Source organism: Ranitomeya imitator, chromosome 9 (genome assembly GCF_032444005.1).
Source record: "Ranitomeya imitator isolate aRanImi1 chromosome 9, aRanImi1.pri, whole genome shotgun sequence".
Taxonomy (NCBI): Eukaryota; Metazoa; Chordata; class Amphibia; order Anura; family Dendrobatidae; genus Ranitomeya; species Ranitomeya imitator.
Genome location: NC_091290.1, coordinates 36,244,175 through 36,386,275, shown reverse-complemented (window position 1 = coordinate 36,386,275; position 142,101 = coordinate 36,244,175). Strand labels below are relative to the sequence as shown.

General features: G+C 44.6%; 5 protein-coding genes across 7 annotated transcripts; 3 read left to right on the top strand and 2 right to left on the bottom strand.

The window, feature by feature from the left end:
* The first annotated feature begins 4,617 nt into the window (after positions 1-4,617).
* On the top strand, positions 4,618-18,904 carry ESRRA (estrogen related receptor alpha). Of its 3 annotated transcripts, none has more exons than XM_069740414.1 (8): positions 4,618-4,811; positions 8,027-8,085; positions 11,613-11,927; positions 12,431-12,547; positions 12,755-12,880; positions 14,324-14,491; positions 16,392-16,661; positions 17,949-18,904. In XM_069740414.1, the coding sequence occupies exons 1-8, from the start codon at positions 4,681-4,683 to the stop codon at positions 18,194-18,196; spliced, it is 1,434 nt and encodes a 477-aa protein (XP_069596515.1). In that variant the 5' UTR covers positions 4,618-4,680; the 3' UTR covers positions 18,197-18,904. The 3 variants fall into 3 exon arrangements, with proteins under 3 accessions (XP_069596515.1, XP_069596516.1, XP_069596518.1); XM_069740415.1 differs by having other exon boundaries at positions 4,794-4,931; positions 8,027-8,139; XM_069740417.1 differs by lacking the exon at positions 4,618-4,811 and adding an exon at positions 4,820-4,931.
* Positions 18,905-25,317: 6,413 nt separating this feature from the next.
* On the bottom strand, positions 25,318-35,596 carry TRMT112 (tRNA methyltransferase activator subunit 11-2). Its single transcript, XM_069740413.1, has 4 exons — positions 35,442-35,596; positions 28,451-28,552; positions 25,591-25,683; positions 25,318-25,504 (listed from the first exon to the last, which is right to left on the bottom strand). The coding sequence occupies exons 1-4, from the start codon at positions 35,514-35,516 to the stop codon at positions 25,403-25,405; spliced, it is 372 nt and encodes a 123-aa protein (XP_069596514.1). The 5' UTR covers positions 35,517-35,596; the 3' UTR covers positions 25,318-25,402.
* Positions 35,597-35,706: 110 nt separating this feature from the next.
* PRDX5 (peroxiredoxin 5) lies at positions 35,707-59,065 on the top strand. Its single transcript, XM_069740412.1, has 6 exons — positions 35,707-35,853; positions 41,059-41,193; positions 44,508-44,639; positions 54,809-54,847; positions 55,832-55,896; positions 58,826-59,065. Exons 1-6 carry the CDS (start codon positions 35,761-35,763, stop codon positions 58,929-58,931), a joined length of 570 nt encoding a protein of 189 aa, XP_069596513.1. The 5' UTR covers positions 35,707-35,760; the 3' UTR covers positions 58,932-59,065.
* Positions 59,066-59,964: 899 nt separating this feature from the next.
* CCDC88B (coiled-coil domain containing 88B) lies at positions 59,965-120,567 on the top strand. Its single transcript, XM_069740101.1, has 20 exons — positions 59,965-60,170; positions 79,553-79,674; positions 80,183-80,252; positions 85,093-85,162; positions 86,876-86,934; positions 88,507-88,590; positions 88,681-88,821; positions 90,238-90,395; positions 98,012-98,093; positions 98,391-98,540; positions 100,786-100,932; positions 101,637-101,841; positions 102,023-102,213; positions 103,899-108,007; positions 112,733-112,858; positions 113,031-113,217; positions 113,355-113,500; positions 116,229-116,324; positions 118,843-118,985; positions 119,873-120,567. The coding sequence occupies exons 1-20, from the start codon at positions 60,111-60,113 to the stop codon at positions 120,121-120,123; spliced, it is 6,597 nt and encodes a 2,198-aa protein (XP_069596202.1). The 5' UTR covers positions 59,965-60,110; the 3' UTR covers positions 120,124-120,567.
* A 14,236-nt stretch (positions 120,568-134,803) lies between these two features.
* Positions 134,804-137,415, bottom strand: LOC138648902 (LRRN4 C-terminal-like protein). The gene is made up of 2 exons (XM_069738877.1): positions 137,244-137,415; positions 134,804-135,865 (listed from the first exon to the last, which is right to left on the bottom strand). Exon 2 carries the CDS (start codon positions 135,824-135,826, stop codon positions 134,885-134,887), a length of 942 nt encoding a protein of 313 aa, XP_069594978.1. The 5' UTR covers positions 135,827-135,865; positions 137,244-137,415; the 3' UTR covers positions 134,804-134,884.
* Positions 137,416-142,101: the final 4,686 nt, after the last annotated feature.

The window sequence follows — 142,101 nt, the reverse complement described above, 5'->3', positions numbered from 1 at the left end:
AGGACCCCAATTTAGTTTTGGAAATTGACTGTAATATTGTCATAATATTGCCCAAAAAATAATGTCATAATACTACTAGACAATAACGCCATACGCCATCGAGAAATCATGTGGCCCCAATGCAGAACATAGTATGGGCCCCGTCGAGAGCTCCAACAAATATTCTTTTACTTTGGAAAGTTATTGCTCATTGTAATTCTTTACAGCTCTGTGTGCCAGTATGTTTTCCTCTATCTGAATTAGGCCTCGTGCAGACGAAAGTATAAAAATGTTCAACTATTTTTCATGTAATTTTCATCCGTTTGCCATTCGCATATCTATTTTTTTTTTTTTTACATCCGTGTGAAATCCGTTTTCATAAATCTACATTAAAAAATGTACATGATCAAATACTCATCCATTCAAATTTATGGGTGGGTAAAAAAAATACATATGCATGTTTGCAGATATTACATGCAGAAACGCTGCTGATTTCCGTCACAAAATCCACATGTAAGTTCTAAGCTCAGTGTAATCCTTGTCTAAAAGTCTGCTGCAATTTCTAGCATGCTATGTTCAGAGTGGGCCTGAGCGCATTCTACAGATTTTACTGTTTGCTAAACTTTGGGTAAAATTCCAAAGTGCAGATCCGTAAGGAGATTTGAATGTGAAATTTTCAACACAAAAATTATTTATTTTTTTAAATTGATTCTGTACAGGTTATTCCTATATTTGCAACATGCAACTAGTATACAGGCTGGGGGCAACGTACAGGTTAGGGGTAGTGCACAGGCTGGGGGCAGCGTACAGGCTGGGGGACAGCATACAGGAAGGGGGCAACGTACAGTCTGGGGGGCAGCATACAGGATGGAGGCAGCATACAGGATGGGAGGGCAACGTAGTCTGGGGGCAGCATACAGGATGGGAGGCAGTGTACAGGATGGGAGGGCAACGTAGTCTGGGGGCAGCATACAGGAAGGGAGGCAGCGTACAGGATGCGGGCAGCATACAGGATAGGGGCAGTTCACAGGCTAGGGGCAGCATACATGATGGGGTGCAGTTTACAGGCTGGGGGGCATTGTACAAGTTGGGGGGCATCATACATGCTGGGGGAGAGCGTACAGGCTGGGGTGCCGCATTCAGACTGGGGGGGGGGGGGTGTATAGGCTAGGGACAGCGTACAGGCTGGGGTGCATTGTACAGGATGGGGGGCATCATACAGGCTGAGGGATATCGTACAGGCTGGGGGGGGGCATCGTACAGGCTGGGGAGGCATCTTACAGGCTTGGGGGGCATTGTACAGGCTGCGGGCATCGTACAGGCTGGGACGCATCGTACAGGCTGGAGGGTATCATAGAGGCTGGGGGCAGCACACAAATGGGGAATTGTACACGATGGGGGCATCGTACAGGATAAGGGGCAGCACACAGGCTGGGGTGCAGTGTACAGGCTGGGGGCATCATACAGGCTGGAGGGTATCATACAGGCTGGGGGCTGCACACAGAATGGGGGAATTGTACAGGCTGGGGTGCATTGCACAGGGGGGTCATTGTACAGGCTGGGTGGCATCGTACAGGCTTGGGGGTCATTATACAGGCTCGAGGGTATCATACAGGCTGTGGGCAGCACACAGAATGGGGGAATTGTACAGGATGGGGGGCAGCGTACAGGATAAGGGGCAGCACCCAGGCTGGGGGCAGTGTACAGGCTGGAGGGTATCATACAGGCTGGGGGTCAGTGTACAGGCTGGGGGGCAGTATACAGGCTGGAGGGTATATCATACAGGCTGGGGGACAGTGTACAGGCTGGAGGGCAGTGTACAGGCTGGAGGGTATCATACAGGTTGGGGGGCAGTGTACAGGCTGGGGGGCAGTGTACAGGCTGGAGGGCAGTGTACAGGCTGGAGGGCAGTGTACAGGGTGGGGGGCAGTGTACAGGCTGGGGGCAGTGTACAGCCTGGAAGGTATCATACAGGCTGGAGGGTATCATACAGGCTGGGGGGCAGTGTACAGGGTGGGGGGCAGTGTACAGGCTGGAGGGTATCATACAGGCTGGGGGCAGTGTACAGGTTGGGGGGCAGTGTACAGGCTGGGGGGCAGTGTACAGGCTGGGGGGGCAGTGTACAGGCTGGGGGGCAGTATACAGGCTGGGGGGGCAGTGTACAGGCTGGGGGGCAGTGTACAGGCTGGGGGGCAGTGTACAGGCTGGGGGGCAGTATACAGGCTGGGGGGGCAGTGTACAGGCTGGAGGGCAGTGTACAGGCTGGGGGGCAGTGTACAGGCTGGAGGGCAGTGTACAGGCTGGAGGGCAGTGTACAGGCTGGGGGGTATCATACAGGCTGGGGGGGGGCAGTGTACAGGCTGGAGGGCAGTGTACAGGCTGGGGGGCAGTATACAGGCTGGGGGGGCAGTGTACAGGCTGGAGGGCAGTGTACAGGCTGGAGGGCAGTATACAGGCTGGGGGGGCAGTATACAGGCTGGGGGGGCAGTGTACAGGCTGGAGGGCAGTGTACAGGCTGGAGGGCAGTATACAGGCTGGGGGGGCAGTATACAGGCTGGGGGGGCAGTGTACAGGCTGGGGGGCAGTGTACAGGCTGGGGGGCAGTGCAGTGCACAGGCTGAGGGCAGTATACAGGCTGGGGGGTATCATACAGGCTGGGGGGGCAGTGTACAGGCTGGAGGGCAGTGTACAGGCTGGGGGGGCAGTGTACAGGCTGGAGGGCAGTGTACAGGCTGGAGGGCAGTGTACAGGCTGGGGGGTATCATACAGGCTGGGGGGGCAGTGTACAGGCTGGAGGGCATTGTACAGGCTGGAGGGCAGTGTACAGGCTGGGGGGCAGTATACAGGCTGGGGGGTATCATACAGGCTGGGGGGGCAGTGTACAGGCTGGAGGGCAGTGTACGGGCTGGAGGGCAGTATACAGGCTGGGGGGTATCATACAGGCTGGGGGGCAGTATACAGGCTGCGGGGGCAGTATACAGGCTGGGGGGTATCATACAGGCTGGGGGGCAGTATACAGGCTGCGGGGGCAGTATACAGGCTGGGGGGCAGTGTACAGGCTGGGGGGTATCATACAGGCTGGGGGGCAGTATACAGGCTGCGGGGGCAGTATACAGGCTGGGGGGCAGTGTACAGGCTGGGGGGCAGTGTACAGGCTGGGGGGCAGTGTACAGGCTGGGGGCAGTATACAGGCTGGGGGCAGTATACAGGCTGGGGGGTATCATACAGGCTGGGGGCAGTGCAGTGCACAGACTGGGGGGTATCATACAGGCTGGGGGCAGTATACAGGCTGGGGGGCAGTGTACAGGCTGGGGGGTATCATACAGGCTGGGGGGCAGTGTACAGGCTGGGGGGCAGTGTACAGGCTGGAGGGCAGTGTACAGGCTGGGGGGGCAGTGTACAGGCTGGGGGGGCAGTATACAGGCTGGGGGGGCAGTGTACAGGCTGGGGGGCAGTGTACAGGCTGGGGGGTATCATACAGGCTGGGGGGTATCACACAGGCTGGGGGGCAGTGTACAGGCTGGGGGCAGTGCAGTGCACAGACTGGGGGGTATCATACAGGCTGGGGGCAGTATACAGGCTGGGGGGCAGTGTACAGGCTGGGGGGTATCATACAGGCTGGGGGGTATCATACAGGCTGGGGGGCAGTGTACAGGGTGGGGGGCAGTGTACAGGGTGGGGGGCAGTGTACAGGGTGGGGGGTATCATACAGGCTGGGGGGTATCATACAGGCTGGGGGGTATCATACAGGCTGGGGGGCAGTGTACAGGCTGGGGGGCAGTGTACAGGCTGGGGGGTATCATACAGGCTGGGGGGTATCATACAGGCTGGGGGGTATCATACAGGCTGGGGGCAGTGCAGTGTACAGGCTGGGGGGTATCATACAGGCTGGGGGCAGTGCAGTGTACAGGCTGGGGGGCAGTGTACAGGCTGGGGGGCAGTGTACAGGCTGGGGGGTATCATACAGGCTGGGGGGCAGTGTACAGGCTGGGGGGCAGTGTACAGGCTGGGGGGTATCATACAGGCTGGGGGGCAGTGTACAGGCTGGGGGGCAGTGCACAGGCTGGGGGGTATCATACAGGCTGGGGGGTATCACACAGGCTGGGGGGCAGTATACAGGCTGGGGGGGTATCACACAGGCTGGGGGGCAGTGCACAGGCTGGGGGGTATCATACAGGCTGGGGGGTATCACACAGGCTGGGGGGCAGTATACAGGCTGGGGGGTATCATACAGGCTGGGGGGTATCACACAGGCTGGGGGGCAGTATACAGGTTGGGGGGTATCATACAGGCTGGGGGGCAGTGCACAGGTTGGGGGGGTATCACACAGGCTGGGGGCAGCACACCAGTTCTCTCCGGACGTGTTTGGGCTGCGGGGGGCTCTTCTCCCGGTAGAGGTGACATGAAGGACATGGTACTCCTCTGCCTGTAACGCTGTTTGCCGTCTCCCTGGCAGACGGCGCGGATCAGCTGCTGAAGGTCACCGCAGTGTCACTGACAAACTTGTGACCACAGGGAGGCTGAGGAGGAGTGACGGGAGCTGCACGGTGACTTCACTCTGCCTCAAGGTCGCACACAAGGTCGTTCAGAGCCGGGGACACTACTGCACCAGCCGTCTGTGCCCGCTGCACACAGCCCCCGCCGGCCCCGGCGCAGGACACGGAGATATTTATCCATCGTGCCCCCCTCATAGCATATGTAATGAAGCCGGACCGCAGCCAGTCAGCTCCGCGCACCGCACCGGCCGCCAATGCCGGACACTACTCGGCGGCGGCAGTGCGGCTGCTCAGCGTGCCCGGCCACGCCCCTTCCCCGCGGGAGGAGGAGCCAGTGTAGGAAGTGTGTGAGTGTGTGACACGGAGTGTGTGTGAGTGTGAGCCGCGTCCTCTGCCGTGTCCTACACTACTGTGTGCACGGACAGCAGCCTGCACGGGAGGAGACGCACACACAAGGTATGCACGAGTGGGGAGAGTGAGTGTCCTGAGCCGGGGCCACGGGCAGCGACACAGGAGCCTGGCGTGAGTTATGGCACGAGTGGGGACTGTGGTGACAGTGTGTGCACAAGTGTATGGACGGCCAGGGATGGGCTGTGCACGTGTGTCCACGTTATAGGGACTCACAATTATATAGTATGGATAATATTGTGTGTAATATGTATAATGTGTCTGTAGTGTATGTATAATATGTGTAATGTGTCTGTAGTGTATGTATAATGTGTAATGTATGTATAGTATATTTATGTGTAATGTGTGTATAGTGTATGTATGTGCAATGTATGTATAGTATATTTATGTGTAATGTATGTATAGTATATTTATGTGTAATGTGTGTATAGTGTATGTATAATATGTGTCTATAGTGTATGTATGTATGTATGTGTAATGTATGTATAGTGTATGTATAATATGTGTCTATACTGTATGTATGTGTTATGTATGTATAGTGTATATATGTGTAATGTATGTATAATATGTGTAATGTATGTATAATATGTGTAATGTATGTATAGTGTATGTATAATATGTGTCTATAGTGTATGTATGTATGTGTAACGTATGTATAGTGTATGTATAATATGTGTCTATACTGTATGTATGTGTTATGTATATATGTGTAATGTGTGTATAGTGTATGTATGTGTAATGTGTGTATAGTGTATGTATGTGTAATGTATGTATAGTGTATATATGTATGTGTAATGTGTGTATAGTGTATGTATGTGTAATGTATGTATAGTGTATGTATGTATGTATAATGTGTGTATAGTGTATGTATGTGTAGTGTATGTATGTGTAATGTGTGTATAGTGTATGTATGTGTAATGTGTATATAGTGTATGTATAATATGTGTATGTATGTGTAATGTGTCTATAGTGTATGTATGTGTAATGTATGTATGTGTAGTGTATGTATGTGTAATGTGTCTATAGTGTATGTATGTGTAATGTGTGTATAGTGTATGTATAATATGTGTCTATAGTGTATGTATGTGTAATGTATGTATAGTGTATGCATAATATGTGTCTATAGTGTATGTATAGTGTATGTATAATGTGTCTATAGTGTATGTATGTGTAATATGTGTGTAGTGTATGTATGTGTAATGTATGTATAGTGTATGCATAATATGTGTCTATAGTGTATGTATGTGTAATGTATGTATAGAGTATGCATAATGTGTCTATAGTGTATGTATGTGTAATGTATGTATAGTGTATGCATAATATGTGTCTATAGTCTATGTATGTGTAATGTATGTATAGTGTATGCATAATATGTGTCTATAGTGTATGTATGTATAGTGTATGTATAATGTGTCTATAGTGTATGTATGTGTAATGTATGTATAGTGTATGTATGTGTAATGTATGTATACTGTATGTATGTGTAATGTATGTATAGTGTATGTATGTGTAATGTGTGCATAGTGTATGTATAATATGTGTCTATAGTGTATGTATGTGTAATGTGTCTATAGTGTATGTATGTGTAATGTATGTATAGTGTATGTATGTGTAATGTGTATGTATGTATGTGTAATGTATGTCTAGTGTATGTATGATGTATGTATGTGTAATATGTGTTGTGTGTATAGTGTATGTATAATATGTGTACTGTGTGTATAGTGTATATATGTGTATAATGTATGTGTAGTGTGTATAGTGTATGTATATGTGTCGTGTCTATAGTGTATGTAATGTGTATAGTGTATAAATGTGTCGTGTGTGTATGTATAATATGTGTAATGTGTCTATAGTGTATGTATGTGTAACATGTATAGTGTATGTATGTGTAACATGTATAGTGTATGTATGTGTAATATGTAAAAGGCTTGTATAGTGTATGTATGTGTAAATATGTATGTGTATAACTGTATGTATTTTTATGTATATATATTTAATTTAGTCTTTTGTCTCTTATGTATCAAAGCTCTTTGTGCCATTTTTGCATTATTTCAATTATTACAATGTTGTGCCAAAACTTTTTATGAAGGATCACACGGACAAATGTCAGGGCATTTCTAGTCATGTGTAACAAGACTGAGACGGTTTATCATGTCTCTAATCTGTAGAGATTCATTCAAACCATTCATTTATATTGGACCGTTCACTATGTAAAGGAATATATACGGTACATAGTGTGTGTGTGTATATATGTTTGCATGTGTGTATAGGTAATATATGTGTGTTTACCGTATGGACAAATATATGTTTTATTACCATTTGCCATGGATTGATATAGACTGCCGTGTAGGGGTACATTACTAATTATCCATGTAGATTACATCCAGTCCTCGATGATCACATTATCCTTGTACTGCGCTCGCTCGTTCTTCTTGGAAACATGTAGTGACTTTGAAGCAAGGTCATTGGGATTTTGGAGACGTGGGTCAGTGTACGTGGCTGCAGCTCAGGGCTCTGATCAGATGCAGTTATATGTAAAGTGAGAGATGAACATGGATCACATTTTGTCTAGCTAGAAATGTCATTATATATCATTCTATTTAAGTAGTATTTATACTTTCCGGATTCCCGCTCCTCGCAGTTGAGATGGTTCGGTGTGCTTTTATGCATTAACCTCTAAAATCTCAAATCACACTAATTATAATTCTTTGTCCGCCTTAGTCAAGTTGTTAAACCTATTTGACTATTAACTATTTCCATACTTGGGGAAAGTTGTATGACTTACTACTATTATAGCTCTCATATTAGTGAGTTAGATTTCCTAGATGGGAACCTTCCAACACATGTCGTGCTACGTTCCCTTCTTCTGCAGAAGTCTGAGAAAGCTGGGTGGCCAGCATCGTAAGAGCTGACATATTTGTATGAATTCAGTTTACCAAAATGGGCTATAATTAAGAAATTGCCTAACGGGAGAAACAAAAAGGACGACGCAAGGAATAACTTTATTATGGTCGTTATCAGAATTTTAAGAGCTTGACGATGTCTGTAAAGGGCTGCAGAATAAGTCAGCAATAAGCAAGCATAATAATAACATATATTATGGATCTCCTGTACATTCATGCTTTGTGTTTTTCTGTCTACAGATGTTACGTCTCTTATAACGACTGTCAGCCAAGACCAGCCGACCACCTGTCGACAAACGGTGTGTGACCCACCACAGCGGGAGTAGTAGTGTTGCCTTCATGTGTATCTTCTTGTGAGTTTCCATCAGGCCATGTTCTTTTTTTTGTTCATTATTAGTATATAATAAAGTGCAGGCAATGAGGCTAAATACATCGTAAAGTTTATGTACTCAGGAACTACGCTCGGTGAGCCGATATATTGTAAAAGCGGGGAGGGGTACAGGCCAAAGGTTAAACTGACCAGTTGCCTAATTTCTATTCTTCCTGTGTTCCAGTTTCATTACTTTGTTAGTTTCCTCTTATAAACTAATGTGTTGCTTTCTGATATATTTACACATTTTGTAACTTTGTAATATTGTAACCCTATTATACGGCAATGCTTGGAGTCCCCGACACTTACGTCTAGTCCAGTCCTTGTTGTGTTCCGCTCCAACATTTTACCACTTGTTTTCTAAAAACAAATCCGGTCAATTTTTCAGTTCTTGCTCGATTTATCTCCTGTGTAACGCATCAACATAGTTGTGTTGCTACAACTGTGCTTCTGTTTCTGTCCTTTACACCCTTAGGTTATTGCTAAACCAGTCTAACTAAACACTGGTGCATGAGGCTTTACCAGTGCAAAGGTCACGATCTCTTCTTGGTTACCTCCTCTGATTTGTTTTTTTTCCCCCTCTTCCTAAGAATAAACTTGTATAATATAATCTTAGGATAGTTTCTTTTTATTATTTTGAGTCCTGGTGATTTGTCTACAGTCGTCTTAGTGATTTGCTCCTACAGTATATAGTTAGTGGCTGTTCTGCCTGCCCCAAACAATGTACAATAGGAGTCCTGACATTCCTCCACAACCGGCTGCTACCTGAATTAGACTTTTTTTTTATTTTGGAGTTTCCATAGTCACAAGTTTACTTTTTTACAGTACATTCTGCCTATTATATCTTTTACCTGTGGCTTGTTTCGGTGCATTGACTTTGGTACAGGTATCCACAGATATTAGGTTACTTGCTATACACTTTAGAAAAGTTAGAAAAAGTATTTTTACCTGATTTCAGATGGAAAAAAAAAGATGATCATGTAATTAATATCAGATCGGTGGGGGTCCGTCTCCCATCACTCTCACCAATCGGCTGTTCTCGATGCTAGCAGTTGTGTAGCTGCTGCTGCCGGCTACTGCAGATCCAGATATTGATGACCAGTCGTAAGGATAGGTCATCAAGAAAAGTAGTGGAGCAACCCTTTAAAATTGAATTATTTTCTGCCTTTGCTTCTGTTTCCAAAATCCAACACGATATGCCTGCCGTCAGCAGGTGGTTGGTCATGTGCACGAGGTAAGGGTTGCCGGACCAGGAGACTTTGGGACACATGTAATCTGAATGGACTTCAGACCCCTCTACGTTGCCTGCCCATATAAATGCTTACTTGCAACAATTAAAAGTGTGCATCTGGTGAATGAGCAAAATTTGCATTCAGCAGCTGATTCAGTAGTGTATGGGGACCTAAAAATCATCATTGCCGGCCGCATATCGTGTGTCTAAACTGTATGGGCACTTAATGATTATTCGAACCCCATACAGTTTAGACCGGACAATCCCTTTAACAGCAAGGCACTGTCTTAGAGAGGACCTGCCGCCAGCTCAGAAATGTGCAGTGCTGCTTCCTGAGTATTCCATTTTTTTTATTTTAAAACCTTCTATACAGTTCCAGAGATATGGGCCTTTCCTCAGAGTATTTTAATTTTTACGGTCTTTACCAAAGGGGCGTGACTCATGGGTAATAGTGCAGAGCAGACTAAAGACACACCCCTGAGGATCCTGGGAGTTGCACCTTATCAGTAAAGACCATGAAAATTGTCATATTGGGTGCACTAAATAAAAAGGCCCATATCTCTGGAACCGATTTTTAAAACGAAAAATACAGAATACTCGGGGGAGCAAAAACTGGCCACTTTTGACTTGACAGGTTCTCTTTAAATGAACGTGTCTGCACCATGACCCCCTGATGACTGGCTAAGATCAAGGGGAGTTCTGCTACAGAGACCTCCAATGATCTGTTAATATTTCCAAGGACAGCAGCCAACTGCTCATCTTTCTTGCACACTCATTGCAGGGGAAATAAGTCCCTTTATGCTGCGTTTACCTTTGCCGTAGATTTACATTTTTGCGACATGCTTTTTTGCAGGTCGTTTTAGATTTTTGGTACAGGTGTTGCACTAAGGGTAGGATCACATCTTGTGTATTTGGTGCGGATTTGCTTGCAGAAACCCTGCAGCGTAATACAGGACGAGTGAAGTATATGAGATTGCAAAAAAAAAAATTTAATTTACACGTTGCAGAAAATTTCTGCATGGAAATTGAACTGCGTCGTAGATTTTAAAGTATACAGCATGGGAATTCTTGGTGCCGAATCACTGCGGATTTCATCCTTCTTAATGGAAAGGGTGAAAAAATGCACCAAATCTGTAAAAAATGCTGCAAGCAGTACGCCTTGATTTTGGTGCAAATTCTGCTGCACTGAATACTAAATGCACCATAGGAATCTATCCCGAAAATCTTCAACAAACTGCAAAAGAGCATGCCACAGAAATGTAAATCTACTGCATGCGCCGTCTGTTTTTTCCTTTTTGATATAAATTTCACCCATTGTTTTGCTACTGGATAAACCTGTGTAAATACCTGCACACTGTTCAAGGAAATGGATAGGGAAAAAATATGTGAATATGACTTTGCATTGCAATTAGTAGGCTATCCATTTACTCTCGCCCATATTTCATTTTCATTTTTTTCTTTGGTGCAAAATCATCTTGGAAATTTGTATTTTGTTGTGTTTTTTTTTTTTTTTTGTAATTTGCAGCATGTCAATTTCTGTTGCGGAAATGCACAGATTTTACCTATTGATTTAAATGGGGACTCTTAATCCACCAGCATGACATTATTTTTACTCCAATTTTTTTAATGCATTTCCACAACAAAACACTCAGTTGAAAACGCATGAATAAATGCAGAAAATGTGTGTGGATTTTAGATGCAGACATGGTATTTTAGTTTGGAAATCAACCACTAAAATCTGCACCAGATAGGAGTCTTGTGAACACCTAGGCTCCAGGATGCGAGAAACATATCGTAACTGCATTCTTCCAGGAGCAATACCACACCGGCCTATGGCTTTGTGTCTGACATTTAGCGCAATAGTGCCTAGCCGCTACACTACACACAACTTACGGATAGGTATTGCACTGTTTTTTTTGGAACACAGCAGCCATATTTTTTTCAATTCTCAGACTAAAAAGGTGTTTAGGTTCACCTGTTACTTATTAAATGTAAACCTTAGTACATTTATTAAGCTGCTATGTGGGAACAGGCCAATGTGAATACTTCCATCATACATAAAGCAAAACTATTCATAATACTATTTGCAAATTTTTGCAAGCCCTGGGATGTGTTCCTCATATATGTGTACAAACAAAACTGATATAGTGGACAAGATTCACGTAAGGAATGATTAGAATGTATTTTATTTTCAAATATTAAGAAACATTCCTTTCTTTTCACAGAACACTTCTTTATAATGTCTTCTCGTGACAGACGCCCTGATCTCTGCATCAAGGCAGAACCAGGGACCCCAGAAAGCATTGGACGGAGGAGTCCTAGTGGATCCAGCGATAGTAGCGGTCATGGGCCTGAACCTCAGGGTCCACGCTGCTGCAGAGGCGATGATGAACAAGAAGATACACCCGGAAGGGGCAAATATGTCCTAAACTCAATCCCTAAACGGCTCTGCCTGGTGTGTGGTGACGTGGCATCTGGATACCACTATGGAGTGGCTTCTTGTGAAGCTTGCAAAGCTTTCTTCAAACGTACTATACAAGGTTAGTCTGATCTTATGTCACCTGCATTGTCCATTTTCCGACCTTGTGTTGATAACCTAAGGATTGGTCCTACATACGACCACTGGTGGAGTACACCAGTGGGAGTGCCCATAATTATTATCCAAGGCATATAAAAGTAGTGGAGAACATCTTTAATGTAGACGTTAGAGATGATTGAAATAGGATTTGTACATACGTCTGGTCACTCTCTAGGACCAAGCTTGACCATTCTTAGAATTAGTTGGACCCTTACCGATTAGACTTTTGGGCCATATCTAACCGATAAATGCCATAAATTTCAATCATGGTATGTTGTAACAGGAGAGGAATATGTCCTGCGATGATTGAAGGAGTCATGTGTTAGTAAATCGGAAATTTAAAGCGGCAAACTTTAATGTCTTGTAAGTAATTATGTGATTAGTTGGTCAATAAGAAATGGCTTTTTCTAGGCCCTCACTTCATATAGTGCTGAGAATATACTAACTTTTCTCTTTTGCATGTAGGCAATATTGAGTACAGCTGTCCTGCCACCAACGAGTGTGAGATCACCAAACGGAGACGGAAGGCATGCCAAGCGTGCCGATTTACCAAGTGTCTTCGGGTGGGCATGCTCAAGGAAGGTGAGTATTACGTTTTAGCCTATTATAGACTTGTGTTACCTGGATGACTAGCAAGTCTACTGCTCTATAGGGATCCAAACTGGTAATGTGAATATTTCTGGCCACCTGATGCGGCATTCTAATAATATAATGGCATGAAATGTTATGGGCAGCAGGTTCTACGGAAGGACTTTAAAAAAAAAACAAAAAAACAATTTTTACTTGCAGGGGTGCGTCTAGACCGTGTAAGAGGAGGTCGGCAGAAATATAAGAGGAGACCGGAAGGAGACCTCCTACAATATACGCCAGGAGGACACCAATCCCATCAAAGTACAACTATAGTTAAAAAACAAGGTAAGAACTTTGTCGTCTGACCTCCCGCTGCACTTATCAGTTTACGTTGTACACTGTTTTACCATTTATTAGGTAGGGACGTTCTCTTATTCATTGTATCTGCCCCTTATCCAATAGGAGTTGAGCTTTCACTTCAAAATAGAATCATTTTTTTTTTTAAATCTTTTAAACTGTTCTTTAACCCTTTCCAGACATTGGACGTTCTGGACTGTCCTATGTTAGGTGTTAAGTATATGGAGCGGGCTCTCAGCCATCTCTGGTGTTTAACCATTTAAATGGTGCAGTATTAAAAATTGATGAAAACACTCCTTACCCCGCGACGAGAAGATTGTAGGATTCTGGCAATAGAGAGCCCAACAGAGGATTCCATTGTTGCCACATTGCTGCTCCTATTAAGTCGCCGGCCTTCATAGGAGATAAGAAATGTTATTATATATTGCAGTATACAGATCACAGGTTTATGTTCCCTAGGGGGATTAAAAAATAAAGTGAATATTAAAGGGGTTGTCCACTACTTGGACAAAGCCGTCTTAAATACTATATTTCTCAGTGTAAAGTAAAAATAACAGACTCTCGCACCGGCACCATTCCAGTTCTGCAGTCAGTTAGTGGCCACTAATGGGCTGCAGTTATCGCACTTTTCTTGGATGAAACATGGAGGGTAGCATGAGACTGCAGCGCATTGGCAGACACCGACTGGCTGCAGCGCTCACATGGCGTAACAACGTCATTGCATTGGTGCGGGAGGCAAGAATCTGTTCTTTTTTATTATACACTGGGGAATGCAGTATTTCACAAAAGGTAGTCCAAGCAGTGGACAACCCCCTTTAATAAAAATTATTTAGAAATGTTAAATTATATACCATAACTGTAATTCGCCCTCTTTTCCCAATTCAGAATGAAAGACCTAAAAAAAGCACAATTGGTATTGTGTCGGTAAAAGTTTGATCTATCAAAATATAAAATTAACCCATACTGTACTGTAAACTCTGTAAAGATTTAAAAATAAATCGAAATATCAGAATTGCCTTTTTTATTTTCCACAAAAAAAAAAGGAACTAAAATGGGATCAAAACATTGTATATACCCCAAAATGGTATCAATAAGAACGACAGCTCGCCATGCAAAAAGAAACAGGCACAACTCGATCGACGGAAAAATGACAACCGTTAAGAGTCTCCAGAAATTGGCAAAATAAGCTCCTTTTTTTTTTAACCACTAAAACAAAAATAAAGTTTAGCATCACCGTATCGTACTAATCTGGAAAATCCTAGTAACTACTCAGTCATTAATAGGTGGCATATTTATCACGCTCCTGGGTGTCGCTTGTATTGGGCGACTTTGTGCTGCTTCCCCTTATATTTCTTCTGCATTACAATGAAGTGTTGTGAATGGTAATGATGCTCATTTAGCAGATTGACCTTTCTGTTTTCTGCCCTTTAGCTCCAGTGAACACTGTAGTGTCACATCTGCTGGTGGCGGAGCCCGATAAGCTGTTTGCTATGCCAGACCCGTCACTTCCCGATGGCTACTTGAAGTCTATGAGTACGCTGTGCGATCTCGCAGATCGAGAGATTGTCATTATTATCAGCTGGGCCAAGAATATCCCAGGTATGTGAGTAGAATCACTGACCGTCTGCTAGAAAACGTCACGACTTGCTAAGATACAATTGTTGGCTGAGACTTTTCATTCCTTTTCTCTAGTTTCTCCAATCGTATACTGTAGGCTAGGTGCGCAGACGCTCCCTAGCTGTAAAGGCAGGGTGTCATCAGAAAATGACCTATTGTTTAAATCCGGGTTTTTGTGATTCATGTACATACCTACGAACTGTCCTAGAAAGAGGGGAAAACCATTCGGCACACTTAACGCATTGCGGGAAAACACCCCCACCAAAACCGCACTATTCTACACCGTCTTTAGACGCATAGTGGGCAGGAGTTCTCATGAAATCATATCCTCTTTGCCTTGTCATTATATTATCAATAATCAATTTTATTTTAAAAAAAATCTGACTTTTATTGTCCGTCTAGAATACAGGTACATAGATATGCAGTAGTATATAGAGATGTATCTCTTTGTACCAGTACAATGTGCCTGTAAGGAAGAATACGGTGCACATTCTAGCGCAGACATTTTTCGAATGCTTGACAGTGCAGCCTGTGGCTCTTAGTATTTGCTGCTGCCTCTAATGCCGCAGGTTGGTAGTTTGAATCCCAGGGAATACCTTATTTCAGTAAAAGAGAAGAATTAGTTAATTAAATTTAAATATGTACAAACAGAGATGCTGGTCCCTCTCCCGATGTGAGGAGAGGAGAAGCAACTATTGAGCAATAAATTCAGGACAACCATAGCAATGAATTCAGGACGGGACATAGCCCTGACATTACCGAACAGCACCTCCAAATCTGGATTTGGGATGGTTGGGAGCTATGCATGTTATTTATTTATTTTTGTTTGTTTACAAAGCCAATGTACTGTGTTTTTGTTTGTTTGTTGTTTTTTTAGATTTATGATCTTTATTAAAAAAACAAACAAACAAACAAGATAAGTAATCTTGCAATTTTCACAATGGCCACTGGGTCTTTTAGATTCATGCTCCGTTATTTCAGGAAGAGTTTTCAGCAGGCTCCTTACCAGAGGCAGGATTAGAATGACAGGTAACACTTCTATGCACAGCTGATAACACAGGATCCCACCAATCACAATAGGCGATGTCACAGCTTCCCCTGCTCCCCCTCCCTTCACAATGACCTTTTGCGGCTTTGTACATGTGTTATTTCCTGAAACAATAGAACGTTAAAGTGTAAAAAAAAAGCTCCAATGACCAGTGTGAAAAGCTCAAGGGTTATATATTTTTTTTTTTTTTTAATACTGCTTTTGACATGTAAAAAAAAAATAAATAAAAACACTTAACCCAAAAACCTGATTTCTACTATAGGTCATTTTCCAATGACACGTTCCCTTTAATCATAGTATAACAAATGTTCTGCAAATGAATGCGTTTCTCTGAGAATTACTCAGTTTGTAAAACATCTGCTTGCTGTTAGTGAATGGAAACATTTATGGTAAAAAAAAAAAAAAAGTACACAACTAGTCGTGCTCACAAAGAAGAGTTGGATATAGCTTTTCATTAAACTATGATGATGCTTTATTTACATATTAATTTAAGCTGTCATGGGGTGCCCCCCCTCCCTAAAAAGAAAATAAAGAACCCTTAGGTTGTCAATTTATTGTTTGCTAAAGTTTACACTGCAAGTAATTAAAAAAAAAAATCTCACAAACTCGTTTAATAGTAATCTGTTAAATCTTCCATGTGGGGCAGGTGTGCCTGTATGTTATGTATCAGGTGTAATAAATCATTCCTCGAGTCTGTGGCTGACAGTGCTACTTTCGGTGCTGATTAGTATCATTACTTTCGGTGCTGATTAGTATCACTGTTTACGTGCTGCCGTTATTACATTGCCTGTATAAGTAGGATGTACGACACAGTAAGTAGCTGCTCTTTTACAGGTTTTTCCTCGCTTTCCTTATCGGACCAGATGAGCCTCTTGCAGAGCGTCTGGATGGAGGTTCTCCTTTTAGGAGTTGTGTTTCGCTCTCTTCCATATGAAGATGAAGTTGTGTTTGCTGAGGATTTTGTGTTGGACGAGGAGTCCTCTCATTCTGCCCGTCTGTCTGACCTCTGCTCCTGCGTACTTCATCTAGTGCGCAAGTATCGGGCCTTGCGTGTGGAGAGAGAGGAATATGTCATGCTAAAAGCCCTCACCCTTACAAATTCAGGTGTGTTGTTGTTTTTTCCAGCCCTAGACATCAGGGCTTTTTTATTTAGTGCTACATTTTAGGGTCTTTGCTCATAGGATCCTCGGGGGCGTGACTTAAGGCTGCTTTGCATTATTAATAACTTATAAGCACCACCCCCTTAGTAAAGATCGTAAAAATTAGCACCTAATCAAACGCTCATATCTCTGGATCCGCATGGTGGAGTTATAAAGAAAAAAAGTTGAATACTCAAGGTATCAGTGGAAATAGAATAGGAACAAACATTGGACACGTTTGACCTTGTGACAGATATTCTTCACATTTTAGACAAGCCCAATGTGCTTTTGATTAACCGTCTGGATTACAGGATTTCTCTCAGCCTAAGATATTGATAACCTATCACTAGATTAGGTCATTAATATCACGTCTGTAGCCATCCAACATCCTGCACCCCCACCAGTCAGATGTTACAAGGTTCCTCAGCTGTAGAAAATACAAAGCTTTATTCTGTAGTGGCTGTTCTTGGGTCCTGCAGCTCAGCTACCATTTACTTCAGTAGGAGCGATTAGTTTCTTTGGTTTCTGCAGCTTTCATGCATCAGTGTACATAGCAGGCTGCGGAATGCTGATAACAAAAATCTGTCACCGAGCTCCTCTTAATGATCTTCAAAAGTGTGACAGCTGCATACACATACATGAAATTGTAACGCACTGGTCGGAAGAGCCGCGGGCTAGTCTGTTCACTGCGTTCCGATTTTATACAGCTGCCTGACCGCACTCTTAAAGAGAGATCATCAATATCAGATCAGTGAAAGGTCCGATGCTCTGCACCTCGACCAATCAGCTGTTAGTGGCTCTGGCGGCCACTGTACAGAGCAGAACACCACAGCGCCATCATGCTTTTTAGTGGCTGCTGCAGGTATTGCAGAAAGCTCCTATAGAAATGATGCTGATGAATGTACTGGAAAACCCTTTAACAAAAAAGTAGTGTTTTAAGAGTTGACATTCACATTAGGGCCCATTTATGTCACGTACTATGATTTTCTATGCTCTGTAACAGTGGTGTCAAACTGCATTCCTCGAGGGCTGCAAACAGGTCATGTTTTCAGGATTTCCTTGTACTGCACAGGTGATAATTTAATCACCTACACAAATAATGAGTTGGTGATTAAATTATCACCTGTGCAGTACGAGGAAATCCTGAAAACATGACCTGTTTGCAGCCCTCGAGGAATGCAGTTTGACACCCCTGCTCTGTAACATAGTCTAGGTCAAAGCAGCCATTTTTCTCCTCTTCTCTTCTTTGTAGACTCTGTGCACATTGAAGATCCAGACGCAGTGTTACGTCTCCGCGACGCTTTGCAAGAGGCACTCAGTGAATACGAATCAAGTCGTCACCCCGAGGAACCGTGCCGCGATGGAAAATTGCTTCTAACACTCCCCTTACTTCGCCAGACAGCTGGCCGAGTCCTCCAGCACTTCCACGCCCTACGAGAAGAAGGGACTGTCCCTATGCACAAGCTTTTCCTAGAGATGCTGGAAGCCATGATGGATTAGGGTAGATGAAATCCCTATGTACTTTCCTAGTAAAGACCCAGAGGATGCAAGCTGGGAGTTCATAGTGAATGTATAGGACGAGCAATGTTTATTCTCCATGCATACATTCTTCCCGTAATGCATTATAGACTGTTAAGGAAGATATGGCAGAATTGGTGCAGGCATGTATGCAAGTGGACATACATGGACGCTGGCAGACATAGCAAGAAGATGTATGTATCAGCTATGTGGCATCAAAGCCTTTTAGTTATTTTTAATTTAATTTAGCAATGTTCTGATATCCTATGGTAGGATAAGCCATAGGAAGAATTGCCGGGAGTCCTTCCATCCGTCAGACATACTCTTGAGCCATAACCTTGCTCCCATAAGTAAGCAATAGGGCACATCCCTCAGTTCCTGGATGATGACTTAGTGTTCCGTGTCCCTCTCTTACTCTTCATGTAGAACTTTACAGCAATCAATTTATTTTTTAAGAATCTGTCCAAGTGACGATTTCCCCCGAAAATGTGGGATTTTCAGTCCATTTTGGGAATCTACCGTTTCTTTACTAGGAGTAAACTGTTTGCTCATTAATTTAGTTTTAAAACACTATGGATAATTGCAGGTGCTGGCCATGGTGGGAAGGGGCCGTTGTAATTTGAAGGTGCACTTTTATTTTGCAAACCCAGGTTTGCTCATGTGTAATACTTAATATGAAGATACTACACATTTGGTGACGTTCTGGTCCATTACTTGCTGACTCTATGCCGAATGTAAGGAGAAAACAAGTGGTGGATTTCTGTAAGCTTATGTCTACGCCGATCACATGTAGAGGCCTGGATTATGCACCATGTACTGTCCTTATCTATGAGATCCAATGGTCATTGGAGAATAATGTTACTCTACAATGGCAGTTTGCAAAGCTGTCAAGAAACATGATTTTATCAAATCGTAGAAATGTTGCATCCCCCCCACCACCCCAATTACATTAAAAGGGGTTGTCTGGATGAATACTGTAATATTGATGGTCATCAACAGCAGATGATATCTACTTTGGTAGTGGTTGGATATAAGCACTGAAAGGATCAGCACAGCTCCATCCACTGTAGCAGTCGCTGATGAGTATGGCGTATTGGCTCCAGAACAGAATAGGAATAGTGATGAGCGAATATACTCGAGATTTCTCGAGCACGCTCGGGGGTCCTCCGAGTATTTTTTTAGTGCTCGGAAATTTAGTTTTTATTGCAGCAGCTGAATGATTTACATCTGATAGCCAGCTTGATTACATGTGGGGATTCCCTAGCAACCAGGCAACCCCCACATGTACTTAGGCTGGCTAACAGATGTAAATCATTCAGCTGCGGCAATAAAAACTAAATCTCCGAGCAATAAAAAATACTCTGGAGGACCCCCGAGCATGCTCGAGAAATCTCGAGTAACTAGTATATTCGCTCATCACTAAATAGGAACGGGTCTGCAGTTCGTGGCAGCAGCTGCTACCCGTTGTGCAGAGCTGTGCTGTTCCACTCCAGTAATTAAAGTATTTCCCTCTGCCGCCAGAGATGATAAAAGCTGAACAAGGAGTGGGCAGGAATATTGCCCCTCAACCTCGATCAGGCTCGGACTGGCCCACAGGAGAATCCTCCGGTAGGACGCCCCTGTGAAGGATGGCTAAGGAGTAGTGCTGTTACACTTCATTCACAATTTGCAGAAAAAAGTATAATCTAATAATTCATTAAACAAGCTAGCCAAATTAATATTACATAGAAGCAAAACTAAATTTATGTACTAGGGTTAGGGTACGTTTGCATGTAGCTGAACAGTGGGCCCCAAGAATCAATGTTAGTGGTGGGCCTCTGCCATCCCAGTCTGACACTGATACCGATAATATATAATATCTACAGTTGATAGGAAAAGATTCCCATGACCTGGTGAGGTGTGGAGTAGCGAGAACTGTCCCTTCTCCGACTGCATCAATGGCTCTTCTTTGGTGAGACATTGACTCAGGCCGGCTAATCAAAAGAAGAATGTCTCTCACCACTCCATATTTGATGTGCAAGGACCCTGCCGGCCCCCAGGCAACACTGCTCGAGCGTTACCTGCCGGTCCCCAGGCAACACTGCTCGAGGGTTACCTGCCGGCCCCCAGGCAACACTGATAGAGGGTTACCTGCCGGTCCCCAGGCAACACTGCTCGAGGGTTACCTGCCGGCCCCCAGGCAACACTGATAAAGGGTTACCTGCCGGTCCCCAGGCAACACTGCTCGAGGGTTACCTGCTGGCCCCCAGGCAACACTGCTCGAGGGTTACCTGTCGGCCCCCAGGCAACACTGATAGAGGGTTACCTGCCGGCCCCCAGGCAACACTGATAAAGGGTTACCTGCCGGTCCCCAGGCAACACTGCTCGAGGGTTACCTGCCGGCCCCCAGGCAACACTGCTCGAGGGTTACCTGCCGGCCCCCAGGCAACACTGATAGAGGGTTAACTGCCGGTCCCCAGGCAACACTGCTCGAGCGTTACCTGCCGGCCCCCAGGCAACACTGATAGAGGGTTAACTGCCGGTCCCCAGGCAACACTGATAAAGGGTTACCTGCCGGTCCCCAGGCAACACTGCTCGAGGGTTACCTGCCGGCCCCCAGGCAACACTGCTCGAGGGTTACCTGCCGGTCCCCAGGCAACACTGATAAAGGGTTACCTGCCGGTCCCCAGGCAACACTGCTCGAGCGTTGCCTGCCGGCCCCCAGGCAACACTGCTCGAGGGTTACCTGCCGGCCCCCAGGCAACACTGATAGAGGGTTACCTGCCGGTCCCCAGGCAACACTGCTCGAGCGTTACCTGCCGGCCCCCAGGCAACACTGATAGAGGGTTACCTGCCGGCCCCCAGGCAACACTGATAGAGGGTTACCTGCCGGCCCCCAGGCAACACTGATAGAGGGTTACCTGCCAGCCCCCAGGCAACACTGCTCGAGCGTTACCTGCCGGCCCCCAGGCAACACTGATAGAAGGTTACCTGCCGGTCCCCAGGCAACACTGCTCGAGCGTTACCTGCCGGTCCCCAGGCAACACTGATAGAGGGTTACCTGCCGGTCCCCAGGCAACACTGATAAAGGATTACCTGCCGGTCCCCAGGCAACACTGCTCGAGGGTTACCTGCCGGCCCCCAGGCAACACTGCTCGAGGGTTACCTGCCGGCCCCCAGGCAACACTGATAGAGGGTTACCTGCCGGTCCCCAGGCAACACTGATAGAGGGTTACCTGCCGGTCCCCAGGCAACACTGATAGAGGGTTACCTGCCGGTCCCCAGGCAACACTGATAGAAGGTTACCTGCCGGTCCCCAGGCAACACTGCTCGAGCGTTACCTGCCGGCCCCCAGGCAACACTGATAGAGGGTCACCTGCCGGCCCCCAGGCAACACTGATAGAGGGTTACCTGCCGGCCCCCAGGCAACACTGATAGAGGGTCACCTGCCGGCCCCCAGGCAACACTGCTCGAGCGTTACCAGCCGTCCCCAGGCAACACTGATAGAGGGTTACCTGCCGGCCCCCAGGCAACACTGATAGAGGGTTACCTGCCGGCCCCCAGGCAACACTGATAGAGGGTTACCTGCCGGCCCCCAGGCAACACTGATAGAGGGTTACCTGCCGGCCCCCAGGCAACACTGATAGAGGGTTACCTGCCGGCCCCCAGGCAACACTGATAGAGGGTTACCTGCCGGCCCCCAGGCAACACTGATAGAGGGTTACCTGCCGGCCCCCAGGCAACACTGATAGAGGGTTACCTGCCGGCCCCCAGGCAACACTGCTCGAGCGTTACCTGCCGGCCCCCAGGCAACACTGCTCGAGCGTTACCTGCCGGCCCCCAGGCAACACTGCTCGAGCGTTACCTGCCGGCCCCCAGGCTTGGTAACGCTACCTATTAGATCCTGGAGATCTAGACACCATTCTGCACTTCTAGATGTAAAATTCTTCTTTTGTATGGCTTATGTAAGCCCTTAGAGTCACAAATTAATACTGGCTTATGAGTTATCATGCCCTTATCCAAACATCTAGGTTTCCCTACCAGGGCTAAAGCCTTGTCTTGCACAGATATAAAAAATATAAATTATGCAGAAATGCATGCAACTTTTTCCAACATTAACATTCTGCACAATTTTACCGCCATGCACGGACAGCTATATCACAACAATCCATGTGCTCCTACTAAGGCATGCAGTCAGTCAATCTTCCTTCTTCAAATGAATGGAAAGAATAGAGATAGCGCTGGATGTGTCGTTAGGCCCCCATCTAAGAACAAACCACCATTGAATATCACTGACATGTTAGGACATTACATTATCATTACTGGCAATCCGGACGCAAAATACGGGACACTCTTCTTTAATCCACCATGTAGGATGAGTTCTAGCAGTACAGCAACGTTGCATGCAACAAGTGTTACCGGATCAGGACCCTGACAGTCATATTAACTGCTCTGGTCTCTTAACCTGGAAATTGGGTGGAATATTTGCTCCGATTTACAGCAAGTTATCAGGAAGGATCAGGTTAGCTGCAAAAAACTAATATTTATACAATATATTTCCTAGAGAAAGACATGATTTACAAGAGATTTTAAGCAGGAGTGGACACAGACGGAAGAGACCCCTGTACAAGAACAGCATGTGAGCCATTTGCAGTCTCCTATTATAATGCACAATATCACCTGCTTTGGAGGTAGAAGAAGTGGCCCTTACGGCTGCACAGGTTGCATCAATGGTACGTTTGTCCCATTATTCATTCTCCTTTTGTTTAGGAGTTAAGACTATTCCTCTAATTTTTCCTTGCTATAACATTGCAAACAACAGAGCTCAGCGGCAGAAAGCTGTCGTCGTATTTATGGGATGTCCATCCGGACTACAAGTCTATGGCCGCAGACCACAGTCAGTCATGCAACTTCATCTACAGGCATGTTGAGCCAAAACCAGGAATTGATCCAAATCATGGATAACATACAAGTCTTGACTTCCCTTTATACTTTTTTTTTGCAAGTCCCGGCTAGAGCCACTACTGTGATTATCATATGTGGAGACTATGTACATGAGCTGCAGCCACATTTTCCTAATGGTAAAGCTATAATGCCATTAGGCCAGGGAGGGTTTGGACTCCCATAAGTAATAATTGCAGGACAGTCCTTTTATCGGGCATTGCAAACGGAAGCATGCATCGTTAATGCTGCAGAGAATTATTATCATGTCTTTCTTCCTGATTGAGAAAGAAGGACGCCAGTGCAGCACCCTGCCGCGGCCAATATCGCCCCTCCGCATGCATATAAAATTAACGCCGAAAATCCCATTAAGTCTCACCAAGCCTATTTACTCCTCTGCCCTCAGTTCAACTCAGTGATAACTTTACCTTAACTGAAGTCCCCGAGTAATCTGGCACAGACTGACAAATCCTGTTAGGAAAAAATGGTTGGTAGACAGTGTATCCTGAGCAAACCTGTCCGTTTCACAGGTGAATTGGCATTTATGGCAAAAAAAATATGGAAACCAAACTCGGACCATATATATGGCGGTATGCATCATTTAGCGCAGAGCAATAGGTGCCGTAATATAAATAGGTAAATGTACGCAGGCATGGTCACGTTCTTCACATTTACGATCTGTTCATTGCTCACTTCTGCCAGGCCACACAAGTGTCAAAAACCCTACAAGAGAAAGTGGGTGCATGAAAAGACATTAGTGATTCACAAAAGCTTGTGATCAACTCTAAATAAAACCCTGATGTTTCTCCAGCTTCTACCAGTCTGTGGAAAACGGACAGCGCACAGGTGGCATCCGATGCCGACGCATTCCGATTTTTCACAGATCCATAGACTTGCATCGGCAACCTGGATCTGGTGCTCAAATTATTATTGGACAAGTTTCTGTGTTTTTGTGCAAACCGCTTTGTCCAAAGGGGGGAAAAAAATTAAAATATCTGACATGTGAACCAGCCCATAGACTAATGCTATCCATGAAAAACACAAATGGCACCTGCACGAGAGAAACTGCCATCTGCATGAACCCTTAATAATAGCATTTAAGACCCTCGATATATAAACTTGGCCCAATAGTAAGAATGAGCTCTCGAGTGTGGAGAAAGGTGCAATGGCTTCTGATCTTTTGGGGGGAAAAAAAGCAAAAGTCAGACTAATGAATAGAGGTCTGTGTTTTTTTTGTGGAACGTTTTCTCGATTATATTCACAGTGTTAAATCTTCAGATCAGATGTATGAAAAGCAAAGAGTAAAGCAGTAAGGATCGAAACGGTTCATTAACCAAATGATCACCCATTTCCCCTTGCATGCACTTTTGGTTTGGCCACCTTACTTTTACTAGCTACTCCTCTCCAGACTGCACCAGTATTAGTCGATGTGCTCAATGAACTTTCCGCTGATATTAAATTACCGCATTATTCAATATAGAAGTGATCTATGCAGACAAGTGATGAGCTATCTCTTATGTCTGATACTAGGGTACCCACACGGCCCCCTGCTTGGGGAACATATTGGGCAGTTCTCACATCTTGATGCATAAATCCTGACTTTTACCATGTAAGGGAAAGTTTATCCACAGCTTGAAAACAATATATGCCGGCGAGGTACCGACACCCTGCAGTATCGGAGGGGACCTGGTCTTTTGGTCTAGTGTTGTATTGCCGTCCCTTGCAGCTACACTACATTCTGCTTTCCTGCGCTTCTAGTATTCTTACTACTGGTATTTTTGTCTCGATGTCCTCTATCCTCCTTGTTATCGCACCTCCGTATTTTGGTTGGTTACCCTAGTACTGGTGGGTGATCTACTGTACATAGCCTATAGAATAATGTGCATATGTAATATACCTCATGGCTTATATACAGACCGTTGTATATTATTAAGGCTCTCATGGGCCTGAACTGCAATAAACATCAGGGAGATTTCATGTTTTGTGCTGATTATTTGGGTATACAATGTAAGCCTGGTTCAAACATCTGTGAATCACAGTCTAAGTACGAACCACAATGCCCAGACCGGCCGGGGGTCTCGTAGGCATGTATGAGGCCGTCAAGGAAACCCCCCAGACAATCCGTGTCTCGCAGTCCATACTCAAGACAATTGCAAGGGGCTTCTCAGAAAAGACGCAAGATGTCCAACAGGTAACAGCGTTTAATAAGAACGGACAGAACAAAGGGTGGCGGGATGATATTTACAGGCCGGGGAACAGGACGGCTCCTTAGGACTCCTCCTCATTAATGAGCATGTTAGGAATTCCTCTATTGATGGGAAATTCTGTGCCGGACTCAGGACATTTCAAGGCACCTTCAGTAACTTCAACCTGGCAGAGATAAATAAGAAGAGGAGTGCACTAGTATAACATGGTGGACGTCCACCCCCCGCCCTCCTTGTATCTTGGGGTCTTACCTCCAGCAATACATGGTGAACTTTCTTCAAGAACTCCTCATCATTCTCATATCCAGATACAAGTTCTCTTGGAAGGTCTGAGCCATGCCCCAGCTGCAACGAGAGCAAATTAGTGTCACTGCCCCTTCCCGACATGTCGGGTGCACGGCGCTGAGCCTTCTCCATACACAGCGAGCGCCAGCTGTGCTATACAGCCAGGACCTGCCTCTAAGGCTACGGTCACACGTTCAGTATTTTCCATCAGTATTTATAAGCCAAAACCAGGAGTGGAACAATCAGAGGGAAAGTATAATAGAAACATGTCACCACTTCTGTATTTATCACCCACTGGTTTGGCTTATAAATACTGATGTAAAATACTGAAAGTGTGAACATGGCCTTGAACAATGGTCATACGCATCCAAAATAGTCTGGGAAAAAGAAGGTTTGTTAGCACACAGACACAAAAAAAATTACACATCTAAAAAAAAAAATATACAGAACAAAAATTGGGTTTGTCACCAAACTTTTACTTTCTTTAAGTACTAAGATATAAAAAAAAAATTATATAGAAGTTTGGTATAACTGGACTTGTATTGTCCTGAAGAATCGTATTGCCAGGTCATGGGTACTGCAAAATAGATACCAAAACCAAAAAAGAATAGTAAAATAGTTTTTTTTTTATTCTCTTCACTATTACACCTTACTTTAAATTTTTTTTAACTGTTCTTCAGTACATTATATGTAACGTGAATGAGGTAATTACAAGCTACAAATCATACTGCAAAAAAAATAAAAAAATCAGCCCCCAATACGGCTATGTTGATAGAAATATAAAAGTCATTGCTCTTGGGAGAAGGGGAGGAAAACATAGAAACATATTATATATTGCATGATATACAGTACAGACCAAAAGTTTGGACACACCTCATTTAAAGATTTTTCTGTATTTTCATGACTATGAAAATTGTACATTCACACTGAAGGCATCAAAACTATGAATTAACACATGTGGAATTATATACTTAACAAAAAAGTGTGAAACAACTGAAAATATGTCGTATATTCTAGGTTCTTCAAAGTAGCCACCTTTTGCTTTGATGACTGCTTTGCACACTCTTGGCATTCTCTTGACGAGCTTCAAGAGGTAGTCACCGGGAATGGTTTTCACTTCACAGGTGTGCCCTGTCAGGTTTAATAAGTGGGATTTCTTGCATTATAAATAGGGTTGGGACCATCAGCTGTGTTGTACAGAAGTCCGGTGGATACACAGCTGATAGTCCTACTGAATAGGCTGTTAGCTGCTTTTTTCTTGCCATAATACAAATTCTAAGTAAAGAAAAATGAGTGGCCATCATTACTTTAAGAAATGAAAGTCAGTCAGTCCGAAAAATTGGGAAAACTTTGAAAGTGTCCCCAAGTGCAGTTGCAAAAACCATCAAGCGCTACAATGAAACTGGCTCACGAGGACCGCCCAAGGAAAGCAAGACCAAGAGTCACCTCTGCTTCTGAGGATAAGTTTATCCGAGTCTCCAGCCTCAGAAATCGCAGGTTAACAGCAGCTCAGATTAGAGACCAGGTCAATGCCACACAGAGGTCTAGCAGCAGACACATCTCTACAACAACTGTTAAGAGGAGACTTTGTGCAGCAGGCCTTCATGGTAAAATAGCTGCTAGGAAACCACTGGTAAGGACAGGCAACAAGCAGAAGAGCCTTGTTTGGGCTAAAGAACACAAGGAATGGACATTAGACCAGTGGAAATCTGTGCTTTGGTCTGATGTGTCCAAATTTGACATCTTTGGTTCCAACCACCGTGTCTTTGTGCGATGCAGAAAAGGTGAACGGATGGACTCTACATGCCTGGTTCCCACCGTGAAGCATGGAGGAGGAGGTGTGATGGTGTGGGGGGGTGCTTTGCTGGTGACACTGTTGGGGATTTATTCAAAATTGAAGGCATACTGAACCAGCATGGCTACCACAGCATCTTGCAGCGGCATGCTATTCCATCAGGTTTGTGTTTAGTTGGACCATCATTTCTTTTTCAACAGGACAATGACCCCAAACACACCTCCAGGCTGTGTAAGGGCTATTTGACCAAGAAGGAGAGTGATGGGGTGCTACGCCAGATGACCTGGCCTCCACAGTCACCAGACCTGAACCCAATCGAGATGGTTTTGGGGTGAGCTGGACCGCAGAGTGAAGGCAAAAGGGCCAACAAGTGCTAAGCATCTCTGGGAACTCCTTCAAGATTGTTGGAAGACCATTCCCAGTGACTACCTATTGAAGCTCATCAAGAGAATGCCAAGAGTGTGCAAAGCAGTAATCAAAGCAAAAGGTGGCTACTTTGAAGAACCTAGAATATAAGACATAATTTCAGTTGTTTCACACTTTTTTGTTATGTATATAATTCCACATGTGTTAATTTATAGTTTTGATGCCTTCAGTGTGAATGTACAATTTTCATAGTCATGAAAATACAGAAAAATCTTTAAATGAGAAGGTGTGTCCAAACTTTTGGTCTGTACTGTATATACGGTATATGGAATTTTTGACGCAGCTATACATAATGATTTTTGGACACGTCCCCTGTATCACAGCCACAGTCTCGATGTAGCCGTATCCTAAATATTGCTGCTTGAAATCCATGAACACTTATTGCAGGGTCACTGTTTTTGTGGGGGGTTTTTTTTTTATAGTGAATATTGGAGGTATCGTTTGGAAGTGAGAGTATGAAGAAAGACCAGGTGCAGTCTATTCTATATTATTATAACCGAAGAAATAAAAGTAGCACAAAAAAAAGGTTAAAAAATGATTAAATGTGACGAGCGATGCTACATTTTTATTTATACACAGATGCTGGAGTGAATTAAGGATTCTCACGCTCTCTGCGGACTGCACCAGGGCCTCCCATTCCAGCTTAGGAATCATACGAGTCACAAACTCGCGGTTAAAGTCCACAGAATTCAGCTTCACCTCCTCGGCCTAAAATCAAAGCAGAGAAAACATTAAGTCATTCAGAACAAATAATACAGAGCGGAGGCTAGGTATTCTAGAATGCATCCTAGTACGGCGCCATCTAGTGCTGCAAGAGGGAAAGATGAAATAAGGTCCTGCTCCGTAGAAAAGGAGCACCGCTCCGTAGAAAAGGGGCGCTGTTACGTAGAAAAGAGGCGCTGCTCCATAGAAAAGGGGCACTGTTCCGGAGAAAAGGCGCTGCTCCGTAGAAAAGGGGCGCTGCTCAGTACAAAAAGGGGCATCGCTCCATAGAAATTGTGCAGGAAAGAACAGGAATAAGACATAGTTATGACAGATCAAACCTGGCAAACATTAATGTCTACACAGGTGAGTTTTATGTGACTGTTGAGGAGGGCTGGTGCTCGAGCACACTTGCATGTCTACCTGCTGAAGACCCCCATGGCTGCCATGTTGGAAAAACGCACGCACTGCATTTTTCATGCAGAAAAAAATTAAACATGCCCTGTGTGAACATACCCAAATTGGGTTCTACAGCTCTGTATATGCACAAGAGTCAGTTATGTAGGTGGTGCCAGTATATATATATATATATATCATCAAACATTACTGGCTGAATGTAGTTACAGTCATGGCCGAAAGTGTTGGCACCCTTGAAATTGTTCCTAAAAAATTAAGTATTTCTCCCAGAACATTATTGAAATTACACACATTTTATAATACAGACGTAACAATAGAAAAAAAAAAACAGGAAAAGGGCAACTTGGACACAATTTCACACCAAACCCCCAAAATAGACAGGACAAAATTGTTGGCAAACAACTTTGTTTCAAGCATGTGATGCTCGTTCAAACTCACCTGTGGCAAGTAACAGGTGTGGGCAATATGAAAATCACACCTGAAACCAGATAAAAAGTTGTCTCAGTCTGTTCATTGTGTGTCTGTGTGTGCCACACTAAGCATGGAGAACAGAAAAAGGAAAGGAGAACTGTCTGAGGACTTGAGAACTAAAATTCTTGAAGAAATAAATCAACAATCTCAAGGTTACAAGTCCATGTCCAGGGATCTTGGTGTTCAAGGTGCACAACATAGTCAAGAAGTTTACCACCCATGGCACTGGAGCTAATCTCCTTGGAAGTCGGCGGCAGAGAAAAATTGATGAAAGGTTGCAACGCAGGATAGTCCTGATGATGGATAGGTCGCCCCAATCAAGGTCCAAAGAAATTCAAGCTGTCCTGCAGGCTCAGGGTGCATCAGTGTCAGGGCGAGCTATCCACCAACATTTGAAAGAAACAAAATGCTATGGAAGAAGACCCAGGAGCAAAGCTGTAGAGTTAGTCGTGGCCATTTTGGTGGATTCAATATAATACGAACCAACTCCTAAAATATATAATAAATTGAGTATAGTAGTTCAGTGCAGGATGTGCTGTAAATGTTTTCATAAGAAATTTGGAAACTTAAGAAATGTCCTATAAATGTCTGTTCTATTCCTGATCTAAAGATCTCGGCTTTTAGTTAAGATGAATCTGTGCTGCACTTTCTGCACATGCTCAGTAGTGAGGCAGGCCTGTGGAGTCGGAGTGATGGAGTCAGGAAAACTGAGGAGTCGGAGGTTTAGCTTACCGACTCCATACCCTGCCCAGGAGGACCCCACTGCTAACACAGGGACATAAAAAAGATAAGACTGCAGTTTGCCGAAAAGTATGTAAGCCAAAATCCTCCTGGGAAAAGCATCTTGTGGACAGATGAGACCACGATGGAGCTTACTGATAAGGCACATGATTGTACTGTTTACAGAAAATGGAATGAGGCCTATAAAAAAAAAAAATAAAGAACACAGTACCTACAAATATGGTGGAAGTTTAAAGATGTTTTGGTGCCTTTGGCACTGGGTAACTTTGACTGTGTGCAAGACATCACGAAATCTCAAGATTACCCAAGAATTTTGGGTTGCAATGTAGTGTCCAGCGTCAGAAAGCTGGGTTTGCGTCCAAGGTCATGGGTCTTCCAGCAGGACAATGACACCAAACATGCTTCAAGAAGCACCAGAAATGGATGGCAACAAAGCACTGGAGAATTCTGAAGTGGCAGCAATGAGTCCGGATCTAAATCCCATTGAACACCTGTGGAGAGATCCTAAAATTGCTGTTGGGAGAAGAAGCCTTCAGATATGAGAGACCTGGAGCAGTTTGCAAACGAAGAATGGTCCAAAATTCCAGGTGAGAAGTGTAAGAAGATTGCTGATGGTTATAGGAAGCGATTGATCGCAGTTATTTATTTCAGAGGGTGTGCAACCAAATATTAAGTTGAAGATGCCAACAATTTTGTCCGGCTCATTTTGGGGATTTTGTGCAAAATTCTGTCCAATTTGCTTTTTTTTTTTTCACTGTTTGTTGTGTTGTTCCAATACACACAAAGGAAATAAAACGTGTGTATAACAAAAAATGTGTACATAATTGTAATAAGTTTTGAGAGAAACACTGTTTTCTGGAACAATTTCAAGGGTGCCAACACTTTCGGCCTTGACTGTATAGTTCAAGCTAAGTTACATAGAATGTGAGCTAGACCCAAGGACCAGGTGGACTGTGTCCATGAATTCTGAAGGCCGAATTGTCAAGAGATTTCACAATACAAACTACATATATCCCCCCTACATTCTACAGAAACTGCACTCAAAGTGACCAATGACCTTCTGACAGCAAAATGTAACGGTGACCACTCTCTGCTCATTCTTCTCGACCTTTCTGCAGCTTTCGACACTGTTGGCCACCCTCTCCTACTCTCTAGGCTCCAGTCACTTGGCACTAAGGTCACTGCTCTCTCCTGGTGTTCTGTTCTCTGGCTCCACTTCCCCTCTGTCTCACTATTGGGGTACCTGAGGAGTCAGTCCTTGGCCCGCTTCTCTCCTGTCTCTGCACGGCCCCAATTGGACAGACCATCAGCAGATTTGGCTTTCAGTACCATCTTTATGCTGATGAAACACAACTATATAAGTCATCCCCTGACCTTACCCCCGCTGTACTACAGAACGCCAGTGACTGTCTGCAGTCTCCAAAATCATGTCCGCTCTCTATCTGAAACTCAACCTCTCCAAAACTGAACGTCTTCTGCTCCCGCCATCTACTAACCTCCCTAAACCTGACGTTTCCCTCTCCGTGGGTGGCACCATAATAACACCCCGGCACGCTGTCTGGGTGCTATGTTTGACTCCAATCTCTCCTTCACATCCCATATACAATCTCTTGTCACCGAAAGAACATCTCTAGAATGCGCCATTTTCTCACCATGGAAACAAAAACCCTCACTGTCGCCCTAATCCACTCCCGCCTGGACTACTGTAACGCTCTATTAATTGGCCTCCCCATTACTCGACTTTCTCCTCTCCAGTCTATCCTTAATGCAGCAGCCAGGGTTGTCCATCTAGCTAATCGGGATCCAGACCCATCTGCTCTTACACTGGCTGCCCATTCATTATAGAATCCAATTCAAAGTACTTGTTCTCACCCCCAAAGCTCTCCACAGTGCAGCACTCCTTACATCTCCTCCCTCATATCGGTCTATCAGCCTAACCGCTGCACTCTGCAAATTACTTTCGACTAACCTCTGCACTAATCCGTACCTCCCACTTCCAGCTCCAAGAATTCTTACAAGTTGCACCAATCCCTTGGAATGCTCTACCCCAAGAAATCAGGACTAACCGCAACTTATACAGTTTTTGGCGCTCCCTAAAAACACATCTGTTTAGAGCGGCCTATCACGATCCATCAAATTCCACTGCACCCAAAATAACCACACGTACTGGCTGGTGTCAAACGAATGCAGCCTTTATTTATCCCCATTCCCTCAAGATGGTCTCCCCCACCTCATTGTAGACTGTAAGCTCTTACAGGCAGGGGCGTCATTATCTGTGCTTTTTGTTTTTACGTTTGCATCTTTCCCTCCTCTAATTGTAAGGGCCTATTCAGATGTGCAAGCAGATAAACCACGGCGTACAGGCCGCAGGTCTCCCAACCAGAGCAGAGCAGCTTTATATACGAGGGGCGATCCAAAAGTAATGATAAATCGGTTATTTCTATTGCACACAGAAATTAAAATAAAATGTTTTCTTCTCTCTTAGGTACCCACTAGTCCAGGAAAAAAAAAATTACTTAAATAGACCACGATTCCCGGGAGCTACATTCATTTGAATATGAACTGCCCAGGAGTGAACATCAAAATGGAAAAAAACGAGCTCAGAGCTGTCATCAAATACCTCTGCTTGAAAAAAATGACTGCCAAAGACATACACAGCGACTTGGTGGAAACATTGGGGGACTCTTCTCCTCCATATTCCACAGTTGCACGCTGGGCCAAGGAATTTAAGCTGGGAAGAACATCGACAGAAGATGAACATCGTCAAGGACGCCCATCCACGTCCCTCAGTGAAGAAAACGTGAAAAAAGTTGAAGAAGTTGTACTGGCAGATCGAAGAGTGACTATCAGGCATGTAGCTGAGGTCCCAGGGATCTCATATGGCAGTATTCAAAGAATCCTTGCAAAAGAATCGCATATGAGAAAGGTCTCCGCGCGTTGGGTGCCAAAAATGTTAACCGACGAGCAAAAGAAGAAACGAGTTGACATTTCAATAGCAAATCTCGAAAAGTTCCAAGCAGACAAGGAAAATTTTTTGTCACTTTTTTTTGACCATGGACAAGACCTGGATCCACCACTTTGATCCCGAAACTAAACAACAATCGATGACATGGAAACGAGCCGACGAACCGACGCCGAAGAAATTCAAAGTGTCAAGCTTAGCAGGGAAGGTTATGGCGTCCGTTTTTTGGGACGATGAAGGAATTACTATGGTGGACTATTTGGAGAAGGGAGCCACTATTACGGGATCCTACTACGCAGAACAAATAAGAAGATTGTGGGAGGCTATCAAGGAGAAAAGGCGCGGCAAACTGCGGGCTGGAGTGTTGTTTCACCAAGATAACGCGCCGGCTCACAAAACTGTTGTTGCCATGGCTACCATTCAAGAAGCGGGCTTTGAACTGGTGGAACACCCCCCCTATTCACCAGATCTAGCCCCCAGTGACTTCTTTCTCTTTCCTCGGCTCAAGGAACACCTCCGGGGCAAGAAATTTGATGACAATAGCGACGTGATAACCACTGTTGGGGATTTTTTTGAGGGTCAAGATCAAGAATTTTTTTCTAAGGGAATTCTAAGTTTAGAAAAGAGATGGACTAAATGTATAGACTTGATAGGAGACTATGTAGAAAAATAAAAAAAATTTTTGACTATATTCATTGTGTTTAGTATTGATTATCATTACTTTTGGATCGCCCCTTGTATACAGCTATGAGACTGTCACAACCAGGTCAGGATATCCGCGGCCAGTCCGTGCACTGCGCTCCGATATTGGACTGATTACTTATCTGCACCGATATCGGAATGCTCCGGAAGGGCCAGAAGGTTTTATTTCTTTATGGATATAGATGTCAGAGGGCTTTTTTTTTTTTTGCATGACGAGTTAGTTTTGAATGACATTGTCAATTTTATCACACAACGTGCTATAAAAAAAAAAAAAAATAAAAAAATAAAAACGGGAAAAAAATCCAAGTGGGATGAAATGGAGGCAAAAAAAAATATAATACAATTCTGCAATTATTTTATGGTATTTATTAAATGGTAATGATTATGACAATACTATCACTTACATATGTCTATATTTTTATTTATATGGTAAAAAAAAAAAAAAAAAAAGGAGATTCAGATCAGGCAGTGCTCACTGTCAGGAAGAGAGCTGTCAATCAAAGAGGAGTGGGGTGGAAAACTTATGATTAATGGGGGGTGGGGAGGAGCGACCAATGCTACATAAAATCCAAGTAAAGGAGAAAATCTATACTGCAAGGACTTTATAGGGGCCAAGTCCTCCATATAACATGGACGTGTGGAGGAGGGCTAAAGGGGTTTTCCAGGCCTGGGGCTCAGGTCTGCAGATTTGTGCACAGTGTCAGGGTTCTCCAGTGAAGGAAATGTGATTTTTATACCTGCGGTCACATGCCGACTAGACGTGCGCGGCTTCACAAGGGAATTGAAGGAGGACACGTCTAGTCGGAATGTGGCGAGAAGTGTGCAAATCGCGTAGTTGTGGTCACATGACTGCTCGCTCTCGGCGCCGGAGAATCCTCGCGCTGCCAGAAGTGAGGAGTCACAAGTCTGCAGAGTGATTGCGGAATTAAGCCCCAAAAGCCTGGACAACCTCTTTAATCTACTGAATGTTAGCAAGAAGCACGGAGCGTGACTACCCAGGGGTCCGTTGTAGTCCGTAACCATGGAGACAGACTAGCACAGAGACACATAAGGAGAATTTATCAGGATTCTTTTTTTTGTCACCTGGTCCAAAGTGTCCAGTTCTTGCCCTCACTAGATTCCCGCTGCTCCTCTGAATATTTTTTTAATCCATCGCATGGTGCTAGAGATAGGGGCCGCTTTATTTAGAGCTTAGTTTTAAGGTATTATCAAGGGGGCGTGGCTCAGGTTCCTCTGGGGCGTGTCTCTAGCTGGACCTGCATAATTATTCTGTGAGCCACGCCCTTTTGGCAAAAAAAAATGAGGAAAAACACAGCACTAAATAATCTCTGGAACCAAATGGTGGATTAAATTTTAAGAAAACAAAAGCCGGAATACCCAGGGGACCAGCAGGAGTTAAATAAAGGCGAACACTGGACACTTTTAATCTGGTGATACACCCCACAAAAATCAGCCAGGGGCAGAGTCACAGCCCCCAAAATCATTACCTCCCGGTCACTACAGAGTTAAACAGGAAAAAGGCGCAGAAGACCTGACAGAGCAGAGATAAGACGAGGACGAGGCTCAGCATGGCGCAGACAGTCACACACACACGTATTATACCCGGATGATTAGCGGGAATCCTCGCGTCACGCCGCTGACGTGGCTCCGCAGCATATTATGCGTCAAAAGCTTCATTCTCCGGTACCGGCACCCACGTGCTTCACACTTGAACTACTTCCGGGGACGTAGGTCACCGCAGGTCTGTAGCTCCGCCTCCACTCTGTGTAGCTAGGTAACCGTTCACGAACGCAAGGAGGTTCTAAGCGCAAGCGCGCTAGGGGTGAGAGACACGCGCATGCGCTCATTCAGCTTGCCGCTGGTGGGCGTACTTTCTGCAGAGCCATGCCGCCGCCCCCTTGTGGCCCTGCCCATAGTTGTCATGGCTCTTCGGTTGCCCGTATCAGTCCTCCTCCAGTCACAGCTGTGTGCAGTCGCCAGGAGCGGAGTGTGGAGCAGAGCCATGTCCATCAAGGTAACCGCGCGGTGTGTACACCGGACCCCAGGGCGCATGCGGCCAGTGCGGAGCGTTATCAGGGCTGAGAATAGCGCCCTGTGCTAATAATAGCTCTTATATCAGTGCTGGCGTGTAATAACGTCAGGGATTGAAGTCCCATAACTGACACCGCGCACACGGGGCGTTTATGCCTCAGATTGTTGTCAGAAACGCCTGAACTACGTGTATCCAGGGTTTCTCTATGTATTACATGAATTCTCTAGTATTTGCAGTAAAATCTAAAATTACAGAGAGCAGAGAAGTACGACGGCTGTATGACTGCATTTCTACATGAAAAAGGGAAAAAAAAGTTGCCTATTGCAGTCATGGCGGTCTTAAAAAGACCCGAAACGTTTAGGAAGAGACAAAATCTGGCCGACTTTATGGTGAGGTTCCCAGCAACAAGAATCGCCTTATCGTGGCTGCCGGGCACACATGATTTATGTGCTAAGTATTCTCAATGTTAACTATTTTCTAGCACAGTAATGCAATGCAGGTTTTATGTATTTCATGTTTACATGCTCAACTTAGTTATTTATGAAGACGGCTGCTCTTAGTATACGCCTGCGCGTGTATGAAGGCGGCTGCTCTTAGTGTGCGCCTGCGCGTGTATGAAGGCGGCTGCTCTTAGTGTGCGCCTGCGCGTGTATGAAGGCGGCTGCTCTTAGTGTGCGCCTGCGCGTGTATGAAGGCGGCTGCTCTTAGTGTGCGCCTGCTCGTGTATGAAGACGGCTGCTCTTAGTATACGCCTGCGCGTGTATGAAGGCGGCTGCTCTTAGTGTGCGCCTACGCGTGTATGAAGACGGCTGCTCTGTCTGCGCCTGCTCGTGTATGAAGACGGCTGCTCTCAGTGTGCGCCTGCTCGTGTATGAAGGCGGCTGCTCTTAGTGTGCGCCTGCTCGTGTATGAAGACGGCTGCTCTTAGTATACGGCTGCTCGTGTATGAAGACGGCTGCTCTCAGTGTGCGCCTGCTCGTGTATGAAGACGGCTGCTCTGTCTGCGCCTGCGCGTGTATGAAGACGGCTGCTCTCAGTGTGCGCCTGCTCGTGTATGAAGACGGCTGCTCTTAGTGTGCGCCTGCGCGTGTATGAAGGCGGCTGCTCTTAGTGTGCGCCTGCTCGTGTATGAAGGCGGCTGCTCTTAGTGTGCGCCTGCTCGTGTATGAAGACGGCTGCTCTTAGTGTACGCCTGCTCGTGTATGAAGGCGGCTGCTCTTAGTGTGCGCCTGCTCGTGTATGAAGGCGGCTGCTCTTAGTGTGCGCCTGCGCGTGTATGAAGACGGCTGCTCTTAGTGTGCGCCTGCTCGTGTATGAAGACGGCTGCTCTTAGTGTGCGCCTGCTCGTGTATGAAGACGGCTGCTCTGTCTGCGCCTGCTCGTGTATGAAGACGGCTGCTCTTAGTGTGCGCCTGCTCGTGTATGAAGACGGCTGCTCTTAGTGTGCGCCTGCTCGTGTATGAAGACTGCTGCTCTTAGTGTGCGCCTGCTCGTGTATGAAGACGGCTGCTCTTAGTGTGCGCCTGCTCGTGTATGAAGACGGCTGCTCTTAGTGTGCGCCTGCTCGTGTATGAAGACGGCTGCTCTTAGTGTGCGCCTGCGCGTGTATGAAGGCGGCTGCTCTTAGTGTGCGCCTGCGCGTGTATGAAGGCGGCTGCTCTTAGTGTGCGCCTGCTCGTGTATGAAGACGGCTGCTCTTAGTGTGCGCCTGCGCGTGTATGAAGGCGGCTGCTCTTAGTGTGCGCCTGCTCGTGTATGAAGACGGCTGCTCTTAGTGTGCGCCTGCTCGTGTATGAAGACGACTGCTCTTAGTGTGCGCCTGCTCGTGTATGAAGACGGCTGCTCGTGTATGAAGACGGCTGCTCTTAGTGTGCGCCTGCTCGTGTATGAAGACGGCTGCTCTTAGTGTGCGCCTGCTCGTGTATGAAGACGGCTGCTGTTAGTGTGCGCCTGCTCGTGTATGAAGACGGCTGCTCTCAGTGTGCGCCTGCTCGTGTATGAATGCGGCTGCTCGTGTATGAAGACGCCTGCTCGTGTATGAAGGCGGCTGCTCTTAGTGTGCGCCTGCTCGTGTATGAAGACGGCTGCTCTTAGTATACGGCTGCTCGTGTATGAAGACGGCTGCTCTTAGTGTGTGCCTGCTCGTGTATGAAGACGGCTGCTCTTAGTGTGCGCCTGCTCGTGTATGAAGACGGCTGCTCTCAGTGTGCGCCTGCTCGTGTATGAAGGCGGCTGCTCGTGTATGAAGGCGGCTGCTCGTGTATGAAGACGCCTGCTCGTGTATGAAGACGGCTGCTCTTAGTGTGCGCCTCCTCGTGTATGAAGACTGCTCTTAGTGTGCGCCTGCTCGTGTATGAAGACGGCTGCTCTTAGTGTACGCCTGCTCGTGTATGAAGCCTGCTGCTCTTAGTGTGCGCCTGCTCGTGTATGAAGACGGCTGCTCTTAGTGTACGCCTGCTCGTGTATGAAGCCTGCTGCTCTTAGTGTGCGCCTGCTCGTGTATGAAGACGGCTGCTCTTAGTGTGCGCCTGCTCGTGTATGAAGACGGCTGCTCTTAGTATACGGCTGCTCGTGTATGAAGACGGCTGCTCTTAGTGTGCGCCTGCTCGTGTATGAAGACGGCTGCTCTTAGTGTGCGCCTGCTCGTGTATGAAGACGGCTGCTCTTAGTGTGCGCCTGCTCGTGTATGAAGACGGCTGCTCTTAGTGTGCGCCTGCTCGTGTATGAAGACGGCTGCTCTTAGTGTGCGCCTGCTCGTGTATGAAGACGGCTGCTCTTAGTGTGCGCCTGCTCGTGTATGAAGACGGCTGCTCTTAGTGTGCGCCTGCTCGTGTATGAAGACGGCTGCTCTTAGTGTGCGCCTGCTCGTGTATGAAGACGGCTGCTCTGTCTGCACCTGCTCGTGTATGAAGGCGGCTGCTCTTAGTGTGCGCCTGCTCGTGTATGAAGGCGGCTGCTCTGTCTGCGCCTGCTCGTGTATGAAGGCGGCTGCTCTGTCTGCGCCTGCTCGTGTATGAAGGCGGCTGCTCTGTCTGCGCCTGCTCGTGTATGAAGGCGGCTGCTCTGTCTGCGCCTGCTCGTGTATGAAGGCGGCTGCTCTTAGTGTGCGCCTGCTCGTGTATGAAGGCGGCTGCTCTGTCTGCGCCTGCTCGTGTATGAAGGCGGCTGCTCTTAGTGTGCACCTGCTCGTGTATGAAGGCGGCTGCTCTTAGTGTGCGCCTGCTCGTGTATGAAGACTGCTGCTGTTAGTGTGCGCCTGCTCGTGTATGAAGATTGCTGCTCTTAGTGTGCGCCTGCGCGTGTATGAAGACGGCTGCTCTGTCTGCGCCTGCTCGTGTATGAAGACGGCTGCTCTTAGTGTGCGCCTGCGCGTGTATGAAGGCGGCTGCTCTTAGTGTGCGCCTGCTCGTGTATGAAGGCGGCTGCTCTGTCTGCGCCTGCTCGTGTATGAAGGCGGCTGCTCTGTCTGCGCCTGCTCGTGTATGAAGACGGCTGCTCTTAGTGTGCGCCTGCTCGTGTATGAAGGCGGCTGCTCTGTCTGCGCCTGCTCGTGTATGAAGGCGGCTGCTCTTAGTGTGCACCTGCTCGTGTATGAAGACGGCTGCTCTGTCTGCGCCTGCTCGTGTATGAAGGCGGCTGCTCTTAGTGTGCACCTGCTCGTGTATGAAGGCGGCTGCTCTTAGTGTGCACCTGCTCGTGTATGAAGACGGCTGCTCTGTCTGCGCCTGCTCGTGTATGAAGGCGGCTGCTCTTAGTGTGCACCTGCTCGTGTATGAAGACTGCTGCTGTTAGTGTGCGCCTGCTCGTGTATGAAGACGGCTGCTCTTAGTGTGCGCCTGCTCGTGTATGAAGACGGCTGCTCTTAGTGTGCACCTGCTCGTGTATGAAGACGGCTGCTCTTAGTGTGCGCCTGCTCGTGTATGAAGGCGGCTGCTCTTAGTGTGCGCCTGCTCGTGTATGAAGGCGGCTGCTCTTAGTATGCGCCGTGTATGACGATTAGTTGCGGAACAGCACAGCTCAGTTAACTGCATAGTAGCCATCAATATTAAAGGGGTTGTCCGGCCTTAAACTCTGTGACTGCAGACTTGTGAGGATTCTCCATCAGCAGCTTGTATGTGATTTGCATGCCTACTGTCACATGCCAACTAGACGTGCACTGCCTAGCTCAGTGCAAGTGTATTCAGCGAGACCCGACACGTCTAGTCGGAATGTGGCCGAAAGTGAAAATCACCAACTTGTGGTCATGAGCCCACCATTCCTGGAGAATCCGCACAGCAAGCAATGTGCACGATGTGAGCATTCACAAGTCTGCAGTCACGTAGAATGACTGCAGACTTGTAGCCTTAAGGCCGGACAACCCCTTTAAAGCACCGAACAATTTGTGCTGTAATTTGTACCAAATTCCTCATTCGGATGTGACCTCTGATAAGAATGAGGTGGTGGAGCTGAAGTGTCTGCACCATTTAGTGCAAATTCCCGATTTTTGATAAAGGTGGGCCGTTATAGACCCTATGATGTTTGGACACCTTGTTCGTCCAGGGGGAGTCAGGTGCACGTCTCCTTTTGTCCATTTTCAGCTGGGTTCACACTGTGCATGTTCCATAGAGTTTTTACATTTTTATTTATTTTGGTTCATGAACTCTCTAGAGATTAAAGTAAAAACTAATTGTAAAAATCTTAAGGATAAAATGCTTTTTTTATATTTGCATACGATTTTTTTTTTTTTAGATTGCACTAGCTTCATTTTTTGCAACATGTTTCCGCCATGAAATCAGTTGCAACACATGTGGCTTTTGTATTAGCTTACGGTCGGCTGGGTGGCCACACCACGGCCGCCATTACCGCCCCGGTTATTCCACATTCCTTACTTCACTTTCATGCACTTCTACAGTTAGAAAAAAAACGATCCGTTCCTTCACTGAGGTCTGGTTTCTTCTACTGTGTGATATTCCGGCTCCAAATCACTTCTTGCTCATTTTTTATCATTTGTTGTTTTGTCCCATGGTCAATGTAAGGTCCTGATCTCTAGTGCTAGGTTCACGCTGAAGCCCGTGGCAAATCTGGAGGTCTGCCTTGCCCATTATAGTCAGGGGTCCATTATTATAGTCAGGGGTCCATTGTTTCCTATATGAAACTGAACGGGGCGAACAAGAAGCCGACGTGTCTGATAGGTGATTTCTCTTCAAGGTTGGAGATTCTCTACCGGATGTGCAGATCTTTGATGGAGGTCCTGCAAACAAGAAAAGCATCAGAGATGTGTTCGGAAACAAGAAAGGGGTTCTGTTTGGCGTTCCAGGGGCTTTTACTCCGGGGTGCTCCAAGGTAAGTTGTGTCTGGTCAGAAAGAAGAGGCGCCTGGCTCAGATCCAGCAATGTCATGGATAAAATAGCTCATCCGGTAACTCTCGCCTCCCATCCCCGCAGGACTGCATATATTTCAGGATCGTAATCACTCAGGTTACCAGATGCCCCAGCCCTTGCGGTTCAGCTCCGTTCCCCACAGAACTGTATATATTTCAGGATTGTAGGCACTCGGGTTACCAGATGCCCTAGGCCATGCTCCTCCCGTCCCCGCAGGACTGTATATTTTCAGGATCGTAGGCACTTAGGTTACCAGATTCCCCCGTCCCCATGGCTCTCCCGTCCCCGCGGCTCTCCCCGCCAGTTCCTCCAGTACTGTATATATTTCAGGATCATAGGCACTCGGGTTACCAGATTCCCCCGTCCCCATGGCTCTCCCGTCCCCGCGGCTCTCCCCGCCAGTTCCTCCAGTACTGTATATATTTCAGGATCGTAGGCACTCGGGTTACCAGATTCCCCCGTCCCCATGGCTCTCCCGTCCCTGCGGCTCTCCCCTCCAGTTCCCAAAGGACTGTATATATTTCAGGATCACTCTGGTTACCAGATACCCCCGTCGCCGCGGCTCTCCCCTCCCATCTCTGCGGCTCTCCCCTCCAGTTCCCCCAGGACTATACATTTCAGGATCATAGGCACTCTGATTACCAGATACCCCCGTCCCTGCGGCTCTCCCCTCCAGTTCCCCCAGGACTGTATATATTTCAGGATCACTCTGGTTACCAGATACCCCTGTCCCCGCGGCTCTTCCCTCCCGTCCTCGCGGCTCTCCCCTCCAGTTCCCCCAGGACTATATATTTCAGCATCACTCAGGTTACCAGATACCTCGGTCCCTGCGCTCTCCCCTCCCGTCTCTGCGGCTCTCCCCTCCCGTCTCTGCGGCTCTCCCCTCCAGTTCCCCCAGGACTGTATATATTTCAGCATCACTCTGGTCACCAGATACCTCTGTCCCTGCGCTCTCCCCTCCCGTCCCCGCGGCTCTCCCCTCCCGTCCCCGCGGCTCTCCCCTCCAGTTCCCCCAGGACTGTATATATTTCAGGATCACTCTGGTTACCAGATACCTCTGTCCCCGCGGCTCTCCCCTCCAGTTCTCCCAGGACTGTATATATTTCAGGATCACTCTGGTTACCAGATACCCCCGTCCCTGCGGCTCTCCCCTCCAGTTCTCCATGACTGTATATATTTCAGGATCACTCTGGTTACCAGATACCTCTGTCCCCGCTGCTCTCCCCTCCAGTTCCCCCAGGACTGTATATATTTCAGGATCACTCTGGTTACCAGATACCTCTGTCCCTGCGGCTCTCCCCTCCAGTTCTCCCAGGACTGTATATATTTCAGGATCACTCTGGTTACCAGATACCTCTGTCCCTGCGGCTCTCCCCTCCAGTTCTCCATGACTGTATATATTTCAGGATCACTCTGGTTACCAGATACCTCTGTCCCCGCTGCTCTCCCCTCCAGTTCCCCCAGGACTGTATATATTTCAGGATCACTCTGGTTACCAGATACCTCTGTCCCTGCGGCTCTCCCCTCCCGTCCCCCTGGCTCTCCCCTCCCGTCCCCGCGGCTCTCCCCTCCAGTTCCCCCAGGACTGTATATATTTCAGGATCACTCTGGTTACCAGATACCCCAGTCCGATTTATCTTGTGGTTTGGTCCTAAACATCCCTGAGAGCCGTCATTTCCCCTGAGCATGAGTGGTGGTGGGATTTGCCAACACCCCTGTAACAGTAATTACAGCTATAGGGCCGGTGTGGAAATGACTCTCGGCTCTGAGTGGTTTCTTGTTGCCTAACGTGACCCCAAAAGAATCTTTCGTAACCAGTGGAGTAACGGGCAGCACAAGGGACATCAAGGGAATATTTTTCAATTGCATCACTTAAGTTTCATGTAAGTTTCTGTTATTCCTTCCTCATTTGTAACATTTTATAGCACAAGTTTGTTTTTTTGTATACAGTTTTTAGTAGTATTTATTGTCATTTTGTACATGTGTTTTTCCTGTCATTTATTTCTACATTGAAAAAAAAACCAAAAAACCATATTCTAAGCACAGAACAATTCATTTTAGGTAGTGCATGCAGTTATCATTTTAGTATGAACTTCAAAGAATCATCTTGCAGCAGCATCTTCGCCCCAAGGCCATTTTTAAAAATCCATGAAAAACATGTTGGTTTTTTTTGTTTGTTTCAGAAAAAAGCAGTAGGACACTTTTTTTTTTTTTTTTTTTTTTTTTTCTTTGCACCCATGTCTTTAACTGAAGAACATTTGGAGTAAAATGCTGACATTTTTAAAGGGAATCTGTCTCTGGGGTTTTTTGCTCCCCTATCTGAGAGCAGCATAATGTAGAGACAGAGACCTTGATTCCAAGCGATGTCACTTAATGGGCTGCTTGTTGCAGTTTTTTATAAAATCCATGTTTTCTAGCAGTGCTCTGAATGCTGAGCCATGTATAACCCCGCCCACCCCACTGATTTTTCAGCTTTTGTGCACACTGTACATAGGCAGAAAGCAGCCAATCAGTGGTGGGGGCAGGTTGGACTATCTGGCGGCAGGTTTACTAGTCCTTTAGTGATAATCTCCTGCTGATAAAACAGTGACTTTATCAAAACTACAACAAGCAGCCGAGTAAGTGACACATCGTTGGAATCAGGGTCTCTCCCTGTATATCATGCAGCTTTTAGATTAGGTGGCAAAAACCTGGTGACAGATTCCCTTTAATCCTTTGTATAATTGTGTGCATCTGGTTTATCTTTTTAAGTCAGAAAGTTAAAGCTATGCTTACTTTGCCCAGATTTGGATTTTTTTGCCCAATTATTTTTGGCTTACACCTTTTTAAAGGATTATTCTCATGATCTAAAATGGTTAAAATTGCAAAGTTCTTATAAAAAAACAAGCAATGAAAACCTACTTGTGTTTAAAAATCTTCTCTGTTCTCAAGAATTGAGATTTTTTTTATTTTATTGATCGCTGTTCGTTGCCCAAGTTTTCGACCACCTCTGGTGCCCATCAGCAGTGGCTGAACTTGCTCAGGGTTTAGAGGCTTGTAAGCGCTGTTCTGAACGTTGTGGGGGTCGCTGGAGCGCGCCGGTGGCTCCTGATCCGGGCACACAAACTTTATAGGCAAATGACGCTCCATAAAAAAACACCTGGAAAAAAAGCTACAATGTACACCACACTGGATATTGCATCCCCTCCAGCTGAAATCCGGTAGACGTGCCCCCTCCGGGCCCAGAACGTACATTTTGTTATATTTAGTTGTCGTCTTCCTTGTGTTTTTCCCCAGACGCACCTGCCTGGATACGTGACTCAGGCTGACGACCTGAAATCCCGCGGGGCGGAAGTAATCGCCTGCATCTCGGTCAATGATGCCTTTGTTGTGAGCGAGTGGGGAAAAGTGCATGGCGCCGATGGGAAGGTAAAGGAAAGATGTTGTGCCAACTATGTGCCCAGAATGAATCAATGTTACATGCTACACCGCGGCGGGCAGGAGGCCAAACGGCTCCGCTTCTGAAGCAGTTCTTTATTAAAGTGGTAGTTCGCCCATCAGGGCTGTGGAGTCGGTATCCAAACCTCCGACTCCTCAATTTCCATGACACCGACTCAGACTCCGACTCCACAGCCCTGTCGCCCAGCATGGTAGGTATCCTGCACTATCTACGCTATTTGAAGAAAAGTATTGGGACATGGCTCCTTTAAGCATTTAATTCTGTTTTTTCACCCTGCCCCATCACCGCCTGGTCTATAACATCTGGTCCCATTTTGGCCCCAGTGTATAACCTCCTGCCCTCCGCCATGCCGTCTTCCATGTGACGCAATGGTTGTTGGTGCAGAGCCCACTGATACCAGCGCAGTCTTGTAATAGTCCATTCATGACATTTCTCCCCTCCTAAATGTTTCCCCATCATTTGTGAATGATGTTATTGAGAGGTGGAAGGAACAGTAGAAGTGTAGACCACGTAAAATTACAGAGTGGTGTCACCGAGGGCAGAAAAGTCACCAACGCTCTTCTGACTCCATAACTGCAGAGTCCAAACCTCCTCTGGTACTAACATCGGCACACTGCGCCCCCACCAGGAGCTTCATGGCCGAGCAGCCTTACATCACCAAGCACAATGGATGGAGTGATGTAAAGCCACCACTGGACCCTGGAGCAGTGGAAACATGTTCTGTGTAGTGACGGATGAGTCTGGGTTTGGTGGATGCCAAGAGAACGTCACCCCCTGACTGCATCGTGCTGGGATAGTGTTACAAGGACCAATTCCATATTAATGTCTATGGATTTATAAGTTCCTGAGGTGTCTGAATACTTTTATCCATATAGTGGATATTACTTACCGTATGTGTAGATGTAGGGAGACCTGGTTACTTACCAGAACTGCAAGGGAGCAAGTAGCGGAAAAGTGTGGAGCGATCTTCTGACTGTGGGCGAGACTTAACTATGAAAACTAGTTATGAATTAGGACAATTCCATTAAACTGAGCTCACCCCATTCTCTAAATCCGCAATGGGGTGTATTGTCTAGATCACTTGTACACACTACTATGTGCATTGTTTTCAGTGCATCGGTCAGGATTTAGTTTTGCCCGCTACCCCCTTCCAAATCATGCCCCTGCTCTCTGAAGCTGGGAAGAGACGTGTGGAGTTTTCACTCCAAGGGTTAAATGTTTCGTCAGGTAGTGTGTTGTGTAACCCTCAGAGTTGGCCGCCGTCCACTTTTCTGAGTGTGCGGGGGAATTCTGTACACATCAGGGCAGCACTGAAGCGCAAAGAAGTAGAAAGCAGGTTCTTCACATCAAAGCTTTTAACCCCTTCATGACCCAGCCTATTTTGACCTTAAAGACCTTGCCGTTTTTTGCAATTCTGACCAGTGTCCCTTTATGAGGTAATAACTCAGGAACGCTTCAACGGATCCTAGCGGTTCTGAGATTGTTTTTTCGTGACATATTGGGCTTCATGTTAGTGGTAAATTTAGGTCAATAAATTCTGCGTTTATTTGTGATAAAAACAGAAATTTGGCGAAAATTTTGAAAATTTCCCAATTTTCACATTTTAAATTTTTATTCTGTTAAACCAGAGAGATATGTGACACAAAATAGTTAATAAATAACATTTCCCACATGTTTACTTTACATCAGCACAATTTTGGAAACAAAATTTTTTTTTGTTAGGAAGTTATAAGGGTTAAAATTTGACCAGCGATTTCTCATTTTTACAACGAAATTTACAAAACCATTTTTTTTAGGGACCACCTCACATTTGAAGTCAGTTTGAGGGGTCTATATGGCTGAAAATACCCAAAAGTGACACCATTCTAAAAACTGCACCCCTCAAGGTACTCAAAACCACATTCAAGAAGTTTATTAACCCTTCAGGTGCTTCACAGCAGCAGAAGCAACATGGAAGGAAAAAATGAACATTTAACTTTTTAGTCACAAAAATTATCTTTTAGCAACAATTTTTTTATTTTCCCAATGGTAAAAGGAGAAACTGAACCACGTAAGTTGTTGTCCAATTTGTCCTGAGTACGCTGATACCTCATATGTGGGGGTAAACCACTGTTTGGGCGCACGGCAGGGCTTGGAAGGGAAGGAGCGCCATTTGACTTTTTGAATCAAAAATTGGCTCCACTCTTTAGCGGACACCATGTCCCGTTTGGAGAGCCCCCGTGTGCCTAAAAATTGGAGCTCCCCCACAAGTGACCCCATTTTGGAAACTAGACGCCCCAAGGAACTTATCTAGATGCATAGTGAGCACTTTGAACCCCCAGGTGCTTCACAAATTGATCTGTAAAAATGAAAAAGTACTTTTTTTTTCACAAAAAAATTATTTTCGCCTCAATTTTTTCATTTTCACATGGGCAGTAGGATAAAATGGATCATAAAATTTGTTGGGCAATTTCTCCCGAGTACGTCGATACCTCATATGTGGGGGTAAACCACTGTTTGGGCACACGGCAGGGCTCAGAAGGGAAGTAGTGACTTTTGAAATGCAGACTTTGATGGAATGGTCTGCGGGTGTCACGTTGCGTTTGCAGAGTCCCTGGTGTGCCTAAACAGTAGAAACCCCCCACAAGTGACCCCATTTTAGAAACTAGACCCCCCAAGGAACTTATCTAGATATGTGGTGAGCACTTTGAACCCCCAAGTGCTTCACAGACGTTTACAACGCAGAGCCGTGAAAATAAAAAATCATTTTTCTTTCCTCAAAAATTATGTTTTAGCAAGCATTTTTTTAGATTCACAAGGGTAACAGGAGAAATTGGACCCCAGTAATTGTTGCGCAGTTTATCCTGAGTATGCTGGTACCCCATATGTGGGGGTAAACCACTGTTTGGGCACACGTCAGGGCTCGGAAGTGAGGGAGCACCATTTGACTTTTTGAATACGAGATTGGCTGGAATCAATGGTGGCGCCATTTTGCGTTTGGAGACCCCTGATGTGCCTAAACAGTGGTAACCCCTCAATTCTACCTCCAACACTAACCCCCCCACACCCCTAACCCTAATCCCAACTGTAGCCATAACCCTAATCACAACCCTAACCACAACCCTAATTCCAACCCTAACCCTAAGGCTATGTGCCCACGTTGCGGATTCGTGTGAGATATTTCCGCACCATTTTTGAAAAATCCGCGGGTAAAAGGCACTGTGTTTTACCTGCGGATTTTCCGCGGATTTCCAGTGTTTTTTGTGCGGATTTCACCTGCGGATTCCTTTTGAGGAACAGGTGTAAAACGCTGCGGAATCCGCACAAAGAATTGACATGCTGCGGAAAATACAACGCAGCGTTTCCGCGCGGTATTTTCCGCACCATGGGCACAGCGGATTTGGTTTTTCATATGTTTACATGGTACTGTAAACCTGATGGAACACTGCTGCGAATCCGCAGCGGCCAATCCGCAGCCAAATCCGCACCGTGTGCACATAGCCTAATTCTAATGGCATGTGCACACGCTGCGGAAAACGCTGCGGATCCGCAGCAGTTTCCCATGAGTTTACAGTTCAATGTAAACCTACGGGAAACAAAAATCGCTGTACACATGCTGCGGAAAAACTGCACGGAAACGCAGCGGTTTACATTCCGCAGCATGTCACTTCTTTGTGCGGATTCCGCAGCGGTTTTACAACTGCTCAAATAGAAAATCGCAGTTGTAAAACCGCAGTGAAATGCGCAGAAAAAAACGCGGTAAATCCGCAGCGGTTTAGCACTGCGGATTTATCAAATCCGCAGCGGAAAAATCCGCAGAGAACCAGAATACGTGTGCACATACCGAAACCCTAACCCTAGCCCTAACCCTACCCCTACCCCTAACCCTACCCCTAACCCTACCCCTAACCCTAACCCTAACCCTATTCTAACATTAGTGGAAAAAAAAAATTTCTTTATTTTTTTATTGTCCCTACCTATGGGGGTGACAAAGGGGGGGGGGGTTGTTTATTATTTTTTTTATTTTGATCACTGATATAGATTATATCTGTGATCAAAATGCACTTTGGAACGAATCTGCCGGCCGGCAGATTCGGCGGGCGCACTGCGCATGCGCCCGCCATTTTGGAAGATGGCGGCGCCCAGGGAGAAGACGGACGGGACCCCGGCTGGATCGGTAAGTATGATGGGGTGGGGGGGGACCACGGGGGGGGAATCGGAGCACGGGGGGGGAATCGGAGCGCGGGGGGCGTGGAACGGAGCACGGGGGGGCTGGAATGGAGCACGGGGGGGTGGAACGGAGCACCGGGGGGGTGGATCGGAGTGCAGGGGGGGTGATTGGAGCACGGGGGGGTGATTGGAGCACGGGGGGAGCGGACAAGAGCACGGGGGGGAGCGGAGCACTGGACGGAGGGGAGCCGGAGCAGTGTACCGGCCAGATCGGGGGGCTGGGGGGGCGATCGGAGGGGTGGGGTGGGGGCACATTAGTATTTCCAGCCATGGCCGATGATATTGCAGCATCGGCCATGGCTGGATTGTAATATTTCACCAGTTATAATAGGTGAAATATTACAAATCGCTCTGATTGGCAGTTTCACTTTCAACAGCCAATCAGAGCGATCGTAGCCACGAGGGGGTGAAGCCACCCCCCCTGGGCTAAACTACCACTCCCCCTGTCCCTGCAGATCGGGTGAAATGGGAGTTAACCCTTTCACCCGGCCTGCAGGGACGCGATCTTTCCATGACGCCACATAGGCATCATGGGTCGGATTGGCACCGACTTTCATGACGCCTACGTGGCGTCATGGGTCGGGAAGGGGTTAAGAGAATTCTAAACTTTTTCTGAATATTTTGTAACTTCTTACTATTTAAATCTAAGTAGAAAAAAAAAAATCAGATTTTGTATTTTATTTTTTTATTTTTATACTGGGATTTAGGACTGTTTTTGTATCTAGAACCTATTTGTAAACATAAAATAAGACCATCAAAAAATCTGCCCCCTTCATGGTAAATGCAGACGTCTCAAAATTCCGTTTGTTTACAATTAACTTGCAATTTTATAGTTAGATGAAAGTGTTGGATTATCAGAATTTTTGGACTATTGGGGGGTGATATTAGACAACTGGCACAACTTCTGGTATGTCATAATGAGACATCAGAAGGTTTTTTTAATTTTTTTTTTTTTTTTTATTGTGTAGTTTCTGGATGCCGAGACTTCTACTAATCTCTGCATAAAGGGGGGAAAAGCCATCGGCTAAATTCTGGATTTAGTCTTTTCAGTTCATACATTCCTCCGGTCGCCAGCTGAAATAAAGTAGATCGGACACGAAGGGGCACAGCTCTGAGTCCGAGCCGTCTGGACCTCAACCGCTCGTACACAAAAATTCAGAAATATAAGGCCATGTTCACACAGTGCGTTTTTTACTGCGGAACCGCAGCGGTATTGCCGCTGCGGTTCCGCAGCAGTTTTCCATGCAGGGTACATAACAATGTAACCCTATGGAAAACAGTCACTGCTGTGCACATGGTCCGTAATTTCGTTTAAAAAGCCGCGCAGAATAGCTGCGGCAAAAAAGAAGGAGCATGTCACTTCTTTTTCCTGAACCGCAGCGGTTCTGCACCCATAGACCTCCATTGTGAGGTCAAAATCGCAGTAAAACCCGCAGATCAAAAATATATCTGCGGGTTTTACTGCGATTTGATGTGCAGAACCGCTGCAGCAGGAAGTGCGGGGGAGCGGGCGGAAGTGCGTGGGCGGAGTGTGGCTGCCCCCCCGTGCTCCGATGCCCCCCCGTGCCCTAATCTCCCCCCCTTATACTTACCCGGCGTCCCGGTGTCCGTCCGGCCGTCTTCTCCCTGGGCGCCGCCATCTTGCAAAATGGCGGGCGCATGCGCAGTGCGCCCGCCGAATCTGCTGGCCGGCAGATTCGCTCCAAAGTGCATTTTGATCACTGAGATATAACCTATCTCAGTGATCAAAATAAAAAAATAGTAAATGACACCCCCCCCCCCCCCCCACTTTGTCACCCCCATTGGTAGGGACAATAAAAAAATTAAGAATTTTTTTTTTTTTTTTTTACTAAGGTTAGAATAGGGTTAGGGGTAGGGTTAGGGTATTTTCAGCCATTTTAGCCCTAAAAAGCTTCCTAGGAAACACACAGTCTCTGCATAGAAAACTGCATAAAAAAAGGATAAAAAAAACGCATCAAAAAAAGACCTGCGTTTTCTGCCAAGAGCTGCAGTTTTTTAAAAAAACTGTCCTGAAAAAAAAAGGATGGAAATCCTGAACGTGTGAACATACCCTAACGTGGTTTTTTTTTTTTTAATATAACTACATTAATCCTTTAAGGAAATGTTAATGTACTGTTGTCTAATTGTTGCTGATATGGGATTGAATGATAATTTTAGCTTTATTCACAGCCAAAGTTAAATGAGAAATTGTAAAGCTGTCACTTTTTTTTTTTTTTTTTTTTTTTGGAAAGTGTCCGCTTTCCAAAAACAACTGTAAAAAATTGCTCGATAGACGCTTCCTATTGTTTCGTACCATTAAAACTTCTTACCTGTTTATCTGTCCTCTCTTTTCAGCTTTTTTTTTCCTCATCCACCACAGGTTTTGACAAAGCACCTGGTTTTTTTTTTTTTTTTTTTGGGGGGGGGGGGAGGGAGTTAAAGCCGTTCCTGATGGAATCTGCTCCAATCTAGGCACTGTCCAATCAAAAATCTGCAAAAAAAAAAACCTCTTCAAAGAGAAGTTTTATCCAAAACCTCCCCAAAAAAGGAGCATTTTCTGGAGAGGTTTTCACTAGAAAACATGTCATTTGTGACCTCAAAAAAACATTTTTTTTCCTACAAGTGGTGAGCAGCGCATTGCAGGATCACATATGACAGAGCTTGTGGGTGACAAACTAAGTCTAAAGAGCAAACATTGGGTTTTACAAAAATTATTCCTGGGGGAGCCATGTGCACATACGCCATCTCCGGCAATAAAGAAAGCATTTGCACTACTAAAGCAGGATGGCACCATTGAAGCTCTAAAAAACTATAGGGAGAAAAATACTTTATCTAAAAAACTAATTAAAGCTGCCAAAAAGGAAACAGAGAAGCACATTGCTAAGGAGAGTAAAACTAATCCCAAACTGTTCTTCAACTATATCAATAGTAAAAGAATAAAAACTGAAAATGTAGGCCCCTTAAAAAATAGTGAGGAAAGAATGGTTGTAGATGACGAGGAAAAAGCTAACATATTAAACACCTTCTTCTCCACGGTATTCACGGTGGAAAATGAAATGCTAGATGAAATCCCAAGAAACAATGAAAACCCTATATTAAGGGTCACCAATCTAACCCAAGAAGAGGTGCGAAACCGGCTAAATAAGATTAAAATAGATAAATCTCCGGGTCCGGATGGCATACACCCACGAGTACTAAGAGAACTAAGTAATGTAATAGATAAACCATTATTTCTTATTTTTAGTGACTCTATAGCGACAGGGTCTGTTCCGCAGGACTGGCGCATAGCAAATGTGGTGCCAATATTCAAAAAGGGCTCTAAAAGTGAACCTGGAAATTATAGGCCAGTAAGTCTAACCTCTATTGTTGGTAAAATATTTGAAGGGTTTCTGAGGGATGTTATTCTGGATTATCTCAATGAGAATAACTGTTTAACTCCATATCAGCATGGGTTTATGAGAAATCGCTTCTGTCAAACCAATCTAATCAGTTTTTATGAAGAGGTAAGCTATAGACTGGACCACGGTGAGTCATTGGACGTGGTATACCTCGATTTTTCCAAAGCGTTTGATACCGTGCCGCACAAGAGGTTGGTACACAAAATGAGAATGCTTGGTCTGGGGGAAAATGTGTGTAAATGGGTTAGTAACTGGCTTAGTGATAGAAAGCAGAGGGTGGTTATAAATGGTATAGTCTCTAACTGGGTCGCTGTGACCAGTGGGGTACCGCAGGGGTCAGTATTGGGACCTGTTCTCTTCAACATATTCATTAATGATCTGGTAGAAGGTTTACACAGTAAAATATCGATATTTGCAGATGATACAAAACTATGTAAAGCAGTTAATACAAGAGAAGATAGTATTCTGCTACAGATGGATCTGGATAAGTTGGAAACTTGGGCTGAAAGGTGGCAGATGAGGTTTAACAATGATAAATGTAAGGTTATACACATGGGAAGAGGGAATCAATATCACCATTACACACTGAACGGGAAACCACTGGGTAAATCTGACAGGGAGAAGGACTTGGGGATCCTAGTTAATGATAAACTTACCTGGAGCAGCCAGTGCCAGGCAGCAGCTGCCAAGGCAAACAGGATCATGGGGTGCATTAAAAGAGGTCTGGATACACATGATGAGAGCATTATACTGCCTCTGTACAAATCCCTAGTTAGACCGCACATGGAGTACTGTGTCCAGTTTTGGGCACCGGTGCTCAGGAAGGATATAATGGAACTAGAGAGAGTACAAAGGAGGGCAACAAAATTAATAAAGGGGATGGGAGAACTACAATACCCAGATAGATTAGCGAAATTAGGATTATTTAGTCTAGAAAAAAGACGACTGAGGGGCGATCTAATAACCATGTATAAGTATATAAGGGGACAACACAAATATCTCGCTGAGGATCTGTTTATACCAAGGAAGGTGACGGGCACAAGGGGGCATTCTTTGCGTCTGGAGGAGAGAAGGTTTTTCCACCAACATAGAAGAGGATTCTTTACTGTTAGGGCAGTGAGAATCTGGAATTGCTTGCCTGAGGAGGTGGTGATGGCGAACTCAGTCGAGGGGTTCAAGAGAGGCCTGGATGTCTTCCTGGAGCAGAACAATATTGTATCATACAATTATTAGGTTCTGTAGAAGGACGTAGATCTGGGTATTTATTATGATGGAATATAGGCTGAACTGGATGGACAAATGTCTTTTTTCGGCCTTACTAACTATGTTACTATGTAATAAAGGCACGTACGCAAAATCTTAAGTGGGGGATCAGGTCGGAGACACGGACAACTTGCGCAGGTGCCATCATTCCTGGGAGGGGTGACGCATGTGCAGATGGATAGCCCGACTCTCTCAATGTTATGAGAATGTTACTGCGCATGCGCTACCCCTGAAAATGTTGGCACATGTGCAAAATCTCAGGTGGGAGAGCACGTCACTGACATTGACATCTTGCGCAGGTGCCATCATTCCCGGGAAGGGTCACACACGTGCAGATAGCCCAGCTCTCGCAATTTAATGAGGCTTTTACTGCGCATGTGCCGTCAGTGGAAATGATGGCACATGCGCAAAATCTCAGGTGGGAGAGCAGGTCACAGACACTGACATCTTGCACAGGCGCCATCATTCCTTGGGGAGGCGATACATGTGCAGGTGGATAGGCAGGCTCTCACAATGTCTTGAGGATGGATATTACTGCGCATGCTCTACCTCTGGAAGTGATGGCACATGCGCAAAATCTCAGGTGGGAGAGCAGGTCACAGACACTGCCATCTTGCATAGGCGAATTCATTACTGGGAGGGGGTGGCAACGCATGCACAGATGGATAGCCTTGCTCTCATGATGTCATGAGGACGTTACTGCGCATGCGCCAGGTCAGGGAATAACGACAATTGCACAAGATGTTGGCAGGTCACAGATATTGACCTTTTGCACAGGCACAATCATTCTCAGGGGTGAAACATGCACAGATGGATAGTCCGGTTCTAGCAATATCATGAGGATATGCATGGGCCGCTGTAAATTACTGTGCTTGCACGAGATGTCGGCGGGGAGCAGGTCATAGAGAAAAGTGACCCGTCAATCACTGGCAGGAGAAAGGGAGGGAGAGGGGCCGGAGAACAAAGCCCCTTGCACTTGCAAGTTTACTTGCATAAGAATTCACAAATGGATTATGAGACAACGGAGACATGGACTTGTAATATAAATGTGTGTAGGTGATGACATTACTTTGTCTAAAAACCTGATGACGGTTTTCCTTTTAAAGCATAAATACCGCAAAAATTGTGAACTGCAAGAAAATGATTGCGGTAACGAAACATGGCATCTGTTCTCCGGTCCTTCGCAACTAGATCACAAAAGATCAGATACAAATACGTACAAATTGTTTATCAAATGATCCACTGATCAATCCTGTAATCTCTTCTAGGTCCACATGTTAGCTGATCCATGCGGAGACTTTGCCAAGGTAATTACAATGAATCCTGAATTACGACCTATAAATAAATAGCCCTGGGCCCGCTCTCTAACTATATCTGACTGTACAGGATGTACAGCGCCATTGAAAAAGTATCCACACCCGTGAACTTGTCCAAAAATTTCTCACGCTGCACTCACAAACTTAAATGTATTCTATTTGGAATGTATGTGATCTGTCAACATTAAGTAGCAAGAATTTGTGGAAAGGAAATGATGGTTTTCTAACTATTTAAAAATATAAATCTCTGAAAATTGTGAAACGTGAAAAAATATGGAAAAGTTTGCAAGGTATGAATACTTTTTCAAGGCTCTGTAAATGGATCTCGTCGGATAGAGCATGTAACTAAAACCAATTTTGCAGTATACGGATTATTAAAATATTCAGTTGTTCCTGAAATATTGATACTTTTTTCTTTGCTGCTTATTATCTTGGAAACCTGCTAGAGAGCAGAACATGCGCAGCGCTTACAAGCTCTTTTCTGTTGAGCTTGAAAGCACTGTTTTGAAGCTGGTCAGGATCGCCGGAGTGCACTGTTACCTCCTAATCCCGGCCAGCTTCCGTACAGGGCTTACAATCAAGACGGCAGTGGTGGTCGGTCTCCAAGGCAACAAGCTGTGAACCAAAGAAAAATATTAATATCTCAACAACAGATGCAAATTTTAAGAAACAGTAAATTGTTAAATTGCTGGTATTTACCAGCACGATCTGGTAAGAGCCATCTATGAAGATGGGAATAACCTTTTGCGGAGATATTCTAATGTAAGGTATTTTTCATTAATTTATAAAAGTTGGATGTGAGTAGGGTTTGTTATATAATAAAATGCCGCGACTTGACAGTCCCAGCCAATCCTATAGCGATAATGGACCCTCACTAATTCTCATGGCTGCTGTACCTTATTGCCAAGATATAAATCTATTGCGTGATAGGATTAGGTTCTGTGCAATCGCTGACTTCTCATGTTTTGCTCGCAGGCTACTGGATTGCTGCTGGAGAAAAAGGAGCTTGAAGATCTTTTTGGAAATAAACGTTGCAAAAGGTGAAAATTCCTGGTGCTGGGGAACTACAGGAGCATTATTCTTCATATTCGTTTTTTCCTCCCCTTCTTCCAAGAGCCATAACTTTTTTTTATTTTATTTTTTCCATATAATTGTGAGGGCTTGTTTTTTGCGGTATGATTTATACTTTGGAATGACACCATTCATTTAATCGAATTGACAGAAAAACGACTGGCACATCCAAACTACTGTGAATAGGTGCAGCCACCTCCATATACAAAATGCAAAAAAAAAAGTTGCACTCTATCGTGCCAAAGCATGTCTAATATGAAATACATGAAATATGAATAGCAAAATGGCTTTTGAACATCAGGAAAATATTTGAGAGACACTTTGCACAAAATTTGATCAAATAGTGTGAGCCCAACCATTCATTTAATCATCTGATGCACTGGAAAGCAGGGAAAATATTCCAAGGTCATTGAAATTGGCAAAAAAAAGTGCAATTCTACAATTGTTGTTTTTTTTTTTTTCTAATATGGTAATCTAACCTGGTGATATGATTCTCCAGGTCAGTACGAGTGCGCAGATGCCAAACATATCCAGTTTTTTTCTGTTTGTTTGTTTTTGTTTTTAAGTAGTGAAAAAAATGTGGAAATTTAGTTGAATTTTTTTATTTATTTATTTTTTGTCTCCTATTTCTGAGATGCGTAACATTTTACATTTTTTGGGAATCTGGGACCAGGGGAGGGCTTAATTTTTATTTTTTTTTTCTCCACCTTTAGCTGACATTTGTGCTGATACCATTTTGGGTAAAAACAAAACGTAATTCTGTTTTTTGTATTTTTTGTTTTTTTAATTCTTCTCTCGTTACACTGTTGTTTTACCAATAAGATAAATTTATTTTATATTTTGATCAGACTTTTACAACTGCAGCAATACTAAATATGATTTTCTTTATGTATTGTTGTTGTTTTATATTTAATGGTGCAAAATGAGGGTGATTTGATCTTTTGTAACTTTTTTTTATTTATTTTTTTTAATTCTCACTTTCTGAAGCTGTGACTGTCTAATCATTTGACGTGTGTGTGTATATATATATATATATATATATATATATATATATATATATATATATATATATATATATATATATATATATATATATATATATATATATATATAAAATTTGGTGCGTCAAATGATTAGACAATCACAGCTTCATAGTCTCTTATGACCTCCTGCTAAACGCTGACTTTCACATGAGAATCGCCATGACAGGTACGGGATCTTCAGCAGACCCCCAGTTGTCCTATCAAACCAATGGCGCCCCGCGATCACGTCACAGGCACGCCTATGGGTCCGTGGAATTACACAACTCCCTGCCAGCGCATTTAAAATGTCACTGTCCGATATGAGTAGCTGCATTTAACAGGCGCCGGTCTGCTCCACCCACGCCTGTTAGTGGCAGATGATGGCTGGTTAAATCAAGTAATACATGCGCCCAATATTTTCTTGTTCATCCTACATGGTTCATCACCTGTTCTTTGCTCAGATTTTAAGTATTTTGATTTTATATTTCAAATACTTTACCGGTGCCCGTCTTTAATTAAGTTCTGCAATATGCCTGAAAGGCGAAGCGCCAAGTGTTTTTTCTATTGATAAAATAAACGATATATTGTAAGATTTTTTTTTTTTTCCAATCCACTTTGGTCAGTGATATTTGATGCTGCTGTTATCCATCATGCAAGGTGTCTGGCTCTATAATGTGCATCAAAACAACCTACAAAGCTCCTCTTTGTTTTAATTAAGCATATTTAGAAAAAGAGCTTAAAATGGCCCCAGATTTGGGCAGAAATATGTGTCTACCATTTTAGTTTAGTTAAATACCTTGTAAAAATCCAGGAGTTCCCCTGATTCTACCACTTTTTTCTGTTTTGAGCTGCGTCGCTCCATTGCAGAGATATCCACATTTGTTGCTCTTGGAGCGCAGTATGTGAAATCTCTGCTCGCAGTAAAAGTTGGGCGTCTCTTTAGATTTTTTTTTTTTTTTTTTTAGGCGTGCACTTTCACCCTTCGCCTCCAGAACCTGCCAATTGCTGTATCTGTCTGCTAGATCAGCTGTCGAACTGTGAGCTGTTGTTAGGCAATCCCTGCATGTGTTCCGGCTGTTGAGCAGCCGCTGGGAGTCAAACACCGTTTTAGACCACACCGAAGATACTCTACTAGCACTCGAGCATGCTCAGATAACACCTTATCCCAGCACGCTCGCTCATCACTATTAGCCAGTACTGTTATGCAGCAGATTTTCTGCATGTAAATCTGCACAGAAAATACTCACTAAATCTGCATCGTGTGAATTACCCCTTACATACACACTATAGACCATGAAGTTCTGGTTGATGCAGATCCCACTGGTCTGGGACCACAACGATCTGCAGACTTGAGTGTCCTTTGACCGATTTTATGCAACCAGGCACAGAATGAATGGAGAGATATCTATGACTTATCCTGTCAGTTCGCTAGTAATGTTGGCTAGGAATGCTTCTTTGAGTGCAGTCAGACGACCGTATAAATCGGACTGAGATCGAAATTCAGTGCCCAGATTGGCCGGCGGCTCTCCTGACCCTACCGTGGTGGCTTGATACATCTGTAATGCTGTGGTTGGGAGAGCTGCCGGCCAATCCGTGCTCTGCGTTCTGATCTCAGTCCCATTTCTACGGCCGTCTGCTGCACCCTTTAACCAAGTTGCTCTTCAAGAACCACTGATGTTCCTTATCCTTCTTCTTTCTGCTCTCCTGACCCTACCGTGATGGTTTCATACATCTGTAACGCTGCAGTTGGGAGAACCGCCGGCCAGTCCGAGCAGTGCGATAAGATCTCGGTCCGATTCTATACAGCCGTCTGACTGCGCCCTTTAACCAAGTTGTTCTTCAAGAACCACTGATGTTCTTTATCATTCTTCCTTAGGTTTTCGCTGATCGTTGAAGGTGGGAAGGTGAAAGCCATTAATGTCGAAGAAGACGGGACAGGTCTGACTTGCAGTCTGGCTGGAAGTATAGTGTCTCAGCTGTAAGGTGGAATCCTACACGACATATCATGTGTTTAACTGTTTGGAGTAATACTGCGTAGCATTACAGAATTACCAGTATCTCCATCAATGGTGTAATAGAACATAATCCTTAATAAAGACAATACTTCTACCTGAAATGTGCTTTCATTATTAGCATGATGTTTCTCGCTACGTCAGGACAGATCTTCCTTTTTTAAAAAGTTTTACAGCAGTTTCCTTATCAGAGACAGGATTACTTTGACAGGTAACACCTCTATACAGGCGACATCACAGCTGACCTCCTCCCCCTCTCGTCACAATGACCTTTGCACATCCTCATTAGATATTTCAATACAAAAGATGGGGTCAGCGCCTGTTACAAGGTAAAAAATTTTGTTTTTTTTATACATTCCACTACAATTGGTCCCTAGGCAGTGGGCATTTTGTCGGCAGCACATACCCCATTTGCCCTTGGTAATGTACTGCCACCAGCAATTATTTAATGCCCCCCCCCCCCCCCTGTAAACAATCCAAGTAGCCGACATAGGAGCGTGGACTGTATGACACATTGCCGCTGGGTTCACGTTTTTACAGCACTGATTTTCCACAAATAAAATCTGCAGCATTTTAGCAGTAAAGTGCACAAGTTTTAACTTAATTTTATTCACATATTTGCATTAATTTTTTTTTCCTGTGTATTTATTTTCTTCAGCAAAAATTCACATAAATTTATGAATGATTGCTGAAAATATGTACAGGTTTAAAAATATGTGCATAAAATCCACATAGAAAATGTAACCTTTGAAGTCGGCCTTGATGAATGAGGCCGGACGGGCATTATCCCGTAGACACTGCACAAGTGGAACAGAGATCTCTGAAATACTCTGTGCCCCATGCACTGTACGGGAGGTTATCGGGTATACGCATACTGGCATCTAAAGACTTACGGGGGCCAAACTCGGAGACTGCGCAATGATAAACTTCCGGCATCTTACTGACTGTGGTAAGAAGAGGGAGGATACAGGACTTAGAGAGAGGAACTGATCTATGTGCAGAAACCACAGTGACGCTGAGAAGTATAATGTACGGAGGACATAGGGGAGACGACTGAGCGACGAGACAAATATACAGAGATAAAATGTCTCCTAAAGTGCCGGAGAGCTAGCGGAGGAAACCTAACAACCTGTACAGCAACTGGAAGACATGGATGACCAACAGGGGCCGACCATCGACCACCTAATGGATGGAGCTCTGGTCACATGGGTAAGAAAGCCCTTACTTGCATTTTTTGTCTTTATGCAAAAATGGTATATGGATTTATTTAGTGTGATGTTATATGAAATCGCACATGTCGTCATACGCGTCAGCACTGAGTTATCTGGCGGTGCACAATGCAGTGGCGAAACGTGGGTTGTAAACTCTGGGGGTTGAAAAAGGCGAGTATTGCTTCCTCTATCCCAATAATAATAATGTCCCATAAGTAGAACAAACAATGCCCCTTTTAAAAAGTATTATTTACCCCTTAAAAGTAATTGTCCATTTTTGCCCCCTCCAAAAGTAACAATGCCACCTTTTATGCCATCCACCACAATTCGCCTAAATCGAGCGACCGCGTCCTCTACTGCCGCACAACATGGATGGACGCAGGTGGTGCAACGCAATGACATGATTGTGCCAGAACGCTGACATCTTGTAGCAGCGTACAGGACGGGCAGCACTCTGGCTCCTTCATTTACCTTCATGTTGATGCTGATACAGCTCAAAGTGGATCTCATCTGGAGAAATAAGGACTCCGGCACAAGCCCCAAATCTTTAGCGGTGTCCCTGCTACATTTTTTTTTCCTCTTTGTGCATTATTTAAATCATCCTTGTATATTCATATCTACCCCCTGAACTGCGCCAGCGGCACCAGATATATCATCGCATATTCTACTTTCCACACAGCTCTACGTATCATTAGTGCAAAGTGCATCAAGTGTAGAGGAAATTGTATGTTGAGCAAATCCATTTCATCATTTTCAGACATTGTCTCCTCCAGTGCAGCACAGGCTTATCAGCCCTTCATACACCCAGATGCACACCGACTCAACGCGTTTCGGACAAATTTATTGCAATTTATTATTTGCGGAAGATTTGCTGTTTTGTCTTCAGATATACTAGAGCTGAGCTCGTCATACAGTACAACAAACATCACAATATCTTATTTGTGGATTTGTATAGGACTTCTGCCAACTCTTACTTTTAGGCCATTAATTTGAAGGAAAAAACTGGTGTGTGCTAATGATAACCTCGGCACGTTACCGCTCTACATGATCATGCGAGTATGGCAGACATGATGATTTTATTTTGGCATAAAATATTAATAAGCATGAATCCAGCTCAGACGGTAAAATCTGCAATGATTTTTTTTAAGAATTGTTTAATAAGTAGTTGCTGTGCTTCCACATATTGTCCATGGGAAACAACTAACGCGTTTTTGGTGCATGTAGCATTCTTACACATGGTGTATAACACATTGGTGGTTTCTCATGGACAATCTCTGGATGTACGCCATGAGTAAGGTTGCTACATACACCTGTACCGTGTTGGTGGTTTATCGTGGATAATCTGTAGATGGGTGCCATGAGTAAGGGTGCTACACACCTGAAACGCGTTGGTAGTGTCTCATGGACAACCTCTGGTAGTATTCCATACTCACCTAAAATGATGGTGGTTTCTCATGGCCAATCTGTAGATGTATGCCATGAGTAAGGGTACTAAACAAAACATAATCATATAGATGGTATCTCATAAACAATCTCTGCATGTACACTATATGAAAGTGTGCAGCTCAGACCAGAAACACATTGGTGGTTTCTCATGGACAGTCTCCACCATGAGTAATGGTGCTACACACAGGGCTGCCACTAGAAATTTCGGGGCCCCATACTGGCAAAATTTTCGGGGCCCCCTTGAGACTCCGCCCAGGCTCCACCCCAGCCCCGCCTCCAGGCTCCACCCCTCGAACTGTCCACAGTCCCACCGCCATCTCTTGGAAAATCTCCACTTCTCACCTATCACACATTAACAGTTCCCATCACCAGATCACACATATAGCCAGCAGCTTTTGTTTTGGCCAAAAGATTTTTTAAGCCGCCACCAGAACACGGTAGACACTTTTGGCCGTGCCCTACTCTACTGTAGCCCATGTGTTCCTGTTTCCATAATTGTTCTCTTGTGTTTACAAGACTGGGGAGTTCCACCACTCCTCTTGGGCTATCTGCACAAAAGCTGTTCTACCCTGTATGCACACATGGATTTTTCCTCTCTGAACCCTGTTCACACAGGTTATATACAGATGATCAGGTTTTTAAATACATCAGATAGGGATTGCATACATTAGTTAGGACTGCTCTGATAAGGGTATACCGTGAAGATTGGTAGAGCAGCTTAGTATACATTTTTTGCAAAAAACGTATCAACCAAATACGCTGTTTTTTACATCTTTTACTAGCACTTGCGGATTACTGCAACATTTTTTCAAACTGAGTGTTTTTGGTTTTACTATTCTCTTTTGTGTCTTCTTCTTCTTCCTACTCTACTGTAACCTACTAAATATTTGTTAAAATATGCAATACAATTTAGGTATATTTTTATTTATTTTTCAATTTTTAAAATGACCTATAATACTACATACAAGGAACAAATACCACAGCACTATGACCAGATGACATATTACCACCACAGTGACCGAATAATATCAAACACAAGGAACAAATACCACAACACCATGACCAGACCGCATATTACCACCACATAGTGACTGAATACTACAATACTGATCAGTAATAAAAAAAAAAAAAAACACAATACTATCACCATCAGTGCCATTATACACAGGAGATCTGTAATTAGTAAGCAGTGTCTACAGGTAATACAGTGATCACCGGTGACATTATACACAGGAGCTCTGTATATAGTATACAGTGTATAGTGTCAGTGTATAGTTAACACTGACTCACCAGTGACGTCTCTAGGTGAAGTCCTTCATCTTTCATCCAGCACAGACCGCCATCATTTCTTCCAGCCAGCCAGGACTCGTCTCTGCAGAAATAACACAGTTATCTTGAGTTCCACTTGCAGAATACATTACTTAATTTTCACAGCCTCTACATTACACCACATAAAGAAGGTGACATAGTATCACTCTGCACAGTAACAGGACCTCCCCCCATTTAAAACAGTATACTCAAAAAATAAAATAAATACATCACTGCAATAATAATATCCCTTAATTAGCCCCTATGGTAATATTCGCCATCCTAGCCCCCGTGTGTCTCATTGCAGGCTCCAGCCATATGTTCTCCCATCCTGCCCTCATGAGTATCCATTCTGCCCCATATGATCTCCCCATCCTGCCCCATCTGTCTCCATCGTATCCATCCTGCCCCCTCTGCGTCCAGCGCACTCTGCCCCCTCTGCGTCCAGCGCACTCTGCCCCCTCTGCGTCCAGCGCACTCTGCCCCCTCTGCGTCCAGCGCACTCTGCCCCCTCTGCGTCCAGCGCACTCTGCCCCCTCTGCGTCCAGCGCACTCTGCCCCCTCTGCGTCCAGCGCACTCTGCCCCCTCTGCGTCCAGCGCACTCTGCCCCCTCTGCGTCCAGCGCACTCTGCCCCAGTGTTCTTCCCTGGGCCCCCGGATCGCCGCTCTCAAGAAAAAAAAAAAAAAAAGTTCTTCTTACCTGCCGCGGTCCTGCGGTGGGCGAAGTCTCCACGCAGCTGCAGCGTGCATGCACTCGCCGGCGACTGACAATGATGTCAGACGCCGGCGACATGCACGCACGGTGCGGCTGACGTCAGCGCCTGCCAGCCTCAGATTGGCTGGCGGCGCCGCGGCTGTTAACTATTGACGTGCGGGCCCGCGCCCGCACGTCAATAGCTTTAAACAGCTGCAGCGTCGGCGCTAAGGGCCCGGTTCAGCCTGCGGCTGCCGGTAGGGGCCCGGTGAGCAGATAAGACGGGGCCCGATGCGGGCCCCCTCTGCTCACCGGGCCCCATACGCCAGTCACGGCCGTCATGCCCTGATGGCGGCCCTGGCTACACACACCCTAAATGCACTGGTGGTTTCTCATGGACAATCTGTAGATATATGCTATGAATAAGGGCTCATACTCGTGGTGAAATACGGCCGAGTCTCGCATGGTAACACCCGGCTCTGCCGCCGGCACTTGGGAGCGGAGCGTGCAGCTCCATGTATTGCTGTGCGGCCGCATGCTCCGCTCTGGAGTGCCAGCGGCAGTACCGAGTTTTAACATGCGAGACTCGGCCGTATTTTACGCAAGTGAGTATGAGCCCTAAGAGTGCCACACACACCCGAATCGCATTAGTGGACAATCTCTGGATATGGAATCTATTTGGAGTGCACACATGGGGTTTCTTGGAGGAGCTTGCGAAATCTGAGTGGGATCCTATTATACACTGCTCAAAAAAATAAAGGGAACACTTAAACAACATAATCTAACTCCAAGTAAATCAAACCTCTGTGAAATCAAACTGTCCACTTAGGAAGCAACACTGTTTGACAATCAATTTCACATGCTGTTGTGCAAATGGAATAGACAACAGATGGAAATTATTTTCAATTATCAAGACACCCTCCATAAAGGAGTGGTTCTGCAGGTGGGGACCACAGACCACATCTCAGTACCAATGCTTTCTGGCTGATATTTTGGTCACTTTTGAATGTTGGTTGTGCTTTCACACTTGTGGTAGCATGAGACGGACTCTTCAACCCACACAAGTGGCTCAGGTAGTGCAGCTCATCCAGGATGTCACATCAATTCGATGCGAGCTGTGGCAAGAAGGTTTGCTGTGTCTGTGAGCGTAGTGTCCAGAGGCTGGAGGCGCTACCAGGAGACAGGCCAGTACACCAGGAGGGACCGTAGGAGGGCAATAACCCAGCAGCAGGACACCTACCTCCGTCTTTGTGCAAGGAGGAACAGGAGGAGCACTGCCAGAGCCCTGCAAAATGACCTCCAGCAGGCCACAAATGTGCATGTATCTGCACAAACAGTAAGAAACCGACTCCATGAGGATGGTCTGAGTGTCCGACGTCCACAGATGGGGGTTGTGCTTACAGCACAAAACCATGCAGGACGCTTGGCATTTACCACAGAACACCAGGATTGGCAAATTTGCCACTGTCGCCCAGTGCTCTTCACAGATGAAAGCAGGTTCACACTGAGCACATGACAGATGTGGCAGAGTCTGGAGACGCTATGGAGAGCGATCTGCTGCCTGCAACATCCTTCAGCATGACCAGTTTGGCAGTGGATCGGTAATGGTGTGGTGTGGCATTTCTTTGGAGGGCCGCACAGCCCTCCATGTGCTCGCCAGAGGTAGCCTGACTGCCATTAGGTACTGAGATGAGATCCACAGACCCCTTGTGACACCATATGCTGGTGTGGTTGGCCCTGGGTTCCTCCTAATGCAGGACAATGCCAGACCTCATGTGGCTGGAGTGTGTCAGCAGTTCCTGCAAGATGAAGGCATTGAAGCTATGGACTGGCCTGCAGGTTCTCCAGACCTGAATCCAATTGAACACATCTGGGACATTATGTCTCGCTCCATCCACCAACGTCACGTTGCACCACAGACTGTCCAGGAGTTGGCGGATGCTTTAGTCCAGGTCTGGGAGGAGATCCCTCAGGAGACCATACGCCGTGTCATCAGAAGCATGCCCAGGTGTTGTAGGGAGGTCATACAGGCACGTGGAGGCCACACACACTACTGAGCATCATTTCCTTGTCTTGAGGCATTTCCACTGAAGTTGGATCAGCCTGTAAATTGATTTTCCACTTTGATTTTGAGTATCATTCCAACTCCAGACCTCCGTGGGATATTCGTTTTGATTTCCATTGATAATCGTTATGTTTTATTGTTCTCAACACATTCCACTATGTAATGAATAAAAATTTGCAACTGGAATATTTCATTCAGTGATATCTAGGATGTGGGATTTCAGTGTTCCCTTTATTTTTTTTTTGAGCAGTGTACATCAAGAGAATTATTCACTGCACACTCAATGGGTGAAGCAGAAGTGAAGCTGTTTGTTTACAGACTGTACAGCGTGCTATAAAGATACTTTCATGTTTCTGGCTTCTCCTCTATTGTGATAGTTTGAAAAATATTCTCTGAATCAAAATGTCAATTATTCATAGACCTAATCAAGACGCAATTTTCCATTCGTTCATGTCAAAGCACCACTGTAAATAAACCCCATCATTTCTGCTTGACACAGTATGCAGTGAATAATCTTTTTCTCTGGATATACACCATGTGTATCAGTGCTACACACACCAGAAACGCGTTGGTGGTTTCTCACGGACAATCTCTGGATCTACACCATGACTATGGGTGCTACACACACCAGAAACGCCCAGGAGATAAGAGAAAACCCAGTTACCCAATTAGGAATCCATTCCAAGGGGAATAAAAGAGGAACAGTACAAAGCCGACTTTTAAGAGAAAGATGTTCAGAATTGTTATTTCATAGGGAATACCAATATTTACTAATAGAGACCTATTTAACCTTCGTCAGGCTGCATAATTTTACAACGTAACAGGCTGCAGAGGTACAATTGTACCTTCATATATATTTTATTGAAATTTGGCCAATATATTCTGGACCAAAACTGCAGAGATGTCACGAAATTTCAGCCCTCTACGGCTTTTCGAAAAAAAAAAAAAGTTACTGCAATTTTAAAACGGAATAGTTACAATTGTACCTACTCAGCCGGACGAAGGTTAAAGGAATCTTCCACTTTTGGGTAGCATTTTAAAAAAATGAACACATTTTATGCCGGAATATAAGAAATCTCTTTGCCTTTCTGTTTCCATTCCCTTTTGGTGCAGCGGCTTGCCAAAAGCAAAATAGCTTATTTTTACTTTGCTTACCTAAATATGATCATTAAAGTAATTAAAATAAATGGGAATTTCCCTATAAGCCCCAATATACTAAAGTTACTGTATAAGAGGGGCCTACGAGGAGCTCAGCGCCTCTACTTTCTGCCCATTATATTGGACAAAGATCATGGGATGTTGTGAAACATAGTAAGGACGGTGACTTTAAGTCCGGACAAGTTGTCATCGTGCACTGAAAAGCAGGTTCGGTTGCAACATCGGCTTATACGGTATGTCCATCTGTGTCTCTTCCTCATTTTGTCTTTGTGTCACCAGAAGTGAATTATCAACAATGTGACTGATGCAGTCATCTGTGCACAATCATCACAAGCTTGGGCGCCTTTACATTTTACAAATGTTCAGCGTTATATGATCTCTGATTTGTAAGTATTTATCGATTGTCCGCCACTTAATACCATGTTTACCCCAGCAGACCTGGCGTCAGACGCGCACTGACCTAATATCATAGGCTGCCATTGTTCTCGGCAGCACAAGTCCTGTTTACACAGAACGATGCGCTGCCTAGAACGATGAACTTTTGTGCAAACCAAAAGATCATATCCAGAGCACCATGAGTAAAGTACCTGACCAGAAACGTGTTGCTAGTATGGCTTTTTTTATGGATTTGCTGTACCTGTTTGAAACATTTTGTAGTGAAGCATTGAAGAAATGTTAATATACATTAGTTGATACATTAAAGTCACTGGACAAGGTCTTCAAATCGAGGAACATTGGAACATTTCACTGACGATGAAGACACCACTTATATACAGTTTAGTCTTCTCTGTGGTGACATATGGATGTGAAAACTGGACCATAAAGAAACAAAACATCAGAAGGAAGAATCAACACTTTCGAAATGTGGTGCTGGAGAAAGATGTTATCAATACCATGGATGGCAAGAAGTCAAGAAGATAGAAACTAATTTTGGAACAAATCAAGCCAGACATGTCACTGGGTGCAAGGATCACCAAGCTACGAGTTGCCTACTTTGGACACATCGTACAAAACAGAGAGATCACTGGAGAAGGACATCATGGTCGGAAGAGGAAGGCCAGCAACCCGATGGGTTGATACTATCAAGACAATGGCGGAGAAGATGCTGGTGGACCTATCTAGGCTACCTACAGATCGTTCATCCACCAAGTCGCCATGGCTCAAGAACAAGCTAAAGGCCCTTAAAAAAAATTAATTGAGCAAGGTCATTCTTTCTTTCGCACCTGGTCCGTGGTGAGATTTGGAGCCCCGTGTACCAGTCTGTGGGCAGCTGGCTATTTTCACCTTTACAAACCATATCTCTAAAGCCTTCAGCACTGGTGATTGGTCATAATCTAGAGTTTTTGGAAAGCTTGTTTAGAAACGTGTGTATAATATGGTTATTTCAGCTTTACTAGTGTAGTGTTTGTACTCAAGTTTGAGACTCCGCACTTGGATAAATCAAGCAGAATTCTGTCATCTTCTAGGCCCTAAAAGTCTTGTCACTTGCATCCAAAAAGCCTAGAATCTACAGTCAGTGAGAGCAGGGGCGTTGCGTGGGTCGCCAGCACCCTGTGCAATACAAGAACTGTTGGTCTACTACATGATCCAATTGTATCGTGCCATGTTGTTTCCGATAGAGTTCATAGGGGCGTTTGCCGGAGAACTGGGGCACCCGACCAGAAGTCTGGGTCATATGCACGGTCACCAGATTTTAGCTGCTTACAATTCCACTGTTACTTTCCATTTGTTTTCTTTTGTAAAGTGCATCCCGAAGAATTTTTGAGCCAAGGGCAATTGCACCTGTGACGCTCCAAGTTAGACCACTGAATGAGTAATATTTCCTCATATGGTAAATTAATGGAGCAAACCATTTTCCCTATTCCCCTAGTTCAGTATCCGTTCTGCAAAAGTTCCTATAATAAAATATTTTTTTTTACAGAAGTTGTGGCTTCTTGCAAAAAAAAAAAAGTTCCATAACTCTATACATAACTATCTATAGACTTGATGGCTGCTACAAGTTGAGGGGCATTTCATTGTAATGCCTCATTGAGTCCATAAACATTTTCATTCATTGCTATCTGCGATAAAAATCCATTATCTGTAACGGTGAGCCAAAAAATGGTAAAAAGCCATGTAAACCATGTCAAATAAAGGTGATTATGTCGCTTTCTTCCATCTCTCGTGCAATTCAGTTATGTTCTTGTGACATGCAAGTTGGTTCTCTCCATCGCAATTCTTCCAGAACCAGTGATGTGCAGCACAGGTCCAGCCTGTAAAGAATTTCTGGAAGCAGCCAGCATGGCAATGCTCCTAGAATATCCAGCATGCAACTTTAATCTGGAGGGTCTTCCCATACATGATGGAGCCACTTCCTGTTGATGGTGGTCGCCATCAAGAAACCTCCATTTATTACCTTAAATTTCCCAGGTTAATGAATCTCTAGACCAGATGATTGAAGAATAATTTATTCTGCTGTGTCAAATTCCTTAATTGTTAGAGAGGTCAAAAGTTATTTAACTTGACTTATAAAGGATCACCTGTAGTCATGGGTGGATCCGCGATTATTTCAGTTCTACCATGTGTCTAATGTGATTGCACAATTGCCCAAGCCACCATAAAGAAGGATAAGATTAACTCATAAGATGAAACGTAATAACACCAAAGAAAGAGCTCACAGAGTATAATCCTTAAAATAATTTTTATTAAAGTAAAATAAAAACAACAACAGGTACAAAACAGAGGTTACTACACAAGGTGCCGGGAGCATTAAGACCGATCAACTAAAGTGCAGAGTGCAACACAAGAAATAATTCAGCCACATGGAATAGTCAAGAGTAGTAGATAGTAAGTACCAAAAAATGGAATCCATCTAATGAATGCACAGGTCAAATCACCTGCCGGGTGGCCTAACACAGAGTGGCTGGCTGAACCCAGGCACAATAGTGGCCAGCAGAAAAGGGTCTCCAAATGGAGTAAATCATGTGTATAGGAGGAAACACCATAAAATAAAAAACAATCAAGAAGGCTTATTAAACAATAATGTACTTACAGCATTATTGTCAGTCAGAATGCTCACCGTGGCCCCAACGCGCGTTTCGTCAGAACTTCATCAGGAAGAGTGTGTTGGGGGGAGGGATAGAGCAGACTAAATGGCAAAGGCCAACCGATCACAAAGGCCCATGAGAGGTGTGTATGTGCGTCAGAAGTATCACATGGTAATCCGACAGCTGAGGCTACAGTGCCTACAAGTAGTATTCAACCCCCTGCAGATTTAGCAGGTTTAATAAGATGCAAATAAGTTAGAGCCTTCAAACTTCAAACAAGAGCAGGATTTATTAACAGATGCATAAATCTTGCAAACCAAAAAGTTTTGTTGCTCAGTTAAATTTTTATAAATTTTAAACATAAAAGTGTGGGTCAATTATTATTCAACCCCTAGGTTTAATATTTTGTGGAATAACCTTTGTTTGCAATTACAGCTAATAATCGTCTTTTATAAGACCTGATCAGGCCGGCACAGGTCTCTGGAGTTATCTTGGCCCACTCCTCCATGCAGATCTTCTCCAAGTTATCTAGGTTCTTTGGGTGTCTCATGTGGACTTTAATCTTGAGCTCCTTCCACAAGTTTTCAATTGGGTTAAGGTCAGGAGACTGACTAGGCCACTGCAACACCTTGATTTTTTGCCTCTTGAACCAGGCCTTGGTTTTCTTGGCTGTGTGCTTTGGGTCGTTGTCTTGTTGAAAGATAAAATGACGACCCATCTTAAGATCCTTGATGGAGGAGCGGAGGTTCTTGGCCAAAATCTCCAGGTAGGCCGTGCTATCCATCTTCCCATGGATGCGGACCAGATGGCCAGGCCCCTTGGCTGAGAAACAGCCCCACAGCATGATGCTGCCACCACCATGCTTGACTGTAGGGATGGTATTCTTGGGGTCGTATGCAGTGCCATCCAGTCTCCAAACGTGTCACGTGTGTGGTTGGCACCAAAGATCTCGATCTTTGTCTCATCAGACCAGAGAACCTTGAACCAGTCAGTCTCAGAGTCCTCCAAGTGATCATGAGCAAACTGTAGATGAGCCTTGACATGACGCTTTGAAAGTAAAGGTACCTTACGGGCTCGTCTGGAACGGAGACCATTGTGGTGGAGTACGTTACTTATGGTATTGACTGAAACCAATGTCCCCACTGCCATGAGATCTTCCCGGAGCTCCTTCCTTGTTGTCCTTGGGTTAGCCTTGACTCTTCGGACAAGCCTGGCCTTGGCAAGGGAGGAAACTTTCAAAGGCTGTCCAGGCCGTGGAAGGCTAACAGTAGTTCCATAAGCCTTCCACTTCCGGATGATGCTCCCAACAGTGGAGACAGGTAGGCCCAACTCCTTGGAAAGGGTTTTGTACCCCTTGCCAGCCTTGTGACCCTCCACGATCTTGTCTCTGATGGCCTTGGAATGCTCCTTTGTCTTTCCCATGTTGATCATGTATGAGTGCTGTTCACAAGTTTGGGGAGGGTCTTAAATAGTCAGAAAAGGCTGGAAAAATAGATAATTATTCCAAACATGTGAAGCTCATTGTTCTTTGTGCCTGAACTACTTCTTAATACTTTAGGGCAAGTCCCCAACTCCAGTCCTCAAGGCCCACCAACATGTCATGTTTTCAGGATTTCCTTAGTCTTGCCCAGGTAATAATTGCATCACCTGTGCAATGCAAAGGAAATCCTGAAAACATGACCTGTTGGTGGGCCTTGAGGACTGGAGTTGGGGACCCCTGCTTTAGGGGAACCAAACAGAATTCTGGTGGGTTGAGGGGTTGAATAATAAATGACCCTCTGAAAAGACTTTTCACAATTTAAAAAAAAAAAAATAAAGAAATAACATTATTTTTTGCTGCAGTGCATTTCACACTTCCAGGCTGATCTACAGTCCAAATGTCACAATGCCAAGTTAATTCCAAATGTGTAAACCTGCTAAATCTGCAGGAGGTTGAATACTACTTGTAGGCACTGTATAAAGAAAGTAGTGACCTGTGGGTAAGATCTCCGTAGGTGCCGCATGCGTCATCCATGTGTCCGTTTTTACCATCAGGGAATCATCCATGTGTCATCCATGTGTCCGTTTTTACCATCAGTGAATCATCCATGTGTCATCCATGTGTCCGTTTTTACCATCAGTGAATCATCCATGTGTCATCTATGTGTCCGTTTTTACCATCAGTGAATCATCCATGTGTCATCCATGTGTCTGTTTTTACCATCAGTGAATCATCCATGTGTCCGTTTTTACCATCAGTGAATCATCCATGCGTCATCCGTGTGTCCATTCTTACCATCAGTGAATCATCCATGTGTTCGTTTTTACCATCAGTGAATCATCCATGCGTCATCCGTTTGTCCATTCTTACCATCAGTGAATCATCCATGTGTCCGTTTTTACCATCAGTGAATCATCCATGCGTCATCCGTGTGTCCATTCTTACTATCAGTGAATCATGTGTTTTTATGAAAGGAAAAAAAACCCAGATAAAACATGTACGTGCAACATGGACATCTGAATTTTACTTGGATGGTTGGCCGTTTCTCACAGAAATCTAAGTGTTTGGATCTCTTTCCTTTAGGCCTCATTCAGACATCCAATTTTCGCATACTAGTGTTATCTGTGCTTTTCACGGATTGCTATCATACCTGTTCTAGTCTATGGGGCCATTCATATATCCGTGATTTTTCATGAACCTAGAGGTCCACCGAAAATTGTGGAGTCCTGTCTGATTTTGATCCGACAGGGTCAAAGCAAAATCAGAAATCCAAGTCAATGAGTCTTTGAAAAAAATCGGACAGCGCTCGGATGACTTTTTTTTTTTTTTTATTTCTCCACATACATGAAAAACTGATGAATGTCTCATACGTGAGAAAAACGGAGATCTGAATGAGGCCTAAATGTATAAATGTATAAGGCCTTAGGAGGCCTTGGTTTGAGTAGCATAATTTCTTTGGAGAAGAAGCGTTTGTGAATTTTGTTATTTGTTGGCCTTGCGTTTAAAGGGAACCTGTCATTAGATTAATGCTGCCCGAACCACCGACACTATGGATCGGACACTGGCTTTCTTCTTGCAGTCAGGTATGTTTGAAATGCTGCAGAGTTTCAGAAAAAAAACATACTTTGAAAAGCCAGGTGGGAACCAAGGCAGATCCCCAGCAGCTTTTCCCTACCTTAAGACTATGTGCACACGCTGCGGATTTCTCTGCAGATTTTGGTAAATCCGCAGGTAATCCGCACTGCGGATTTCCTGCGGAATTACCGCGTTTTTTTGCGGTTTTTGTGCGGATTTCACCTGCGGTTTTACACCTGCGGATTCCTATTATGGAACAGGTGTAAACCGCTGCGGAATCCGCACAAAGAATTGACATGCTGCAGAAAATGTTTTTTTTCCGCAGCATGTGCACTGCGGATTTTGTTTTCCATAGGTTTACATGGTACTGTAAACGCATGGAAAACTGCTGCGAATCTGCAGCGGCCAATCCACGTTGGATCTGCAGCAAAATCCGCAACGTGTGCACATACCCAAATCCCCTTGACAGCAACCGGACCCATGCGAGTGAGGGGCCTGCCGAAGTCATAGCAAACTTCACCTGGATGCGCGTCCTCGGATGCACATTCAGCTAAAGTGTATTGTGGCACAAGGACCTGTTGGGTCAGTGCACGGCAATACATGCTGCCGGCCAATCAGAGGCCAGCAGCTGACGTCACGTGCTCTTGTCAGTTGCACGGCGAAGTCAGCTACCAGCTTCAAAAGAGGACGCCGTGCGTCGGGGACAGGATCAAGAGTGGAATCTCTAAAGTATATAAAAAAAATAAAACAAACATAGGCAGAACGGGTGACATATAACAGGATGGGGCCCACAATAAAGGACATACAGTATATAACCTGATGGGGGATACATACCGTATATATATATATATATATATATATAGCAGGATAGGGCCAGTATGAGGGACATATATACCAGGATAGAGGGCATATAAATATATACCAGGATGGGGGGCCTCTCTGCCACCACTGCGGAAAGGTCTGTCCCTATACACACATATAGGGGAGCAGGGCGGGGAGATCTGCTGGGGTCCTGCCAGCTTTGGACTAGTCACCTGATACACATGGACCCAGACAGGTTTTTCAAAGTATGTTTTCTGTGAAGTGCTGCAATCAGACAGCTGCAATAACAAAGCCAGTGTCTGACTAATCCTGTCTGTGGTTTGGAAAGAATTCATCTCTTGTTAGTTTCCCTGTAACCTTGCTTAGCGTTTTAACAGGTTTTTTGGCTTCTTTTGGACACACTGTTGTGGGAGTTTCTCTACCAGATCAGCGCCACTCACATTGACAAACAGCATAATATACAGTCTGCTTCCCGTGCCGGCATTAAACTACTGACTTCAGTACTACTCTGAGCAATGTTTGCAGGGCAGTTACTGGTCTTTTGTTATAATAAATCAGGATAAGCAGCAGGCCGCGTCAGGACTCAGTCAGCGCTGCTGCTCCAGCAATGTGATTTTTTTTTCTCTTAAAGGGAATGTGTCAGCAGGTTTTTGCTATTTCATCTGAGAGCAGCCTGATGTAAGCAAAGAGAAGCTGAATCCAACGATGTATCACTTAGCTTACTGGGTGCAGCTGTTCTGACTCATAGTTTTTAGGTTTATCATGAAGCAGAGCTGAGAAAGCTAACCCCGCCCACACCAGGCTCATAGACAGTGAGCTGCTTGTCACAGGAGGGGGAGGAGTCCACTACCAGGCTCTGCTGATGCTAAAACAATCATTGCATGTAAATAAGTCTTTTAACCCCTACACGATGCTGTCTTCAGCTTACACAGCAAAAACCCTCTGACAGATTCCCTTTAAATTGCTGCCCTTCTGGTTTACACTATGTGGCACCTACCTCCACCTATACATCCTCTCAGCCCTGTATACAATTATTGGTAATATATACTAAGTTGGCCACCAAATGACATTTTTATATAATTGTGTTACACTATCTTAGCATTTAAATACTGAGTAGCGTTTATGGGTAGATATTCATAGCTTCTGTGTGTCACATAATAGTTAAAATATATCACACAATTTTTTTTCTAAGTATATCAGAGTTTACACAATAACCTGACACCCACCCGAAATATTATCCGAGTTCTGCTTACTGTAAAGTTCAGTGACTTCCAATTACTCATATAAACAAGTCTGAAGACATGACAATGCCACAAAAATGTGATTTGGAATGGAATTGGAATATCATTTTTAATGTAAATTTAATCATTAATATCCCTTTAGTATTTTGGAAAACAATTGGAAAGTCCAGGTGGTCCAATAAGAGCACAAGGTGCACATTGTGTGCTGTTGTGTGCAAGGTGTACTGTCGCGTAAGCAACATCATTAAGAAATTGGGTTTTATTAAATATTTTGCCATCTTTGCTTTCTATGGGCTATAGAGTCAAAGTTTGCTTTCTATAAAATTAGATGAGAATCTGTTGCCCAAAGGAGCTGTAGATGTATTGTCTGTGCAGAACTTGCAGCAGCTAAATGGTTAATGGCAGAGTTGCATGCAATTAGTAAGTGAGTAGTAATGATGAACAGGCAAACTGGATATTTGCTGGCAGAGTAAATTACGCACTGTTGCAACATCTTAATAGTGTGAACATCACAAGTATTAGCATAGAAGAGTTTGTCATACTTAAAGCAGATAATGGTTAACTGGAGATCTCAGCTAGCAGGTGAGTGTAGATAGCTGATAAGAAAACAGTTTGCTGAAGTTATGATTAGCCAGCTAAGAGATATGGATGGTGAAGAAAAAATCCTGAATTTGTAACTGAATGCAAAGCTTACTGAATACCCAGACAGTCAGCATCGGCCTTAAAGGGAACCTGTCACCTGAATTTGGCGGGACAGGTTTGCGGTCATATGGGCGGAGTTTTCGAGTGTTTGATTTACCCTTTCCTTACCCACTGGCTGCATGCTGGCCGCAATATTGGGTTGAAGTTCATTCTCTGTCCTCCGTAGTACACGCCTGCACAAGACAATCTTGCCTTGCCCAGGCGTGTACTACGGGGGACACAGCATGAACTTCAACCCAATATTGCGGCCAGCATGCAGCCAGCGGGTAAGGAAAGGGTAAATCAAACACTCGAAAACTCCGCCCATATGACCGAAAACCGCCAAATTCAGGTGACAGGTTCCCTTTAAAAGGCCTTCGATGACTATGTTAAAGGAGATTGTCAGGTTACTTTACAAGCGTGGAGTGCATCAAATGGAGGAAGCCATAGGAGCTGGGATCAGACCCGAGGCTGGAGCCAGGACGAGTGAATAACATTATTGCTATCCCACTGCTCGTGTTTGAGATCAGTGCACAGCTTACACATTTCTGTTTTTATGTAATGCAAATATTGTTGGAAGACATGGGTGTGGTGGATTTTAAGACAGGCTTGGCTATTATCAACAGACAAATGGTAATCATTAAAGGTTGAGTTCACCTGTGCATCAAAAAAGAAAATATTGCAACACTGCAAACAGTCCTAGACTTGCCGAGGTGGAGTGGTGGGCTAAGAGTCGGAAATGGTGGATAGGAGACTTGTAAGGTGCTGTAAGAAAAGGTCACCTATTGGGAAGAGTGATGACTTTAAAGAAGAATACAGTTTGGCTGTTTTGTCTAGTAAGGCTTAAAAAAAACTAAACTTTTGCAAAGGCCAGAAGATCACACTTGAACCCATTTACTGAGTTCCTCCACCATGTTGATCTATTGCTGTGAGATGAGCTAGAATTTCCATCTGTAGTGGAAGTGTGAAATGGGGCTGTCAGAGTTTAGGAACCATATTGCCACAAACTTCTGGTTGAGTCTTTATAGCCAGCCGTCTATAAACTAGGGCCACTGTCAGCGGATGTGCAGGCTTCTGTAAGGTTACAAGACCATAAGGGCGTCAAGGTGGAAGAGTCAACTCCACAGAAGCAGGAAATTTACTGTGAGGAATGGAAAGCTCTGCTCCCCTTTGGGAAGGCAACTCGTAAGGACAAAGAAAGCAAAGGGGGTAACACTGCCCCTTAAATGTAAGTAGAGTGTACTTGTTAACTTTGGTGGAAGTGTAAGGAGGGATATGTGAAGCCCCCATTGGCAACAAATTGACTATACATGCTGCCCTTGTAAATAGTTGTATGGGCTTATGTAGATGGAGAAACTCTATTTAAGACATGTCGATATGCGACTGAGCATGCTGGAAATGTGATGTGAAATATGTTTCGTTGCAATGTATCGCCATGGCCATAAGAAGCTCGAAGTATTAAGTCTTTGGTGGTACCCACATGATGTGCCAGGACAACCTGCTGATTACAGCTCTTGGGTTGTCGGCACTGGTGATGAAGCTTGAGGAGCATCGGTCTTAGCCTGTTAGAGGAGTGCTGGCATCAGAGGTGTGCGCCATGTATCATGTGAAGTGCAAGGCCAAAGGAAGGTTGATCTCTTAGGTTGAGACAATGGTCACCGGTAATGATAACTTGTTTCTCTACAGCAGTGTTCCCCAAGTTCGGTCCTCAAGAGCCACCAACAGGTCATGTTTTCAGGATTTCCTTAGTATTGCACAGGTGATGGAATTAATGCCTGTGCAGGTGATGCAATTATCACCTATGCAATACTAAGGAAATACTAAAAACATGACCTGTTGGTGGCTCTTGAGGACTGGAGTTGGGGAACACTGCTCTACAGTGAGGCAGGGAGCAACTGGAAGATTGCTTAGGTGGAATAGCGAAAGAGAAGCTGGAAGGAGTCCTCCTGTTGGACAGAGTAATGACCTATGAATGGATGACAGCTTGGCTCTCTTTGGCTAGTAAGGCGTGTGAAACCAAGAGTGGCCCATTTTACATTGATTGTATGATAGTGGTGGGATCCTTTGCCCTCAAGGTTTCTTCTTGTACATATGGTATTCTTCCCTGATAAAAGGTCAAACAATGCTAAAGCTGCAGACAGTTCCCCAACAATTACAAACAAAAAGTTTCAGAAACTTACCTGGCCTCTACAGGATGTAACATACTAAATCAGGACAGTAACCAATTCTTGAGAAAATGTAACACTCGTCTCTTAAATTTGGGACTCCACAGTCCTGCTTCTACCTACTTGTTCCTCTAAAGCAGTACAAAAGAAAACCATCTCTTAAATCATCTCTTAAGGGAACCTGTCATCTCATTCGTGCAGCCTGAACCACTGGATGAATAAAACTTCTGCATTATTGCAGCACTGTATGTCAGTCTCGGGCAGAGATGTGCAAAGTGTAGCCTGCAGGCCACATGCGGCCCTCCTCCCATTCCACTCCGGTCCATGGACCGAGATAGCTGTAGGGATGAAATCAGTGACCCATAGGCTGCACCATGCCCGCTGAATGTCTTCTACCGCCATCCACTCCTCAATGTGATCACCCCCACTATCCACACCCGCAGGATGCAGAGAGTGGTGGATACATTAGTGGAGTAGGACGGAGGCGCTATCTCCTTCTTCCATCAATCAGCGTGTGGGTCAGCAGACGCGATGAAGTCACTTCACTGCATCTGCTGTGCGCAGAGTCAGTGCACCGGATACCAAAGCGCCGGGGATGGCAGCAAGGTGAGTATACCGGCAGCACGGTGGCGCAGTGGATAGCACAGCAGCCTTGCAGCACTGGGGTCCTGGGTTCAAATCCCACCAAGGACAACATCTGCGAGGAGTTTGTATGTTCTCCCTGTGTTTGCGTGGGTTTCCTCCGGGTTCTCCGGTTTCCTCCCACATTCCAAAGACATATTGATAGGGAATTTAGATTGTGAGCCCCAATGGGGACAGCAATGATAATGTGTGTAAACTGTAAAGCGCTGTGGAATATGTTAGCGCTATATAAAAATAAAGATTATTATTATGTGTTTATTTTTCATATGTATGAGATATTTGGGTGTATAAAGGAGGCTATGTGACGGATCACACTGTATATAGGAGGCTATGTGAGGGATCACATTGTATATAGGAGGCTATGTGAGGGATCACATTGTATATAGGAGGCTATGTGAGGGATCACATTGTATATAGGAGGCTATGTGACGGATCACATTGTATATAGGAGGCTATGTGAGGGATCACACTGTAAATAGGAGGCTATGCGAGAGATCACACTGTAAATAGGAGGCTATGCGAGAGATCACACTGTAAATAGGAGGCTTTGCGAGGGCTCACACTTTATATAGGAGGCTATGTGAGGGATCACACTGTAAATAGGAGGCTACGTGAGGGATCACACTGTATATAGGAGGCTATGTGAGGGTTCACATTGTATATAGAAGGCTATGTGGGGGCTCATACTGTAATTAGGAGGCTATGTGTGATCTCATATTATATATAGGAGGGTATGTCGGGGCTCATACTGTATATAGGGGATTTCAGCATACTTAGTTATGCTGAATATTAAGTGATAGTAATATAAAGTAATAATTATAATTAATGTGTTAATGTTAATATTAAGCAAAATTCATTTCAGCCTATTGGTTTGGTCCTCCACAAAAGTCATGGTTTCTATTGTATTGGTGGATGACTTAACAGACGAGTACAGTGTTTTTTTCTATGTTACAAAAATTTCCGCTGCTGTTCTATTTTTGTTTTTCTTGGACGAAACCCTTTATTAATGTAAATTCATTATTTGTATTATTACAATGTATTATTTACTATCATATTATGTTTTTCCCAATCCTCAGATCCGAACCTTTGAGCAGTCTCAAGCTTTTGACTGTGGCCCACTATCTCCCATGAAGGATCCCCTGAGAGAGTACCTGCAGCTGACTACAGGGTGCGCTCTGCACTACATCATGAGTTTTATGTAAGAGAAGCGGTCCGGACGTTTGTATCTTCGGTGTAAAATATAATATCGGGTCCTAAAGGGGACCTGTGACTAGGTTAAAAGTGGCCATTTTCTGCTTGTATTTTAACCCCTATAGCTTTTCTTTTTAATTTTTATAAAAGCTGCCTTTTCTTTTAGTGCAAATTTTATGGTCTTTCCAAGGGGGCGTGGCTCACAGAGTAATAATGCAGTGTAACCTAAAGACACGCCCCCGAGGATCCTGTAAGACACACCCTCTCACTAAAGACTAGAAAAATTAGCACTATATAAAAAGTTCCATACTCAGGAACCATATGGTGGAATAAATGAAAGAAAATGGATTGTGGTGCTGTGGGAATAAAATAAGAGCAAATCCTGCCCATTTTTAACCTAGAGAATGATTCTCTACTTCTGTGTGAATCTAGTGCAGGCGCTACATATTGCAGTGCACCAATGAGAAAGAAATGTTGTACTGGACTGTTAGTAATTATAACTGTCTCCTAATTAGTGACTCCCGCTCGTATCATGGGAATGTAGATCTCCACGGCCTGAAAATGAGACTGCGATCTTATTACCAGGTAATGTGATTAATGCAAAAAATAATGGGGCAGCAGTGGGCAGAGCTGGGCAAACTTTCGAAAAAAAATTGTACCTCCCTAGGCCATGTTCCCACGTAGCGTATATATTGCGGGTTTTTTTTCTGCTGCGTTTTTTTCTGCTGCGTTTTTTTGTGCAGAAAGTCTGCATTTAGCTGTCCAAGCAAAGTGGATATGATTTTGGAGCGCCCGCTAGGACCGTGGGGTACTCGGTACCGGGCAGGTTCTGTTCTTGAAGGGGTGGTCACTGTGGTAGTGACCCGGTCCGTGGCCCTGGGCGTCCAGTAAAAGGGGGTTAATCAAAATGGGAATAAAGTCTGATGTAGTAGTGTTCGTGACGTCACCTGAGGTATTCGGCCAGGGGTGGCCTACGCTGTTTAAAGGGGTTCTCTGGGGCTGATGGTTTTGCACCTTAGATGGTATAGCTCCCCATAGGTAGAGCTTGGTCCCCAGGGCTCCCGGTGTAGCTGGTAAAAGAGATGGTTGTCGGTGGGATGCAGGACTGAGGGAACAGGGAATAATTGCAGGACACAGGGATAACAGTTTCCTTTACCATTTACTGGTAGAATTCAGGTACAGTCCAGGGTACAGGTAACAGGTGATGGTGGGGTCCGAGCAGCCTGTAAACAGCTTGGGATCCACCTAGCCAGGTGGGTTCGGAGGCCTTCCCTCTGCGCTGTATATCTGACCCTTGCTGCCTGAAGCTCTGCACAAGTCCTCTCAGTGTCTGTATTCTCAACCTTTATGGCTGACAGCTTGAACCTTTCATGGGCACTGTCCTTTCTCTCTCAGCCCCAGGCTCCTCACTTGCTGTGGTACCTGCCGGTGTTGGGTCGGACGTTAGACTTGCAATCTCCTGCCCTCCGGGTTCAGTGGCTGGGTCAGCAACTCCCACACCACCACGGACCCCGGTGTCTGGTCTCTTGGCGTTTTCCTCTGGGGTGAGCCCACTCGCAGCTCCAGACCCCAGGCTCCTCTCCTATTGCCCCCTCTCCTCTCACTGTCCATAGCAGACTCTCTACCAACTCCTTCTCCAGCCAGAATATATATATAGGGAAGCTACCCTGAAGCTGGGTTTAGAGCTCCCCCTTCTGGCCTGGAGTCAGAACGGTGTTGCATGTCAGTATTACCTGATTAAGGGATCCCTCCTTGTTTCCAGGCATGACATCACCTCCCCCGTGACTCCTGGGGTGCCACAATTTCATGAAAACTCCTGCACCCTGTGCCTTTAAATACACTGCTTAAGTGTATGTTTTTTTGGTGCATTCTTCTCTGTAGGCTTCTGCGGGGACCTTGAAAAAAATTAAAAAAAAACATTTGTAACGCCCATTTAAGCCACCTCCGTGAGCAAAGTGTCTCTTGGAAACTCAACAGTGGAACTACATGTTCCAGCATTAGCTACTCACGCCTTGCTGTAGCAGTTCTGAGGTCACACAGGAATCAAGCTTGGGGCTGCAGGGTCCAGATGCCTTGGACACAGGGAATGGATGGCAGGATCCCCCTCTGAGGTAGATCGGGATCTGGCGGACATCTCCTGATAACATGGCTGGTCTGCAGACGAGGTTCAGCTCCAGGATTATCTTCCTTCCTCGCACACTGAGCTGCTGAGCTGTCAGCACTCACTTTGTGCCTCTGTTCTCTGCTCTCCAATGTCAGGCTCTTACCAGTCTGCAATGGAAGGTCTCACATATCTCCTCATGCACAGCTAGCTCCTTCTTTCTTCTCCAACTTGCTCATCCGATCAGTTTCTTCCTCATCTATTCCTCTTCTTCCGGGATGTAAAGAGGAGCAAAGACTGCTGAGAGTTGTAGTCCAGGGCAGTGCAGCAAAAGAATTAATGTCTTCTGCTGTGAATGTCTCTTTATTCCCAGCTGCAGTAGACCCTGTACACCAAGCTCCCACTGATCGGTGGGGGTGCGACACCAGTTACCCCCTGCCAACAGCTGTTCTTGGTGTCAGCGGTAGTGGAAACTGCTGAGTTGGGGAGCTGCACAATACAGCTCTGTCGACACTATAGTGGTCGCGGCGGGGTACTGTACACCCGCCTTCTATTCAAATCAATAGGGGGTGGAAGTGCAGTACCCGACAGCAACAGTAATCGACGGAGCTATGCCACTCCGTAACTGAGCATTGTCATTGCCAAAACTGAGAACAGCAGATCGGCGGAGGTACCGGGTGTCCTAAGGATAGGCCATCAATGTTAAATTCTAAGTCTATCCTAGGGATAGGCCATCACTATTAAAGTCTAAGGCTATCCAAGGGTAGGCCATCAATGTTAAAGTCTAAGTCTATCCTAGGCATAGGCCATGAATGTTAATGTGTAAGTCTATCCTAGGGATAGGCCATCAATGTTAAAGTCTAAGTCTATCCTAGGCATAGGCCATGAATGTTAAAGTGTAAGTCTATCCTAAGGATAGGCCATCAATGTTAAAGTCTAAGTCTATCCTAAGGATAGGCCATCAATGTTAACCCCTTACCGGCATCGGACGTACTATACCGTCCGATGCCGGCTCCCCTGCTTTGATGCAGGGCTCCGCGGTGAGCCCGCACCAAAGCCGGGACATGTCAGCTGTTTTGAACAGCTGACATGTGCCCGTAATAGGCGCGGGCAGAATCGCGATCTGCCCGCACCTATTAACTAGTTAAATGCCGCTGTCAAACGCAGACAGCGGCATTTAACTACCGCTTCCGGCCGGGCGGCCGGAAATGACGTCATCGCCGACCCCCGTCACATGTCCGGGGGTCGGCGATGCGTCTCCATTGTAGCCATAGAGGTCCTTGAGACCTCTATGGTTACTGATTGCCCGTCGCTGTGAGCGCCACCCTGTGGTCGGCGCTCACAGCACACGTGCAATTCTGCTACATAGCAGCGATCAGCAGATCGCTGCTATGTAGCAGAGCCGATCGGCTTGTGCCTGCTTCTAGCCTCTCATGGAGGCTATTGAAGCATGGCAAAAGTTAAAAAAAAAAGTTTAAAAAAATGTGAAAAAAATAAAAAAAACATAAAAGTTTAAATCACCCCCCTTTCGCCCCAATCAAAATAAATCAATAAAAAAAATATCAAATCTACGCATATTTGGTATCGCCGCGCTCAGAATTGCCCGATCTATCAAATAAAAAAAGTATTAACCTGATCGCTAAACAGCGTAGCGGGAAAAAAACTCGAAACGCCAGAATTACGTTTTTTTGGTCGCCGCGACATTGCATTAAAATGCAATAACGGGCGATCAAAAGAACGTATCTGCACCGAAATGCTATCATTAAAAACGTCATCTCGGCACGCAAAAAATAAGCCCTCAACCGACCCCAGATCACGAAAAATGGAGACGCTACGAGTATCGGAAAATGGCGCAATTTTTTTTTTTTTTTTTTTAGCAAAGTTTGGAATTTTTTTTCACCACTTAGATATAAAATAACCTAGTCATGTTTGGTGTCTATGAACTCGTAATGACCTGGAGAATCATAATGGCAGGTCATTTTTAGCATTTAGTGAACCTAGCAAAAAAGCCAAACAAAAAACCAATGTGGGATTGCACTTTTTTTGCAATTTCACCGCACTTGGAATTTTTTTCCCGTTTTCTAGTACACGACATGTTAAAACCAATGATGTCGTTCAAAAGTACAACTCGTCCCGCAAAAAATAAGCCCTCACATGGCCAAATTGACGGAAAAATAAAAAAGTTATGGCTCTGGGAAGGAGGGGAGCGAAAAACGAACACGGAAAAACGAAAAATCCCCTGGTCATGAAGGGGTTAAAGTCTAAGTCTATCCTAGGGATAGGCCATCAATGTTAAAGTCTAAGTCTATCCTAAGGATAGGCCATCAATGTTAAAGTCTAAGTCTATCCTAGGGATAGGCCATCAATGTTAAAGTCTAAGTCTATCCTAGGGATAGGCCATCAATGTTAAAGTCTAAGTCTATCCTAAGGATAGGCCATCAATGTTAAAGTCTAAGTCTATCCTAGGGATAGGCCATCAATGTTAAAGTCTAAGTCTATCCTAGGGATAGGCCATCAATGTTAAAGTCTAAGTCTATCCTAAGGATAGGCCATCAATGTTAAAGTCTCAGACAACCCCTTTAGAAACGATGTTTAAAAACTGCACCAAAAATGCATCAAATAAAGGGGAAAATGTATAAAAAACACAATACTCAAAAGATTTTATTGTGTATTTTGTGGCAGAAAACATGCAGATAAAAAGTAACAAAAAAGGGGCAGAAGTTACACTACATGAAGGGCCTGTTTGGTCATGGGCTGCCTTGTCTGCTACGTTATTAACAGAATCGGTGTTCTCAAGACATCCATACTGTTAAGAGATGTGATGGAACACAAAGTCGCTGACTCCGTCACTTACCCCAGCAGCCACCGGTATCTTTAGAAATATTGGTGTTGTAGAAAATCTTCCTTTCCTCCATCCAGGGTAATATTAGTGATATATTCCACCTGGTTCATGGGGACGGGGACAACATGGGCCTGTGTGATTGCAAATGCCAGGACTGAATTTCAGTCCCAGTACGTACCTGAATAAATGTGAACATGGGCCTAAACCTTATTCTGACTTCTGCTTAATATATGGACACGGGAACAGCCCTAGACTATGTTGGGTAGGTTTTCATGGATAGAACACATATGCAGGCCTGTGACTGGCACCATTATAGTGGTACTCACTGTTGTTGTATCATGGCGGCACTATGAGTACCGTCTATTGGGTGAGATGAGTAACTGCAAATGCTACATGTAAAGTCGGCGTACTCCACTTCCATAGTGCAGCATCGATAGCTGTGATGTACATGATTAAAAGGAGATTATTATGATCTATTCCAGGATGAACTGCAGCAATTGATCCTGATGTCCCTCCCAGACACACATCTCATCTCTCAAGACCCAGTCTCAGGTCAGCCTGGAACCATCAGTGCCAGAACATACAGTCATTGGGAAAGTGTTGCCTCCCTTGAAATTGTTCCCCAAAATGGAGTATTTCTCCCAGAAAAAATGATTGCAATAACACAAGTTTTGTTATTCACGTGTTTATTTCTTTGTATGTATTGGAACAGCACACAAAAAAAATCAGATAAAAAGCAAATTGGACATAATTTCACACAAACCCCCCAAAATGGGCCGGGCAAAATTGTTGGCACCCTCAAATTAATATTTGCTTTCACACCCTTTGAAATAAATAACTGCAGTCAATTGCTTCCTATAACCATCAGCAATCTTCTTACACTTCTCACCTGGAATTTTGGACCACTCTTCTTTTGCAAACTGCTCCAGGTCTCTCATTTTTGAAGGCGCCTTCTCCTAACAGCAATTTTAAGATCTCTCCACAGGTGTTCAATGGGCGTTAGACCCGGACTCATTACTGGTCACTTCAGAACTCTCCAGCAATTTATTTCCATCCATTTTTGGGTGCTCCTTGAAGTTTGTTTGGAGTCTTTCTCTTGTTGGAAGACTCATAACCTAGGACGCAAACAGAGCTTTCTGACACTGGCAATACATTGAGACCCAAAATCATATGGTAGTCTTCAGATTTCAGGATGTCTTGCACACCGTCAAGGCCTCTACTGTTAGAGCCAGCAAAACAACCCCAAACCATCTCTGAACCTCCACCATATTTTACTGTAGGTACTATGTTCTTTTCTTTGTAGGCCTCATTCTGTTTTCAGTAAACAGTAGAATGATGTGCTTTTCCAAAAAGCTCCATCCTGGTCTAATTCTGTCCACATGACGCTTTCACAGAAGGATTTTGGCTTACTCAAGTACATTTTGGCAAAATGCAGTCCAGCTTTTTTATGTCTCTGTGTCAGCAGTGGGGTCCTGTTGGGTCTCCTGCCGTAGCGCTTCATTTCATTCAGATATCGACAGATAGTTCACACTGACACTGATGCACCCCTTGACTGCAGGACAGCTTGAATTTCTTTGGACCTTGATTGGGGCTCCTTATCTAACATCCGGACTGTCCTATGTTGCAACCTTTTACCAATTTTTCTCTACCGTCCACGTCCCTGAAGATTAGCTACAGTGCCATGGATTGTAAACTTCTTGATTATGTTGCACACCGTGAACAAAGGAACATCAAGATCTCAGGAGATGGACTTGTAACCTTGAGATTGTTGATGTTGTTTAACAATTTTGGTTCTCAGGTCCTCAGACAGCTCTCTTCTCCTCTTTCTGTTCTCCATGCTTAGTGTGGCACACACAGACACATAATGCAAAGATTACCTTTTTATCTGGTTTCGGGTGTGATTTTCATATTGCCCACACCTGTTATTTGCCACAGGTGAGTTTGCACGAGCATCATATGCTTGAAACAAAGTTTTGGAAAGGTGTCAACAATTGTGTCCTGCCCATTTTTAGGATTTTATGTGAAATTATTTCCAATTTACCTTTTTTTCTGTGTTTTTTTTTGTGTTGGTCCAATAAACACAAAGAAAATAAACTTGTATGTAACAAAACACATGTAATTGGAATAATTTTCTGGGAGAAATACTTCATTTTCTGAAGCAATTTCAAGCATGCCAACACTTTTGGCCATGAATGTAGTAAATATAATTGCAAGTTACTGGTAACATATGAATAATGATTCTATATGTAACATCTGCTTATTTAGATGCTTCCCTGCAAGAAATGGTGAAGATAATATCACTGATGCTTGGAGCTGCTGTTCAGGTAATTGACTAAGGTCGCTGCGCCATACTTCAAACCAAAATTCGGACACAAGGATTTTTTTGGGGGGAACATTTATTAATGTTTTGAATTTCACTAGTTAACTTTCCTTGTTTTCGATTAATTTTGTGATTTGAGACAAATTTATTATTGACGAGCACGATTAAAGTAAATCAACTAGGAAGTGGGGAAAGTAAGAGGAAAATCCCTAACTAGCAAGATACGACAAGTCTATCACACAGCGGTGTCACAGTGATACATACGGCACATATTCAAGCTCCCCGGACCAACGGTTAGACGCCATTAATAAATGTGCCCCACTGTGTCTACATCAGAGGAACGTGAATGCATGCCGCACATCATGACTTATTGTTCAAATGCCTCCTAAGGGTGTGTGAACTCCACATCTTTTTCTGGCTGAGAAACTCATCAAGGAAGCAGCCTCAGGAAACGCAGGTGTTTTTTTTTTTTTTTTTTTATTGAAACATCATTTTTTAGCTTTTTTTATGTGTTTTTGATCAGCTGTTTTTTTGTGTGTGTTTTTGCATCATTTTTGTTGCCTTTTTTTATTCATTCTTTGGATGTTTTTATTTTTTTAACTCAAGTCAGCAATAAAGAAATGACTAACAGTTTTTCAAGAAAAATTAAAGATACCTGGGCGTCTTCCAGGCATCTGTTGAAGCTTGCCATTGACTTGCATTGTAAAGTACAAAGCATAGAGGGTCTTCAGACCAGAAAACCCCGGAAGAATGGTCAGGTCACTTCTTCTAGCATCTTTTGAAACCTGAATCTGTTAAAAGAAGTTCAGGATGATTCTGAGCAACATCTTTACATGTGATTTTTTTTTTTGGGGGGGAGCATTTTCTAGATGCTTTTTCAGATGACTTTCGGAACGGATCCACCTGGAAAAAAAACTCCGAACATGCTCTCATACCCTAATGGTGGCCATACACCTTAGATACCTGACAGTCAAATTTTTGTTCAGCCAACAGCAACCTCTCCACCAAAACCGCCATAGACATGCATGCTCAATTCAGCCGAGCAGCCATGTATGTTCAATAGAGAGACGGAAAGAAGCCATATTTCAGGCAACATTGAAATTCCATCTTCCCGAATATCAATCTTTATCAGTCCGGCATCATCTGCAAGGGGTGACGCAGGTGGCCCCATGCAGATCAGTAGGTTCAGCCAACTTTACTTTAATCTGTAAGTGAATTCATGAAATTGCTAGATGGAGGCCCGATGCTATCGCATCAGGAGGGTGCAGTGATGGGGAGAGGTCATTGCGGCGTGGGGTTCTTGCGGCGGGGGAGTCCCAGCAGCGGGGGGTCCGGCGATGACCCGCTGGTGGTACTGCGCAAGGGCCTGTTACCACCAGCGGGTGCCATATTGGAATAGCCATCTCTTGGGTATTCCAATATGGCCATCGGTGTATTTCTGGTGCGGCGTGCTGGATTGTGGGATTCGAGGACGTGCAGACGGAAGTGGATGACAGACAATTCAAGGAAATTATATAAATAGATATAAAGGGCACCAATAAAGTCCTCCCATTGTCCCGATGATTATTCTTTACAGGGTGAGGGTCGCGAAGAAATAATTGGTGGAATTCGTAGTCTAAGTCTCGATTTCCAAACCGAGTTGGCGGGAAAGATTCAGGAGGTGAGCCGGCGGACCACCCTAGTGCACCCTCTGCCTCACCTGATTCTCTGCTCAGTCTCTGCTGACCGTCGTTTGTGCTCTCTTTATAAGATGACCCAAGACTCTCGGAAAATATTCTCCCTACCAGGGTCGGAGTTGTGCCAGCTCCCCCATTCTGACCTGGAAGACTTGGTGCACATGTTGTGTGCTCACCTGAAGGACATCCTGAAGCAGAGAGACGACGCTCTGGAGGTAAGAGTGTAATTCTGTGCATGGGTGTCTGGCTTAGCTAACATCCTTAGTCATATTGTAAGGCTCCTTAAAATGGAGGCTAAGGTGCAGTCAGATGAGTGTATACATCATAGTGAGATTGGAACGCAGTGCACGGACTGGCCGGCAGCTCTACCCACCCAGACATGACAGCTCCATGTATTTCTATGCATCTGTTGTGAGAGCCGCCGGCCAATCCATGCACTGCGGTCTGATTTATATGGCCATCTGACCTCTCTCTTAAAGGGATTGTGAACCTTTCAGGATTTTGTGTAATATTTTTAATGAAACCCAATCGCAAAAAAATATTTTTATCCTTAAATACATGCATTTAAGTAAAGGTACCTTCACACATAACAATTTCGTTAACGATATCGTTGCAACGTCACGCTTTTTGTGACGTAGCAACGATCCTGCTAACGATCTCGTTATGTGTGACAGCGACCAACGATCAGGCCCCTGCTGGGAGATCGTTGGCTGTTGGGGAATGATCAGGACCTTTTTTTGGTCGTTGATCACCCGCTGTCATCGCTGGATCGGCGTGTGTGATGCCAATCCACCGATGTGTTCACTTGTAACCAGGGTAAATATCGGGTTACTAAGCGCGGGGCCGCGCCTAGTAACCCGATATTTACCCTGGTTACCATTGTAAAAGTTAAAAAAAAAAACAGTACATACTCACATTCTGATGTCTGTCACGTCCCCCGCCGTCAGCTTCCCTGCACTGACTGTCAGCGCCGGCCGTAAAGCAGAGCACAGCGGTGACATCACCGCTGTGCTCTGCTTTACTGCCGGCACTGACACAGTCAGTGCAGGGAAGCTCTCGGCCGGAGCGCATGCATTAGCAGCGCTCTTGCCGAAAGCAGTTTGAACCCTGTGGACGCCAGCGGGGGACGTGACAGACATCAGAATGTGAGTATGTAGTGTTTTTTTTTTTACTTTTACAATGGTAACCAGGGTAAATATCGGGTTACTAAGCACGGCCTTGCGCTTAGTAACCCGATATTTACCCTGGTTACAAGTGAACACATCGCTGGATCGGCATCACACACGCCGATCCAGCGATGACAGCATCGTTGAAGACAGTCGGCATCGTTGAAGACAGTTTCAACGATGCCGAAGTCGTTCCCCTGATCGTTGGTCGCTGGAGAGAGCGGTCTGTGTGACAGCTCCCCAGCGACCACACAACGACTTACCAACGATCACGGCCAGGTCGTATCGCTGGTCGTGATCGTTGGTAAGTCGTTTAGTGTAACGGTACATTAAGAAAGAAAAAGGCCCCAAAGCCCCTTTAGTAGCAGACAAGTTGTGGATAAGTGGAAACGTATGGGTTGGATTGGACTTGGGACCCTCAAGTCTTTATAGCTTTATAGCAAACTTTCTGTCATTTCTTTACAGCGGCTGTCAATCATCCAATGTGAAAAACAGCTGAGACCGACCGGCCCCAGGGCTCAAACAGTCTCTAAAAGTGTGATTTCTGACCCAAATGCTTGGCAGAATCACTCTCTACGCATTGCTGATCTACAGAGCAAGCTACGTCGTGTACGGCAAGAGCTGTAAGTCATATCTAGAACGATAGATCTTGTGAGTATCCACTGACACGTATAACATGGGGCTATATATACAAACGTGTGCAAATGTGTAACCCCTTCACGACATATGACATACAGTTACGTCATACATTGTGTCCCCACCGGGCTCACAAGCTGAGCCCACATATTTCCTGGCAGATGATGACTGATTTATTCACCCATCATCTGCCTCTGTCAGCCGTGGGTGGAGTGGATGCACTGTTTTGTTTGGTACAGGCGGTCAGATGATCACAGCTTCAAGTCTAACCAGCACAGTAAAAAGTGAGGTAAAAATGTTTTTAAAAATATGAAAAAAAAAAAATGCAAAAGTTAAAATTATCCCCCTTTTTCTCCATTAAATATAAGTCAATACATTTTTTTCTTTAAAAATACACATATTTGGTATCTCCGCATGTTATAAAATAAAGTAATCCAGTAAATGGCGCAATGAGAAAAAAAAGTCAAACCGTTTTTTTGGGCCACTGCAACCTTGCGTCTCAATCTGTCATTTTGGGAAAAAAACAAATCCTGCCAATGTGCCCGCAGGATGCGTTTTTCCCCATAGACTTGTATTGACGACAGATTGCGATGTATGACCACACGTCGCGCCCGTCGTGCACTGGATTCGTAGGTATTTGGCGGACCGTCGTAGTTAAAAAAAAGGTTCGAGTGAACTTTTTTTGTATGTCGCGTCTGCCATTTTCTACCACGCATGTGCGGCCGAAATTCCGCCCTCTCCTCCCCGGACTTTAGACTGGGCAGCGGATGCGTTGAAAAACTGCATCCGCTGCCCACGTCGTACCACAATTTCACAACGTGCGTCGGTACGTACCGACGCAAGTGTGAAAGAGGCCTAAGAAAAAACAATTGAGGAATTGCACTTGTGTTTGCAATTTTGCCGCAAAATTGAAACTTGTCCTGCAAAAAAAATAAATCCCTCATACGGCTAAGTGGACGGAAAAATAAAAAAAGTTATGTCTCTTGGAAGAAGTGGAGGAAAAAACGAAAAAGAAAAAAATGAAAAAAAAAAAAAAAATTAGTGACAGGTCCTTTTTAAAGGTGGAAAATGTGACTGCCTTACCACTCATGGCCACTTAGTGGCATCACTGAGTTCTCACATACAAATATGGAGCATAGTTGTTCCATGCAACTTGTGCTGGGGCGTAAGTCATGTGTAGCACACATTACCTGAGAGTTGGCTCACTGGAAAATGTTTGTCCTTGGTTAGATTTTAACCAATAACCCGAGCAATGGAAACCTACAATGCTAACCTGTCGGAATAATGTTTACTATTGCATATATTACAACTACTATGGACTACTGTTTATTGGTGCCTGAGTCTCTGTCTCCAACGATAGTGGTATATTGTCAATAGCTGGAACCCTGCTGCAACTGCAGAGTGGCTAGGTCAGCTGATGTGGCTGGTGACCACTCCCACCATCCTGTAAATAGTCACCTGATGCATCAGCTGACTGCAGGTGATAGAGTATTCTATATTGACCAAGCCTGGAGGAAGGAGCTCTCTGGCTGCTGTGGTGTTTCAGCTGGTTTTGTGGTCTGGGTGCCTTTCTTCTGCAGTGCAGTGCTTGCAGCAGAGAAGGCTATTAAGCTAAGCTTTGTGTTTTTGTCCTCGTCTGTCTCATGTTTGTCACTGTCCCCTGTGTCGTTCCATCTGCAGTGCTGAGGCTAGCACCCTTGCTGACAAGTGCACTAGCCAGGGCAGTGCTAAGTGACAGCGAGGGACGAGGTGGCAGTGGGGGGGGAGGACCCATGTAGGGCGTTTGGGGAGTGCAGGGTCAGTCTCAGGTTGGAGCAGGAGGTGTCCATCCCTCATTTCCCTATCAGCAGGGCATTCCTCTCCCCATTTCCATTTCGTTGTGTGTGTGTCATGCCGTTCACTGAGCTACCTCCTGTGTGGCCTCTACATATCATGACAGGTGACCTCAGAGCACAGCGCTTTGTATATGACATCATACATATGCATTTGCAGGACTGGATTACTTGACATAAATATGGCAAAAATGGTAAACTGGTTAGAAATACCCATTTAATCATTTAATTATTGTGATATAATAATAATAATAACTTTATTTATATAGCGCCAACATATTCTGCAGCACTTTACATTTTAGAGGGGACTTGTACAGACAATAGACATTGCAATAATCACAGTTCAAAACTGATACCAAGAGGAGTGAGGGCCCTGCTCGCAAGTTACAAACTATGAGGAAAAAGGGGAGACACGAGAGGTGGACGGTGACAATTGCTTTCGTTGTTCGGACGTTCATGTAAAGCTGCATGAACCAGTTAACAGCCTAAGTATGTAGCAGTACAGACACAGAGGGCTATTAACTGCATAAAGTGTATGAGAACATGATGCGAGGAACCTGATTATGGTTTAAGTTCTTTGAATGTGCCACACGAGGATAGTTAGGTTAATGCGTTGAGGCGGTAGGCCAGTCTGAACAAATGATTTTTTAGGGCACGTTTAAAGCTGTGGGGATTGGGGATTTATCGTATTAACCTGGGTAGTGCATTCCAAAGAATTGGCGAAGCACGTGTAAAGTCTTGGAGACGGGAGTGGGAGGTTCTGATTATTGAGGATGCTAACCTGAGTTCATAAGCGGAGCTGAGGGCACGGGTAGGGTGGTAGACTGAGACCAGGGAGGAGATGTAGGGTGGTGCTGAGCCATGGAGTGCTTTGTAGATGAAGGTAATAGTTTTGTACTGGATTCTGGAGTGGATGGGTAACCAGTGTAATGACTGGCACAAGGTAGAGGCATCGGTGTAACGGTTGGTGAGGAATATGATCCTGGCAGCAGCATTCAGGACAGATTGGAGCGGGGAGAGTTTGGTAAGAGGGAGGCCGATTAGCAGAGAGTTACAATAGTCCAGACGAGAATGAATAAGTGAAACAGAGTTTTTACAGAGTCGAAAGTAAGAAAAGGGCGAATTCTAGAAATATTTTTGAGATGCAGGTAAGAAGAGCGAGCCAGTGATCGGATGTGAGGGGTGAATGAAAGCTCGGAATCAAGTATGACCCCAAGGCAGCGGGCATGTTGCTTGGGAGTAATGGTGGAACCGCACACGGAGATGGCAATGTCAGGCAAAGGTAGGTTAGTAGATATCAAAAGTTCTGTAGCTTTCTTATATAATCTCTGCCTCAATCCTATCTATCCATAATGCTTTCATCACCCATCTACATCATCTATCAGCCATCCATCTTGCGGAGCACAATGCAGCTGTAGAGGACCTGACTCGTATCTCGGGGTCCGTTTCGTCCCTCTTTCTCCCACATACATTTATACCAGTTTCTCTTTGCTTCCCTTGGCACGGCTGGGTATGAACACGACTGATGGAGATGATCTTGTTGAAGCTGCTTCACACCTCTTTCCTATTCACCACATGCGCTGTGTTGTGCACACGCTGCCACTGGCAATAACAGATAGTCTGGAAGAGGGACATGCTGGAACTCTGAGGAAACTGGCTATTGCTGCCAGAACCCCTAAAATTGATTCCATCTTGAAGAGACGTGCTGGAAAAGGGGCAATTGTGGATCAAGCCACTCGGTGGGGCAGCACCTATTTAAAGGGACTCTGTCACCTGAATTTGGCGGGACTGGTTTTGGGTCATATGGGCGGAGTTTTCGGGTGTTTGATTCACCCTTTCCTTACCCGCTGGCTGCATGCTGGCTGCAATATTGGATTGAAGTTCATTCTCTGTACTCCATAGTAAACGCCTACGCAAAGCAATCTTGCCTTGTGCAGGCGTGTACTATGGAGGACAGAGAATGAACTTCAATCCAATATTGCAGCCAGCATGCAGCCAGCGGGTAAGGAAAGGGTGAATCAAACACCCGAAAACTCCGCCCATATGACCCAAAACCAGTCCCGCCAAATTCAAGTGACAGGTTCCCTTTAATGATTGAGCGATTGCTTGAGCTGAAACCCTTCCTTGTAGATATGGCCAACCCTCAGGTAACATTACATGAAGGTCAATGGACACAGCTGGCTGAATTGAAGGAATTTCTTCATCACCCATTTACAGTGACTAAAAAGTTACACGCTGAGGATTTATCTCCTGGCATTTTTTATAAATGAGTGGAAGAACTTGTTGTTTTGCCTGTCCCAAATAGGAGGTTTAATCGCAGATGACATTGCTGCATCAATGAAATGGAGAGAGACACTGCTATTAGAAAATAAAATTCTTCTGGCAGCTGTTTATGTGGACCCGAGTCATCATATATTGCTGGATGATCAACAGCTTACTAAAGGAAAAGAAGCTCTGATTGAGGTAGCAGTTAGGATGAGTGGCTACAGGACGGCCAAGAGCAACAGGACTCGGTCCTGCCAGGGCTGCTGCTGCCGTTCCTTCATCCTCATCAGATGAGGAGCTTGATTTCGACAAGTATTTGGACAACATGGAGCAGGCAAAGCGTTTCTGCAGGGAAAAAGATTCCACTCCCATAGAAAACAGATTGACCATATTTCAGTAACATTTTCCACTTGCTCTCAAAGAAGTAGAAGAGTTCAATCGGTCATCAAAACTGACTGTGCACGAGGCAATTCCTTTACACCCTGAAATTATTAGAGATGTTGCCCATGTGGTTACTGCTTTGCCACCAACCCAAGTTAGTGTAGAGAGGTTGTTCTCTAGCCTTAAAATAATTAGGTGAGATTTGAGGTCATCTATGAAGGAGGATCTGATGGAGGCGATACTATTTCTCAGAACAAATTCATAGACTGCACAAATGTTATTTAGTATATTTTTGCAGAAAACTGTTTTTTTTTTTTTCTCACTTACTGCATAGTGTATAATAAATTGTAAATATGCAAAAGTTTTTTTTGTTCTAAAGTTGTATTCCAGTAAATATATTTTATGTTCTATCTAAATGGCTTGATTATTGTATCATAGTAATGATAATTAAAAGCCTGATGTTACCATTTTACTACAGTAAATTTATCACTTAAACTTAAACATGAGCTATGTATGAAGGATTCGAAGTCATGGAAATTGAGGAGTCTGAGTCGGAGGTTTGGCTGATGACTCCACAGCCCTGATTTTGTGTGACTGTGTGGGTTTCCTCCCATGTTCTGAAGACAGACCTGTAGGAGATATGACCCCTGATGGGTGCAGCGATGTTTGTAATGTGATGTACAATCAATATGCTTATTTATTCTGCTTCATAAGAACAGTCTCATTTTGCAGACATTATTGCCCCGTCAGGACTCACATCCTATCAGTATATCTTTCTAAGTGGAGCTGCTCGTTCTCTGCTCCATTCATTGTTTATGGGACCATCTGGGAAAGCAGAGTTCCGTTATTTCCAGACAGTCCCATAGACAATGAATACAGTGGAGGATAAGCCTGCGCACCTCTGCTCCTTTCATTGTTTATGGGACCATCTGGAAAAGCAGAGCTCCATTATTTCTACACAGTTCTATAGACAATGAATGCAGTGGAGGATAAGCCTGCGCACCTCTGCTCCATTCATTGTTTATGGGACCATCTGGAAAAGCAGAGCTCCATTATTTCTACACAGTTCTATAGACAATGAATGCAGTGGAGGATAAGCCTGCGCACCTCTGCTCCATTCATTGTTTATGGGACCATCTGAGAATGCAGCGCTCCATTATTTCCAGACAGTCCCATAGACAATGAATGCAGTGGAGGATAAGCCCGCACACCTCTGCTCCATTCAAGAATGGGATGGATCTTGGACACTTGTGCACCGAGCTCTGGAGACCGTGTCATGGAGATTATTACATGATGTTTTCTAGTACGTGGATGTGTCAGAAATGTCCCACAGTAAACGGCCGCCCTCGCCGGTCTCTTGTCTGAGAACACAGAGACTAAAAGCCTTTTGTTCCCATCTCATAGATCGGTGCACAGCCTGCTGTTGCTGGTGGTTAAGCACCCATGGGGCAGCATGCTAACACTGTCACTTTCTTTTTCTTGTTGCTGTTTTCATTGGTTCAGCTCTGGCCAAGAACAATGAGATTCCTCCTCTCAGACACATCTCAGAAAATAAAATCAGTGACCACAAGGGAACGTGCTCTTCCTTTTCATGACCTGTCGGTGGGCACTGATAGGCATATTGATAACCTAGCCATCAGGTAATTCTCAGGCAGCACGGTGGCTCAGTGGCTAGCTCGATTACCTTTCAACGCTTCAATTGCAAATGGACCTGCTCTAGTTTTTCCTGATCTTCCCATTGGTACTGGTAGTAATATCAATGATTTTGCCAAAAGTTATCTTCCGAGCAGCATGGTGGCTCAGTGGCAAGCACTGGTCCTTTGCAGAATGGGAGTCCAGGGTTCAAATCCCACTATGGATGACATCTGCAAGGAGTTTGTATGTTCTCCCGATGCTCAGGTGGGTTGCCACCCATGATCCAAAGGCATACAGGTAGAGGCCAGTGATGGAAGTGCTGTGCTAAATGATGGTGGTACCTGTGCAGCATCCAGGAGGGCGGCTTGCCTGTCTGCTTCATTGGGCAAGTATCCTCAGTACTGATTGGCTGAATGTCCAGATACAAGTAGCAATAAATTGAGTTGTTATATATTCTGCTCAGTTACAACTGAGCTTCGAAAAGTCCTTTATGGACTTAGCAAACTTTTTCAGGCTTTTATCCCTCTCCTTTCCCTAAATCCAAACATTCATCTAACCCTCAGAAACCCAGGATAGCAGCTGTTTACCTCCTTGATACAGGTAACACCATCATTTAGCACAGCACTTCCATCACTGGCCCCTACCTGTATGTCTTTGGAGCATGGGTGGCAGCCCACCTGAGCACAGGGAGAACATACAAACTCCTTGCAGATGTCATCCATAGTGGGATTTGAACCCAGGACTTCCATGCTGCAAAGCACCAGCACTTTCCACTGAGCCACCATGCTGCTCGGAAGATAACCTTTGGAAATGTCATTGACATTACTACCCGCTCCTATGGGAAGATCAGGAAAAACTAGAGCAGGTCCATTTGCAATTTCTAAAGTAGACCTGTGTCCAATCCGCAACAAATACACCACGTGGAAACATACCCTCGGGGGCCCAGAATGGAGGACATTATACCAGGAATGTGACAAAGATGGGTGACATTAGTACGTGATATGAGACATTATTACATTATGGGGGGGCAACATGTAAGTATTTATAGAATTTAGAACGCTTGTAGGGCTAATACATCTGACCAATGTAGGTTGAGGCCCAGTATAAAATTTTGCTCCAGAACTCATTGGACTCTACTTACGCCACTGCTGCTACTACTAGCGTTCACTGCTAGCTCTCTCTTAGTAAAGATGGAAATTCACAGCCAGCTATGTGAAGGAGTTGTACAGACTCTACACCAACAAAAAATATTTTTTTTATTAGTAATAATAATAATAATAATAATAACCACTTGGAAAGTGAATAAATTAGAAATAAAGTTCTGAGTGTAGGAGTGCATTTGCATGATTGGATCATCAATGTGGAGACGTAGCCACATATATGACATACAGTTACATAAGGTTTTTAAATACAAATGGATAATCGAAAAGCGGTGCTAGGGGTCTAAACAGTACTTACGGTATAAGGTTTTCCTTTTTGTGTTTTATAAGGGAAGAGAAATCGGAGGAATTACTTGACAGTCAACAACAAGTTCAATTACTAGAGATGGAGTTAAGAAAAATGCATCAGCAGGTACAGCACAAATAGTTAGACATTTCCTTTTACCTTGACCATTTGTTATAATCTTAACAATCCTATATTATATGGGCACTATAAGTGGGGTCCCCTTTTGACGCATCCCTCTAATTTCCATAGCAAATTGTGTTCCTAATTTTTTTCTGGTGATAATAGGCAATCACTAAGAGTTAACGAAGCAAGATCTGGTCCAAAGATTCTGCAATTCTGTCTCTTGACATGATACATTTGTTTATTAAATGGTTCAAAAGTTTTGATATTTGTTGTATAAGCAAGTTGTCCTCTGCTCTCAAGGTCCGTGAACTCTCCCAATTGGCCGCACAGTCTCGTGGTTATCGTGATGAACTTGATGCACTAAGGGAGCGCTCTCGACGCTCGGAAGGACAAGTGAATGCTCTCACGGAGAAGTTACGCACCATGGACCTTGTCCAGAGAGCTATACAGGTCTGGCTCATGCATAATGTGCGGTCACGTGACAACTTGCAACTTTTCTTGCTTCTTTCTATGTTCTTTTGAGAGAAATGGATGAGAAGTCAGTAGCATTGTATATATCATGTATTACACCGGCGTTCTAGTGACACATTATTGGACAATGGACGGGGGCATAACCATAATGGGTGCAGATGTTGCCATCGCATCTGGACCCTGGAGGTTAGGAAGGGGCTCAAAAAGTCCATTTGGCCAATATGAAAAGAAGAATACTGTTACAGAGCCATGAACATTTGGGGCACTGTTGGAGATTTTGCATTAAGGACCAAAAGGTTGAAGTTACTCCGCTACCTATGGATGTAATGTAATCAGCAACTATTTGGTAAATCGCCTGCTTTAATAAAATAGATCAAGATAGATCAGTAGAACAGCCGCTATATTTAGTTATGAGACTTAGGCTATGTGCACACGTTGCGGATTAGGCTTAGGAATTTCTGGTGCGGATTCTGCCTCTCCTGGCAGAAAACGCACCTGCGGATTTGTTGCGTTTTTTGTGCGGTTCCTCAGCGTTTTTTGTGCGTTTTTGCTGCGGTTTTCTTGTGGATTTGCTGCGTTTGTTACCCCAGCGGTTTTCTATAATGGAATGGGTAAAAAAACGCTGCAGATTCACAAAAAAGAAGTGACATGCTACTTCTTTTAAACCGCAGCGTTTCCGCAGCGGATTTTCCGCAAAGTGTGCACAGCATTTTTATTTTTTTAATTGATTTACATTGTACTGTAAATCAATTGCGGATCTGCAGCGTTTCTGCATCCTCAAAAAACGCTGCGGATCCGCAGAGAATCCGCAACGTGTGCACATACCCTAAAATCTTCAATATTATCTCCAACTGAACCACCAACTCTCCTGCTGGAATAAAGGTCCTTTTACATAGTCAATGCTAGTACTTTACATGTCTATCAGAAAATGTCAGGTTTTCATATGAATGATTATTTGTGCAATTTTCCACCCATTCTTTCACATCACAATCTTTATTAAAAAAAAAATAACAAACTAGAAATCCTGTAATTTTCACACTGGCCACCAAAGACCCCAAACCTCCTGCTCTTTACAGGAAGAGTTTGCAACAGTCTCATTATCATCAGAGGCAGGATTACAATGACAGATATCCTTCTATACACAAGTAACATCATGGGATCTACCAATCACAATAGTCTCTCCTGATACTAAGCCCTTGTGAAAAGAGTAGCTTTATAACTTCTATTTTGTCCATTTTATTCCCCAAGAGAAATAACTTTTGTATTTATTTTGGTGTCTGTAATTTTTAAAAATATTTTCATTGATGGAGCTGTTGGAGGGATTGTTTTTTTTTTTTGCATGCTGAGCTGTAGTTTTTATTGATACATAAACATGATCACTTTTCATTGAATTGTTTTGGGGAGGTGCAGCGACTGTAAAATATCAATTTTGGCTTTTCGATTTTTTTTTTTTTGTTTCTTTGTTTCTGTATTGGTTTATGCAAAATATGTTTATTTATTTATTTATTTTTAGATAAGGTAAATTTGAGTTTGTATGCTCGTTTATTTATTTCACATTTTTATAAGTTTTTACTATGTTTATTTTTTTTCGGCTCCATGGAAGACTGGAATCCGTGATTGGTAGATCACTTGTACTATGTAATGCAATGCTGCAATATGCAATAAAGATCGTGATCTTCTAAGACGAGATCCCCACGGCTACATTCTTAGTATAATTATGAATAACAAGGAAGCAATTTCTTTGTATTCAATATTACATTAGGATTGGTGATGAGAGAGCATGTTCGAATGCGGTGTTATCTGAGCATGCTCGTGTCCTATCTTCAGCGTGCTCGAAACGTATGCTCGAGTCGCTGCGCCTGCACGTCCTGCCGTTTGACAGCCACAACACATGCAGAGATAGCCTAACAAACAGGAAATTCATGCATTTGTTGCAGCTGTCAAACATCTGTGAGACATGTAAGCACAGCGAGGATGCCGAAAATCCCCAATTAGGACACAAGCATGCTTGGATAACACCTTACTCCGGCACGCTCGCTCATCACTAATTAGGATCCTGCACGATACCCACTGTGCACGATAAGTTAAGAACACTTTGTCAACCGCACCGCCCAAAGTGCGGAAAATGTTTCTCCATGTCCAAAGTCGGATCAGGCATTAGATCCTTTGTCCTAACTGACATCTGAAAAATCTAGAAATATTTTAATTTGCACCGTGTTTACAGGAGGAAAAAGAATTTTCAAGGAGTTTGTTGGAAGATAAAGAAGTGTTGGAACATCAACTTTCTGCAGAAAGAGAGCGATCAGAGAGACTGCGAATGTGCGAGAGAGAAAAGCAGCTGCTCGGAGAGAAACTCAAGAGAGTAGAAATGGTATATGTTTATTTTACTCACTTATATAGCGCCATCATATACCGCAGCGCTTTACATACTTTATCATCACTGTCTACATTAGGGCTCACACTCTAGATTCCCCATCAGTATGTCTTTGGAGTGTGGGAGGAAACCGGAGAACCCGGAGGAAACCCACGCAAACACTGGGAGAACATACAAACTCCTTATAGATGTTGTCCTTGGTGGGATTTGAACCCAGGACTCCAGTGCTGCAAAGCAACAGTGCTAACCACTGAGCCGCCATATACAGTGCTAACCACTGAGCCGCCATATACAGTGCTAACCACTAAGCCACCATATACAGTGCTAACCACTGAGCCACCATATACAGTGCTAACCACTGAGCCACCATTTACAGTGCTAACCACTGAGCCACCATATACAGTGCTAACCACTGAGCCGCCATATACAGTGCTAACCACTGAGCCGCCGTATACAGTGCTAACCACTGAGCCACCGTATACAGTGCTAACCACTGAGCCAACATATACAGTGCTGACCACTGAGCCACCATATACAGTGCTGACCACTGAGCCACCATATACAGTGCTGACCACTGAGCCACCCTCCTGCCCATTCTAGGGATTATTCTTCTATCTACATGTTTGTTGCCGTCCAGTATGTCATGTAAGTTGCGAGTTGAGCCATTTATTGCTGTGTATAATAGATGCAACTGATTTCAGGAAAGAGACTCGGAGGGACAAAGAGTGCAGAGTCTTCTTCATGATAACCTAACACTGGCCGAAGAGATACGAATGCTGCGGGAAGAGACATCTCAAGTGTGGGAGAGAGTGTATGAGACTGATGGAGACACAATCCCAAAATTGGAAATAAGACCCGTGGCTGAGAGAGCTCAAAGCTGGGACAGACCGGATCCTGAATCTGAATGTAAGTATTGACAGACATATTACTAAAACTCGGATTTGTCCATTTCTCTTGACTTCTTTTGCTCAGTGGTCGGAGAAGAGTTTTGGTGTACAGTCTTAATGTTTCACACATTATTTGGTTACCCTGTGATTACTTGGATTGCATTGCATAAAACTATTATTTTTAAAATTGTAATCTACAGTTTTGGACCTGAGCTCCGAAATGTCCCAGGCGCTGCTACGCTTAGAAAAAGAAAATCAGTATCTAAGAGAAAAACTGCAGGTCCTGACTGGAGATAATGTGGACCTGGAGAATACAGGGCAATGTTCTAGAGGTCTAAAAGAGCAAGACGATCGGCTCTCAGATAAGATCCGGGACTTGTGTGTCAGAGAGGTAAGAACACTACACTGGAAAGAAGGAAGAGGTTAGGACGCATGATGGATTCCTAGGTAGATGACCTAGACCTGTGTACTCGAGGACAGTCAGGGCTCCGCACCACTCTAGGTGTCGGTGAGACACAACTGGGGAAGACATTTGAACACAAGTTGTAAGATCGGGGTGGGTTATTCTGGCACCACCTGGTACCTTTTTGGGCATTGAGGGAAAAAAGCACACTGCAATGTTTCCACTGGGTGGGGCACTATGCTTAAACACTTACGCCACTGCCTTAAAATCGGCTTTTGCTCTTAGGCTTCTTTCACACTTCCGTCGGTATGGGTCCATCACTATGCATCGGGCTGACGTACCGACGGACGTTGTGAATTTTGTGCACGACGTGGGCAGCGGATGCAGTTTTTCGACGCATCCGCTGCCCATTCTGCAGTCCGGGGAGGAGGGGGCGGAGCTTCTGCTGCGCATGCGCTGTCGAAAATGGCGGACGCGACGGACAAAAAAAAATTACATTGAACTTTTTTTGTGACGATGGTCCGCCAAAGCACGATGGGTGCGACGTGTGGCCATCCGTCGCGATCCGTCGCTAATACAAGTCTATAGGAAAAAACACACCCTGCGAGCACATTTGCAGGATCCATTTTTTTCCCAAAACGACGGATTGCGACGGATAGCTAAAGACGGAAGTGTGAAAGAGGCCTAAAGTCTCATTCAGACATTTGATTTTCTCACATACAAGAAAAACTGACCTATTATTTGGATCATATTCTGACCAGAGTTTGATCAGAGTGTTGTCCGAGTGCCATCTGTTTGACTCATACTTGGAGAAATACATTACCTTCTCCTTTCTGACAGTCCTTTGAAATCAGACCTTCTAGTGATAATCTCATGATAATAAAACAGTGATTTTGTGAAAAATTACAGGAAATAGCCCAGTAAGTGGCACATTGCTTGGAATCAGGGTTTCTGTTTCTACATTATGCCATTCTCAGATTAGGTGCCAAAAACTCGATGAAAGATTCCTGCATCACTATATTCTAGATAGTGAGCTCCGTCCTAACCATACAAAAAGATATAAGTGAAGTTGAGTAAAAGTAATTAAAAATATATGATTTTGATTAAAATTAGCACAGGAAATACAAAGGGTGTGAATATATTTATAGGGGATGAATGAAAGGATAATTTTCAGAATGACTGTAATAGTATTTTTTTCCGACTTATGAATTCCTATAGTTATAAAACTTTCCTTATGTCCCATATTTTCCAACACAAAACATTTACAGAATGTTCAGTATGTAGACTTGGAGACACAACATGCCAGGCTATGGAAGTGGGATAGTATATCTTATGATGAATTGTGAATAAGTAGTAGTTTTCCTGTAATATATGTAGTGTTATAACATTACGTAATGTTAAGGCCCCCATATGACTAAAGGTTAAGGTGTATGGAGAACTCCAGACTCTACCCCTACAGATGTCAGGAAAGAGAAAGATCTGTCCGGTTGGATTTCCAATGGCTGGTCCTTTTGTTTTCTGGAAAATAGGACGCTCGTCCAAGCTTTGTTATGTATGGGTGAGCAAAGGGCGGTAGACGTTGGATGAACGATCGTTTGGCCGATAATTATGTAATATATATGGGGCCTTTAGTGCTTTAAATTATTTATCTTAATTTCTTTGTGCTCCACTAGGAGCCAGATGGTGGCAGTTTGGTGGATAAAGATCATCTAACAGGAGATGGAGACCGGAATGATAAACAGAGGAAAAAAGCAGAGGATGAGGTTATAAAGAGACATCCAGAAGATACAAAGGCAGAAACTGGTGACAAGTCATTAAAAGCAGAGGAAGTCATTGATCACTCAGAGCTACAAATTGGAAATGATAAAGAAAGTAACAAGCATCCCAGAAACATTGATCCTGATGATCAGATAATCCAAAACCATTTAAAAGACACTTCATCAGAGCTGTTGCCGTTAGAGGGCTCGGATAGTTCTGAAACTGAGAAGCTACAGATGAAGCACAGAGAACAACGTGATGGAGAGATACAATCCTTAAAGTTGGAGCTAGTAATGAGAACTGAAGAGGTACAGTCATTAAAAACACGGTTAGAATTGAGTGTGGGAGAAGTCAACTCGTTACAGTGTCAACTAGATCGAAAAACTGGGGATGAGCAAGCGCTAAAGACACAGCTGGAAATATGTCAGAGAGAAGTTCAGACATTAAAGACACAACTGGAATTGAGCACTGGAGAAGTACGATCTCTGGTGACCCAACTGGAGCTCAGTACTGGAGAGTCGCAGTCATTAAAGACTCAACTAGGACACAGCGATGGAGATGTACGGTCACTGAAGGCACAACTAGAAACGAGCAGAAGCCGGGAACAATCTCTGGACGCACAACTGGAATTAATAAGTGGAGAGGTAAAATCTCTGAGGACAGAGTTGGAGCTGAGCACTGGGAAGGTAGAGTCACTGAAAGTACAGATTGATTTGAGTGTTGCAGAGGTGCAGTCACAAAAGATCCAACTGGAGTTGAGTGTTGGAGAGTCAAGATCTTTGAAGACCCAACTGGAGCTGAATGCTGGAGAGCTTGAGTCACTGAAGACACAACTTGAATTGAGATCTGAAGAAGTTCAATCATTGCAGGCACAGCAGAAACTGAGAGCCGACGAGGTGCAGACACTGAAGACTCGTCTGGAATTAGGTAAAGATGAGATACATTCTCTAAATTCAAAACTAGAGTTCGGTGCTACTGAGATAGAGTCAATAAAGAAACAGGTACAAGAGAAAGAAAATGAAAACACGATGTTGCAGAAACAACTTTATGAGAAGGTGGTGGAGGTAGCATTACTAAAACAGCAGTTATCTGATATGAGAGACTCGCACTTGCTTAAGCAGCATCTACAAGAAAGTTCTGAGGAGATGCAGCTCTTAAAAATGCAGTTAGCAGCTAGCACGAGGGATATGCAATCCATCAAGATGCATCTTCAAGAAAGAGAGGAAGGATCGTTAAAGAAACAGTTTGAAGAAAGCACAAGTGAAACAGAAATGCTAAAAAGACAACTGGAAGAAAGAACCGCCGAGGTTCAAACTCTCAAAGCAAACTTAGAAAAAAGAGATGAAGTAGAGCAGCTATGGAAGAAGCAACTGGAAGAAAAGTCTGGAGAGATACATTTACTCCGGAAAAACTTAGAAAACAGAGAAGAGTTGGAGCATTTAGTGAAGAGACAACTGGAAGAGAAAACTGTTGAAGTGCAGATTCTCAAGAAAAACGTAGATAAAAGAGAACAAACAGAGCGAACGCTGAAGAAGCAGCTGGGAGAGAGTCATAATGAAGCAAATCAACTTACACGGAATTTGGAAAAAATAAATGAACTAGTGAAGTTAATGGAGAGCCAACTGGAAGAGAGAATGGGAGAGATTCAAATACTCAAGAGAAGCTTAGAAAAAGAAGATGAATTAGAACAGCTTCTGAAAAAACAATTGGAAGAGAAAGTCAAGGAGGTAAAAGAGCTCAGGGAGAACTTGTCCAAAGAAGGAGAATTTCAGAAGTTGGTTAAAAGACAACTGGAAGAGAAGACAAGTGAGGTACAAGAACTTAAGCAGGACTTGGCAAAAAGAGAAGAATTAGAAAAGTTAGTGAAGAGACAGCTGGAGGAGAGGACATCCGAGGTACAGGAACTCAAAAGAAACTTGGAAAAAATAGAAGGCATAGAACAGTTAGTAAAGAAACAACTGGAAGAGAGCACTGTCACTATCCAGTTCCTTCAAAAGCAGTTACAAGACACTAGTAGTGAGGGGCAATTATTGAGACGACAGCTTGAACTCAGTCAAAGAGAAAAGTTATCAGAGTCCAAGAAACTAGAGGAGAATTCCCATAAACTGAAGACCCTAAAAATACAGGTGCAAGAAAAAGATACAGTGGTGCAGTCCCTAAAGTTACAACTCAAGGATATGGAGGAAAAATGTCTTCAGCACCAGCTCCAAGGGGATATACAAGAAACAGATGCCGTGCAGTCTCTGACAGCAGAAACGACTTCATTGAAAAGCCAACTTCATGAAATGTCAGACCAATTCGAAAGTCTGACCAGAAAGATACAAAAAAGTGCAGAGACAGAGGATGCTCTGCTTAGAAGAATTAAAGAAAGTGAGACGGATATACATGGCCTGCAAAAAGAGCTTGAAGAAAGAGACGAACAAATATTATTCCAGAGAAGACAGCTAGATGAGGGCACCGGGAAACAGCAGTCTCTAAACAGAAAGCTGGAAGAGAGTGACTGGGAGTTACAAGTACTTAGGAGACATTTAGAGGAGAATGAAGGAAGGAGAAAAGTGCAGCAAAGGCAACTAGAAGAACATGCAAGAGAGAGACAATTGCACCAGACCATCATGAAAGAGAATGAGGAAGAAATACAGTCACTGTTAAGGCAGTCGAAAGAAAAAGAGATAAGGGAGATTTCACTGAGGAGGCAGATTAAAGAAAAAGTAGAAGAGATCGAATCCTTAAAAAGGCAGCTTCAAAAAAGTACAGAAGAAATAGAATCACAAAAAAGTCATCTAGACGAAAGAAATGGGGAGAACTTTATGCTCAACAGACGCTTGGAGGAAAGAGAGCAGCTTTTCAAGAGACAGCTGGAAGAAAACAGTGCGGAACTCCAGTTCCTAAGAAGGCAGTTGCAAGAGAGTGCGGAACAAGAAAAGTCCTGGAAGATCCAAATGGAAGAAAATGAAAGAGAGAGGCTATCTTTGAAACGACAGTTGGATGAGAGAATATTGCAAGCTACAGAGAAACAAATACAAGACGGTACAGAGATTGAATTGCTGAAAAGGCAAGTGGATGAAATGTCTAGAGAAAGAGAGCACATGAGCAGAAGAAATGAAGAAAGCAAGCAGACAGAGACAGGGGAGGAAAAATTACTGGAAGAACAGATGCAGCAGAAAGATGAACAGACGCAATGTCTAATGAAACAACTTCAAGAAAGCTCTGAAAAGGCTCAGAAACTGCTCCACCAAAAAGAAAAAGATATACAAACCCTCAAAAGCCAGTTAGAGGAATGCACAGGAAAAGAGCATTTGCTAATAAAACAGCTGAAAGAAAGGGAGATATCTGAGCAGTCTCTTTTGTACAAACTGGATGAGAGTAAAAAGTTATCAGAACTTCTTCAAAGACAAATGCAAGAAAGTGCCAACGATATGCAGGTTCTTAAAAGTCAAGGAGAAGAAAGCGCTGGAGAAAAGACATCCTTCAAAAGTAAAGCCGAAGACCGTAAAACACACAGCAGTTTTCAAGAGTCAGAACCTCGGAAAAGGCACCTGGAATCAAAGTCGGGAGAGGTAATCGTGATGAAAAAACTGCTGCAAGAAGAAGGTCAGGAGCCGAAATTAATAAAGCGATTAGATCAAAACACGCGCCCAATTCCACAACCATCAACTGTTTCTGAGTCTAAAACTGAGAATATTGAATCCACTTTTTCATATTCTAAGAGTTTACCTTCAAGCTCAGAAGCAAAAACTCTTCCTGGATCATCTAGTCAAGTGACCTCTACTACAGAGCGACCTTCTTCATCTGATTCCAATTCTGCTCATACCCCTCTTTCTGCAACAGAATCGCCCCTGTCTCTGCTACTTATAGAGCTGCATGGTATACGCAGAGAGAGGTCAGATTTACAAGGACGTTACGACTCCATACTCAGGGACCTTCAAAGACAAGAGGGGGAACTGGAAAGGATGCAAAGAGAGCTGAGGCGAGGTCGAAATGCCATGAGGGTGCTGAAACAAGAGCATCGTGAGCTCCAGGAGAGGTAAGGCAATACCTCCAGAACTGTCTCCTAAGGGCTGACTGGCTGCTACTGAAATAAGCTGCCATTTGTATAGTGTCCCCCAATTTCTAGAAGTTAAGTGTGTGCCCCTTTAGGACATCAGTACCTGAGTCTACCAAGGAAGCCTCTGGCCAATCAGACTTTTTTTTAGACTACGGCACACTGCCAAGACTAATAATAATAATAATAATAATAATTTTATTTATATAGCGCCAACATATTCCGCAGCGCTTTACAAATTATAGAGGGGACTTGTACAGACAATAGACATTACAGCATAACAGAAATACAGTTCAAAACAGATACCAGGAGGAGTGAGGGCCCTGCTCGCAAGCTTACAAACTATGGGGAAAAGGGGAGACACGAGAGGTGGATGGTAACAATTGCTTTAGTTATTCGGACCAGCTATAGTGTAAGGCTCAGGTGTTCATGTAAAGCTGCATGAACCAGTTACCTGCCTAAGTATGTAGCAGTACAGACACAGAGGGCTAATACTGCATAAAGTGAATGAGAACATGATGCGAGGAACCTTTTTTTTTTATTATTATAAATAGGCCACACAGGGATCGTTAGGTTAATGCATTGAGGCGGTAGGCCAGTCTGAACAAATGAGTTTTTAGGGCACGCTTAAAACTGTGGGGATTGGGGATTAATCGTATTAACCTAGGTAGTGCATTCCAAAGAATCGGCGCAGCACGTGTAAAGTCTTGGAGACGGGAGTGGGAGGTTCTGATTATTGAGGATGCTAACCTGAGGTCATTAGCGGAGCGGAGGGCACGGGTAGGGTGGTAGACTGATACCAGGGAGGAGATGTAGGGTGGTGCTGAGCCATGGAGTGCTTTGTGGATGAGGGTAGTAGTTTTGTACTGGATTCTGGAGTGGATGGGTAGCCAGTGTAATGACTGGCACAGGGTAGAGGCATCGGTGTAACGGTTGGTGAGGAATATGATCCTGGCTGCAGCATTCAGGACAGATTGGAGCGGGGAGAGTTTGGTAAGAGGGAGGCCGATTAGTAGAGAGTTACAATAGTCCAGACGAGAATGAATAAGTGAAACAGTCAGAGTTTTTGCAGAGTCGAAATTAAGAAAAGGGCGAATTCTAGAAATGTTTTTGAGATGCAGGTAAGAAGAGCGAGCCAGTGATCGGATGTAGGGGGTGAATGAAAGGTCAGAATCAAGGATGACCCCAAGGCAGCGGGCATGTTGCTTTGGAGTAATGGTGGAACCGCACACGGAGATGGCAATGTCAGGCAAAGGTAGGTTAGTAGAGGGAGAGAACACGAGGAGTTCAGTTTTTGACAGGTTTAGTTTCAGATAGAGGGAGGACATGATGTTAGAGACAGCGGTAAGACAATCACTGGCGTTTTCTAAAAAGGTCGGTGTGATATCGGGAGCAGAAGTGTATAATTGGGTGTCGTCAGCATACAGATGGTACTGGAAACCAAATCTACTGATTGTTTGTCCAATAGGGGCAGTATACAACGAGAAGAGTAGGGGGCCTAGGACTGATCCTTGAGGAACCCCAACAGTAAGGGGAAGGTGAGAGGAGGAGGAACCAGCAAAACATACAGTGAAGGATCGGTCAGAGAGATAGGAGGAGAACCAGGAGAGAACGGTGTCCTTGAGGCCGATGGAGCGGAGCATAGTGAGGAGGAGCTGATGATCCACAGTGTCGAATGCTGCAGAGAGATCCAAGAGAATTAGCATGGAGTAGTGACCATTAGATTTAGCTGTTAGTAGGTCATTAGAGACTTTAATGAGGGCAGTTTCAGTAGAGTGTAAAGAGCGGAAGCCAGATTGAAGAGGGTCGAGAAGAGAGTTATCTGAGAGATAGCGGGTAAGACGGGAGTGGACCAGGCGTTCGAGGAGTTTAGAGATGAAGGGAAGATTAGAGACAGGTCTATAATTAGCGGCACAGTTTTGATCGAGGGATGGTTTTTTAAGTAATGGATGTATGATGGCATGCTTAAATGAGGAGGGAAAAATACCGGAAGTGAGGGAAAGGTTGAATATTTTTGTTAGGTGAGAGGCGATAGCCGGGGAAAGGGACTGGAGGAGATGTGACGGAATGGGGTCACTGGTGCAAGTGGTCGGGCGAGAAGATGCAAGGAGCCTGCTTACTTCTTCTTCTGTAACTGCTTCAAAGTCAGAGAGTGAACTAGATGCAGTGGGGGAGGGAGGACAGTGCATGGTATGAAGAGATTGGGAGATGATTTCCTGTCGAATGTGGTCAATTTTTTCTTTGAAGTAATTGGCCAGATCGTCAGCACGGAGATCCGTGGTTGGGGCCTGCTCTCTTGGGTTGAGTAGGGACTGGAACGTGTCAAAGAGACGTTTAGGGTTATTGGACAGGGAGGTGATGAGGGTGTTGAAGTAGGTTTGTTTGGAGAGGTGAAGGGCAGAATTGTATGTCTTTAGCATGAACTTATAATGGATGAAATCTTCGGGTAGATTTTCTCCACAGACGTTCTGCGCACCTGGAGCACCGCTGCAGGAAACGTGTTTGCAGCGTGTGCCACGGTTGTTGCCGTCTGTGCCGAGTTGTTTTATGTATAGGAGGAGCAGCTTCATCCAGAGCACTTTGCAGGGTTTCATTGTAATGCTTCAATGCAGAATCAGGACATGAGATGGAGGAAATAGGGGCCAATGAGGACTGCAAGTTCATCATAAGTTTCTGGGTGTTAATGGCCTGTATGTTTCTATAGGTGTGGAAAGTGGGGGTGACCTGAGCGGGATGGCAGTTCTTGATAGAGAATGAAAGAAGGTTGTGGTCAGAGAGCGGGAGAGGGGAGTTTGTGAAGTCATCCACTGAGCAAAGTCGGGAGAAGACCAAGTCAAGGGAGTTTCCATCTTCATGTGTTGGAGAGTTAGTATGCTGCGAGAGGCCAAAAGAGGAGGATAGAGATAAAAGGTGAGAAGCAGATGGGGAGAGGGGAGAGGCAATGGGGATGTTGAAATCACCCATGATAAGGGTGGGGGTGTCACAGGAGAGAAAGTGTGGAAGCCAGGTGGCAAAGTGATCCAGGAACTGATGAGAGGGGCCGGGAGGACGATACACCACCGCCACTCGCATGGAGAAGGGGACGTAGAGTCTGACCACATGGACCTCAAAGGAAGGGAAGACAAGTGAGGGTACTTGGGGGATAACTTGGAAAGTACATTTGGGTGAAAGGAGCAGACCAACGCCTCCACCTGCTCTGTTGTCTGATCTTGGGGTATGAGAAAAGTGTAGTCCACCATATGAAAGAGCAGCAGCAGCGGTGGTGTCTGACTGCTGGATCCAGGTTTCAGTAAGAGCCAGGAGATTAAGAGAATTAGAAAGGAAGAAGTCATGAATGAAGGAGAGTTTATTACACACAGAGCGAGAATTCCAAAGGGCACAATTGAAAGAGACAGCAGGCATGCAGGGAATATTAATAAGGTTAGAGGGGTTTCTGGGTGTAGCAATTGGGAGGTTTGACTGGCTATAACATGGGGGGCCGGGGTTTGGAGATATGTCTCCAGCGACTAGGAGAAAGAGGATCGAAAGAGTGAGCAGATGGTTAAGTGATTTGTGAGAGCGTCTCTTGTGTTGGATGTTGGGACTGAATGGATCTGTGCTGTTAAGCAATGTGAATAGAGCATGAGTGCTATACATAGGAGAGGCAAGGACAGAGGGGCCGATATGGATGGAGTGTAGAGAGTTAATGCAAGGGCGGTGAATGTGAGTGAATGCAGCAGCCAGAATATAGATTATACAAATAAATATGGTGAGTATTTGTGCTGTTTCAAGTGAATATGGATTAGATTTAGTTTTTCTTACCTGTCTCCTGCCCTGTCTAACTGCCATGTTATAACTGCCGAGTACTTAGAAAAAAAAGTACTTTGAATAAAAAATACACGAATAACAGTGCACGAATGCATCCCCAAGCTACATCTACATTTATAGAAGGCAGCACGGTGGCGCAGTGGTTAGCACTGCAGCCTTGCAGCGCTGGGGTCCTGGGTTCTAATCCCACCCAGGACAACATCTGCAAAGAGTTTGTATGTTCTCTCCGTGTTTGCGTGGGTTTCCTCCGGGCACTCCGGTTTCCTCCCACATTCCGAAGACATACTGATAGGGATTCTAGATTGTGAGCCCCATCGGGGACAGCGATGATAATGTGTGCAAAACTGTAAAGCGCTGCGGAATATGTTAGCGCTATATAAAAATAAAGATTATTATTATTATTATTATTAAGGCTAGCCCTTAGATCTCTTTTTTTTTTTTTTTTTTTGTGTTAAAGCTCGTTAGCAATCAATCTAACTCAGTTGAGACAACAGGACACAATAAATGTAGTGATCAGATAAACAAATGTCCAGGTCTACATGGATCATAAAGCACTTTGAAACAGTTATGTGATCTCTCTGAGTAAGGACATGCAAAAGTGAGTTAAATATCTATAAACACAAACAAACGCATAATAGGATGACTAACATATATAGATACATGCAGGATTCAATGCCGAAGATAGAATGACTCAGATACCATCCAAGCTGCTTGCTGTCAGGGACTGGAGCAATAGACATGCAGGATATTTCAGCTCAGAGAATGAATGATATGTTTACCATCCAAGCTGCTTGCTGTCAGGGACTGGAGCAATAGACATGCAGGATATTTCAGACTATTATATTATTATGTAAAAGTGATATATGTTTTGATGATTTGTACCGTATACTTTCCCGGTAGGTTCTCTCAACTTTCCATACAAGGGGAACAGATCCAACAGGAACAGCATAGAAAAGTGCAAGAGCAGATGGACAAAGCTCAAGAATTTCACCTGGAAAATCAAAGATTACAAGACGAGCACAAGAGGTGAATAATTCGGTAAACTGGATCGTTGCCTTAAAAGGTTCCATTGCAATATCCGCCTAGAAAGGCACAATCCTAAATCCTCTCCTTAAGCTTAGCTCGTTACTATGTAACCTTCAGTGTCTCATTTATTGCTTCAATTAATTAATTGATGGAACTTACTCTTCCAACTTAGACTTCAGGAGGAGCTCTATCGATTAGAGAAGACCTTTACCGAAAAGACCTCAGAGCTAAGAGAAATGAAGAGACAGCTAGGATCCGAGCAGAGACAGCGAGAACAGCTTGAGAGAGAACGTATGGAATTGAAGGAGACTGTACAACGCATGGAGATCAGCAATACTGGTCTGTCTGATCAATGCCAGGTTAGTATCGCTATGGAAATTTGTTGTGGTCAATAGACAATAATAATGGCACATTGGAAAGTGGTGGCCCTGATGAGAGCCAAAATCTCAAGGCACCCTCAAAAGATGAGTAATTCTTGCTTTGTACCGTCATTTAGGTGTTATCCCAGGTGAAATTTACTCTTCAGGAGCAGAATAGTCATTTGCTATCTCAGATTAATACATTAACCCAAGACAATCGTGAATTACTAGAGAAGAGCTTGGAAAGTGGAGCTTTGAGGCAAGAGGAGGAAAGATGCTACCGGTAAGGCTGTTCTATTTATTGAACGCATTGGTATTCAAAGACTACATCCTGTCCTTATGTATAGGAAAGAGAGAAATTTGAGCTTGTTGGTTACCATTTCAGTTATTATTTCCATGAGTATAAAATTGGAAGAGAATTGTCATGGGCCAATGCAGAAAACGTGGTCTTCTTACTGGAGGTAACATTGCTAAGGATGGATCCTGAACATTTACAGTTCTTGTAATTGCAGTGTTATCTATGAAGGTTGGATCATGTCTTTGCAATTACTGTGTTCACTATAAGGCCCATTTACATCGGCCATTTACTAATTTCCAGTTATCGGCCATTGTAAACATGCCGCTGATGAGCCGGTGAATGAATACAACATGTAATCGATGATCATCGTTGTTGGCAGCACATCAACCCACTCGATGATCGTCGTTGTTGGCAGCACATCAACCCATGTAAACAAATGACGTGCTTTCCATAGTATGCATACTGTGTGAGCACAGAAGTATGCTGCTGGCGATCGATCTACCCCATAGAGTTGCATCGGCTCTTGTGAATGGACCAATCACCAAATGACTTATATGAAGTCAACCGGTGCTCATTTATGGGCAGAGTCCTTACAACATGTCTGCTTCATACAGTGTTCTTCAATGTGCAGATTTCAGGTACATTACTGTAAATTTCTTCTGACCTCTGTATCTATGGAGAACAATAGTGGTAATGTGCATAGAGCTAGAGGCGTTAGTGACCAGGCAGCCACATTTTTCAAACTCTCACCGGCCACATATGGATTTAACACAATCGATCATAAATATGTGGTCACACATCTTCTTTACCTAACATCACAATGTCAGTTGTGTTCAATGTAGATTTTTTTTTTTTGTCAGTAAATTTCATTCTATTTATTGGGGTCTAAGGGGTTCTCCTTGTGGAGAGTGACAAGGCAAGCTTGGCATGTCAGAGTGAGGAGACTTATAAGCCATGCCTGCTCCTCAGGGAAATTAAATATTCAAATTGTCTCTTCATAGAGCATGGAAAGAGAGATCCTAACAGTCATTATTGACCCTTCAATGAGCCTTGCAATATGACTTAGGTTAAAAGCCAAACAAGAATCTCAGTTTGCAGACACGGTGTTCACGGGTGTTGCCCCTCATCAGTGCAAAATATGAGATCTGATTTGGCTAGGTGAGAGGCTCTGGACTGGGGTCTAAGGGATAACGTTTCTCCTTATGGAGAGTGACACGCCACTGATGAGGAACAATCGCCCCGAATAATCCTGTCTGCAAACTTAAGAGTCTGCTTTGGCTTTTATCCTAAGTCATATTGCAAGTCTTGTTAAGGTACCGATATTGACTTTTAGGATCTCTGCTTCCAATAGATGGCGCTAGAGTTCTAGGCATCTTCCGCTCTGAAAAGACAATTTGTAACATAGTAACATAGTAACATAGTTAGTAAGGCCGAAAAAAGACATTTGTCCATCCAGTTCAGCCTATATTCCATCATAATAAATACCCAGATCTACGTCCTTCTACAGAACCTAATAATTGTATGATACAATATTGTTCTGCTCCAGGAAGACATCCAGGCCTCTCTTGAACCCCTCGACTGAGTTCGCCATCACCACCTCCTCAGGCAAGCAATTCCAGATTCTCACTGCCCTAACAGTAAAGAATCCTCTTCTATGTTGGTGGAAAAACCTTCTCTCCTCCAGACGCAAAGAATGCCCCCTTGTGCCCGTCACCTTCCTTGGTATAAACAGATCCTCAGCGAGATATTTGTATTGTCCCCTTATATACTTATAATTTGCATATTCTATATATTGAAAAGGTGAATTCAATGCTTTTCAGCTAAATTTGGAAATCTGAATTATGCTAGCTTTTCTGTGCCTAATCTACATGCATTGTCCTGTAGATTGCAGTGGAAAATGCAAGCGCAAAAAGTACATACTTTTAAAAAGTCCATTAAAGGCCTGCAATACTGTAGAACTTTTACAACTTCTGAAAATTGCAGGTGTTTTTTGTACTTGTTTTTAAAGGCCCACTCCAGTAATTTTTTTTATTTGTCCCTTTGTTAGGTATCATGTGTGTGTCATAAAGGTAGAAGCGTACTCACAGGTTCTTTTCTCTAAGGTTCAGCAGCGCTCGGATCCGTTGCAGCTCCACGTGACCACTGGGTGCTCTGTAGCCTTTTCCTAAGGGCACAGACAGACGGCCGTATTACTCGCAATCCTCGGACTGGTCATTGGCTCCCTTCACCTGAGAGTGACAGCTCCATAGAAATACATGCTTTCACGCTCATATCAGGTGAGCCGATGGCCAGTCCAAGGATTGCAATGTGACCATTGGACAAGTAATATGCCGTCTGACTGCGCCCTTACACTCTTATTATTAAAATTAGAAAGTGACCTCCACTCCAGTCCACGCAACAATCACTGGGTGATTTGGCAGGTCACAAATGCAGTCACATGGTGCTGCAGTAGACCGGAGCGCCGCTGAAACCAGGAGAAGCCGGCAACTGGTCATTATATTACTGCCTTCATGACACTTAAACACATGATACCTAACAAAATTAAAAAAAATTTTTTTAAAAATCACTGGAGTTGAAAAAAAAAAACATTTGTGTCAACCAATCCATATGCTTTTTAGCAGATAGAATTTTTTGTTGGGGGAGCTTGGAGATAAAAGACGCACACAAAAAAAATGGAAATACTGTAATGACCTCATCTTTGTTCGAAATTTAGAGAAAAATTGACAGAGTTGAAACACGAGAAGCAAAAGCTCCTTGATAAGATCATGGATCAGTATCGAGTCCTGGAACCGGCTCCTGCAGCACACAGGTAACTGCTCTTACTCCAAAATACAAGCACATCTATTCAGGGGTGGTGGCCCACAGTGAAGAGGCCCTGCGTAGGATTTGTGCTTGCGTCCCCCCTGTCTCTATTATGCTCCACCAGAGTAAACACAATTAATTCTAATTTCACATCAAAGAGAACCCAACAGCAGGATTTTACTAAGTAAACTACAGACATTGTCATGTTGGCGTTGTTACTCTGATTAAAATGATACCTGGGGTGAATAAATCCGTCTTGTGGTTCTTGTATAATCTTTGTTTGAAGTTTTCATTTAATGATATGCTTGTGCTTCGAGACGTGCCTGTGGCAGTTTTTTTTCTTGGTGCACTAGGCCAGAGAAACCAAGAAAAGACCTGCCTACTAGTGATGAGCGAATATACTCGTTACTCGTGATTTCCCGAGCACACTCGTGGGTCCTCCGAGTATTTGTAAGTACTCGGAGATTTATTTTTCCTCACCTCAGCTGAATGATTTACATCTGTTAGCCTGCTTGATTATATGTGGGGATTCCCTAGCAACCAGGCAACCCCCACATGTACTTAGCCTGGCTAATAGCTGTAAATAATTCAGCTGCGGCGATGAAAACTAAATCTCCGAGCACTAAAAAATACTCGGAGGACCCCCGAGCGTGCTCGGGAAATCTCAAGTAATGAGTATATTCGCTCATCACTACTGCCTACATGTTTGCCCTGAAACACGAGCATTTTCGTCATAATTCTGTGCTTAGTTGACAGGTCACTGCCTCCTATTTTAAATATCGCACCTATGCAGTCAGTACAGTGGTCTTAAAAAGAAAAAAAAGGTCTTCAACAAAATGGTGGCAGTGCATGCGCGGTAGCATCTATCAGCAAGCGATGCTGTCAATCTGCGCATGCCTCAACCACTGTGTACAGAGGACCGGTGCAGGAGCGTGCGCGAGAAGAGGCTGTCATCGTCGCTGCACCTGATCCTCTGTACACAGTGGTTGGCGCATGTGCAGATTGAAAGCATCGTTTGCCGATAGATGCTATCGCGATGCAGCCACTTTGTTGGAGAACAATTTTTTTTGAGGACTGCAATACTGACTGCATAGGCGCGATATTTAAAATTGGAGGCAGGTCACTGACAGTTCTGTGACCTGTCATTTATGCACAGAATGATGACAAGGATGCTTGGGCTTCGGGGCAGAGCCTTGTGGGCAGGTCTTTTCTTGGTTTCTCTGGTCTAGACCACCAAGAAAAGACCAGCCCACAGGCCGCCCCAGCACAGCACGGGCATATCATTAACTGAAAACTTCAAACAAAGATTACACAAGAATCACAAAATGGATTTCTTCACCCCAGGTATCATTTTAATCAGTGTAACAGCGCCAACCTGACAATGCCTGTAGTTTACTTAACAAAATTCTGCGGCCAGGTTCTCTTTAAGCACAATACAATAAAATACACACACGTTAATACATTACCCGTGCATTTACACATTGCGCACATATACACAATACAGTACACATATGTACACAAGCATTCATAAAATACGCACATACAAATAACACATGCACACACACATTTTTTGTGATGCACAGATGACGAGACATTATTTGTTCCTAGTTGCAACAACTGTAAAATTATTATTTTTACATAAACATGAGGTCTTGTTTTTTTTTTTGCGGACAAGCTGTAGTTTTTTTTAAGTCCCATTTTTCCAAACAATTATGTAGCCATTACATTTGTCTTAATTTTTTATGGATATGATGGCGGAAAAAAAAAAACAATAGCACCATTTTTTATACTATTTACCGATCATAGTAAATAATCCATCAATGTATTGTATGGGTTTTTACAATTACAGGGATATCAAATACCGTAAGTCCATGTTATTTACTTTGTTTATTTATGGAAAGTGTATAAGGAATGTTTTTCATAATTTTTTTGTAGTAAAAAAAAATCTCAGATTTGAATTTTATCTCTAATATATAGGTACTGTATATAGATATGCACTGGTATATGGGGATATTTTGGTACAGTATGAAGAGATGTATTTCTATGTGCCAATACAATATTCTTGAAGAAGAAGAAAATCATAAAGACTTTTAGGCAGAGAAAATCCTCCCATTTTTAGCAGTGCAGCCTCTAGCTCCTGCCTGCCATACTAGAGGTCGTAAGTTTGAACCCTAGAACAGATCAAAAGTGAATCATTAACTATATATGATAGTACCTTCTAGGAACAGAAGGCCCTTTCCCCCATGGTCCTGAAAAGAAGAATTTACAACATTTCCACTAGACTGTGTCAATCCTCACTCAATACAATGCATTGAGTGAGGCTGCGCCTATCTAGACGGCACGTGACCACATGTATGCAAATCACGGACTTGTGGTCACTCGCCCACCACTCCTGGTGCCGGGACTGGAAAATCCTCACGGTGTGCAGTGCTCGCGATATGAGGATTTACAAGCCTTGTCTAGTAGCTCCATACTGGACATGGCCGGTAGCATCGGTTTCATTTCCTGACTTTTTTGTTTTACAGTCACAAGAGGAGTAACTGGATAACTGATAAAATGAAGAGACTCCTCAAGACCAAGGAGAAACCTGCAAGAGGCCCTGGAGATGTTACACGTTTTCTGAACCCTCCTAAAGAGCCTTCGTTGGAGCTAGATAGCCCCACAAAATGTAAGAACGAAACAATGGTTTTATTACTAGTATTCTAACACCCAGAACAGTTCCACTTGAGATCTGCAAAACCTTGCCCAATATGAGAGATAGCATCCATGATTTTAAAATCACATACAACCCCTTTAAAGAGGACCTGTCAACAGGCTATTTTTTTCTCTTATTTTATCCCTGCTGCTCCACTAAGCAATCCATTTTTTTTTTCTTTTTAATTACTTTTTAATTACTACTAACTTTTATGTTGTTTATTAAGGAGGGCAATTATGCAGAACTGGCTAGAGACACGCCCCTGAGGATCATGTGAGCCACACCTCTTTAGATAGGCCTTAAAAATCAACACTAAATAACCCACATATCTGGAACTGTACGGCTGATTTAAAGAAATTTAAAAACTGCATATTCAGGGCAACAAATAGAAAAAAAAATCAGGGCAAAAACTGGCCATTTTAGAAATAAAGACAGGGAAGAGGGGAGGAGACAGTAAGTGAGGGTAGAAGCTACTCTTATGGTATAGTGGTAGCAGAGATATTGTAGGTTGCAGACTTTTCAGAAGAAATACAGTTTCTGGTTACTTTTGAAGATTTAGAAAGTGGGGGAATTCTGACTGGTGGGGGTAGAGAATTCCAGAGTACAGGTGAAGCACGTGAGAAGCATGGGGAGCGATAGGAGGACAGCAAAGAAGAGGTGTTCTGCAGAAAAGAGATTACGTGTGGTACTTTTATATGATCTTTGATAATGACCAACATCTCAATTTGATTTTATATTGATTATATGGCATAAAGTAGATTGATAGGTCATAAATTCTACACTTGATACCTTTTTAAGATAGATTGGAAATATTTTCTTATTGCCATATTTCTCTGTATTCTGTACCATTGATTTCCCAGCTGGAGATGTTGCTCTTCGTCGCAGCAGGAGCTCGCTCAGCGTCTCCAGCCAGTCCTACCAGGCGGCGTCTCCGCGTTTCCGTCGTATGAAGCTGAGCTCCACCATACGGAGCAGCGAATCCTTCAGTGGAGCGGACTCTTCTCCCAGAGATAAATTCCGCCTGAGACAAAGTAGGCGAGTACAGGACAGTGAAGAAGACGACACCGGATCTGAAGGCAAGCGGGACAGCAAAGGGGAAGAAATGTCATGAGTGGCAAAACGTAACCAGGGGAACGGAACGCATCTGAGGAGCTTACTGTGTGATGAAAGTCCCGATCTGTCATGGACACACTATCAATAAAGTGGTCGTACCACGATTAAGTATTAATTTAGTCCGTCATAGGTGACATCGCGCCAATCAAAAGCCTAACCAGGGACGAAGGAAGGTAAGAGATTGGTGGGCCTCCTGTCTAGGAGCCAGGTACCACTGGCCTGGACACTAGACCAGGGTCCCGCAAATCGATCCGCGCATCTCTAGGTGGCACTAGAGTCCCTGTCCTCCTTCTCTCGGAAGAGGCTACATGCACAAGCCGCCTCAGGTAGCTTGGCCCATATTTCATAAGAAAGGCATTGTACACACCAGTCTTAAAAATAATAATAATCAGATTGCTGGAGTGAATGGTATAAATGTTTTAATAAAACGTATGCCTCCTAATGAGTTTGGCACATTTTGGGTTTTATTTTCTGCCAATGCACAGTGTGCAACTAAAAGCCGCCAATCAGTGGTGTGGGCGGGGGTATACAGAGCTCAGCATTCAGAGAACTGCTAGATCTACAGAAGATAAATCAATGATTCTATCAAAACTGCATCAACCCCTGAAATCAGGGTCTCTGCTCCTTTTAGAAGGGGTAGAAAAAAAAACTGATGACAGGTTCCCTTTAATATTTAATCGGTGGACAACCCCTTGCCCATTTTAATTGCAAGTAACATCTACCATTTTTTCGCCATTGGCCAGCCTATTTCATAGAACCGGATTAGTAGATTTCTCATTTTGCACATGATGGGTGGTGTAGTGCTTAAGTTTACAAGAACTTTTACAAAATAATGGACAATAATAATTCCATGTTATTTTTCCATATAATTTCCTATAAATATATTTATTGATAAATTTACATAGATTTCAGATGTCATTTTTGTTAAGGCTGTGACTGATATATTTCATATTATTATCAGCAGCTGCTTCTATATCCAGGTAATAGCATCCACGTATAGGAAGCAAATACAACATCCGTAACTGTATCATTGGGTAATAAGAGAGGCAATACAGTACAATGCACGCCAGATATTAGGGGCTCTGTACTTAAAGGGGTTTTCCAGTTTTGGAAAAAGCCTTTTCCATGGCTGCAGCTTGTTTTAGAAAAAATAAACCTCTTTTCTTATTCCTAGCCCATGTAAAAGGACCTTAAGAAATCTTCATTATCAGCGTCAACTTCTCAATACTTTTTGCACTATTTGTAGACATTAACCAAATTTTTTGTCTCAAGCTGCCGTGGAAGTATAATATGTATATATTATCATTGTTATTAGTTACCAAATAAAATAAGTATATTAAATCTGAGTACAGGTTGCCCTTTAATTATCATGGAGCAAAATGGCCAAAAAAAAACGTGGCCACCCAAATCCACCCTTGGGTATACATATATTTATGTGTGTACATATATATATATATATATATATATATATATATATATTGTAGCAGGGCTAAAGGGTTTGTAGTCGATGGGAGGTATGTGCCACATAAGTGCCTGGTTGCTGTAATGTAGCCCGGAGTATTCCTTTCTTGCACATAATCTTGTATATGTGTTTCAGGACCTGTGGTAATGTCAGACCACATGGCTAATCATGTGGTGGGTTACTGGGTGGGGTTAGCTCTTTATAAGACTGGCTAATCCTTTACACAGCAGATATGTGTGGAGGTGAAACCCTCCTGAGTGTGTTACGGCTTCAGGACTGAGCCGGATGAACTGGACACTTGCTTTTCTTTGCCTGAACCAAAGGCCCATTTTGCTTTCTGTTATTTGCCACTTGGTTTATGAAGCAATAAACCCAGTGAACTTTAAAGGAACACGTCTCCTGAGTGTCAGCCGTCGCAGCTGAGTGAGTGAAATCCTTACAATTGGTGGAGACGTGCGAGCAGCGTTCCCAGCGGAGAACGTGAGTTTATTTTTGAATGTCCTGGGTCAAGGCTGTTGCAAGCCAGCAAGCATTGCCGGAGAAAATGGAGGACCTGCTGAAACACTTGGTCCAGATGCAGTCACAGCAGGAGAAAAGGCAGCAAGAGACCAACAGGCTGTTGATGCAGCAGATACAACAGAGCCAGCAGGAGCAACGGCAGAGTCAGCAGGAGCAACGGCAGCAGATGCAGCAGAGCCAGCAGCAGATGCAGCAGAGCCAGCAGGAGCAACGGCAGCAGTTACAACAGAGCCAGCAGCAGATGCAGCAGAGCCAGCAGGAGCATCAGCAGCAGATGCAGCTTCTGGCAACCGCCATCCAGGGCAAGGCGAGCGCCCCAACCCCAGGTTTGGCTGATGACACCCACGTCCGGAAGACGGTAAGACGCGCATTGCAGAAAATGACTCCCGGGGATGATGTTGAGGCCTTCCTGACGGTGTTTGAGAGGGTCGCTGAGAGGGAAAAACTTCCGCCAGAGCAGTGGGCAGAGGTACTTGCGCCATACCTGACGGGAGAACCCCAGAAGGCGTACTATGATTTGACCTTGCAGGATGCCAAAGAGTATCACAAATTGAAAGCCGAGATTCTCGCACGTTTGGGGGTGACACTGACTGTCAGGGCACAGCGAGTTCACTCCTGGGGCTATCACCGGGACAAACCACCTCGTTCCCAAATGTTTGATCTGTTGCACCTGGTCCAGAAATGGCTGCAGCCAGAATCCTCTGCGCCTGCACAGATGGTAGAACGGGTGATGATGGATCGGTTTGTCCATTCCCTCCCGAGGCCTATACAGTCTTGGGTTGCCCAGGGTGATCCCCAGAATGCCGACGAGCTGATCGGACTGGTTGAGAGATACCAAGGGTTGGAAGGCTCCTTCGGAAGGCAGCCCATGCCGTACTGGGGGTCCCAGAAGGCAGCTGAGTCCCAAAAAGGGGTGGTGCGTCCAAGGTCACAAAGGGCGGGGGAGGTGGTGCCCAAGGTCCCCACGGGTGATATTATTTGTTGGAGGTGCCACAAGCCAGGACATATAGCTGCCCGTTGTTCCCAAACCACTGAGCAGATGGACTGCAGCATGGGACGCCATTGTTCATACTATGCGTATCCAGCCTGTAGTGTGAACTCTCCATCCAACGAGGGACCTCAAGCGTGTCCCGTAAAGGTGAACGGTCGAGCAGTAACGGCACTGTTAGACTCGGGGAGCCTAGTGACCCTGGTGAGGGCCACTTTTCCTCTCTACCTGCTCCCAGGAAAGAAGGTCGGAGTGCGGTGCATACATGGTGATGCAAAGGACTACCCTATGGCCAGGGTGGACATTGAAACGGCATGTGGCACTGAGTCCCACATAGTCGGCGTGGTTCAGGACTTGTTGCACCCTATAATTATTGGCCGGGATTTCTGTTTGTTTTGGGATTTGTGGGGAAATGGTTCTGAGCTCCCTGGCAGGGAACCAGTGAACCCTGGAAGGGTATCGCCACACCCAGAGGCAGACAGTTTTCCTTTTTGTGTTCTGGTTGGGGATGAGGAGGAAGTATCCCCTACATCTGACATTCTGGAGTTAGAAGTTACCGGTGAAAATTTTGGGACTGCCCAACATAGGGACCCCACTCTGAGGGAAGCCTTTAATAATGTCACAGTTATTGACGGGGTGGTACAGGAGCCGGGGGCAGACACAAGATTTCCCCATTTTCTGTTGAGGGGGGAGTTGTTGTACCGTGTCACGAAAATACGGGAGGAGTTGGTAGAGCAGTTGATAGTGCCGGGTCCGTATAGACGGAAAGTGTTGGACATGGCCCATTCACACATCTTGGGTGGACACCTGGGGGTGGAAAAAACGCAGGAACGGGTTGTGCAGAGGTTCTATTGGCCTGGGTGTCACCGGGAAATAGTGAACTATTGCAGGTCCTGCCCTACATGTCAGCTAACTGCTCCTACTCCTCATTTCCGGAACCCCCTTGTGCCACTGCCCATTATTGAGGTACCGTTCGAGAGAATTGCCATGGACTTGGTCGGTCCCTTAGTTAAATCAGCTCGGGGCCATCAGTATATATTAGTCATCCTGGACTATGCCACACGCTATCCTGAGGCAATTCCCTTGAGAAATTCTTCCTCAAAAAGCATAGCCCGCGAGTTGGTCCATGTCTTTTCCCGGACAGGTCTGCCAAAGGACATCCTGACTGACCAGGGTACACCTTTCATGAGCAAGGTGATGAGGGAGTTATGCAAAGCCCTGAAGATCTCCCAGTTGAGGACCTCGGTGTACCATCCCCAGTCAGATGGCCTTGTTGAGAGGTTTAACAAGACACTAAAGAGCATGCTGAGAAAAGCTATAGAGAAAGACGGTAGAGACTGGGATTGTCTCTTACCCTATCTGATGTTTTCCATTCGTGAAGTTCCACAGGCCTCCACAGGGTTCTCACCGTTTGAGCTTCTATATGGCCGACATCCACGAGGACTCCTGGATATAGCCAAGGAAACCTGGGAGGCCGAAGTCACACCCCACAGAAGCGTCATTGAGCATGTGGCCCTGATGCAGCAGAGGATTGCAAAGGTGATGCCTATCGTGAAAGAACACCTTCTCCAAGCACAAGAAGCTCAAGCCAGGGTCTACCACCGGTCTGCAAGAGTGAGGCAGTTCAATCCGGGAGACCGAGTTCTTGTGTTAGTTCCAACGGTGGAAAGCAAGTTCTTGGCCAAATGGCAAGGGCCATATGAGGTTGTCGAGAAACTTGGTGAGGTAAATTATAAAATTCACCAACCAGGAAGACGGAAACCATTCCAAGTTTACCATGTCAACAGGGCCGTATTTGCCACTAGGCACTTGAGGGCACGTGCCTAGGGCGGCGGGATGCGGGGGGGCGCCCTTGAGCTAGGTTTTTTCCTTTTTTTTTTTTTTTTTTATTTTATAAAACTCCGGGGTCACGTTTCCGCCCCCCCTCCTCCCTCCCCCCTTCCCGCCCCCCCCTCCTCCCTCCTTCCCGCCCCCCTCCCTCCCTCCCTGAAGACGTAATACTCACCTTCCTCCAGCGGTGGCTGCAACTGCGTCTCAGCGCCGTCCTGTCTTCAGCGGTCACATGGTACCGATCATTAAGGGTGATGAATATGCGCATATTCATCACCCTTAATTAGCGCTACCATGTGACCGCTGAAGACAGGAAGGAAGACGCTGAGATGCCAGGAAGTTCTGTGCTGCGCGCCGGTGAGAGGTAAGTATGACAGGGAAAAAAGTGGGGTGCCGTGCACACAGGGGAGGAGGATGGGGAGCCATGCATACAGGGGAGAAGGATGGGGAGCCGTGCATACAGGGGAGAAGGATGGGGAGTCGTGCATACAGGGGAGAATGATGGGGAGCCGTGCACACAGGGGAGAAGGATGGGGAGCCGTGCATACAGGGGAGAAGGATGGGGAGCCGTGCATACAGGGGAGGATGGGGAGTCGTGCATACAGGGGAGAAGGATGGGGAGCCGTGCACACAGGGGAGAAGGATGGGGAGCCATGTACACAGGGGAGAAGGATGGGGAGCCGTGCACACAGGGGAGAAGGTTGGGGAGCCGTGCACACAGGGGAGAAGGATGGGGAGCCGTGCACACAGGGGAGAAGGATGGGGAGCCATGTACACAGGGGAGAAGGATGGGGAGCCGTGCACACAGGGGAGAAGGATGGGGAGCCGTGCACACAGGGGAGAAGGATGGGGAGCCGTGCATACAGGGGAGAAGGATGGGGAGCCGTGCATACAGGGGAGAAGGATGGGGAGCCATGAACGCAGGGGAGAAGGATGGGGAGCCATGAACGCAGAGTGGGAGGATGGGGGAGCCATGAACGCAGAGTGGGAGGATGGGGGAGCCATGAACGCAGGGGAGAAGGATGGGGGAGCCATGAACGCAGGGGAGAAGGATGGGGAGCCATGAACGCAGAGTGGGAGGATGGGGGAGCCATGCTTGCAGGGGAGAAGGATGGGGGAGCCATGAACGCAGGGTGGGAGGATGGGGGAGGCATGAACGCAGTGTGGGAGGATGGAGTATAAATATGGAGTATAAATACTGGGCCCTATAAGGGGGACACAGTGTGAGAGGACAGTGTGAAGAGGGGACTGGTATAGAAAGGAGAGGACAGTGTGAAGAGCATGTACCATAAGAGGGACAGTGTGGGGGTCATACTTTGTGCAGACAATATAGTGAGGGGCAATTTTTTATTTGGGAGCATTATAATGACACTTGTATCTTTAAGGGCGTCATGTGGAGACTTTCTGCAAAAGAGCGGCGAAGATGGAAGTCTGCAGAGACGGCTGTGGATGAGAAAACTCATCATGGGATCTGGACAAGATGAAGAAAAGGAGAACGGCTCCAGAGGCGACGTCATCTATAAGGTACCTGGATGTAAATGTTATTTGTGATGCTAACTCTCATGTTTTTATATATGTTAGGAGATTTAAAGGGACACTGTCACCTGAATTTGGAGGGAACAATTTTCAGCCATAGGGGTGGGGTTTTCGGGTGTTTGATTCACCCTTTCCATACCCGCTGGCTGCATGCTGGCTGCAATATTGGATTGAAGCTCATTCTCTGTCCTCCGTAGTACATACTGTACCTGCACAATCTGCAATCTTGCCTTGCGCAGGCGTGTACTATGGAGGACAGAGAATGAGCTTCAATCCAATATTGCAGCCAGCATGTAGCCAGCGGGTAAGGAAAGGGTGAATCAAACACCCGAAAGCCCCGCCCCTATGGCTGAAAATTGTTCCCTCCAAATTCAGGTGACAGAGTCCCTTTTAAAGGGGATGTCCAGGCTTGTGATGAGTCTGCAGTCATTCTTTGTGACTGCAGACTTCTGAATTCTCACAGTGCACACTGCACGCTGTCAGGATTCTCTCATGCTGGGGATTTACATTAATGCGATCACGTGCTGACTAGACATGCGTGACCTCCGTCAATGAAAATGAACTGAGCGAGGCCGGGCACATCTAGTCAGAATGTGGTCAGAAGTCTACAAATCACATACTTGTGCTGACATGACCGTCCACCGGCAAGGGAGAATCCTAAAAGTGCAGTGCATGCGTTGTGAGAATTCAGAAGCTGCGATGTCAGGATTCAGCTCTGCAAGTTCCAGTAGTCGTCACATGGACACGTCACTCATATGCGATTTTTCAGACTTAGGGTGTGTGTCCACGTTCAGGATTGCATCAGGATTTGGTCAGTATTTTACATCAGTATTTGTAGCCAAAACCAGGAGTGGGTGATAAATACAGAAGTGGAGCATATGGTTCTATTATAGTTTTCCTCTAATTGTTCCACTCCTGGTTTTGGCTACAAATACTGATGAAAAATCCTGACCAAATCCTGATGCAATCCTGAACGTGGACACATACTCTTATGGTCCTGTGACATCGAGCTTCTCTTCTGCTTCTCTTAGTTTTTCACTGAACATTGAGAGCATTAGGGAGAGGAGCTCGTGGGCACATGACTGAGTGTGCAAATCACATATGTCCTTGGCGGAGGGGGGGCACCAAAATGAATTCTTTCCCCGGGTGCCAGAAACCCTAGATACACCTCTGCTGGTATGCTACTGCGAGCGGTGATTACCGGGTGCGGTGGAGGGAGGTCTGTGCACAGGCAGTGAGGCAGGGACTGAGGGTGTGCACAGAGAGGATGGAGACCCGGACACTGCCCGTCCCAGTCTACACCGTAGCCTAGAGCCCTCATTATCATAGGAATATGGCAGTTAATAAATTGCTTTTCTGAAGCTTTATAGTGTAGTTTTAGGTCAGGGAGGGTTGGATAGGGATGAGCTAGCAAGGTGCAGGGACAGGTAATGATGGCTACTTGCGAACATGTGCGGCAATTGCGGTTTTGCACTTACGATGATACATAAAACACTGCTAGTAGTGTTTTTTCTCATTGCTGCAAGTACCGCATTTGCCGGATGGCGGCAAAACCGCAAGAGCCGCACATGTCTGTAAGTCCCATAGGGAATGAATGAGGCCGAACGCAGTGTTGCCCTAAGTGATCCATTACGCGGCAGATGCGGAAAAACTGTCGGATCTGCTGCAAAAGGCGACTTTCACATCAGCGATTTTTGCCAAAGTCACTGCCGATAGTGTCATACTCACCAAAGGGGGAGGCAGCGCTAAAAGTGCCTAGGGCAGCAGAAACTCTAAATACGGCCCTGCATGTCAACCTCATCAAGCCATGGCAAGATAGAGAGCCGACAGCAACTCCGTCATTGTTAAGCAACCCAGAAGGTGAGGTTGGAGCGGTTACTATAGCAGAGATGCTATCAAAGACCCAGAAACAGCAGTGCCGGGAGTTACTCCAGAAAAACAGGGACCTGTTTTCAGAATTGCCAGGATACACGAAGGTCATAGAGCACGAGGTCCTAACAGAGCCACATGTGCGGGTGAATGTGAAACCTTATCGTATTCCTGAGGCTCGTCGAGAAGTTATCTCCAAGGAAGTGGAGCGTATGTTGAGGCTTGGGGTCATTGAGGAATCCAAGAGCGGTTGGTCGAGCCCAATTGTCCTGGTCCCAAAACCTGATGGAGAGTGGAGGTTTTGCAACGACTATCGGAAGTTGAATGAAGTCTCCAAGTTCGACGCTTATCCCATGCCCCGTATTGATGAGCTCATCGAAAGGCTTGGGCACGCCAGATATATATCCACCTTGGATTTGACAAAGGGGTATTGGCAGATCCCCATGGCACAGGAAGCCAAGGAGAAGACGGCCTTTTCGACACCTGATGGATGCTTCCAATATGCCCGGATGCCGTTTGGCCTACAGGGAGCTCCGGCGACCTTCCAGAGGGCTATGGATAGAGTCCTTGCACCCCATAAGGCCTACGCTGCTGCGTACCTAGATGATATCGTCATCTTTAGCCCGGACTGGGAGAGTCATCTGGAGAAAGTCCAAGCGGTGTTGGATGCTATAAGAGAGGCCGGATTTACTATAAACCCGAAGAAGTGCGCCTTGGGTAAAGAAGAAGCTAAGTACCTTGGATACATAGTGGGTCATGGAGAAATAAAACCCCAAATCAATAAAGTGGAGGCAATCCAAACATGGCCAAAACCAGTTTCCAAGAAACAAGTTAAAGCCTTCCTGGGAATCGTGGGATATTACAGGAGGTTCATCCCAAACTTCGCCACGATGGCTGCGCCTCTGACTGACCTGCTAAAAGGGACAAAATCAGTAATGGTTAAGTGGTCCGAAGAAACAGAGTCAGCCTTCCAAGAAATGAAAAACGCTTTGTGTAAGCAACCCGTTCTGATGGCCCCAAACTTCAAGAAAGAGTTTATTCTTCAGACAGATGCCTCAGATGTTGGGGTGGGAGCAGTCCTTTCCCAAGAACTACATGGGGAGGAGCATCCTGTTCTCTATCTGAGTAGGAAGCTGTCCTCATCTGAAAAGAACTACTCAGTCGTTGAGAAGGAGTGCTTGGCCATAAAATGGGCCGTGGACACATTGCGGTACTATCTGCTGGGACGTAAATTTAGACTGGTATCTGACCATGCCCCGCTTAGGTGGATGAGAGAAACGAAAGGAAGAAATGCTAGAGTCACCCGGTGGTTCTTAGCCCTGCAGGACTTCAGTTTCCATGTGGAACATAGGGCCGGAAAGCTGCACGGTAATGCGGATGCCCTATCGAGAATCCCTTGTTTAGTGGGGGAAAGTGCCAAGCCCCACGGCTTTAGGCAGAGGGGGGAGGTATGTAGCAGGGCTAAAGGGTTTGTAGTCGATGGGAGGTATGTGCCACATAAGTGCCTGATTGCTGTAATGTAGCCCGGAGTATTCCTTTCTTGCACATAATCTTGTATATGTGTTTCAGGACCTGTGGTAATGTCAGACCACATGGCTAATCATGTGATGGGTTACTGGGTGGGGTTAGCTCTTTATAAGACTGGCTAATCCTTTACACAGCAGATATGTGTGGAGGTGAAACCCTCCTGAGTGTGTTACGGCTTCAGGACTGAGCCGGATGAACTGGACACTTGCTTTTCTTTGCCTGAACCAAAGGCCCATTTTGCTTTCTGTTATTTGCCACTTGGTTTATGAAGCAATAAACCCAGTGAACTTTAAAGGAACACGTCTCCTGAGTGTCAGCCGTCGCAGCTGAGTGAGTGAAATCCTTACAATATATATATATAAAATTTATATGATTTGACATTAATTCATGTAATTGGTGCTAAAAATTATTTTTGCCATTGGGTTTCATTAAAAATGTTGCACCATTATGCTTTTGCAGGCTCTTTGTGTCCCTGCACTTAAAGGGCACAGTCAGACGACTATATAACGTGGACGACAATCGCGACGCAATGCTCAGACTGGCTTGCGGCTCTCCTGACCCGAGTGTGACAGTGTGTATTTCTAAGCAGCTGTCAGGCGTGCCGCTGGCCAGTCCATGCATTGTGATGCTATCGTCGTCTGCACCATAAAGCCATCAGACTGATCTCTTAATGTGATCTTGTCATGACTCTGTTGTTGAGTGTCCCAGGACTAGGGGCTCTTTCCCTGTCGCTAACGATAGGTGTGCTAGCTTGCGCTGTTCCCCCGATTACTTCTGATGGTGGAGATGCTGGGACCATGTACCTTGCCTTAGCTCCTCAATCCACTCTCAGTCTGTACCCCTCCCCCACCCAGGGAAGAGGGGAGTAGTAGTGTACCGCAAATCACCAACCAGACAAACAAGGTAATACAAACAGGGATAAAGGAAAATACCAAATATATAAATATACTCACACATACAACAGTGGTAAACACTGGGGAGAGGAGGATGGGGTTAAACCAACGTAGGAGAAGAAAGAGAATTATCACTCACTCAAAAAAAGCAGCAATTACAGTTAAATCCACCAAACACCTTCACCAATAACAAACACCAACAATCTCCAGCCATGCAGCATAAGCTACCTCTGACAATGAGTGCCAGCCAGGGCCCAGATTATATAGGGGATGGGAGTGGCTAACAGTGAACAGCTGAGAGCCTTAATGCAGGAAATCTTCCAGGAGCTCTCAACTGAGCTAATTAACCCCTGCACTGCTAAGAGAAATTTACAGCGTTTAATAAGAAGGTGAAGTGCTTCTAATCAGTGCAGGAGTAGGAGAAATCAGACTCTGCGGTCTTCTGGCTCCTCTCTGTCATGATAAACTCGTGACATGGTCATAATTGAGCCAGAGGAGCTCAGATAAAGGAATTACAAACCCTCCTATCAGACTGTAAGAATAAGCTCACTGACGCATTCTCAGATAGGTCATTGTGCAGCAAGCAATACATAGTGCACAGCTTCCCTATATACAGTATTCTACCTCCAGAGCTCCTTATATACAATAAGGCACCTTCACAAGAAACGACTGATAAAATAATAAAAACAATGCTCTCCTAGCTGCGTTCCCCCGGTGGCCTGCTCTGGTCTCTGCAGCATGTGGTCTGTGCTTTGCACAGCAGGCGCGATCTGTTGACGTGATCATGCCTGTCATGTAAAGTTTCAGATGCACAGACTGAATGGCAGAGGAGGGAGCCAACAGCCCTCTTCTCCACCAATGTATTCAATGGTATCTGTATCCTCAGGCATCGGTACTGGCTCATGGTTCCGCACTGGGCTCTCCCCAACTCAGGTGCCCCATAGATGTCTGACACCATGGACACCACGGAAGATGCCAGTGCCCGTCAGAGGATTTTCCAGTGGGCCAGTCCAACTCTGGTGAGAGCTCACAGTTCACAACTTGGCAATACAGATGGAAGAGGGTTAAGTTGAGGTTGCCAACAATTTTGTCCTCCCAATTTTGGTGGTTTTGTGCAAAATTATGTCCAACTTGCCTTTTTTTTCCCCTCTTTTTTTTTTTTTTGTGTATTTCTAATTCTCCCCACGGAAATAAATCTGAATAAAAAAACATGTGTAATTGTAATAATTTTCTGGAAAAAAACCCTTCACTTTCTAGAACAATTTCAAGTGTGCCAACACTTTCGGCCATGACTGTACATAGGTTCCATAATAGGCATTTCAAATGTATGAGGCCATAATGGAGGGCATTGTTAAATTATGGAGTCACAATGTGGGGCATTGTTATTGTCTCTCACTGCAGCTTTACAGGGAAAGTGCCATAAAAAAACACACAAAAAAATTCACCTATTGAAAAAAAATGTAAAGTATTAATATTTTTATTTAAGAAAAAAATATTATACTTGGCTTCAATTGAATAAAATATGAAAAATCATTTTAAAATTATTGATATTTTCTATTTTTAAATGCTAGGGGGAACAACTGTTGAAACTTGCCATGAAAACCTAGTGTATAACTAGAGCTTGCCTTACGACTGCAGTAAATGTGGGCGGGGTTTGATCACATGTGTGTGATGTCACTTCTCTCCTCCCCTTCTGGGCGTTTCCAAAGAATAAGACAGGATGAAGTTTAGTGTGGAGCCATTTTGTTGGTGACTGCAAAGTGATACTGAGATGTGGATAGTGTCACCGAGGACGGACGGCAGCACCGATTCTGTTAGTTGGTGCTTCTCGCCGTATCATGCGCTGGGGTTAGATATAAGAAGTGTATCACGCTGTGATTAGATACAGGGCTCAGTGCAGTGTATCACATAATAAATCTATTATGAAAAAAAATGGGTAACATAGTTACGAAATAACCCAGATAAGATAGGAATAAGAATAGATCTGTATATAATAATAGGTGTAAAAAACACATACTGGTCAGTGGTGAAAAGAAATGGGGAAGATTGAAGATTCGTTGTCTGGATACCATCAAGAATGGACATCAATCAACTTATAGAAGCTATGGAAACCAGGGAAGCCTGGTGAGTACTGGCCTACAGAGCGGCCAAGGGTTGGACACGGCTGAATGGGTAAAATCAGAATAAAACATAACTATATTATAGAATGAGAGAAGCTATAGATAACATATAAAGTGGATTATATAGGAATAAGATAACAATTTACATATAGTTTTGAAAAATAGTAAAATAAAAATAAAAAAATGGTATAAGGTAATTAGTTGCAGTCTATAGAATTATAGAGAATACACATTAAATATTAGCTAGACACTAAAGGAATAAGATAAGATCAGTATAGGTATTGTCTTAAAAAATGGTACAAAAAAGAATAAAGAGCATATATAAGTATACGATAAGTGTATCAGATACTGGATATAAGATAGATAGAAGATATACTATAAGTGTGACAGGGCCCACCCAGTGATATCATTGTAGTAGAGGAACCATACTTGGGGTCAGGAAGAACCCCCCTCATAGGGGGATGTATTTCGCCTTCCTCTGGTTCACACCATTTATGCAGTATATCGTCCAAATTGAGCTGGATGGTGAAAATTGGTAGGGAGTTAATGATAAAACTAGTTATATCCATTCATTGTGTCCGGTCTTCGTTTCTGTGTGGTGTGATCCGATATAAGCACTTTGGTGATAATGCTGATCCACCCGATGTTACCTTTTTGTTAACGGAACACAACTCTGCAGCCTCCAATTGTCCGGACAGTTAGGCAATTGTTTGAGAAGTGATGGATGAGACCACGGCTGCGTCCACTATTAGGCCAGTTATTGGGGAAATCCCATTGAGCGTGTGGTATATACACCTCCCAACACTCACTGGCAGCAGCATTGTGCTCCAAACACCTCTTCCGCTATGGAAAGTTCTTAAGATACCGTCACATTTAGCGACGCTGCAGCGATATAGACAACGATGCCGATCGCTGCAGCGTCGCTGTGTGGTCGCTGGAGAGCTGTCACACAGACAGCTCTCCAGCGACCAACTATGCGAAGTCCCCGGGTAACCAGGGTAAACATCGGGTTACTAAGCGCAGGGCAGCGCTTAGTAACCTGATGTTTACCCTGGTTACCATTGTAAATGTAAAAAAAAAACCAAAACAGTACATACTCACATTCCGGTGTCTGTCACGTCCCCGGCGTCAGCTTCCCGCACTGACTGTGAGCGCCGGCCGTAAAGCAGAGCACAGCGGTGACATCACCACTGTACTTTACGGCCGGCGCTCACAGTCAGTGCAGGGAAGCTGAAGGCGAGGGACGTGACAGGCAACGGAATGTGAGTATGTAGTGTTATTTTTTTAAATTTACAATGGTAACCAGGGTAAATATCGGGTTACTAAGCGCGGCCCTGCGCTTAGTAACCCAATGTTTACCCTGGTTACCAGTGAACACATCGCTGGATCGGCGTCACACACGCCGATTCAGCGATGACAGCAGGTGATCCAGCGACGAAATAAAGTTCTGGCCTTCTAGCCCCGACCAGCGATCTCACAGCAGGATCCTGATCGCTGCTGCGTGTCAATCACAACGATATCGCTATCCAGGACGCTGCAACGTCACGGATCGCTATCATTATCGTTCTAAAGTTGCTGAGTGTGACGGTACCTTTAGTCTCTTATCTACTCTGCAGTTCCTCCAAGGACCTGCAATCATGTGACCATCTTATAAGCACAGGTCCCTTATCTAATCTCAGATACTGTACAGACTTGACGTTATCAGTGTAATTACTCTTTGCCAAAGCCGGTGACATCAACACTGTCTGACCCAGTGGGATTCTGCCAGAAATCCCATTCTGGTCCTGCAAACTTTGTGTAATTGTGATTCTGTAATTATTCCCCTCCCCCCCCCCCCAAAAAAAAAAAAAAAAAAAAAAAAACAGTGGTCCATTGACTCTTTACATGTAACAGATTTCAATAAAAAAAAATATTTATTTTGAATAAATATAATAAATAAATCTGTACATAAAATATACATAGCATGGATTACACAAATGTAATCCATATCATTCTATATAAGATTTACAAAAATCTCACAGGTTTTCAATGCTCTCTGCCTTAAAAGACATATTTGTTACCCCAGTCTCATCCCCTCTTGCCCTTTTAATACTTCTGACTTTCTTTTTTCTCCAAAACCAATAAAAAAGGACAGAAGACCCCGATACTCCGGCAAGTATTGCTAAGCCAACTCCTATAGCCGTATAAACCCCCTGTGAAGCAGAGGTATGAAATGTGCCACATGGTCCTACGGTATCTCCTTGGTCCAGGTCTTCATCTTCTCCATCTGCAGGGTCTACCTGGCTTTCTCCTGCATCATTTATGGCCACCACACACACCCTGTAAGCAGTTCCTGGGAGGAGGTTTGTAATTGAGAAGAAGCGATGCGACTGATTGAGCAAGGGTCCCATCTCCAGTGGTCCTTGGGGTGTACCGTACACCACTCTGTAGGACTGGACCGTTGAAAGAGGCGCACACCAGCGCACCTCAATTGCAGCCTGTCCGGGAATAACCTGCTTCAAACGGGGGGAGTCCGGAAGAAGTGAGCCTGGACTGATCCCAGGACAAAGGCATTTCCCTCCCGACCTCTTCTGTATCTCCTCACAAGGTATCTGGAGGTGTTTGCAGCGATCGTATGGACACGCTCCACTGGAATAATGTGGGGGCTCAGTGAACACCTCATTATCTTCATCTTCATAGTTATCATCATCTTCATAGTCCACATATTCAGTTATGTACAGAATGCGTTCCTGCGTTGCTTTCTGACTCCGTGTTATGCCCAGGGCTTGAGGGACAGAAGCTTCATTGTTCATCCTAAGTGGTGGTGAAGAAGTAGGAGGAAGAAAGTCTAAATCACTATTCCATGGCCGAGTGTCATTACTGACCACTGGGGTTGATGTGTTTTGTTCCAGGGGCAAACAAGTAATGGTTACACAAAGCTGAACCAGAAGGCAAAATGGAGGTACGTGTAGAGACATGATGGCCGCACAACTCTGACGTTGAAGCAAATGCAAAGACTGATTAAAAAAAGAAGAAAATAAAAATGTTAGTTGCGTTATTTATATAAAATGCTAAATAAAAGCCGATTATACATGACAATATAAAATATCCAGTTTCGGAATGAACTACATGTAGCATTGTTGCAAGGTGGAATAATCCTATACTAGGAGGCTGCAATATATCTTTTTTTTATTTTCTCAGTGCCAACTACCGTATTTTGAATGTCCCGGTACTACCCTGATTGTTCGGTAACAATCCCAGCAAATTTGTGGTTTTGATACAAATACAAACCATTATAAATGTTGGAGACCAGTGGCGTAACTTGGTGCTCATGGGCCCCAATGCAAAATTGTCAACAGGGCCCTCAATTATCATCTTGACCTTGAAGATTGACCAATAGTAATGAATAGTCTTTTTATTTGAGCCAAAGGGACCTTTTGGGCCCCCCTAAGCTCAAAGGCACTGGTGCGATTGCAACCCTTACAGCTATTATAGTTACGCCCCTATTGGAAATTACACTAAGAACATAACTATTAAAATTAATAGAACACAATAAATCAAGAATGGACGCCCACTAAATACTTAAGAATAGTCATTTAAACAGGGTAACTTGCTTTATGTTAGCAGCGGTCCTAATCAATGATACACGGGCGGATCTACCATTGATGCAACCTGTGTAGCAGTATAGGGGCCCGACATATAAGTGGACCCCATTTCTACCTGAAATTGTGCATTATGATGAGGTATTGAACTGCAAAGCACCCTGTCTGTGTCCGCCAGTGCAATGATAGACTATTTTCCCTGTATGCAGAGATAGAGGTCCCCCAATTAGGACCACCGCCTTAACGACCTAGCTCAGACTTAATATAATGAAGCTTTTCCCACACCCTCATACCAATCTGTTCAGCCTCTCCTTCTCTATAACACGCTGACACCACCTCAGATTACATTTTCAATGTGACTCATTCCCAAAACTTATATTTAGAAAATAAATAAAAATTGTACATTATAGTAAACGAAATAAAAGTAATAAATGTTTATCCACGAGCAAATACATTTTTTTTTTTTCATAATATTATTTATTTTACAACAATACAAACAGAACACGATTCTATTTTGTTATCGGAAACTTTTACTTTCCAAAGAAGTTCCTATTGATTACAACCCAATGAAGATTGTAACAATCCAATTATTTTCTGCCTGCTATCCCCAACGGTATGTTTTCAGAGAGATTCCTCTCCAGGTTCTTTTGGTTGTTCCAATGTGATCGGTACAGTCATACTTGTATTAATAATCCAACAGTAACGAGAACGGTTCCAAATAATTAGGTGGTCAAGTAAGTAACAAACAGAATTCTAAAAAGTTTACTGACTCTTAACGGAATTTTGATCTTACCTTGTTCTCTTTAGATCTAATGTATCACTGCGCTTTCTTATATCCTTTGTGGCTTTTGTTTGTTTGTATCTTTTTTTTCCTCTTTATAGTCAAATACAAACTTCTAGAATTCTTCTCTACTTCTGTGTCTCTTGGTCCCACGCTCTGCCTCTTTATACTACACAGGACTGATGTCATCCAGCTTACCCCTGAATCACTGACTGGGTATGTGGGAGTAATGAAGGGAGGAGAGACAGACAGAAGAAAATCAATGGGGGAGCGCAGGAGAAGCTGCATTACTAAAATATTCTTTCCACATGTTTTATGTAGTGTGGGAATCTGTGGCTTCCTAGCAGCAGATGTGCACCGCAGGCTGTTTATACAGGGTGTTGCTAGGAATTTTTTTTTCCCTATAAAGGCTATTTTAAGTTATAAATCATCATTTTCTGAAATGTGAACACCATGTACATGCTCTGTAAAACTTAAACTACTTTTAATATTCAGTCCGACAAAACATCTGATCACACTCTTCTATGGGGGTCATGCATATTTCGTATTTTTTTCCTTGGATTGAGTCTGTCACGGGAAAAAAAAAATTTGCATCCGAAAATCAGATCATATTCGGACATGTGAGTCAATGACTCAGTGGAAAAAAAAAAAAAATCGGACTGCACTCGGAAAACATCTGAGTGCAGTCCAATTTTCATGGACTGATAGAATGGAGAAGATGAACAAGATGGAGAGTTTTTTTTTCCATCTTCTCCTCTGCCAAGATCAAACGCTGATCAGAGCGTGATTAGACCGATTCTCTCGGATTAGAGAAAATATGGTTGTGCGACTCTAGACTAATGAACACGCTGTGAATGATTAAAAATCCATGTAAATTATCATCACTGATTTCACAAAGGAAAAACATCAAATTAGCTCTACTGAATGACGGCGGTGCTAATACGTGTGCACGTCATCTGCCACATAAAGGGCTGAACCCAAGCTCCAGTCTCAGGTTTTCACTATGGATTTTCCGCACTACCTGCATAGTGTAAATAAGGCCTAAGACTGTTGGCACTATGATTTTTTTTCCCTAAGTCGTAGCAATAGGAGTTCTCCAATGATAATGCATGGCCACTAAAGTACTCTACACTGCATTGTTCTATGGGGGGGGAGGGGAATAGAAAAGAAAATTTATGAACAAAGGAAGCAAGGTGTAAAAGTGATCTTTATGTGCACATGACGACCTCACTAGAGTCACGCACCCGTGCCTGATGGACATTACTGACTCTAGTGAGGTCCGTTGGGTTTCCACATGGAGCAGATGTGAACACAGCCTTATAAAAAAAAAGTCTTCTGTGGTCGTGCGTGCATGCGTGACACTTCAGGTTTCTGCATGAGGTTGTGTCATTCATTTCCTTCCCTATAGTCCTCCCTCGTAGGATTATAGAATAAAACATTACAGACCTAGAGATGGCCTTTTGGCAAACATTTATGCATTAAAGTCTATAAGCAAATGAAACAGACAACCCACTCATTCTTGGAAGGGAGGAATATATACTGTATGTTTATCTTTATAAGAAGTGCCCATCTATGCAAGGTCTGCAGAAGGAAACCATTTCTAGGAATCTAATAATCCAGCCAGGGCAAAAGAGCCATTTCTATCAAATCATGAAATAATATATTAATAAACAGATGTCATCAGCATCCCTGAAAAACTGCAGCATTAAGGTCAGTATTCAAATCTATTGCCTTGAAATCTAAGTTTTTCAGTTTTTTTTATGTATGTGTGGTGTGTATATGTATATATAGCATGTATAAATATGTGTGTATGGTGTGCGTGTGTGGTTTATGTGTGGTATGCTTGTGTATATGTGTGTATATATATATGTATGGTGTGTGTGTATGTGTGTGGTATGAATGAGATGTGTATGTGTGTGGTGTCCTGTAGAGCGTGACTGGAAACAGGCAGATCCCCCTTTTATGGTTTACAGCTCTTATTCAGGCATTTTTCCACAGGATTGGGGGAAGGTGGGAGGAGGTCATCTCTCATTGTTCAAGTGTTCAATTAACCTGCATATTTTGTCTTGTAATGTTTGCAGGACAACAAGCTGCATGGACTGATACAGTGGGTAATCAACATAATAACAAACATTGATTGTTCAATGGAGTCTTTGTCCTCCAATGTTATTCAAAAGAATAAATTATGGGGCTGATACAACGGGTAATCAACAAGCATTCAACAATATCGCAAGTCAATATACAACAAGAGTCAATGTTCAGGTTCATATGAATAATGGCTTACGTCTCTTGACCTGCTGAATAATATGTCTGGCATAATTAAGAATAAATGCTGTGTCATCACATATATGTAGCATGTTTGGTGTGGTATGTATGCGTGGTATATGAGTGGTGTGGTGTGCATAGTGTGTGGTGTGTTTGTGTGTGTGGTCTGAATGAGATGTGCATCTGTGTGGTGTAGGTGGTATGTGCGTGTGTATGATGTAGTGTGGTACGTGTGTGCCTGGAAGCCACAGGCAGACAGGAGACATCCTGAAAAATACAGCCAGGTACTAGAGGCTCTGTAAGTTGCAGGCAGATAGGAGATGTCCGGGAGACTGCCGACAGGTTACTGAGGGACTGGAAGCCACAGGCAGTCAGAAGACATTCTGAAGACGTAGACCACAGACAGGTTGCAGAGGTCCTGAAAGCTGCAAACAGGTAACTAAAGAACTGGAAGCCACAGTCAGCCAGTAGGTGTCCTGAAGACTGCAGACATGTTGCAGATGTACTAAAAGCTGCTGGCAGACAGGTAACTGAAGAACTGGAAGTCTCAGGCAGCAAGTAGATGTCCTAGAGACTACACACAGGTGTCATGCATCTGGGTTTGAACCTTTGAGCCAGTGCTTTGGAATCAAATTTTCTGTCTGCTGAGCAACAGTTGATACACCTTTTCTCCAGGTGTTTAGTTTCTGTTATCCTTGCTTCAGTTTTTTTAGCGTAACACGTGTTTTCATTTACTCATTTGTCTGCCCTATCACCTTCCTGATGTGGCCTTGTATACTGTGTTTTTCGGATTATAAGACGCTCTGGATTATAAGATGCACCGCAAATTTTCATGAGAAAAATAGGAAAAACATTTTTTTTTTTATAAAATGGTGGTGTTTCTTATAATCCATGCGTCTTATGCTTACCGGGGGAGGTGGTTGCGGTGAAGCGGGGTCCCAGGGTCGCTGATGGAGGAGGCAGGAGTGGAACGTTGTCGCAGGCTAGGATGAGGGGGTGTTCCAAAGTGCGGCACGCCGCTACAGGTGTCCCGGTGGCAGTGCTGCGCTGTGTCCCCGGTGGCAGTGCCGCGCTGTGTTCCCAGTGGCGGTGCTGCGCTGTGTCCACTGTCCACAGTGGTGGTGCGGTGCTGTGCCGTGTCCCCGATGCTGCACTGTGTCCCCAGTGCTTCTGGGGGCTCTGCCAACATTCTTGAAAGGCCAGAGCCCCCCTGCAAGTTCTTCCATTGCTTCCCGGAGTCCACCGCCGCACAGGAAACCATGGAAGAACTTGCGGGGGGCTCTGGCCTTTCACAAAATGTCGGCAGAGCCCCCTGCAGCACCGGGGACACAGCGCAGCACCGCCACTGGGGACACAGCGCAGCACCGCCACCGGGACACAGTGCAGCACCGTCAAAGGTACACAGCACAGCACCGCCACCGGGACACCCGCAGCGGCACACCGATAAGGTATATCCACATTACAAGACGCACCCCCATTTTCCCCCAAAATCTGAAGGGGGGCGGGGTGCGTCTTATAATTCGAAAAATACGGTACTTTCCCCTACTGGTATTTCCTGCTGCTGATAGTCTCATTTGTATGTTCAGTCATACTGCTTTAGCTTAAGCCAGTCCGTGAAAGACCAGCATAAGTTTCTTTCTTTGCTTTTTATGTTCTTTACCTGTACCTTTCTTCTGTTTCTTTTTAGGAAGAAGGCGGAAAATTCACTATCAGTATGTACTGAGTCGCTCATTTTGTATTTCGTGGTTTGTTTTACTCACTCTGGGATCTCTTTCTATTTCAGCACACTTTCTCTTCTGTAGGTAATTTGAGCTCTGCTCTGTCCTCCTTTTTTATGAGGTATGTGAAGAGCTCGGCAGCCTTTCAGGCAGCATTGGTCTGAGTTGCCATCGTCTAGTCTGTGGTTAGGGCAATCTTGGCTCACGCAGGAACCACTAGGTGCTGTGGGGTCAGGATCTCTAGTCTGTACAGGAACAAGCCGGGTTAGTTGCAGTTTTTAGTGTTACCTATTTTCCAGAGTGAGGTGCTACATGATCATAACAACAGGGAGTTGTGCACAAACATACTAAAAGTATTTATACCAAGAGACACTTGTGTGTCTTGGGAGCCTTACATAGGCCTAGGAAGTTTAACACATGGGAGCGAGCCAGGCTAGTTGCAAAGCCCGATGTGGAGCACAAGAAAGTTTAGCGGACCAGGGCATAGGGATCAGAGCTCATACCCAGGACAGGCATGTAACAGATATATTGTTCCCTCTACTCAATGCTTATAAAATGTACAGTTAGGGCCAGAAATATTTGGACAGTGACACAAGTTTTGTTATTTTAGCTGTTTACAAAAACATGTTCAGAAATACAATTATATATATAATATGGGCTGAAAGTGCACACTCCCAGCTGCAATATGATAGTTTCCACATCCAAATCGGAGAAAGGGTTTAGGAATCATAGCTCTGTAATGCATAGCGTCCTCTTTTTCAAGGGACCAAAAGTAATTGGACAATGGACTCTAAGGGCTGCAATTAACTCTGAAGGCGTCTCCCTCGTTAACCTGTAATCAATGAAGTAGTTAAAAGGTCAGGGGTGGATTCCAGGTGTGTGGTTTT

Excerpts from the sequence above, each read along its gene's own strand:
- ESRRA (XM_069740414.1), top strand. The coding sequence starts at position 4,681 with ATGAAGCCGGACCGCAGCCAGTCAGCTCCGCGCACCGCACCGGCCGCC. Across the intron at positions 11,928-12,430 it reads CTTCAAACGTACTATACAAG|GCAATATTGAGTACAGCTGT; the intron begins GTTAGTCTGATC and ends TTTTGCATGTAG. Across the intron at positions 16,662-17,948 it reads CCTCACCCTTACAAATTCAG|ACTCTGTGCACATTGAAGAT; the intron begins GTGTGTTGTTGT and ends TCTTCTTTGTAG.
- TRMT112 (XM_069740413.1), bottom strand. The coding sequence starts at position 35,516 with ATGAAGCTTTTGACGCATAATATGCTGCGGAGCCACGTCAGCGGCGTG. Across the intron at positions 28,553-35,441 it reads GATTCCCGCTAATCATCCGG|GCCGAGGAGGTGAAGCTGAA; the intron begins GTATAATACGTG and ends CTTTGATTTTAG. Across the intron at positions 25,505-25,590 it reads TTCACCATGTATTGCTGGAG|GTTGAAGTTACTGAAGGTGC; the intron begins GTAAGACCCCAA and ends TATCTCTGCCAG.
- PRDX5 (XM_069740412.1), top strand. The coding sequence starts at position 35,761 with ATGGCTCTTCGGTTGCCCGTATCAGTCCTCCTCCAGTCACAGCTGTGT. Across the intron at positions 35,854-41,058 it reads GCAGAGCCATGTCCATCAAG|GTTGGAGATTCTCTACCGGA; the intron begins GTAACCGCGCGG and ends TTTCTCTTCAAG. Across the intron at positions 55,897-58,825 it reads GGAAATAAACGTTGCAAAAG|GTTTTCGCTGATCGTTGAAG; the intron begins GTGAAAATTCCT and ends ATTCTTCCTTAG.
- CCDC88B (XM_069740101.1), top strand. The coding sequence starts at position 60,111 with ATGGATGACCAACAGGGGCCGACCATCGACCACCTAATGGATGGAGCT. Across the intron at positions 101,842-102,022 it reads ACCGGATCCTGAATCTGAAT|TTTTGGACCTGAGCTCCGAA; the intron begins GTAAGTATTGAC and ends TGTAATCTACAG. Across the intron at positions 113,218-113,354 it reads GTCTGTCTGATCAATGCCAG|GTGTTATCCCAGGTGAAATT; the intron begins GTTAGTATCGCT and ends ACCGTCATTTAG.
- LOC138648902 (XM_069738877.1), bottom strand. The coding sequence starts at position 135,826 with ATGTCTCTACACGTACCTCCATTTTGCCTTCTGGTTCAGCTTTGTGTA.